The 126,800-nt window shown below is 38.8% G+C and overlaps 1 protein-coding gene across 1 annotated transcript; it reads right to left on the bottom strand.

Moving 5' to 3' along the window:
• Positions 1 to 7,738: 7,738 nt before the first annotated feature.
• Positions 7,739 to 76,619, bottom strand: LOC140238556 (adipolin-like). Its single transcript, XM_072318458.1, has 8 exons — positions 76,473 to 76,619; positions 25,019 to 25,171; positions 22,697 to 22,808; positions 22,345 to 22,385; positions 18,540 to 18,704; positions 17,590 to 17,792; positions 10,352 to 10,430; positions 7,739 to 8,789 (listed from the first exon to the last, which is right to left on the bottom strand). Exons 1-8 carry the CDS (start codon positions 76,617 to 76,619, stop codon positions 8,691 to 8,693), a joined length of 999 nt encoding a protein of 332 aa, XP_072174559.1. The 3' UTR covers positions 7,739 to 8,690.
• Positions 76,620 to 126,800: the final 50,181 nt, after the last annotated feature.

Raw genomic sequence — 126,800 nt, 5'->3', positions numbered from 1 at the left:
TCTCAGAAAAAGTTTAGAACTAGATGGAATCAAATAACATTTACACCGACTACGAGTGACTTCGTTTATCCGTTATCATCTGTTTTCAATACACGTTGTCCTGGTTTACGATTCATTGACACGACTTCCAAGATTTGAAATCAGTTTCGTTCAGAACAGTTCTAACTTCAAACCTCTAACCACGCAGGAAGTAGTAGCCACAGGTCGCATTGCGGTCCACCGAATCTTCTTCACTAATACATCATGCATGTCCCTTGCGATTTCAAGTCTATGGTCGCAATATCAAACGGCATGACAGTCGATAGATATAGATGCAGGACGGAGAAAATATAAAGAGCAACAACAGCCGACTGGTTAAACTTGCCGAGGGGATCAGCCGTCTTGTTTTCCGGCCTTGAATCGGAATGATGCCGCAAATTCTAACGAGCCCCGACGCGCGTCCCTCCCCACTCTTCCCCGGACTTGCAAAACGGAAGTGTTGTAACGGACCTGTCCTGACAACTTCGTTCTCGAGGAGTGTTAAAGCTCCGTGAAGTAAGATTTCATTCCATATTCCAGCTGGTGACGTAAGTCAATCTAGTAATTAAATCAAACGCAATGGCAGAAGTTTTTTTTTTTTCTTTTTCAAAATTAAACATTACATAAGAAAGTATTATGGGGAAAAAAAACCAGTGCTATAGTAAGTTGCAACCACAAATTTGTCATACCGTATAATAACACAAAATTATATCTTCTCTGGGTTTCTTCTTGTTTCTGTCCAAACATCAAACCAAAAAGAACTATTTCTTTCCTTCACATCAAATTTCGCTCTTGGTACAACAACATAATGATGATGACCTGAAGAGATAAGGGTTATAGTTGTCGAATAAAACTAGCTGGGGAATTTCGAGTCGATGACGTCAATATCAGAGTACATTGCATAAGGGGTGGTTGCGCGTCATTGCTATATTTGGTAAAAGCATGTGAAATTCTAAAATTCCATATCTTGAATATTGATTTTTAAGTCCATATCTGATGAAAATTTTTCTTTTCCCCTCTGTTCGTCTAACATTACTCAGTCTTGCATCAAATGTCGAGTTGAAAACTATATAATATGGAATCGCGCTTCGAAATTGCTCTTCAATTTTTCTTCAAGATTTCCGCTGTGTTTTATCTTCCTATTATCCTTTCTAGTGGGCATATTTTACGAAAGCTAAGCGAGAAGAGGAGTGTGGAGGAATGTGATGGTGAAGGTAAAGAGTATTGAGGTATTGATGTAAAGAGGGATCTTTCTTAGTGTTTTCAAGAGGGTAAATTATATACTGCATGCGCGTCCTTTTGAAAGTTTGCGCGAACTTCCAAAATATTTCCAGACGAAAATATAGGCATGAGGGAGAAAAAGACATAAAGATAGAGAGATAGATAGATAGATAGACAGATATATAGGTAGAGAGATGGGGGGGGGGGGGTCTCCTCGTGAGTTGCGACGGACCACGATCAATGTTGTAACGATACATTTGGGGATTTTTCTTTTGTCAAAGGTAATGGGACCGAAAAACAACGCATAGAGGATTGGCCGTTGTCCCCTTTTAAGGGATGGTATAGTTTTAGTTGAGATAGGGCTTCAGATTTTTTTTTTTTTTTTTTTTTTTTGTGAGATCATGAGAAACAACTTGGGAAATGTGAAAGAGCAGAGTTTGATGAAAATTGGATTTGAAATGGCTGAGATATCCAAAAACAAAGTGGTCCCATCAGGAAAAAGGCGGGACCCATCATCCGGTTTATTAAGACCACTTTGTCTTGGACATCTCAGACATTTCAAATCCGATTTTCATCAAACTCTGATTTCCTTTTAGAATCGTATATGCTCTTTCATATTTCATAAGTGAATAAATTTCATCAAATAAACTTTGAATTCCTCTTAGAATACAATTTGTATGCTCTTTCATATTTCATAAGTGGTTTCTCATCTTGCAAAAAAAGTTCAAAACCTGAAGCTCCATCTCAACCAAAACTATACTATCCCTTTAAAGGAGACCTCCGAATGATTTTCAAATTTTTACATTTGAACATATATAAATTAGTTATACTGGGTACAGAGTTTGAGGATTTATAATGATTGGGATGAAAAATAAGAATGTTTTCGAAGTTTATAACAAATTGCAATGAACAAGGATGATGACATGGCAGCCTCACCATAAGAATGCATGAGATGTGGCTCAAGGAAGCAGCACAAAAGAAGAAGGCATGCATAGATTACACACAGGTGAGCTTGCAAGCATGCGGTATTGTAATGGAATGACACTGCTACATTTCTGAGATATGTGAGGCTCCTATGTCATCATCTTTGTTCAGTGTAATTTGTTTAAGGTTTTTGAAAGTACTGTTTCTCTGCTCAAGAACCACAATAAATTCTACAAATCTATACATGAAGCTGTTGATTTATGTACTACATGATGTGAAATTATGAAAATCGTCCGGAATGCCCCTTTAATGCTTGAAACTATGCTAAACATCCATCTCTCTTCTTCTTTTTTTTTCTCTCTCTCCCTCCCCCTCTCCCCACCTTCCCTAACATTTCTTTCTCTTCTTCGCACCTCTGCCTTGGCATCCAGATCTAATCTACAAATTCCATCTTACCCCTCACGCTTCCTGCCTCTTCAATCAAAACTTCAATACGCCTACTATTATTTTCGATGGGTATATCATAACCTATATGATTCTCCACGTTTGTCCGACACAAGTTCATACCATCTTTTAGTGGAATTCCACGCAATATTCTAGTTGTAATGATCGAAGCAGAATAAGACAAACAGAATTGACCTTACATATAGAATGATATTTGTGTAGGACTCGTTAAATTTCCTCGTGTTTTCATGCACAGAATAGGGATATCGGTCGCAACTGGAAATATAACTTACTATAGTACCTGCATGCAGGTGACGATTTAGTCGACTCACGCACAAACTATCAAGTTGATTTTTGAACACCCACACACCCAAACACACAAAAAATCAAACAAAAACTCAAATTACTAGATAGATAGTGTAGCAACAACCCTCCCAACAGGTTGTTATTGTTATTAATGGCAACGGTGCGAGGGATACAAGTTTGCGTTCTTTATTTCATTTGAAGAAAGGAAATTGAATGAAGATGTGTGTACGTCAATAGGTGACATGTTACGCCATGAGATCTTTATCTCATCCAATCTGATTAACCGGCAGTTACTATTTATTTTTCTTCATGGAGATATGTGAAATTTTATAGTTTCATTACTTCGTTTTTTATTGTTATAGATCCGATTTTCCTGAGAGTTTTGTTATCAGTTGGTTTGTCTATTCTACTTATTTAACGACGTTCACCAGACTAAACACATTATCGTACTGCGGATAGACCTAGCAGGCTTGATTGGGGGTGGGGGGGGGGGTGGGGGTTCATTGGTCAAATGTCTAACTGACCTTTTCCCATTCAGGATGATCTCTCTCATCTTATTGGCTTGGATGGCTGGCAATGCATGGTATTTGGATAAACTCTTGCGGATATCAGGGTGTTTAAATCCTAAATGGCTGCGAGGCGCGAAGCGCGCAATAGTCACGTTATTGACCCGCTTTTAACAGCGGACCCGGAAATATTTAAGACCGTGCCGTCACCTTCTTTTTCCCGAGTGCTAATGAACACTTACAACCAGTTAGAGCATCCTTCCTTCACTGAAAATTATTTGCGACCCGAAGTGGCTATTTTCAATTTGTGTAGAAGTGTTGCCAATTTGCATCATATGTTTATCGGTTTTACGAGTGATTTTTGTGTTTTCCGTTTCCCTCAATACTCTTTATAGAGAATGGTTCTTGTTACACCGCCTTAAAACTGCGGGGCGTTGCAAGACTCGAACCCTGCTCATTCTCGAAATTTGGTGATCATTATATTATTATGATATATTCAGAAAGATTTTGAGTCATTTCATCACAAAAGGTCGCTTCCACCATTTATTACAGAACCATTTTTTTTTTTTTGGTTGCTTTGTTTTTGATATCTCGGCCATTCCAGAACAGATTTTCATCAAACATACTTTTCAGTTTAGAATTACGCTCTTTATCATTTCAAGTGGTTTTCAATTATCTCGCAAAAGGTTAAGACCTGAATCTCCATCTCTGCCAAAATTATACCATCCCTGAACAATTTGTGTGTACGTTGATATATGATTCTTATATAGGTCATGTAGGTATTCAACCCCTTTTATTGATCGTTGAGGCGGGGTATTGACAAGAATTCAACTTGCATCATGACATGTTAAAGAAGCACTAATATATTTAAAGTTATGTTTAAAAATTGCATCACTACAGTTTATTACATCACCGTTTCTGTTGTTACAATGAAAATCTAACTATTACCATGATTACCACTAATTATAATAATGATGATGTTAATAGTATATAATAATTGCCTAAAGCTATCTGTGTATTCAAGATTCAAGTTAAGAATTTGTGTGTGTGTGTGTTTTCTTCTATCACTATATATATATATATATATATATATATATATATATATATATATATATATATATATATATATATATAATATATATCACATCGCATCCTCGTCGCTGATGCTGAAGAATGCGATGACTAACCTGTTTGCTGTCTTGTTTCTATATATATATATATATATATATATATATATATATTTAATACATACATAAAGATACCATACTCGGATCGCCCCGAGGCCGCGCATCCCAGTCACGCGTACTCTTCGTTGATGACCGTTTCCCCCCACCTGTATCTTGGAATACGATATGTTTTCGTATACTAGTATACTTCGTAAGTACTTTTGTGTATGTACTTTTGATGTATTGTCATGATGGTTTCATTTGTTTAAGTGAAGATAAAAACAACCAGTCATTTCATTATTATTACCACAATTAGTACTGTAGTAGCAGTAGTAGTAATAGTAAAAGTTGTAGTTGCAGTAGTAGTAGAAGTAGTAGTAGCAGTAATTATATTGAGTAGTAGTTAAACATTTAGTAGTGGAATCAGTCGTATACATGATTACAATCATTACAATTATATGATCATCATTAATGCTATTCCTAACACTTTATCTGCGATTGCGATGTATACTCAGTGATGAATCGACGTGTAGGCCTACTTCTTGTGCTTTCTGATTTTCCTTAAAACTAACAGAGAAAGTAGTCACACATCAAATCACAGCGCACAACCATCCGGTCATCCATAGAAGATTCGGACCTCTTTCATTTCATTTTGGAAGAAAACCATTGGCCCCAGAGAAGTCAATCATGCATGAGCATTTTCTATCGATGATTACTTGGTGGCCTGAGATGGAACGCATGCACAAAACAAAATTAATACAATCACACAATGTTCACATTCACGAGTACAGCGCCTTTAATTATATTCTGATCGTTTCGCTTCTCACGACAAAATTGTCCATGGCAGTGCATTTACACGCAATTTTACACAGGGCAACACATAAGAAAACAACCCTGAGATTCAACGAAAAATATAGACGAACGTAATGCGGTATCGAGTCACGATGGAGTACAAAATAACAGCACTCGCTATAACATTCTATAGTCACCGCAATATCGCATACAAAATACGGTTAATTAAACATGAATACACATTTTATCTTGTCATATTTTATCTTGGGCGATGCATCATAACCTTGTATGGTGAAACGATGCTCATGTTAGCATTACAAACTTCATGCTTGGTATAATATGTTTTCAGGAGAAAGCCATTCTAGGTTTATTTTCTTTCCATTCCTTTTTCATTTTTGAGAACACGCAACATTAAATTTGCTATTTAAGCAATTAAATGACACAAGCTGTCGGATCAGCCAGTCTGTCAATCAATCAATCAATCAATCACTCAATCAATCACTCACTCACTCACTCACTCACTCAATCAATCAATCAATCAATCAATCAATCAATCAATCAATCAATCAATCAATCAATCAATCAATCAATCGATTTGTCTACAGTCTAACAAAGACACATTAGACCTACTGATTGAACTGACAAAGACTGAATTCGACCACTTGACTCATTGCGAAGAAAATAAAACAACCAAATCCTTGTCAATCTACTGAATGGAAGAATAAATGGAAGCATGAATGAATGAAGAAAGGAGGGCTTAACTGAATAAGGAAGAAATGAATAAATTATTCATTCTTCAATCATTATTCCAGGCGATGACTGAATCAGGTATTGTTGTCATACTGACACACAATTGATCGTTAAATTCGATCAGGCCCAGCTACAGGCCTAACCCTTTTAAAAAATGATTGCTATAAAAATATCAACCAAAATGAAACCGAGTGATTTTACAACGAAACTAAGCACTTTATTTGATTTGCATGATATTCACCTAGTATTTGCAGACTGTCATGTTCCGTTGAATATTAAATTTCAATGAGTTTTCACATGTATCGTATTCAATTAATCAACCTTAGTCGCATCACGTGACATTGGTATGGTCACGTGACATTGGTTCGGTCACATGACATTGGTTCGGTGACGTTCCTACCATGATGTATAATGTTATGGTAAAGAGCGACACTTGAATGGGATGAACTACGTGTATGTACATCAGCTAAACGAATGATATAAATAAACAGACACTGATGAATATACATTCATAATAAGTTATATAACAACAAATTCATACTATGTACGTTTTTTTATACTTTCAAATATACATATGATTCTACATTGATAACAGCAACATTTTTACGTACGTTACTTGTTCGCTGTGACCAAATTCACTCGAGCCACACATTCCTTTAACATCAACAAGATACTGTGTCATAGAAACCACATGATTAGCATATAGACAAAAATACTCTTTTAATCTGTTGTATAGATTTAGACAGTGAGCAACCGGTTCAGATTTCTGTTACGAAGTATAGAGCATTCTCTTTTTTTTTTCGCGCCCACAAAATCACAAGTTCTGAGCTAGCTTGTGCTTAATATGGCATGATTTTTTTTTCTTCAAGTTACGGTGACGTTTTCTTGCAAAAGGATTAACAGACTCGAGCAAAAATTATCAAACTTAGATCCAACTTAGAAAATGTCTCAGTTGTAAATACTGTCACGTATAAATTATATTTTATACTGTCTATATATTCTGTACCTGCATCACTAATAACTAATTATCAATAACTGACGATAATACAAAATTGCTCGTTTCAGTTAATTTTAAAAATAACTGGAAATTACATGGGTTTGAAATAGAAAAACGATTGATTTGAAATTAACATATAAAAACGAAAGAACTACCGACGATGGGACATTAGGCTTCTTTCAAGAATACTATTTCTTCTATTTTGATGACTTCAGATTGATCTAACATTGATAAAAAAAACAGTGGTAAAATAGAAAACAAAACATTATCATATATGAATATATATTTTAGACCATATCCTGTTTACATTATTGTCTATTCACATAGTTTTTGACTTCATCATACCAATGGTTGTGAATACAAACATGTTCATCTGATTCGTTTGTTTTTGACGAATGGTAGATATACATTATATATTTGTTTGTGTTTGATATTCTGTAGATTCTTTATAGAAAAAAACTAAGACGAATATAGAAGAGCTAAAAGAGGAAACATAAAATGTATTTCATTTTTTGATGAGGTAAGATCAGAAACGGTTTTGAATATCAAGAAAGAATTAGCGTCATTGACAGAATATCTCAATAGTTTTCATAGCTGACATACACTGCGCATGCTCATGAGACAACGTTTCACTGCGTCCATATTAACAGGAAGAAGAGTTGCTAGCATGGCGAATAACTATCATATCGCGAATCAGCAGCAAAAAGTACTGCAAGAGTTGTTCCATTGTCGGACTTTTTTCCTTTTTTTTGTCATCATCGTCGAGGTTGTTCTATAGTTTGCTCCATTTACCTCGTTGTTGTCCAAACATTTGTTACGATGTGAATTTCAGTCTCTACGTGGATACACAAAGAGCAAGGAAAAGTTTTGACGGTTTCGGACTAAAAGAACAGAAATACCGTTGCGCATAATTATGCGGCTATTTTCAGTTGCGATCGAAACAAAATGCTGTCGATGACGTTTGTACTCCTATATCTCATGCGTGCTCGTTCCGTTGACTATTTGACTTTTAAATTCGCCCCATGTCGCTACGGGAGTCTGTCCGTATAGCTGTTCCTGTTCATCAGTTTCTCTGACATCATCCAATGCTTCTCCTTTCTGCAATATGTAGTACGATAAAGATGTAACAACATTTTTAGTGCTGGTTCAAACTGAAAAGTCATTTGCGTTGGTGCTGGATCCGTGTACCTCTCTGTCAAACTTCCGAAGAAACACAATGTTGATGTACTTTATGGCAGTGTGATAACTATCGATTCCAGGAACATTGATGAACGAAGGTGAGCATGCTCGCTGTGATGACTCCCTACAAAATCGTTTAATTTTGCCCCCTCATTCAGAAAATGAGAACTCCACGTTCCGGAAGGGTCAAGGGTCAATGAACTACATTGGCACGAAGCCTCACGGGAAGCGTGCCACGGGACTAGGCGCGCCAGCTCGTTATACACCCTAATATCGTTGTCGCTGAAAATTACGATGTCCATGCAGATGGCACTCTTCGTGTTGATGATGTTACCATGGAAACGCAGAGGGAGCGCATCCACCACGCCAGGGAGATGTGGGCCGGAGCTAGACTCCCATCAGCACGCCGCTGAAATCGGACCCGACCTGTGCTTCGACTCGACGCCCCGAGCTGTTGTCCACGTACACCGAGGCGTACTGCCCCTCCTGCAAGCATGGTTAAGAGTTTGGTGTAAGATTATTCGCAATGAATGTGTAATGTCGGGAATCATCATCATCTCTCATTTCATCTCCGAACTTTTAAAGGAAAATCTCGACTGTGACTGTCGTGACCCCTCTGCCGACAGTTGCAATTGAGGTAATTGTGATTGATATCCCTAGAAACTCATTGTCTGACCATTTAATGAACAAACCCGAGATTAATGAATTTGTACGTCGTTTTATAACCCGTTCTGTGCCAGGGACTTTAGACATCGTGTACGACGTATGGCGATTAATAATAATAATAATAATAATAGATTGACTCTTATAAAGTGCTCATTCTACCTTAAAAAAAAAAGATGCTCATTGCGCTGTAGAATAGAGTACATAATGTATCACGTTACAACAGAGTATCACAGAAGATATAAGAACGATAAACAAACAAACAATATACGTACATATTACAGGTAAACAATTGTCAATTCAAATTGAAAAGGTAGGTCTTGAGGTTCTTTTTAAAACCATCAATAGAAGATGCTTGTCGAAGAGATTTTGGTAGGCTATTCCAAAGTTTTGGGCACATTTATGAAAAAGCACGATCCCCCCAATTGTGTTTGATTGATTGCTTGATTTCTATGTCAATGGACATTCAAAGCAGATTAAAAAAGAATAAAGCAAATACCGCTAGATATCGACATTGCATAATAGTTATGGCGATATCTAAGACTTTTTCTTACTTATTCATTTGTAATAGAATATATTATCATTATTATTCTTCAGAGAAAAAGAATTTATTCCCTGGTGTAAAAAAGCTGCCGATGTAACAATAGGCTCGTTGCTATGACAACCATTTCCTATTATTGTCGAAGCTAGCGTATAGCTATATTTTTACAAACGACTTAAGTAATCTATATTTAATATAAATGCTGTAAGAAAATAATAAAACAAACTTGAATAATATATTGCTTACTCATCAATTATCTAGGGATCCACGTCCTACAAGCTTAGCTTTTTTGTGGATCGCTATTTTCCAAAATTGAAGTTATTTTCTGAAAGCTCGCGAAGTATACATGTATACGCATCGTTCCTTCTGATTATTGTACATATGTTGATGTATATAATTTATTTCGTATATTACATGAACCTTTTGTAAAAGTGTAGACAATATCATTTTATGATATGTATACTTTGCATTACGTTTTGATTTTCTTTGATTGGAAATAAACTATGATTGAACTTGAACTTGAACCATTGATACCATCTGCGAACCTCTCTGGGTGCTGTTCGTTATTCCGAAGGTTCGCTATTCCGAAGGTTCGTTATTCCGAAGGGTCGTTAATCCGAAACACGCAAATTCCCTATACCTAGAGGTTCGTTAATCCGAAAATGAAAAAGGGTTCGTTAATCCGAAAATATGTGGCGTTATTCCGAAGGTTCGTTACTCCGAAGATTGGTTAATCCGATAATGAAATTCGGAACAATGAACCTTCGGAATAACGAATCTTAGGAATAAAGAGCCTTCGGAATAACGAACTTTCGGAATAACGAGCTGTAACCATTTCTCTTACCTCTAATCTGAGGAGCCCGGACAACGCTACGGTGAAGACTCGACTGTTGCTCTCCATTCCCGAAACGAACTCGAGTGACCTGAATTGCCAAAGAAGAAAAAGAAAAAAAGGTATTGAGGAGCATATTCTCAGTTCAAGACTTCTTTCTCTCTCGATTGATCGTTTGTACAATTAATTTCTTGTATCAAACATGACATGGGTTACAAAATAAATGACAATGTTCTTGACTCATGAGATTTGAATAAGATACAACACTTTCGTTTGATGTCAAGATAAAAGTGATTTACGTACTGAGCTGTCCTGTAAGGCATCATCATTTCAGAGGCGATGTTCCAGATAATTTCAGAATCATTATTGCCAAAAAAAAAAAGGAAGAAGAATATACAGGAAAACATATTTGTACCTACAAAACACAAAAATATTGCATTCATCCAAGCAGCACATGTTTTAAGCCGGATAGTCTCCAGCAGTAAAGTATCCCTTTCAGCATGGAGAAAAGGGATTTGAGTTAGCAATCCAGGGTACAGAAAGAAAGTTCAACTCTGCAATTTATAACTCAAAGACATTACAATTGATCACACTTGTCTTGATGATACTTGATTATACTTGTATAACTTGTGTTGTATGAATGTAACTATTTTAGCTGTAATTCCTGGGATCAGCCATAGAAAGGCCAATGGTCTATGTTGATCCCCATCAAACTGATATAAATGTTTTCATGTTGTGTTTTGTTTCAATAGTCAAATTGTTACACAGGTTGTACATATTTTGTTCGTATTGATGTTTCCAATGCTCTATGTATAATTCTTGTAATTCTTTGTAAATGCTTTTTATCGGTGTGTGGAAATAAATGAAATGAAATGAAATGAAATGAAATGAAATGAAATGAAATACTATCGTGTTCGGACTGGAAAATCAGGGGGGAAATGGTAACTCAGTGTAGCATTACAACATGATATGTATATAGTTGAAATTCAGAAAACTATATTGCACTGTCCAAAATAGAAGAGGGAGGGTACTTGTACATACGTATGATTACCCACAAACACCTTGGCCCGAATTCACGAAGGTGGTACAAATGAAACCATGGTTTAAACCATGGACAAAAACCATGGAGCGCCAAGTCTCGCACGGAATATTTCGTTATACGAAATTGGTCATTTCGTCGACAAAATGACCGTTTTGTTAAACAAAATTATCATTTCGTGGACGAAATGTTCATTTAGTTACAAAATGTTGTCATTTTGTTACATAATAATAATTTCATCGACGAAATGACTGATTTCGTAACGAAATATTCCATGCGACACTTGGCACTCCATGGTTTTTGTCCATGGTTTAAACCATAGTTTCATTTGTACCACCTTCGTGAATTCGGGCCTTCATGTTTAGAGTGACGTCAGCAGCGAGACAAAATTCATGTTGTCACAGCAACAAATCTAACTAATGAACAAAACCATTCAGTTCTACCACCACGCATTTTCAAGATGAGCTCTATTTTGAATTTGGGTGGTGAAAGGTAAACACGCAGTTCTCGGAATCCTCACAAATTCCCGCGAAAATAGCACAAATCAAATGATGTTTGACAAGAAAGGAATGAAGTGTTGTTAAAGCTGGATGTTTGAAGAAGGGGCGATCCTTCTCTCTTTAAATGGCAGATGGGTGTCTAATTGTACGGATGCTTCCTGGCCGGAATCCTTTCATGCACAAAGACGCCAGCAAAGCGCATAATGAATCCTACTGAAGAAGGAAAGATGGCTTTAGAAAATGATAATCCCCTTATCTGGGAATCCAAGGCGATTTTAGAGAAGGTGTTTCTAAGGTGGAAACGGTATAAAAGGGCCAGGTAAATCGCGAAGACTGATGCGATTGGACATATACACACTATAAAAGCAGCCATATCAGTGAGGTCAGCACCAACCCGCTATAAACGTATATCCCTGCGGTGACGGTTCCCGTAACATCTCAACCGGGAACACTTTTGTGCGGCCCTGCTTTGTGGTTCCAGCTGCATTTTCATTTTATTTAACGTGAGATGGGCATCGTATTACAAAGTGCAATGTATCTCCATGCTAACATGCTCGAAAAAAAAAAGTACATGATTGCTTTCCGTACTAAAAAGCGGTTGACAGAAAAAAAGGACTAAAAGAAAGACGGCCCAAAACAAAGCGAGGGGAAAAAAAAAAGTTTCTTGTCGAGCTAGGATGACATCAATAGTCAATGAAGACCAAAACGATCAAAGGACGAATGCGCATTAAACATTACATTACCTTGTGGTTTCTGGAATGGGAGAGATACTAATACTTAGTTATATCACGAATAACGCAGCACTCTCTTAACTTTAATGACTGTATACCTGAACAGTCATTTCGAATATATGACACTGGTGTATACTAGTGTCTGTTTACATGTGGGCTAGTGTGTCTGCGTGTGTGTGTGTGTGTGTGTGTGTGTGTGTGTGTGTGTGTGTGTGTGACTTGATTTTTTAAAAGCACAAATCCATAGGGCATACTGCAGATGTCCTTCTATATTATTAAATGAATATGGAGCAGGTTCATTCCTTTAATTTATATCAACTTTCGCTGAACGATGATTTTTTTTCCTTTTTTTTTTTGCTTATATTCACACTGTGTAAAGTCAAAATTACGACATGCAGGCGTATTATCTCGTAACAATGGGTTAACGGCCTTGCTATTAAGAAAACGCCCACTGGGCACCCTTTCTTCTTAAAAAAACAACAACTAGAAGATGGAAATTATTTCTTTTCGTGATTTGGATTTCTTCGATGGAAGTAAAGTAAAGTAATAAAAAAAAACTCCTATCTTTTGAAAGCTTTAGAGAGACAGACAGACGGATAGACAGACAAGCAGAGACACAGATGAATAGATAAAAGAGAGAGGAGAGATAGAGGGAGTCTTGAAATAGACAAGTCCCCCTTTGTATACCCTAGGTCATTATTTCCCCGTTAGGCTTCAGCTAATGGCACCAAAAATAAAGACCTAGAATGCATTATTTCGATTTGCTCTCTGACTTGTGGTTAAGCCACATTTATCATGAGTCTGCTCTTTTTATTCGCCTCCTAATTCTTATCCTCTCTCTCACTGATCTATCAAACTATGGACGAGTTGTCAGATTCTATACCGGCAGATTTTTGGTGCTTCTTGTTTTGAGTCGGGCCAAATCTAGCGTGAAATTTTGGTAAGGTGATCGGTATGAGGTCAGGAGAATGAGGAGCCTTACCTTCTTGACTGAAAAGGCAAAGAAGTTGTTTGGAAACAACCTTGATTTTATTTGATATTAGTGAGAAGAGGGTAGCCTCTTTAGAACATGTCGTGTTGGCTGGAGGGGGGGGGGGGGGGAGTTGAAAGGGGGGGGGGAGGGGAGGACGGCCGGGGGGGGGGGGGGAAGGACTTTGAATGGAGCAAACTCTATCAAAATGTGCTGATGGTTGTTGTCAAGACATACTGCTAGAAGCTAACCCTTCGAAATCAAATATGCTGTTCTTTACAGAATGGGGCACCCATTCGTATTTCCTCTTCACATAATCTTTGGGTAGAAAAGAACAGTGTCTGGATGCGCAAAACAAACAAACAAACAAACAGATAAACAAACAAATAAACAAACGCAATCATGGAAACCTTTTAATCAAAAGCACAATAAATTCATGTAAACAAAAAATGGCAGAAACAAGAAAACAAACAAATCTTACACAATAATGGATATCGAGTGAATAAATGAGATGTTGTGTAATTATAGAGTATCAATGTCTGAGCGTAAATCGATGTTAAGAGTGATTTTCATATTTGTATTTTGTACAGTGTTTTCATATACAAATTAATGTATCGACAGAAAATTGACGAAAATAAAATAGTCCAAGGAAGATCGACACTAGTTGAACGCTTTCCAAAGTTCACTCTTTATTTGGAAGGAATATCTCAAGTGGTCTGTGACAAGAATTGAGATCTTGTCAGGTATCGAAGCCAAAATCCATTTTCAAAATTGTGGCCGGTTTATTATAAGTAGCGCAACGAACGTGATGGAACAGCGCAAAACGCACACAATGCAAAACTTTTATTTCGGTAGCGGTATGATTTTGTTTTTCTCTGTCACTCGTCTATTATCATATTTATATATTCAGCTTCCCTGTAAGAGCTGTGGAATTTGTCTTGTGTCTGAAAAACTGTGGGTGGTCATTAACCGAACTTTTTCTGTCCGTAGGAATTTACAAAAAAAAAATAAGAGAAAGAACAACTAAATGTTTTCTTTTCTTCAGAAAACTGTGTGAGAGTTCAAGAGCTAAGACAGGAGCACATGAACTGCTCATTCTTTGAAAAACATGTTATAATGTTACAGTCCAGGCTACATTGAAGTCTTTGATTCTTCTCCTAAACTGGCACGTTTAGGGCCTAAAAATGATACAATTTGGGGTGCACTTTGGAGCAAAATTTACGAGTGACGTCAGTGCCACGCCAAAACGAAACGCTGCGAAGAGAAAATGGACAAATAAACACTCGTCTATCATTACAAGTACTCATTCAAGACCGAACATTTCCAGTAGCTGCCGAGTTCCGGAAAACAGATCAAAAGCAACATCCCTGTTTGCTTTTTATATCTAGAAGGTATCACTTATATCCTTTCGAGAGGAGTATTGATATTTATTGATATTTATTGCAGTTGGGCTGGACTATTTGTCTCTCGATGTGAAAGCACGTTCAGCCTATCATCGCAATGATTACATGCTAGTCGACCTGATTTTGCACTGTCTCAGTACGAGTTTGTCGTCGTATAAACATATTTAAAAGTAGTGCCCACGGGACAGCCGGTCTCCGCTATAGTCATGATAGTATGTCGAGCCTTGCATAATGTAATATATGACATTCTATCTTTGAACGAGTTCATTGTTGTTCTAATGAGGGTCACATTTTCCCCAGTGAGGGAAATAATGACAGGGCAATATCACGCCCGTTGTCTACAAAACATCTTAATAAATATTCCAAATATAAGGGAGAAGGAGGGGACAAATGATCGGGCAATCAGCATAATATGATATTAATGGTCTACATGAATACTGGTCGGCGATTGGTGATTATGCAATCACGTGACTAATGCTGCAAGAATTGAAAATGTTAAAACTCGAGTAGTGACGTCACATCAAGTAATGTAATTTCAGAATTTGACTGGCAGCCGACGGGGCTACAATAAAATGAAGCATATTTATGTAGACCATTATGATATAAGAAAATATTGCCTCGTCTACCGTGGGTTGATGATCCCTTGGGGTTTCTATTATTTTCCCCTTGAGACAGTATTCTTCCTCAGTGCTGTACGCTTCAGGAAATTATAATCTCATGGGGAAAACAGAACTCCCATGGTTTATGTCAACATCATATCTCTAAAAAGGCAGTATCTGTTTTATATACGGTCCGGTCTGTGGCGAATTCTTCTTTCGGAGTACTGCCCAACGTTCCCCAAGGAACCAACCGCTCAGGTGTGTTTAATAGTGCTCATGAGATGATGTTCGCACAGGAGTGAAACACTGATTTTGATTGCTTTGCTCAATGAAATGATTATGAGCCGCTGTTTTGAAGATATCTGAAGCTTTGTCCTGCTTATGGATTGATGTCATTGAGTTAGGCAGTTGGTTATATTCTGGTATTCTGGAATTAATGAGAATTTAGTGCAATTTATATTTGCTGGTATGGGGATATTACTGCTTGGTGTAAAGGTGTGTCTGAGGTTTCTTGCAACAGGGCCAAAAGAGACTGCACCGGAATTGCAAGGCGACCCGCCATTGTTTTGTGAAATTTCCTGAGCCGGCCCATATTTCGTCTTTGTTCTAATAGTTCCCAAAATTGTTCGTTGTAGCTTAAGTGTATTTATGAAAAACTTACTTGTGAATTTCATGGAATCATAGTCTCTACAAGGGTACTCGTTAACAGCATGAATGTCGACAGTTCGTGACATCTAACTTAAAGTCGTAAACCCGTGTCTTTACAAAATCCCTTTCTTCAAAGCATGCTTTTATAGTTGGTTGTTGGAATCAGTTCAGGTGGAAATGTGACAAGTTGTATAACCGCAAAAAAAAAAAAAAAAAAAAAAAAAAAAAAAGGGAAAAAAAATAAAGAGCGTGCGGGGGAGATATGCCAAACATCGGAATTTCTGAAAATATTTCACCTGTTCCTATTCGTATACAGTTTCAAAGAAGTCCTAAAGAGTTTGTGTTATGATTAGAGTAAAACTGAATTGTTCGGGCATTGCAGGGCTGCGTATAGCGGAGGAGGAGTTCTTCACACGTACTGGACAATGGACTGCCATATACGGAGGGTAATATTTAACACGTCCCTTTGTTTCGCGCGCCAAAATGGCTTTCATTCATCGGTGACAAACGAGCTGTCCGTAACGACGGGAGACCATGGGAACGCAGCAGATATGGAAAACACAAGCACGATTTTTATTTCTTTCTTCTTTTTTTTTTTCTTCTTCGTAAAGCAATGTAACCTTACATTGTCGAGAAAGGTTATGAACTTTGAAACAAACACGTGCGTAAAATTTTCAAAACAATGTCTTGTTTTGTTCTCTCGAAGGTGAAGCATTGCGAACTGCGCGTGTTATTGATTTCAGGAGAAAAGCAGTATTTTTCCAGAAAAAAAACAAGTTTTTTTCTCGATATATATTCACGAAAACATAAAGTCAAGAATTCAGTTTCTGTTGGGACAAGTAAAATTCCTTGTGTATAATACTTGAAAGAGGTTCCTAAAGCTAGAGTTCACAAACTTTTTGATATGGTAACATCACCTCAATTGGTAATGCCTCGAGTTCAAGACTTTAACCCGGATCAACATAAATATATATTTTTCTCTTTTCTTGAAGCCGAAGAATATAGTGATATTGATATTGATGATGGCACTGATTATAATGATGGCAATATAATGATGACAATGAGAATGATAACAACGATAATAACAGCAGTAGTGGTAGTAGCAGTGGTGGTGTCTGGTGATAGTAGTGGTGGTGATGGTGATAGTAGTGGTGGCGATGGTGGTAGTATACATAATGGTGGTGATAGGAGTGACGGGAGTGGTGATAGTAGTGGTGGTGATGGTGGTAGTAGTGGTAGTGGAAGTATAGTGGTGGTGGTGGTAGTAGCAGTAGTAGTGGTATCCATGTACACCTGGAGCAGTAGTGATAGTAGCATAAGTAGTGATAGTGTAACCAATCAACCATCCTGTTGTACTCACGTGTGTCTCTGACACATGGAGTTGATGCAGATAAGCACCCTGACGTTGTCCCGTGGCTTTATCGTGCGTTCCTTCACTTCGGACAGTCGCTGTGCTACATGCAGGTTGGCTGCCAGCTGGTAGATAGCAGTGCGCGGCGCCGTGAATCGCCCGGATCGAACGTCCAGACCACGCCCCCTCTCAAAGGACCCTGTATCCAAAGGCTGGAAGAAAGATTAGAGTTCGTTATTCCAAAGGTTTGCTAATCCGAAAATGAGATAAGATTCGGTAATCAGAAGGGTTTTTTTTTTTCCCCCGAAGGTTGGCTATTATAGTCCGACAAATGAAATAAGAATCAAAAGGTTCCGTATAATCTGTAAATGAAAATAAAGTTCGTAGTTCCGGAGGTTCGTTGCTCTGAAATTGAAAAAAAAAAGGGTTTGTTGATCAGAAAGTTAACTTATCCGAAACTAAAGTAAGATTTGTTAATCAGAAGGTTCGTTATCCCAAGGTTCGTTAATCCGAAAATAAAATAAGATTCGGTATTTCGAAGGATTATAGGGCGCTAAGAAGACACTTTCGTTTGATATGACTGTAGAGACAATCAATACATATTCACAGATTTAACGATTTCGTTTCGAGAACGCTCAAGGTACATTAAAGGACTCGCACGGGTTGCTTGCAATTTTGGAAAGGCGTTTCGGGATTGCAACCTGCATGAGTTACGTGCGCAAAATTCTGATGGTGATGGGCGCTCGGAAGTGGCATACTATGGAATCTTGTAATGCTGTCAGAAGCGTTTACGCGTTACGCGTAATCGCTTCTTCGAGGGCGCCTTTTACACTTCCGCTTTGATCGTCTGCAGAGATTAGCACATGCAGAAAGGGCGTTAAAGAGAGAGCAAAATTAACAACATGGGAAACAAGAACAAAAATGAGAGTGGGTAAATAACGGATACTGCTTGAGCTTACCGTCCTGAAATTGTCGATTTCTATTAAACTTTTCCCGGGGATTTTGATATCTTTGCTGAGCTTACAGTGGAACGCGACAGGTAGCGTTGGGAGGAGCGTTAACTCCTCCACTGCGGGAACATGTAGGTCGGTTCCGCGCGTGATGTTTACCAAACAACTTGGACACTGTGGACAGATAGAGATAGAGATGACAAACTTGATTAAGCCTTTCACAGTCGTTAAAGTTGATTTAAGAAGTCATTGTGCCCCTGCATAATTTGAAGCATCTCTCGATCTCATAGATAGGTTGATAAAAATTACGAAAACTAATGAACATAAAGATCATAAATATTATACACACAACGACATAATAATTAAGAAAATAAAAACACGAAAATTACCCGATTGAAAACAGAAAAGTATTTCTAAAAATTAAAAAAAAAGAAATGTGCTCAGATATATGTATGTATATACATATATACTCTTATATATATGTATATATATATATATATATATATATAATATAAATTGTAAAATAAGAAAGCATATCTCTGTTTTGAAATAATTAGTCATGATCTTCGGCATCAATGAGGCGAAAGGCATGAATTTTGCTACTCATATCCTACGTGATTGGAAAGTCATAAAAACAACTCGATCTAATCAGAAACTGCCAGTTCGGGGTCAGTGTCCTTTCGTTATGTTGGATACGATCCAAGACGACCCGAGATGACTTAGGATTTGTTTTTATACTCGACCACTGAAACTACCCCTTTTTTGAGCTTTCAATCTCTTCAGCAATTTTCGAAGAATTATTATGTCATGATCCTTTAAGATCATGATGTAATGGCGAAAGGTTGTCACACGATGAAAGTGATTTTTTTTTTCTACTTACGTGAACTTATGCGAATTTTCCTATTTGTCTGTCCCCTTTCTCTCCCTATCTTTAAACTAGCCCCTGACAATACGCTTGAGTTTTAATCCCCACCGCAAGATCCAAAGAATCATTCTGAAGTTGTGTTTTGATCCTTTAAGACGATGTATATGGCAAAGAATGGCACAAGATAAAAAAAAAGATGACTTACTTTAAATGTGAACTTTAACTTTTTTATTTCATTGTTTCCTCTCCCTCCTTTTCTCTCTCTCTCTCTCACACACACACACACACACACCCACACCCACACAACTAATACCACCTCATGAAATTATCAAGATTTAAACGTCCCCAGCGATTTTCAAAGAATCATTCTAAACTGTTAAAGTCATGCTATAAATCCTTCAAGATTGATATAATGGCGAAGGAAGTCACATGACAAAATTGATGATTGACTTTTTGTTCGAACTTTAATTTTTCTCAGTCTCCCTCTGTCTCTGTCTCTCTCTCTCTCTTTCCCTTTCTCTCTAACTGCCCCTCTGCACATGTTTGATATCTTAATCACACCAGCAATTTTCCAAGAATCATTCAAAAGTCATGCTATAATCCTTTAAGATGATGATATCTATGACGGCCAAAGGTTGCCACATGACGTTCAGATATTGATTGGGGGCGCTGTGGATAGTGGATAAGACTCCCGACTCCCGATCGAAGGACCCGAGTTCGAATCCCGCCCAGTGCTTACGTCCTTGGACAAGATGTTTTTACCCACTGTGTCCCTCTCGACCCAGGTGCATAAATGGATATAAATGGGTACTGGCAACGCTAGGGTAATAATAATAGCAGGGCCCTCTGGTAGAGCAGTGGCAACACTGAAGAGGCTACCCTGGGTAAATTATTATTATTATCATTGATCAATTCCTTATTTGTAAATTTTATCTTTTCTATTTCAATGTCTTCTCTCTCTCTCTCTCTATCTCTCTCTCTCTCTCTCTCCCTCTTTCTCTGTACTTTACCTTGTCCTTAAAAAATGACAAGGGCAAACTATTCACATCCTTGGTCCTGCAAGCGTTACTTTTTACTGGAACACTAATTTCCATCGCCATATTTATTTAATTACTCTTTACATTGGCAAATCGTGCATTGTTCTTTTTTTTTTTCTTTTTTTTTGCTATAACACCACTCTCACACATATCTTGTATTATTAAATGACTTCTCCATCCAAAATGTTTATAAGTTGAGTTGATATTGGTAACATCTTGTATGACGTACAAGTGCACGCACGCTTGTCCAGGTGCACTTGCGTGCGTGCAGAGTATTCCCTCCACACACAGTTGTATTTATCCGCCATGAATGTACCCTTGAGAATAATTTCAATTGATTTTGTGCTATGTAAATGCTTTTTGCATAAATACTGAACTTATTTTGTGTCACATTACATTGGCATTGATGGATGTTGTAAACACAACACTGTATGATTTGTGTGCGATGGAAACCCAATAAATGAAATGAAATGAAATGAAATGTATTTCCTTTTAATGATGGAAAGAATAAATAATTGAGTTGAATTAAATTGAATTGATTTGTATTGTATTGTACTGTATTGAATTGTATCGAATTGAACTGTATTGTTTTTCCTTTTATTGACGGAAAGAATTAATAACTGAGTTGAATTGAATTGATATTGTGTTGTATTGTATTGTATTGTATTGTATTGTATTGTATTGTATTGTATTGAATTGTATCGAATTGAATTGAATTGAATTGAATTGAATTGAAATGAATTAAATGCTGCCAAAGGGGGTGGGGGGGGGGGGGGAGAGATAGTGGTTCCCGTAAACAGGTGGTCTTTACTGACATGAACTCCTGAAGCAGAATTGTCTACCATAAAGTCCACTGTTTTGAAATAATCCGTCATGACCTCCGGCATTTGCTATGCCGTTGTTTTTGCCAAATCATTACTTTTCATTAGAATTAAAATGATATGAAATTATTGAATATTTGGTCAAACAATAATGACCACTGTATATACACGGTGAGGGGGATTCATTTAAAATTTTGGTGTGGATGTCGTCTCAGCCCCAACAAGAATTTTATTCATCTCTTTCATGCGGAAGCCTAGATGGGTCGTGTAATCCTCAGACATGGCAATCCGACGGGGGGTATAGTAAGAATGTCTCCTAGCTTCCGTTTTTCCCCTCATCAATCGATCAGGATTTTCTTCAAGGTCGGGCGTTAGTCATTTTGTGTTTTTACTTTCCTTCTTTTGATATCTATGCGATTGACTAGCTCTGATTTGATAGTAAAAAAGAGGGAATTCTTTGAGCCTTTCGGGACATTGACTGATCACGCCTGATCCGACTTTCTTCTTACCACGATTTGGACAGCCTTTTATCCCCCGTGTACATTGAGTGCCAATTTTGGTCTGCATGTGAATCTAGCTATTCTTCAGGAACAGGTTGGTGATTTGACAGAAAGGGTTCGAATCGAAAATTGATTGCTTCTAACATTTTGCTGGCACAAAATTCACTCACGTCATATACTTGACGCTATACTACCCATACAGGCCACAGTATACTTTTAGTTCAGCGAATGATCAAGCAGAGGTGAGCATGAACACTTTAATTGATTTGCAGGGAAGCGAAACACGTCATTTTGTGATAAAAACAATCAAGAGCCAAATACCGCCGCCTACTAATTGTGACAGACGTAATTGCCAACGTATGACCTTCTCCCGTCTTCGAGATTTTTGATGAAGCTTCTAGCTCGATATTTGAAGGAAATCTTAACGATGAATGGCGATCTATGCGTATACAATAAGTAACCATAATATTACACATTATAATTATATAATGCATTCATATATATATATATATATATATATATATATATATATATATATATATATATATTGTGATATCTTACAAGAGATATTTAAATTGGTCATATACTCACACTTTCACCTATGATTATCTGCGCTCTTCTCTCGGCTGCCTCTACAATAGCGGGTTACGGAAGAGAAATGATACATATACAATCAAAATGGTACAGAACGTATCATATGTATCTTTGTATCCTGGTACTATTTAACTAGATGTAGTTGAGCCTTGAGGTAAAATAGATACTGTAGTTAATCGGTGAAACATGTTCATCATATGGAGCATACTCTTGACATGTTGTAATAAAAAAAAAAGAATATGGAACATATTACATTCTGCATCAATATAAGTACACACATCACTAACGATGCGTCAGATTTCAGCATGATTATCACTTTATCTTCAACAGAACTGTTCAAGGGTCTTACCTCTAATGAGTACCCTGAATTCCGTCAGGAGCTCTTGTTTGGTAATCTGGGCACCAGGTGGACCCGGGGGCCCCCTGGGCCCAGGAGGCCCTGCTGGACCTTCCGCAACAGGCTGCAGGAAGGGCAAAGACATGTGAAAATGGTGATGATAGTGAACTCAGGTAATTTCATATAGATTGCATGTCTTTTACTTGATATAAGGTAACAGCAAGCAAGTTGTCCTTTTAAAAATGCTATGAACGTCTCAAACACAAACGTACAGAGACATTCATACACACACAAAAGTTGATCATTTTAATTACTAAGTTCAATCTCCAATATCTAAAAAAACAGAAAACAAAGTACGAGTCATAATATTGATAACATCATTAATTAGACTGAATATCGATCTCCTCACAAGGTTTCAATTGGACTAAGCATACATCTTTAAATATTGATTTTCTATTATTACTTGATTTTACGATTTTACATGAAATCAATACGAATGACCACGTATCCTAAAGTTTTGTCAAATTATTTTAGTCTTGTACACTGTAATAGTCTCGCAACGATGACTTTTGTGGAGAAACATCTATTAAGAATCAAAACCATGTTCGCGCGCTCTAATCTGTGGACTTGCCAACTTCGATTATTTTGGGCAAAACCTGACACAATAACTGATCGATAATTTGCAATTTGCCACAATACATTGAAAGCCTCATGATAGCAATAGTATAGTTATGACATTAAGCGCAGCAAAGCTTGCAACCTTCTCTGCTCTCTTGCTTTACTGCATTTCTTGCATAAACATTAAATTCAATAAAAAGTTACATACCTCTGACAAAAAGAATGTTTTCCTAAAAAGCGCTCACGCTGTACGGTCTCAGAATAATTGACACACAGGAGGTTTAACACCATGACACACAAAGCAATTTCGTTGTTGTTGTTGTTGTTGTTGTTGTTTTGCGAACAAACCAATCGAAAGATGTGAGGTGATGACATCCTTCTGTCAATTTGCGCGTATTTAGTGAATATTAAAGAATTCATCAATTCCTTATCTGTAATTTGACACACAAAGTCATTTCGTTGTTGTTGGTGTTGTTGTTGTTGTTTTGCGAACAAACCAATCGAAAGATGTGAGGTGATGACATCCTTTTGTCAATTTGCGCGTATTTAGTGAATATTAAAGAATTCATCAATTCCTTATCTGTAATTTCTCGTGTCCGAATATGATGGAGCTTTCAATCACCAATTTGTTTTCACTCTATTTATAAGCCAACCTGCATATGCTGTAGAATCAAACTTTCATGTTTCATGTACCGTTGCTATCTCAAAATATATTTCCGGTATAAGTCGCCTCCATTCATCGCTTCTATATCGCGTTCCATGGTATTGATTCTTTTCAAGGCAAACGCGTCAGCTCGAATGATTTGAATAATCGGCGGCTTTGTGCGCGTTCCATATTTAGCTAACCAACCATGAAATAATCTCTGTTTTCTGCATGAAAATCTGTATGCCGGTAATATCGTACGCACGTCTCGCTCCATTTACTACCCATGATAGCATCTGGTTATAGCGCGTCCAGCTTTTAGAATCAGCCAAAAAATGGTGCGATAAAACCACCGCATCAAGGCATCGTGGGATCGAACAATAGCTACAGGATCGACGGTAATTGGGCTACAAAATCGCGCAGAAATCAATCATCTTCACACGGTGGGTTGAGGTTCAAATCACCGCAATATCTTGTTCACAGTCATTCATGTATGGAACTGAGGTTGAACTGATTACTATAGGGGAAACACACCATGGGTAAAGGTAGTGATAATTGTGCTGAATACAGTGACAATTCATTTCGCTCTGCTGTATTTCAACATTACGTTGCAATATTCGACAAGTTTATGAAATTAAAAAAAAAGTGTAGTTGTAACGGATTGTACATGTTTTCCTTTACGTAATGATGTTTTCCTTTACGTAATGATGGTGTGTGTGTGTGTGTCTCTCTCTCTCTCTCTCTCTCTCTCTCTCTCTCTCTCTCTGTGTTGGGGGGGGGGTGGTGGAGGTGGGTGATGTAAACCAGAACAACATTAACATAGATATTATAATATTATTGGTAATATCCTCTTATCAATAATGAATTCATTTTATTTCGCCGTTGTTAATGTTCTTAAGAAGAACAAGAATACACTATATTTTATTACGAAGGTGGTCCGGAGTTTCTACAAAAATCGATTGCATTATAAGCAAAAGCGAATAAAGGAATCACATGAAACTTCGCATGACGACAATCCATGCTAAAATCAACCATGTGATCACCCACCCAATTAGCCCATCCTCCAAACTCACCAATCTTCTCGAATTCTTCTTCTTTTTATCGCATTTCTTTTTCGACGAAGACGACGAGGAGGTCGACGAGCCCCCCGATCGAGATGAATGACGGACGAACGACAACCAGCTGCCCTCGGGATCCACCCGTCTTGGACTGTCCTCCGGACCCGTCTATCAAGGGGAGCAAGAATAGGAGATGATGACAAGGATGAGAATGATATCAAAAAAATGGCGCCAAAACTTAAGAAGCTTTAAAATTGTGCAAATCGGACCAGATGTAAGGTCGACTACGAGCAAGTCATACTTCTGTCGAAAATGCACTGAATATTCGTAGTTTTGATGGAGTATATGGGTATCAGTGCAGTATTGATTTCTTGTGTTTGTTTGTTTGTGTTTGTGTGTGTGTTTTTTTTAAGGGGTTGTATAATCTCCTAATTACCTAATTAGTAAAGGTAACAATGATAAAGAAAAACATGGAACTAATGACCTCGGATATAATGGACTCTATACATTTTTTTTTCTCTCTTATGCGATTAAAACTTCATTTTGAATCACTGTGAAATACTGAATTTCTTGTCAGATTTTCCTTCGCGAGTTGAACTATTTTCCTTTTTTTCTTCTCCTTTTCCTTTGTTGTTTTGTTTACACCAAAGCATTTTCTCCAGCAACAACCAAACCATGAGATTAAAACGGTATATTCTGCACATGCCAAATAACCGGTGTGCGTGTGCGTGTGTGTGGTGGTGGTGGTGATGGTGGTGTGATGTGGGTGTGGGTGTGTGTGTGTGTGTGTGTGTGTGTGTGGTGTGTGTGTGTGCGTGTGCGTGCGTGAATGTGTCTCTTCACACCTACTCGCGCTTCGCGAACTTTTTTTTTTCCAAGCGACCCTAATCCGCAAACTTTACTCAGCCCGACGACATATTGGTTTTGCCGTTCACCTCCCGACATGGGGTCGAAAACCACACATGTTATATACCGCAAGGTGGATCAGTATCCGGAGCCTTTCAGCATCCAACGTAAAGTCCGTTTTTTTAGGTGATCCGAGTATCCTCTCGGATCACCTTCTGTTTTTGTACGGATTCTTTCTTCTTCTTCTTTTTCTTCTTCTTTCTCCCCAAAAGTTGTGCATCGATTAGCTCAGAAAGTCCTCTTCCTATCAATTTCAAACTTATACCATATATGTATCGTGTCCCAAAGACGACAGCGCAAGTAAAATCATAGTGATCAGTCGACCGTGACGTCACTATGACGTCATTATATGAAAACACATTTTCATGCATATCTCATTAATAGAATAGAATTCTTCAATGAAATTTACGTCACATATATTTTAAGTCATGCGGATTCTACTCATATTCTCAGAATTCATATTTATTTTAAAACGCGCGCGTACGCGCGCGTTGAAATATTTGTATGCTCAGATCGAGCTCAAATTTTTTTTGCACACGTTTCAGACCATTTAGAGCATTTTTTGAAAAATTGACAAAATTTTACGGACGCGTACGCGCGCGCGCATATACGCACGCACAGCTCATATGCAATAGAAATTTCCCGTTTTTTCACACTTATCGCCTGCCTGAAATGTCAGGGAATATGTCTACCAAGTTTCAAGTCAATCCGATTCAATATGACGTCATACGGGCCCGTCAAAGTTGAAATTCCGCGCGCGCGTCAATGGCGATATACAGTGCAACAATGCCAAAAAACCGCCAATTTTAAATCCGATTTTACTCGTCAGGATGGACGGTGACCCCCAATTTTCTTTACATATTCTGAAAGCTGATGAGTTGTACATGTCATTTCATGGGTTGGCGATGCTGGAAAAATGATTAAAAGATATCAAATTTCTTAATAAAATAAAAAGAGCAAATTTTCAAAATGACGTCATCAAATTACAAGTTCACTCGAGCGTATCTCACTTATCCTTGGCCAATTTTCACCCAGATTTCAGTATGTTGCAGCTTACTAAATGCTCTTTCATTAATATAATAACAACATTTTGATTAGATGACGGCATCATCTCGTAATATTGGATTGAAAATAATCTTGTCAAATTTGACCAGTTTACGTGTTATCTTAATGGGAGTGCAGTTTTTCTGGAAATGAAAATTGACATGACTTTCTTTTTCGAGCACTAGCTCACCTATGCTTCGGTGAATTTCTCTAAGATTTTAATATGTTGTAGCTGAGACTTTGGGCTATTGTAATATGCCCTTCATTTTGTCATACAGTATCGGGATCACGTCAAAAAACTTGGTTGAAATCAAAGCCTATCTTCGATATATTTTCATATTTCTTTCTTTTTCCAACTTTCTTTGCAATAACTCAAGAAAAACATACTCTATCACCACCATATTTTGCACATGTTTAGTTCATGTCACGTACATTATTTCATAAAATAACAACTACTTCATCAGACGCCATCTTGGGTATGTAAATTAGGGTCAAAGGTCATAAATGTTTCATCCTGTATCTTGGTGAATACATGTTCTATCTTCCCCATATTTTGCACACGTAAAGACCGTGTTACAAGGATCATTTCACAAAATAACCACTTTTTCCTCAGATGCCATCTTGTCTGTGCAGATCGGGGTCAAAGGTCATAATATTATGTACTTCTTTCTTTATCTTCGTTATGACGTGTTATCTCTATGGGAGGGAATTTTGCTAGATGTGAAAATTGACATGATTGTCTTTATCGAGCACTAGCTCACTTACCCTTCGGTGAATTTCTCCCAGATTTTAATATGTTGTAGCTGAGACTTTGCGCTATCGTACGTGTCCCCATTGTTTTTTATATAATGTCGGGATCACGTCCAAAAAAGTGGTTGAAATTAAAGATTATCTTCGATGTATTTTCATATTTCTTTCTTTTTCCAATTTTCTTTGCAATAACTCAAGAAAAATAGCCCCTATCAACCCCATATTTTGCACATGTTTAGTTAATGTTACGTACATTATTTCATAAAATAACAACTACTTGATCAGACACCATCTTGGTTATGTAAATTAGGGTCAAAGGTCATAAATGTTTCATCCTGTATCTTGGTGAATACATGTCTTATCTTTCCCATATGTTGCACACGCAAAGACCATGTTACAAGAATCATTTCACAAAATAACCACTTTTTGCTCAGATACCATCTTGGGGTGCAAAGTGGGGTCAAAGGTCAAATATACTTCATTCTGCATCTTTGATAGTGTATACGGAATTCGGTACCCAAGATGGCAGGTCTGACTCCCTTTTCAGAATGAGAATCCAAACATCACACGACCAATGTCCCTAATCTTAGGTGAAAACTCGAATCATTGATTTAAAAAAAAAAAAAAAATCGGATCACCTAATTTGTCAGTCTTGACAAATTCCGAGTCTAGTCCAATTTGGGGACCACAAAACTGATGATCTTCCACGTATAAAATTCTAGTCAGAGATATGTAACCAAACTTTTCTCGATCGACGGGAAATAAAACTATGAAGAACTTGCTGTTGATGATTTTTTTTTTTTTTTTGGGGGGGGGGGAGGTGGAATGTGGTATCTCCTCATCTTCAGTCTAGAGGAACAAAAGTGGAGTCAGGATAAAAATTTGGACATTGTCCAACAGCCCTCCTCTTTTGAATGTGCATGGTTTTCATGATTTCGAGATGATCTTTTGACGCAGCCAGAGTGAGAATTGTGTTTTAAGTATGATATCATGCTTAGTGTTCAGAATAACTACACAAAATTGTGAAGAGGGGTGGAATTGTGCAGCCTGAACGGTTCCCCCAGCTTTTAAACGTTTGTATTGTTGCATGAAAACAAAACGAATAAAATATATGCTTCCGTCAGCATTCATACATCCTTAATAATTTCACACTCGATTTAAATCTTACTATCAATGAACCATGCGAGATTTACTGTCCCTAACAAGATTTTCTCTCTTCTCTGCTATAGAAAGAAAGAAAGTGAAAAGAGTGGAGTAGACAGAACTTCAAAGAAGCATTAAAAAGGGGTCACAAGAGACTAAAAAGTTTCTTGAAAGAGGGAAAGAAGATGAAAAGGATGAATGGGGAAAGAATCAAAGCTAACTCAATAAACAATGAACTAACCCGCTTTGAAGTGCGTTTCTTTACTCGCCTTTTTGTTCTCAGCCTCTGCGTTAAAATCCACTTCATGGGAAGGCTTTTAGTCCAATAAAAAAGGTGTCAGAATCGAACACATTTAACCACATAGCACTTTATCACCTTTCTAATCCCATTTGCAAACCAACTAACCTCCTTTGAGGTGGAAGCCACCGATTCTACGAATACCAACAATGACCGAAATATATATAATTGGAGCGCGATCGAGATCAAACAAATTGCCGTTGATTAAAAAAGATGTCGAAAAGAACCAAAGATTACATATTTGAACAGATTGATAAAGGGAATGGGATGTCTCGCGATAAAGAGTGATAAAAACGGCTAAAATTGGGTCTCCGACAAGACCGAGAATTTGGTCTAACCAAACAAACATCACTGGTATACGTTTGGGACTAACGCGTGGATCTAGCGATCTTAGGGGACTTCGTTCTATTATCGACAACATCAATTCACAGCGATGGAAACTAGTTTCTCGCACGTTCTTCAAGCAAAAAATTGACAGTTTTCAAAGCTTTTGCTTTGCCCACAAAAAATTGTTCGCTTATATTTCAAAACAAAGATTAAATATTTTTTTTCTTGGTTTGCCTCATACACAGCTTACTCACCTTGGGACCACTTTTCAAAATGTCGTTGGCATATTGTACAAGTTGTCAATGGTATGGTATCTGCTGATCCAGTTGTCATCTCAAGTAAGTTATAATGTCACACGCTGTGCCAAGTCAATAAACTATTAGTTGACTATACGGGCTTGAACTCTGATAGGGTTTTTCATCTTCCCTAACCTTTCACTCAAATGTTGATCGGGGAGTTTGGAAGCCACCGCCGACAACTTAACTGCTCAACCACTTTGGCGATGAACGTTCCCTTCCAATACAAACGCGTTGAGCAGGGTTGACCTCACGGAATTCCGGTTCAGAACCTTTCATCTATACCTTGTTGTGCATATTTTGTTTTCAATGATGGGATACTGCACCTTAAATTGGGTAGTCCTTTTGTTAGATTCTTGAGTCTCATCACTGTCGTATCACACACACACACACACACACACACACACACACACACACACACACACAAAAGTTATTATCTGAAAAGACATCCTATCGTTATGCGTCCTCTGGAAATACATATTTAATAGCAAGTGGCAACATGTACAAAACCTCCGGCCGCAGTTAAAAATCCAACTAATCTAAAGCAAATAGACCAATTTGTTTTGATAATGAAACGTTTCATCTTTTCTGTCGAATGAGTCAAATGCTCTCTTAATTTCTACCCATATTTCAGACTTTGCCATTAACGAATACGAACATTTTGCACATGAATGCTATGCGGCAAGTGGAGAAAGAAGCTGAAGAACAAAGAATAAAAACAAACGGAGGGGAGGAGAACGAGGAGGGGGGCGATCACAGGGAGAAGTAATTGCAACAATGCAGGTAGATAAGAAGCAAATACTATTGAAATATAAGGGTGATGGTGCATTTGTATTGCAGAAGAATATTGCCTCTTGGGGACAAGAAAAGAAATAAACGTAATAAGATGGAAAAAAGTGAGGAAAAAACGATAAAGAAGTTGCTGAAACAGGAAGAAGAAAAGCAAAATGATTAAAAAGCAAAAAAAAAAGACAACAGTAAAGAAAACACGAAACTGGAAGATGGGGAAAGAAGAAGGTGATGACAAGAAGATGGTAAGAAGATGACTACGAAGGAAGAGGAGGAGCCTGAGAAGGAGGAGGAGGAGGAGGAGAAGAAGAAGAAGAAGAAGAAGAAGAAGAAGAAGAAGAAGAAGAAGAATACTTTATTCGTATGCAATGTTGCTATCACTGGCATTATTGGCGCTTGCTCTAGGTCTAAAGGTTTTGTGGGATCGCGAGTGCTCTCCCCGATCCGACGACCGAGGTGGAAGCAAATCTCCCGGGAAAGACGAAAAACCAACAGACCCAATTGCGGATTACACGGCTCACTCCTACCTCTGTGGATTTTTCGGAACAAAAAGGGCGACACTTTTCCTCAATGAAAGGGCAAAATTCCTGGCGCTTATTCATTGGTAAACTTTATGGCTGGTCCCTCTCTTTTATGTCCCTTGTCCCCCCCCCCCCCATCTCTCTCTCTTTCTCTTTTTCTGTTTCTTCATTTCTTTCTCTGACAATATACAAACTGCAACAGTTTAAGGTTAAACACTCCAGGGAAAACTGAACACCCTAAAAAAAGAGAGATCAGAAATTCAGGGGCGTAAAAGTTCTATCTTAAGTAACTTTTCTTCTATGATTCATCGTTTAAGAAGAAAGGGGAAATTTTGAAGACGCCAGCATCATAAAAAAGACCCAAAGAACACTGAATGGGAGGGGGGGGGGGTAGGGCTACTAGCATGAAATCCTGACAAAAGTATTTGTTATGATAATAAAAGTTAAGATTCAAACGACACAATTTTTTTGTTACTTTGCGTTTCTAACGGTACAAATACATCATAGTATCAAACCCCCTCACCCATCCTCCCCCTTTCTCTCCATATCCCGCCCCTCCCCTCCCATCCCCTCTCTCGGTTTCAGTTTGTTATTTCTCGTATTTAGTCAAGACGCCACCAAGACGGCTCATTTTTACCCCTCGATTTACTCCACAACAGATCTCGGCCAAGTCACACAAAGGAATCTAACAAAAAGCCACAGCGAAGAAGTCATTATAGACAGTTTTTCCCCTTTCATGGCACATTCTCTCATCCATTCACCCCCCCCCCCCCCCCCCCCAGTCCCCGTCTTCCTAAACTTTCGGTCTGTAAACTTTACACTTTTAGAGTTCTTTGACATTCACATAATGGGATCGGAGAGGGAATTTCGACATAACAAAATGATCTTGTTCTCCTATCATTATTTTTTTTCTTCCTGTTGGACGTGAAATTGGAGTCCAAAGAGGGTAAAGTGAGTCAAGTAAACTTGCTAAGGGTGATGTTGGTTTTTCAAATGTAGCGAGACGGGAAACTTTGGCGCTCTGGAGCCAATATCTCGTTTTCGTCCAGACTTTATTCGCCGTGATCAGCCCTTTTGTATTGTAAAAAGCTTTTCGTTGTGAGAACTATACTCCCATTCATTTCGTTTTCCAGAACGTTCTCGCGTCGCGAACCTCATAAACCATTGCCTTTACACATGGAAGTTAGTTTTATACTCTCATTATAATTTTCCCCTCCTTCTCCCTTGATTAAAAAAGATTTTTTATCGTAGTAGTAAAAGTATTTATCGTAGAATAACGTTAGAAATGTAGAATGTAATAAAAATAACGTAGAAAAAAAGACAATGAAAACTCAAGTGGGGGTATTGATAGGCTTGCTCGGAGAATTGAACAGAAAACCCATTGTTTTCTAAATTTGCTGAAATCAAATGTCGTCTAACATCACTTTGATGAATGCAAAGTCTGGTGAAACTCAATTCCAAGATGATAACTTGGAATTTCCGAGCAACTTGCTCAGGGCAAACTCTCATTGGTACCTGGAAGATATATTTGACAAAATGTGAAACCACTTCTGCATTCCTGTCAAAACCGAGAAAAAATTGAAAACTAGATTTGCGCTTTAAAGTTGAGGATTTGACGTGAGTACTACCCAGAAACATTTTATTTGCCATGGTGTCTTGTCGTCAAATTTGTCAACTTTAACGGCAAGTCGTAAACACAACTATATGACCAAGGTATAGCTGTGTAGCATATGATACTTTGAACACTGGAGAGTCGGGGAGTTATTTTGATTTTTGTAACCCTCCATGTCTCCTTGAATTTCGCGAAAATTGCCAATTTGGCGGCACTTGAAAACAATGTAATTGCATTTGGGATCCTGTTTACAGGATCAGAATTATCGTGATCACTTAACGTCTTCAGCAAACGATCCCTTATTAGAACTCAAGGTTGAACCAATGTTCCAAATCTCTACCGGCCTTTCCAAAGCAATATGACGAGTGCTCAATCTTTGTATGACGTCATAAAAAAGCAGTCGAGAAAATGGCTTCGTTCATTCAGTTTCATGCGATTATGTTTTAAGCACTACTCAATATCAACGGTAGCAGCATGATACTTTTCTGATTGATTTACTTATTTATTTCCGATGAATTAAAGGTACGAATCATTAACAAAAATGAAGAAGTGGTTCATGCGCTAAGAGAACGTCTGTAAATAATTTCTGTTATTTGCAATATTCTACATTGTAAGGTACGTGAACTACTGCACTTACAATTCTGGTTACTGTAAAAGTGGAAATTTTCGCGGTGTTGAAATTTTCGCGCATTTCGCGCAACCAGAAACTAGCGCGAAAATAAAAACACGCGAATATTTTTGCTTGCCATACGTTCCTGTGCGTGATGTCTTGATTCCGCGGAATTAAAAACACACGAAACTCTTCTGACCCGGCCTAGCGCGAAAAATTAGTCGCGCGAAAATATCCACTTTTACAGTATACGACACTAAAATATGAAATAAATTAATAGGTGATATCAAAATGCTGAGGCGTTCAGTGACTCTGAGGCAAAGATCATTGACACGGGATTATATCCCTCCGCGGTCTCTTCGGCTTGACTGGGTCAACAAACTTTCTCTCCACCGTCGCAACATAATAACAGACTAAGCCTAAAATTCTGCGTACACTCAAGATTCCGTCTGATTTACGTCGCCGTTTAATCCCCAACTTAACTTGGAGAGTTGGCCAAATGGTTATTGGAATGTCAATTTCTCAGCCTGAGGATTCTTTAATATTCTTGAAAATTACTGTGATCGCTTGGATGGAGGTATTACTTAAAAATGACATTGGAGGCCTCTCAAATTGATATTGATTGCGTCGAAATGAAGCAATATAGCTTTTGGAATGAGCCCGGGAGGTTGCTGTCTGCTCTGCCAAACAGGAAACACCAAAGTCACGATCTGACCCCTTTTTCAAGACCCCGTCATATGACATGGCTATGGAAGAAGTTATTTATAAATTACATTATATAAATTTGAGTATAGGCTCTTTATCTTTAAAACGCCCATTCCTCGACAGAGAGAAAAAAAAAAGGCAAAGCAAAATCCACGTTGATCGATTACATCGATACGATCTCTTCGTTAGGATGAAAAGAATAACAGCGGAGATGAGCAATTAAGAGGAAAAAGTGTGAGAGCCGTATAAGAGGCTTATCCATATTGAACGGGAAGGTCAGACATTTGTTATTACATGTACATGGATAACATGATATAATGTACTCCTATATGAAGATTTTGATAAACAATATAGATATAAAGGGTCAGATTCGGGTTTATATAAGCGTCATTCTTAAACATTTCAAAGTAAGAGCATCATTACATATCAAAATAGAAACGTTCATACGATACCTCACTTGTTGTTCTAGAAAACGTTTAATCTTTCAGAGCAATATATCAGACTGACAAAGCTAGAGAGTCAGTTTGTTTTGCAATAAAATTCTTAGTATAGCGGTGGTGTTCTCCTTTATAGACTTTCAACAGATAGACTTTGAAAAGTGGCGTAAGATGAGACTACAGGACACTGACAAGTGACGAAGATGAGACTGGGAGACTGGCAAGTGACGAAGATGAGACTAGGACACTGACGAATGACGAAGATGAGACTAGGACACTGACAAGTGACGAAGATGAGACTAGGACACCTATAAGTGACGAAGATGAGACTGGGACACTGGCAAGTGACGCAGATGAGACTAGGACACTGACAAGTGACGAAGAAGAGACTAGGACACCGACACGTGGCGAAGATGAGACTAGGACACTGACGAGTAAAGAAGATGAGACTGGGACACTGGCAAGTGACAAAGATGAGACTGGGACACCGATAAGTGACAAAGATGAGATAGGACACTGACAAGTGACGAAGATGAGACTGGGACACCGACGAGTGACGAAGATGAGACTAGGACCCTGACAAGTGACAAAAATGAGACTGGGACACCGGCAAGTGACGAAGATGAGACTAGGACACTGACGAGTGACGACGATGAGACTAAGGACACTGGACAAGTGACAAAGATGAGACTGGGAGGCCGACACTTGACGAAGATGAGACTGGGACACCGACAAGCGACGAAGAAGAGTTTAGGCCAATGACAAGTAACGAAGATGAGACTGGGACACTGACAAGTGACCAAGATGAGACTGGGAGTCCGACAAGTGACGAAGATGAAACTAGGACACCGACAAGTGACGATGACGAAAGAAAGGTGAAGGGGGGGGGGGGACAGAAGGACAGTGAAACAGAGAAAGAGAGAGGCAGAGAGATGGAGAGATTTAAGAGAGGGAGTGGGCTCTGATGTGACATGAGCAAAGACGAATGAGAGGTCTGCATTGAGGAACAAAGATGTGCTTGTCATGGCCTTTACCACAAGGAGGAGAGTTGAAATGTTCTCCGGAGATGATGCATTCAATGATTCAACTCACATAATTATGCTTCAGATAGCTCTATAAGGTGCTCAAGGCCAACAGAAATAGTTCCACTGTAACCTCGGATGATAAATCTTCACGAAATTATAAAGTTGCTGTGACAATGACAGGCAGTCACGGTGTCTTTTCAATATATTTTTTCTCTTTTTTTTGCATGGTACAGTCTAGCGAAATATTTAAACAATGCTTATTTCATGACCAGAAGGACAGTTACACGTATATATATATATATATATATATATATATATATATATATATATATATATAAGGTAGACACAAGAGTCTACATCCTGTGTATATCAAAATAAGTAATCGATAAAAAGGGTGGTACATTATATTCTTTTGGTAGGAATTGCAGCAATATGCATTTTTGTGATACATACATATGAGGATTGAGATAGGAAGACTCACTAAAAAGCGAATCTTATACTGTAGATTGTGGGGCCCACCATCACAGTTATAATATACAAAGTGTGTACAATGTTCACACAAAAAGAATTGAGAGAGTACGTGCAGTCACGTTCAAGGATCCTAAGTTTAATTGTTTACACAAAAAATCCTCCTCGCAACACACTGTGAGTGACTAACTACAATCTAACATGACAGCGCATGCAAAAGATTTATTGGAACATCCCGTTCATTGGGACAATTTACCGTAAACCTAATACAGGAGATTCACTCGTCTTAGGGGCTGCAATGACTTAAAGTACAAAAAGGCAATAGAAAAGATATATGCTCTTCTATTTTAACGCTGTGACGTATTTCAAAGGTTCACAAATGTTGAGTTTGCGTCGTTTGGTATACGTTTCATTAAAAGAATGTTTGAAAATGAGTAATATGTCCTTCTTCTGAAATATTGTTCAGAATTCACAGAGTTGTAAGAAAACCAATTCGTTTTTCGCTGACACGTCATTGCAAATGAACAGGGAAAATGATTGTACTATACCAGCGGTTTCCAGATATGAGCTAGTTTTACGACGGACTTACAAAGAACTCGTTTCTCGGCCAGCAATATCGTAAGGTTATAAAACAGCTGAATAGCTTCACATCTTATGTAGCTAAAGGCCATCAAGCCACCTGGACGTTGCTATGACTACCGCGCAGAGCGGACACGCCCTTGACCCATAACGCGGAATTCCACAGGTGGTTTGGTGGTTCGCGTTTTAAACGCATAAACCCCTAACGATTGTTGGGCCTTATCTCATCATGAATCAAGCGGGAGTACCACTAACATGCACCCCCGTCCTATCAATCCGCGCATTTCACGAGCAATCCAGTCATCTGTATACGTTGCTCAGCCGGATGCTGTAAAATGAATTTAACGATGATCACGCATCAAACAAATCGCTTTAATGGCGTTGGTTAACGGGTGGGCCACGGTCAATAAAAATAAGCTGCGTTCTCAACTGCATTCCAGAGTGGTCACTGACCCATATCAGGGAGGTGGTTCCTCACCTCAATGGTGTTGCTATCTTCACCATGCATTATACACCAACATCCACTGCTTGCATAGATTTTAAACGATTCAACTCAAAACAATAAACGATAACATATACTTATAAAAGGCGGTATAGGCATCACAGACTCGAATTTTCTTGGAAGAAGACGCAACATTCACTTTCAAAATCATCAATTCGTTTAATGAGATAACACTGATGAATATATTTTTGATCTATCAAGCAACCATTCTTATGTTAAATCTTCTCCTTCATCTTCTTCAAAATTCAATCTTTGAATTTTTTCTGACTCTGAGTTTAATTATTTCATGAAATGCGTACAGGGTTGAAGAGAGGGAGAGAGAGAGAGAGAGAGAGAGAGAGAAGTTGCAAACTGTATTTTTTTTCCAAACTTGTCGAATCTGTATATAGAGTGAGTTATACTTTCATTCTGTCGACGCAGTCAAAGTGTACCCTTAAACACGCATCCAGACACAGACGCAATTTAAGACCATCTCACGATTATGCGATACGACATCAAGGTAAATGTCTTTCCGGCAGCTTTTTCTTCAATCGATATTGCACTTTGTCTCATGTCGAGTTCGTCGAATCGAGATGAACTTGCCTGTGTGGAATTCAGTCCAAACGAGACTAGCCTTGATAATAGTAATAATAATATGGACTTTCACCCCACAGGCCAGTCGTATTTCGGTCTCAGATGACTACAAAGTTTTCGTTTGGCGGGCAGGCAACGGGAACGAAAGACAGATTGGGGAAGCCCTTATAGACGTGTTTGTGGATGTTGGTCTGACTGTTCCCTAAAAGTCGCAAGTGTAACATGTATAGAGTTGACATTATTCCAGAGACACATTGTCTGTGGAAGCGGTCACGGGAAATTACCCGGGTAGTCCATAGGCCAGTGACAGCTCATGCAGCGAACGTGCGTGCGCAGATGTGCATCATGGCGCTATCGCGGATGCGAATCAATTGAAACAAAATCGGAACGACGCTCTCATTGTAGCGAGGGATAATGTTTCTTCGGGCCCTTTTTATGTTGGAAAGCGCACAATGCGTTTCCTTGTTCAGTACCGTTTTGCTCAGTAAACGTTTGATCGATGAGTTTCAGGCGGTTAAAGGATGCGTCACCTTCTCGATATTGTAATTCGTAAAAGAATCGCTGGATCTCACTCATTTTTTCCCTCTTTTTTCCCCTTTGGTCATGTTCATGCTGTCCTAATTCTCATTACAAACATTGCTTCATTTCCAGAGAGTATTATTCAATCACAGAGAGTGACGAATTGTGAAGATCTCAGACTTTGCAAAGTTGAATAAGTCAGTCAATATCAGCACTGTCAACTAGATTATGTTCGATATTCGTGATATGTTAAAGAAGGAATCGGGAGAAGGGTAATTCATATCAGAGAAAAGAAGATTTATTGAGCAATAGCAGGCGCCGCAAGCAATACAACCGATGCCGGTTATGTGGAAGCAAAGAGGATAATGAATGGTCAATTTCGAGCAAAATCAATCTAACTAGTTCCTGAATAGACAAATAAATCAACATACAAAACATGGAAAATCTGAAGTATTGCTTTATCGAGAGAGAGAGAAAAAAAAAGGTCTAAATTGTGACTGTATAGATCTTCTCCATACCAACACTGCTGCATTTCCCAAACCCTTCCTCTTTCTAAGAGGTCAAACACTGATTTCTATACTAAATTGTTTACGAAATTCACGATACTTCTATAAAATATACATGTCCTAACTTTGTGTTATCTGTTCCTGTCTTTTCATTATTTTAGGGGTCTCCATTATGCTTGCACATTCGCTTAAAGTCTCCATTGCGGGTATTAATCTCTTCTAGAATTCCGTAATTATTGCGACGCATGCCTGAAAGCCAACTTCTAGATTCTTCTTTCAGAGTTTTGAGAAGTGTCTGTGATGGGTAGGCCTACGTTTAGTGTACGAGGTGGTTGCAATTCCGACCGGCCCCGCTCCGCCCCGAACCGCTGCCACGAGGTCGGGCCTCGGGTTTGCGTAGCAGTCCTCGCGGTTGACACAGGGATTAGCGGACCAACACCAGCATTAACGGGTTTATCATGCAAGAGGACATTGTGCATATTTGTGATGGTCATTTTCTAGTGCTGTCCCAACAGAAAACACGGTGTTATCAAACAAAAAGGCACAATGCCGCCCTACACTATGGGCCCTGAGTGTTTTCCAGGTGACGCCGCCGCGCTTAGACAAGGTATACACGAACTGCACTGTGTGCCTCCTTATCTGAAGCCCTCGTTGATGAGTTGGGGTCGATAAAGATGTTTTAAGGCGAAACAGTATCATGACAGTAAACCCATCGTAATCACCATGTACTTCGCAAGATCTAAGTTAAGATAGAAGGAAAGAAGATCCAAACTGACTTCCTGCTTTTCGTGGATGATGCAATATCCATCGACAATTATTCTTATTTTTCTTTTCTGATCACACCAGACTTTTGCCACCTATGTGTGAAGATTACGAACTTATTGTTGTGTTAAATAGAGGAGACAGTGATCACGTGACCCTGACAGATGCAAACGATTGCGGTAATCGTAACACTTCGTAATCGTAACACTTACTCTGTTCAGTGTAACTATACCGAGAAAAGTCATACTAATGATTCCCAATGTGGACCTGTCCCTTACTGAATGGCCTCACATTACCGGTTCTATGTCATAACACCGTTTGTACACACTGGTAAAGAAGACATAGTTGGTGCAACATATTGTCCGCTGATGTACGCAACGAATGAGATTCGAATCCATGGTCCACATTATTTGTAAAAGAACTTTACTTTTTTTTCCCCCGCAATTTCATAGCGTTTCCGTAACCTGCAAACCGCAATCTTAATATCGAAAACCTCTATAAACAGTAGGGCCTACACATGAATGCGCCCTGCCAGTCTTCATTGCTTGACCAAGTAGTGTGCGATACCTCCTTGGCTCGACGTAATCTTTCTGGTTACAATTCATCATTCCAAAGGTTCGCTATTCCGAAAGATCGGTGATCCCAAAATGAAATAAGGTTCCTTCCGTACTTCTCTTCAGATTAAGAATCATTGGATTGACGAACCTTGGGATTAACGAGCCTTATTTCATTTTCGGAATTACGAACGTTCGGAATAACGAACGTTCGGATTAACCCCACAAATTAATCTTAGCAAACTTCTAGGTCCAGGGAATGTTTCGGAAAGACGAACCTTATTTCATTTTTGGATTATTAACCTTTGAAATAACAAGCATTACCCATCTTTCCACCCATGTGCGTTGGAAGCAGAATAATAGAAACATTCATATATTGATCACAATGGTGACATGCGAGTGGAGACTGGCCGAGGGAGACACCATAATATGAATCACTCACAACAACAACAATGTGGCTATAATCATGATCGTGATAGTTTAACCCCTCCCGTGCCAGGGACTTTGGACAGTTTGTACAACGTTATGGGGTTGTCTGCGCCAATCGACACTCACTCACAGTGTCCAAACGCCATTCAGGCAATGTCTGCAAATTCACAGAGATCACCGAAGATAATGGCAACGTCCACGAATATTTCAGTTCTTGGTTACAAGGCAAACAGAATGATGATTTGATTTCTGACTTCTATGCTTTACCTTTTCCAAGTTCACGATGTCATCTACTGAGGAAATTTTTAGAAAAGTGGTATGGTAAAGCTTTTATGAAGGGATGCTATTATACCTTACGATGGATGATTAGATCCAAACAGGCTATTGTTACAACGTAAGTGACATCTTCAAGAGTCTTGACTGAAGAAGGTGGTTTAGTGGCAAGGCGCCTCATAGCTGGTGGTCTTAATTCTGGATATATTCGTAGACAACAGAATGGATGACAACACACGTCTGTGTGTGTGTGTGTGTGTGTGTGTGTGCATGGGTGGGTGATACACATCCTGTATGCCTTCTAAAAATGATGTCCATCTACGTAGGAGTCTTTGTTCTCACAATTTTGACGTGGGTGCCTTATTGGACATCGGATACTGAGTGAGGAGCTCGTTGTGAAATTATCGCAACTCCAGAGCGATGCCAGGAGTGTAATATCACCAGTGCAAATTTCTGTCTGAGATATTGTGAATAACATATTCAAACAGCTCTGCTGTAGACATAGAATATCCCATTGGCCATTCTCTCTTATTCATGACCTCGCACAGCCAATGGGCGTGTTTGTTCTATGGTTGTGAGTGGGGATTGTGTGTTAGTAATCTAACTATAGTGGCGGGCTCGTAAAAACAAAAAGCTATACAAGTGTGTGTGTGTGTGTGGCGCCACCCTACTACCTAAGAGCAGTAAAGCATCGTGAGAAGACGCCACAAACCAAACCCTCCCCCTTCCCGGAAGCTGTCATGGCAACGAACTCGCTTACACACACACAAAACAATACGTGTATAGCACGTCGAGATTTTTGTGCCTTATTTGTTTTATGACTATATGGCAAGTGTGAGTTACTCCTTGTGCAAACAAATAACAGTTTTCGCTTACATGTTTTATGTTTTATGTTTTACGTAACCTAAAACTGCATTCGCTATTTTCTTTGTACACACGTATCATCTTTATTTGTCTCGACGGAAGACTTGAATTGGAGATACCGTACAAACCTTCAAGCCCCATGACTTGTGACATCCAATTCCAGTCATCAGATTAAAGATTGAAGACACAGACAAGGGATTCATCACGTCACGTTTCTCATACATAATGATTCAGAAATTCATACACATTTGAAACGCGCGCGCGCATGCACACACACACACACACACACACACACACACACACACACACACACACATGCATACATCCCACTATACGGGACCTACTTATACATGACCCATGCTTCCATACATGCAAACACACATTATATGTATAGCACGTGAAATAGGCCTACACGTTTATGTTATTCACTTTAAAACGAAGGGAAAAGTCTCCAATATAAAGTGCAAAGACAGAAATCTACGGTGTGAATACTTCATAATATAATTCCTTTGAAAAATATCTGCCTCCACATAACAGGTGAGTGTATTGATAAATCCTTGACGGGAGGTTAAACGTCACAACTATAGATAGAGAGATGACACCATTAAATGAAACATATTTTGAATATTTGTCCTTCAATGGTATTCGCATCTTTCTGCGCCAACTTTCTGCATATGACGTGCGCAAATATCCGAGAACTCGTTTGTCGAGTCAGTTACACTTGATAGAGACGAACTTCCAAAGACTTTTCAGTTCCTGCGCCAGTCACAATGGCATTACGTGAAGTCCAGTATCCTTTACCTTGATTGACACACTCTTCGATTCTCGTCCATTCATCTTCTCTCTGAGTGTTCTCTTTGTGTCAATTTGCGTAGGCATAGATGGAAACTTTCAGTGGAGTAACCACTTGAACAAACAGCCGCTTCTTTTCGAAAGTCGTGTCGAACTGGGGACATCTCTGTGTGTGAACGACAGTGTGTGAACGACTACACTTTGATTGCGTACATGATGCTGTGCGTGTGCTTGTGCGTGTGGACGCGCGCGAGTGTACTGTGTCATAAGTGCATGTTTGACCTTTTGTCACACTGTTCTCCTGTGATAAGAGTGAAAGGCCATGACGTCACTATATTCAATGACCACAGGCACAGTGTATGAAATCGCATGCCACATGTTTATTTTTCCAATATAATGTTAAGGACAATTAAAGTTTTGTTATTAAGTGGCGCCCATTTTTTAACACCTCACGAATAGTTACAGTCAATATTATAAGTTGTCTTTATAATACCATGTCCCCTTTTCCTTTTAGGTATTCAAAGTGATCTTAAACGCACTGAGAAATTTAAGGCAGAAAATACAAAGTTGACTAACCATATTTGACGATCTAAGCGGTAAGAATTTCAGGTTTGACTGTTAATAAAGTTTATGATGATTACTTCACGCTCTGTTGACACTGTTCCTCCTTTCTTTGTCTGGTTGAATGGAACTCGGAACTCAAATGGAACTCAAAAGGCATAACGTATTTCACTTCACTTCATATTCTGGCGAGTGCGATTGCTATTTTATAAATGAGCTTATCTGTCAGACCAGCAATGGTCAAACTATGGCGAATGTAGCATGGACAAGAAAAGGAAAAAAAAATGAACAGTTGCATGAAGATATTACATGGGTACCATAAATCACTATATTATCTTCTTGGATCGGGTGACTACGTGACTTTTCATGTCGCCTTTTCCCCCTTCAATTGACTCTTTGTCATTCTTTATATTTTAAGACGTAACTCATGTGAGTCATTATGGCAGAATCAGGCTGGCAAAAAAAAAAAATCTATTAGGACAGAATTCTCACATATCAAGGAAGCTTGAGAGTATTAAATCGAACACAACCTAAGCACTTTATGCTTGAAAAAAACGTGCTTTCTCATTCTCATCGATGACTGATGACGCACTGAACACACCTTGCAGTCGTCTGGCAAACGAAGATTGAATCACAGATCCTGTTCACTGACAAAGTTGAATTAGTTCCTTTATTGTCCACGAAGAAAAATGAACGGTCCGTTAGTGACGGAAGAATGAGGGAGCGACCGGAACTATCTTGGATCTATCTCGGACGGTGAGCGGCGATGTAATCTGTCTATTTGTTCAGAGAGTGACATAGCTGAATCATTTATATTTCATATATACGACGTCTGAAACGTGTCACAGTGACAATTATTGTCTATTCTTTGGGAGTGGTGACTGACTTCCGTTCGCGGCTAAGTCGGCCGAATCGAGTAACGTGAGATTGCAGGAATTCTAATGACCATCATTTATGTCAATCTTCGTGATATTTTCTCACACCAATAAATGAAAGGGAGCAGTCTCGCCGCTTGTGATTTGTCTTAAATGGGTTCGATACCAAGCGACTTTTGCAGATGTACATACATCCATACCCCGGTTAGTGAAATTCTATCTCTGAACAAAATATGTAATTAGGTCAGTCTGGTATCATAATGGGCGTGGTAAGTCTCCCTATTTGTGTTGTCTAGGGTTACTTTACTTTCACAAGCTTTCAGAACGGAATACTTGTATGATATTCCTTTAAAAAAGTTTCCTTATAATATGACAGATTTTAAACTCGATGGATTTTTTTTTTTATGCAGTCAGCTATTACTGAAATAAAAGCAAAATATCTCGGGGTGAGAAATAAAGAGACATGCAATTAAAACGTGAGATGAATAATTGTTCCAAAGCTTAATGTTGAGTGCATTTATGTCGCAACAGCACAAACATGCTAAAGACAGAGTAAAGTGATGATGCTGGGATGAAGGAGGTTATTGTCCACTTCGACATTAGGGAATACAGTTGACTTTAATGATAAAAAAGAGAGCAAGTTAAAAAAAAAAGGAAAATATTGTATAAAATCGGACCTAGAATAAGACAGTAAGGTTATAGAACTTAAAGATCTACAACAACCACTTATTCAGATTATATGAGGCAATGACGTCACAGCATCACAAGTTAGCTTTTCGCCTTAGTCGTTTTGACAGAAACAAACACAAACTTGTATCCGGTTCATCATATTTTTGGCTGTGCTGGCACCAAGCAATGAGGATGTCTTTTTCTTGGGGGGGGGGGGGGGGCGGTGATAGGGTTGCAGCTGCTGAATTGTCGATGAGCATTTTGTGAAAACATGCCAGGCTTTCAAAGCCTCAACACTTTTCATATATTCCTATCCAATTTGATAGAATTCCTCCAGTTCTATTTATCTGTCTACTCTATGTTTTAGTTAGCTTTTAGTAATATTTTTTAATTATCAATTTGTGTTCGGTCTATGGTGTGAAATTGCGCATTCCAATTGCTCACGTTACTTATACCTCTCAGTAAAGTATATTGCCATATGTCAAGCTAGCTATTGCCGCGTATTATCCCTTCTTTTTTTCACACGTCTCCTCTCTCTCTCTTTCTATTTCTGTTATGACGCAACATGTGGCAACCTTAAGGTGTCTTTTTAAAGTGCTAATCATCAATGGGAATTCAGAGGCGAGAGGAATTATTTTATAGATTATTTCCGATGGGACCTCGAGATTTTCAGGTATCGTTTCGCCATCGTCACGTATGTATAATGTCCGTAATTGAATTTGCTCATAAAGAAAGATCGCGTTTATGAGGATCGTGCTCCGACGGTCAGTCACTCTCCAACGGTCAGGCATCCTCCGACTGACCATCCATAAACTGACCATCTCATGTCATCAGATCATTCTACCTTCGAGGTAGAACTGGAATGTGTAGATTTGGTGTAAATTCCATAATCTTGGGTCCAAACTCTCGTCAAGATTCTTCGGAAGGTGATCGAGCTATAGCGCCTGTCGCTTCTTATACCCCGAAAATGTGCCCAATCAAGAGCTCCGTGGATTACAAACCGTCCGAATGATGAGCCCCACACAGCCATCAAAAGAAGTGAGGCAGACAGTTTAAAACCCTCTTATAAAGCCTGCGCAAACATGACAAGAGACAGTCCACTTTTGTCGCAACACAAAAATCTAGGACGGCACTTGTAAAGCCAAACCATTATGGCGCGAGAATCGTAAATGAACACAAATCCATTCGTCCAAAACGCATAAATACGAAGAACACACAATGCCCTCTGCGGGTACGGACGCACGCTTCCATTGAAGATCAAAAGAGGGCCTTTGTAAACGATAATTGTAACCATAGGCACCTTTGAAGCCCATGGAAGAGATGTCTTATCGTATCCCAGTTCCTAGACTTGTGAATGTCTGTGCTCGTCCTGAAAGCGAGGTCCATTTTGTAACTTCGTAACCTCCTTTTCTTAGGAAAGCATTTTGAAGGACATGGGCTATGCAGTGAACACAGTAAAATTACCAAAAGTTGAAAAGTCACTTCGCCTGAAATTTCGACAAAAAGTTGCATTGATACGCGTGACTATAATTCACGTCTAAATTCCTAGAATATCACTGAGTCAAATCACTATAAGAAATACATAACGCTAATTTCGGAATAGGCTGTGGTTATCAAAAAGCCGTTGCGTGCGAGGTATGATGACTCCCCGTACAACCTGCCATTGATTTGTTAGATGGTGGATCCTGAACCAGTAATCGATGGGTTGATTTAATGAAGATGGCTCAATCAGAATACTAGCGCAACTCTCCCTATGCCAGTTTCATGGTCAGCTAAAATATATCAGCTTAAACATATTATTGTCATGGGGTGTGGGCATAGCTCTCCAATTTTCAAGATCCAAACATGTCAATTACAATTCTTACCGACCAGTTCCGTGTAAACACGAATTAAAGAACTACCGAAAACTATTCATTTTCGCAGAGCGTTTATCGAAACTCCATAATTCACATCTTTCATTTCTCGTGGGGTTCGAGCATTTAAAACCGCGCGGTTTGTGCCTAATAACATGTTTCATATTCGTTCAATACTATAGTTTCGAATCTTGTCTCCATTGAGAATAACTGATTGGGTTTCCCTAACATGGTATTCCTCAGGGTTCATAGTTACATGATGAAATCTAATATCTCAGCAATCTTGACACTTTTAGATCAAGTTTGCACTTATGTAAAAGCCAACGTGGACCGATTAAAAGTTTCGAGTGAATCAGATCAGCTTGTGATAGTGGAAACATTCTAATAATTCTTTTACTCAGTCCATTCTAGTTGTAAAATATTTCAGTCAGCCAAGAAAAGACCAAAAAGGGGAACACCGTGTGGCATCCATACAGATATCTGTTTCCCCTCATCCTATTTTGCTGACTGATTGCAAAAAAAGGGGGAGTTAACTTCCACGACACTTTCTATCCGGGGGCTCAAAAGCAAATTTCGGGCAGAAATTGAGGCGTGACCCTTGGGTTCAGTCTTCGCGTCATCGACGCCTTAAACAACTTCCGGCCTCGGTGGCCGCACGCTAATACCCGCCTAATGAGCTGATCAACACCCCGGCGGTTCTCCCGCCACGATTCGAAGAGAACGTGGCGGCTTTCCGCCGGATATTCGGAAAGCCTTTCTCCCCCTTTATTTCACTTTCTTCCTCTTTTTATTTTCTCTCCTTTCAAGCTGGTGAGAAGCACACTGCTAAGGAAATAAGAGCAGACAAGAGTTTGGGGAAAGTTGAAAGGAACAACTGAGACAGTGTATCACTTTAAAAAGTAGAGGCCTTGAATCAAAGAGTATAGTGTTGACTTCATCGAATTCTCCCCCCCCCCCCTCGCTCGCTATTCCCTCCTCTTTCTCTGTTTGTTATCATACATTAATGCAACTGCATGAAACCACTAAACTGTCTTCCTCCAATGACGTGACTTATGCACGAGAATTTCATTAAGTATTTAGGGAAAGAACTTACTTATAGTGTGTGCTGCATCAGGAAAATGACACAGGAGATAGGAATGTGGCCATACAATCAGTAGATATGGAAAATGGCATCGTCTGCTGGTCTCCAACAAAAGGTAAACATAGTCTGTTATATATATATATATATATATATATATATATATATATATATATGAATATATATATATATATATATATATATATATATATATATATATATATATATATATATATGAATATATATATATATATATATATATATATATATATATATATATATATATATATATATATATATATATATATATATGCCTATACCATAAGTTGGGCAAATTCGTTCGTTTTTCATCTGGATATTAAGAAAATCAAGAAAAGGTGAAATAATCGAGGTAGATAGATGGTAGAGAAGTGCAAGTACAGAATATCAATGCTCCCTGGCCATTGTAACACAGGAGAAAGTGTACTATATAGGAACCTTGGAAGTAGCTCCATGCTGGAAGACAGCGAAATAACTGTTTTGACGGACTGAAAGCTAAGGCGTTTCGTGAAAATAATAGATAATCGGATAAGCTCTGGGAAGAGAGACAGAGAAAAAAAAAACGCAAACCTGTTCTATAACACGACGTCAATGAATAGCACAGCTAGCTAGCTATAACTAAATTTAGTTGTGAGATCCCCAATCAAGAAAACAAACCCGAAGATTCTGGGTAAATTAAAAGAACCAAATTCTACTCTCAATACAAGCTTTGTATCAAAGTGACTGAAATGAACGTTAAGACTCGTCCAAATAGGCCTAAATGGTTGTTCGACTGACTTACAAACTCTGTATTCAACAAATGAAATGAAACCTCCTAGAAAAAAATAAATATGACGATATCATATTACATACACTCTTTCCTCAACCAGTTGTAACAGCTGTGTATTTCTCTAGTTAGTAGATTTTTATTAAAGGAAAGTTTCCTCTCTGCGGCCACGTCAGGAGAAGAGACGCCCCCAACGGGACCTTGTTAGGGACCATAATAGATGCTTCATCCCCAATTAGAATCACTCTCCAAAATCGCTCTGATTAGAAGTAATTGGCCGCAGGGGGATTCGACGAGACTTCTCGCTTCCAGCTGCGAACAATAACGCGAAGGAGTACCTTATATACATAAAGCACAACCCGTTGTCGGCGTGCTCAATAACTTTAACTTCAAAACCAGGTCTTCGAACCCGCCGAAGAAGAAGACGCGGACTTTTCCTGAAACAAGTCGCAAAATGCAAGTGCACGTTATATGTATAAAAATGAGTAAATACGTTCCACGACTTTGCGCGACAATCCCAACTGCTTCGCGGGGGTTTACCACATTTTCTAATAAGACACAGTTGTTTTGATCAATTTGTTTTACGTATCTAAACAATGCTCTGAAGTGGTGCACAGCGCGCCGGTTTGTTTCTCAACCTGTTTCACGGAGGTCTATTAATACCACGTTTTGCAATGTAATCATTTTATTGTAAATGATAGTCTCATTCGTTGAAATTGAACACGAGTTTTACTGGGGTACTCTCGTATTTACCAATTTCTTTCACAAAGGTTTACCATATTCCACAAAGTAGTCACTCTGTAGCTCTGCGTAAAGTGGTCGCTGTGTTTTAAATGGGCTGTACACTTTGGTCGGCGGTGCCCAGACGTGTTCAGAAACCAGCTTAGAGAAGAGTTCAACCAAACAGGCAAACATGTGAGTGAGATGAAAGTTAAAACAAAAAGAATAAATGAATAAATAAAAAGAATAGTCGAACATGAATTATCAATGACATAAGAGAGAGCTCCAAAATATTTATTTCGTTCATACAAAGCATACATATCTCTGCTTTTCACAGACATATTCACGAAGAAGATATTATTCTGAATGAATTAAGTGTCTTTCATTATGCTAGGTAAGCAAAAAATGTAAGGTATTTTATTTGTATATTTCTCTTCCATTGTTTCACCGCTGTGACATTACGAATTGCTGTAGACTCTTTTCCATATCTTATGATGTCACACAGATTAAACAAAGAAGTATAAAAATTCATTTGAACTTGTGAACGGATTTTCTGATTTTCACCGCTGATGTGTGTTCTACCTGTTTTCTGCATTTAATGAATCTACATAAGTACACATACTATCAGAAAATAAGCTATAAATATTTCTTGTGAATACACCTTTAAAGGGCTCATTCACGTTATGAACTGGACCAATATCATCATTTCACGGACGTTGCTCACGATTTGTAAAAGTAGGCTGACTATTCCCACACATGCTATACTCTTTCTACCAACTTTGATTAAGTCTTCAAAAGTTAAAGCACTCGATTCATGTTTTACAGCTGTCTGGAGAACTTTCTCATCACCTCGTTACATGTCACGGGCACAGACGACAGGTAGACAAGGTTTGTGATCCAAGATTGTTACTTCATGCCTATCGAGGGGACAATTGCCAAAGAATATCTCAGTTATAAACGATCGAAGCAGACCATAAAAACGTGTATCTTTTTTCATAACATGAGAAAGAGGGGAAGAGATATACATGTAGAAAAAGTGAGAAAAACTGGTTGAATCTATAATTGTTGTGTGACTATTCATGAACGCTCATGCGCGGGAGAAAGAGGGCAAGAGAGAAAGAAAGGGGAGGGAGAAAGATTTGGGGTGGGGTGAAAAAGAAAGATGTCGAGAGCGTTTGAAGGGTTGTACTATTAGAAGATGTATTGCGAGGCGTATCATGACGGACGTGTCATAAATTTATCGTATTTGATGCAATATTTCATATCACCGCCAGTTAGATCAGCGACACTTGCTCCCACAAGACGACGAGATGGGTAAGGGTGCGTGGTGGTGGTGGTGGGGGGGGGGGGGATACACATATTTCCTGAACAAGAAAAACGGAGCAGATACATTTGAGAAGTCCACCTGCCAATGTAGCAATTTTGTGGCATTAATAAACAGAAACCCCTGAGTAGCCAGAAATGTCATTCCGACGAGGGGGGTGGGGGTGGGAATAAAGAAACAGATGGTTATGTTGAAGGGGGGTGGGGACCAGAACAAGCAAAGTCAGGTGCAGAAGAATACCAGTTAGCATCGAAACACAGTGAGGAAGAATTATAGATATAGCAGATTAGTAGGCATAGACTCTCTAATACAATACACATTATGCTCATAACCCTCCACAATAAGATAGTAGAATAACGTTAGATGAAGTGAAGGAAATGATTGTATATCGCCGTTGGTACGCTGCTCTTTTTGGCAAGCCCTACCTACTTCTACACTGTGATTTTATTCATTTATTTATTTCTTTTCTAATGATTCCAGTTTTTGGAAGGAGCCCATTGTGGCATTACAGTGTCCTGTTTGTGAATACAGAATAAGAAGGGGAAATGGATCTGGTTATCTTTGATCTGGAAACGGCCCTCATGATGTGGAGGGTGATGTTGTTCGTAAGATGATTATGCGTTTGGTAGTAAGGATGCATGGGCGCCTTAAATGGGAACACTGTGGACAGGCGATATAACGCTAGACACCTAAATCAGTAGATCATGGGTTCGAATCCTGTCTGGCACGCCCACCCCATAGTAACATGTTCTTCCCACTATATCTCTCTTGCATTAAGTGTACGACTGAGTGAATAAGAATGCTGCTACTGACAGGGGGAACGGTGTCATCTTTAAAGATGCCTTGTTGATTAAACTCATTATTGTTATACTTATGTAGGATCCTTACGCTGATAAGTTTGAAACAATGTCATGCGTTTGTCAAATATTTGAGTTTTGCGATGACAGTGTACAATGCAGTATGTACTATAACATTATATGTACGTTGACCGCATGTGTAAAATCATTGAAGAAGGATCCCTGGCATATAAACTTGTTGGACAATCCTGCGCAGAAGAGAAATTTGTCGAATTGATCTCGATGTGTTGTCCCAGAGAAGCCTTAATTCGCTGGATCTCTCTGTCATCGGTTTTTGCTCTGACCTAGAAAGCAACATAAGCCCCACTTGAAATCGATGTAGATTGTATCAATCCGCCATATTTAGCAGTTAGCGGATTACAGAGACGCCAGTGATCATTTCGGGCTCCGCGTTTTAGGCAGTCCGCTGGTCCGACGGAGTCACTTTGGAAAGACCATCTCAATGCGAGTGGAGACAGAACTCAGAAATCACAGCTACAAAAAAGTTTCATTCGCTGTCGATGACTTTTGCCGAGAAATTATTAACCGAGACAGAAAAAACAACAACACAACAACAACCCAGTGAATCATCTTATTTCTTCCTTACAACGACAAAAGTTGAAAAAGGACAATACCTAACTGGGTAGGATTTTGGCATAGAGGCAAAAAGTCTAGGTTCTCTTCCTCTATTCAAGCTCTCTGAAAATAAAAAAGGAAAACAGTTGCCGAGGCAAAAATTTCATGCACTTCTTAAATAATCAGGATTATATAATCATTTAAGCCTTATTCTGATAACAATTATTATATTGGTAACAATGATATTGATAATTATGGTCATAATTATCATAATATTAAGAATGATATGAGTTATTCTGATTATAATGATAATGGTAATCATCATCGTGATCAGAAAAGTAGAACAACAACAGCGATAACAAATAATGACGGTAATACAGAGATTATCCAAGCAAATGCATCATGTCTGAGAAAAACAAGTGGCATGTCGTACGTACACTCCATGTTCAAGGTTACTTCAATAAGTAGAGTAAAATCAAAAATTTTGAATGTCACAGAATCGTCAAGTTTCAAAGTTTCACAGTTTCCATGGACCCAGTGATATACTGGTCGCAACCACATTAGTAGATTAAATGAAGTGATGACGCGAACGCAGCACCGGATTTGTGTAAACACAAATATTGAAATAAACTCGTGTTTATGGTCTATGATATTACAGTAACTATAAACCTCCCCTTAGAAGTCATCACTTGGAGGTTATTACTGCAGAACAGAAATTGGGTCCTAATTTCTTATTTTTTCATAGGGTCAAAAGATGGAAAAAATTTAAACGCTGACCTCATTTGATTTACAAGTAGGGTAGTAACTAATGTCACTGTTTGTTGAAAACATTTGAAACTTATATTTATGATAAAACTTCCTTATCTGAATTAAATTTCTGTTGTTCTCCTAAATGCCTAAATGGGATTTCACCTTGTCATACACAAATAGGAATGTGGATTGGAATTGGATGCAACAGACAACCATTAGTCAGTAATGGCGTAATCCGTTTGGCGCGTACTGGACATCGCAAAGAGGGGCGTGCTTCATGTGAGTTTGCCAAGAGATGGGAAAAATTGCGTAGTAGTGCAAAAAACTATCAAAAATCGGACAAACAGATTGAAAAGGGGCAGATTATTCTGCTGTAGGTGAAAAAAACGAAGGGGAAGAAGAAAAAGAGTGGTTTCCTGGTACTTCTTCGAAGAATTTCTTTCCCGTTTGAAACGGAGAGACAATAACTTCTGGATCATGACGCTAAATCCGTTGCAAAATCTCTCCTAAATCGGTTTAGCACAAAACACTTGCGGTCAACTGCGTCTGTACCGGTTCGCGAACTGGTAAAGGACGGCATTAAAGTCCGAAATGGATTTCACACCCTTTCTTATAGTGCAGTACGGGATCTTCTAGGGCAAACTTCTAATGGAAAACTCTTATAAATCGGCGAAAAAGTAACCGATGAGAAAATTCCTTCATGTTTGAGAAACGCGTGAGAGCTTTAGATAAGTGGAGACAGAGAGAGGTCCACCTTCCAGTACGTTGCTCGTAATATGACAACCTTGCTTTCAAGTCATCGCTAGACAAGTGGTTTTCTCGGCTTTCTTTTGACGTGTTATGTTTTGGTATGGTTGCAAAATTGGCCATAGAGACTGTAATGACAACACTGTGTCAAGGACTGGGTAGCCCAAAAGAGGGGGAAATTTGGAACCCACCTTGAAAAATGGTCCGTGTTTTCTATAGATTAATCCCCTGTATGAGAATAACACTTTAGACAAATTTACAAGATGTAGTTTTGTTAATATGTTTTGTGATTGGTAGGTGTATGCGGGTTTGAAATCACAAGTGATACATGTATGCCCCATGATTTTGTACTGAAATCTTTGGTATGTTTATATACATTGTATATACGTTTCAATAATTCAGAAAGAGAGAGAGAAAAACCGACACTGTGTCAATGCGAGAGTATTGATTAGACGATTAAACGAGATTAAGCTTCGGGAAGTACACTCAACGACTCCATGACAGTTTGATAAGTGGATATGTTGATATCATCAATACAGGTAAAATGGGCAAAATATCACATGATTTGAAATGAATACTGCTACCTAAATCTATTGTGAAATTCTCGTCATACCCTATTAAAGAATCAAAATAGAAAATCCATAAACGCGCTTTGAGGAGAGGACAAGGGGGTGGGGTTGGAATACACAATCTCTCACCCAAGTCTACAAATTATCTCCCCCCCCCCCCCAGTTTCCCCTTCCACAGGGTGCCTCTGGCCCTCGGGGTTTCAAGAAAACTTCTCACGGCGATGGCCCTGAGGTAGAACTTGTAACATTGATTTACGACGGCGGTTCTCTTTCCTGACATTCACACTTGTGAGGAATACGTTGTTCATAACAGGTGTACACTAATCCCCTCCATAGCGTCATATTTTTGAATTCATGTAGTTTTTAAACAAACACATACAGTGCATATGTATGTATATATATATATATATATATATATATATATATATATATATATCACATTATATGTAATATACACAGACATACATAGATAATTATTTCAAAAGATTAAAGCGTAAAGAGGTTATTACAATCATTTCATGTGCTTTAATCTTTCAATATTTTCTGTATTTCTACTTTCCTTTTTAGTTCAGTGTATAAGCCTATACATGATAATGGTATGTGATAATAATCTATAATCCCAAACACAATGTGAAAATAATTCTTATTTTCGTTAGTGTGTGTATGTGTATAATGCTAGACTTTAGGATATAATGTATTTGTAATATTTTGGTAAAGATGTCTTTCATCTTGTTGACAAAAGGCTTCTGTCACATTTCTTTGTGCTTGGAATTAAAGTTTATATAAACATAACCAAACAAATTTTGCGCAACGCACTTCGGAGAGTTATTTTCAGTCCCTCTTTTGGGGACGCGAGGGAGCTGAACCCTGAACAGGTCGTCATGATTTGTTACACGCAAATTCAGAGTACACTTTACTAGCCACTTCCACTCTTTTTGTTTCTTTGTGTGTGTGTGTGTTTTTTTTTTCTTTGGTAACACAGAATCGACGACCCCAGTTATTATGGAGAAGCTTATACATGTATTACCAACACCCGTCTTGAGAATACCACACCAGTAGTATGCATCGCTCAGTTAACTATATTAAGGAGGGTGGGTCGTATATGCAAAGCAACGGTCAGTAGGCGGTTTTCATAAGATATTTAACCTTTTAAATAAAGGTTGTTCTCGACAACTTGAAAGCTTGTCTGATGCTTGTCCGACATAGCAACAAGCAAGTAATGCATGCAAACTGGATTTCAGCAATTGAATTTCACTGAAGAAGAGCAGGTTAATGGAATAATTCGTCTCTATACACATGTTCCCGGGAATAAACATCCATAAATTTGAATGCATTACGAAAACGGCCTATTAGCTATTTACATAAAGTGCAAATTAGATGAAGTTTCGTGAAGGTATCACTGCATTCAGATATAAATACCTTAAATGTTTATATGACAACATAAAATGTCTTACATCATCTAGGAAGTTCATTTTGAGTGATGAGTGTAAAAGGGTACTTGGAAACTACCGTGTAGGATCATTATAGTCGTATGAGCGCACCTTGCGATCAAAATTGAACGTTTCTGATAGAGACGATGTAACCATAATGTGAAAGGCAGGAATAATCAGAAGTAAAATACGCTGTGGATAAAAAATGAGCTGTGGTGCAATTTCCGTAGTCAGTGGTTGTTGAGGGATATCTTTGACATCTTACGACGGATGGCGATGTGATTAATCAGTATATCAAAGTACTTTATTCATGATAAAATGATAAGTTTGTTTCAGTCAAAAACTCAAATCAAGCAAAAGATGCGCTTAGCACTCAGTGAAAACATGCATGGAAAGTAAAGGCGGAAAGGTGGCGGAATAATACTTTACTCCTTTGGACGACTTTATGGTGGTTTGCGCTAATAAATCGTGTCGCTCTTGTACTTATTAACATCTGCAAACGAACTATAATACCTGATAGGATATGTTCCGTATGATCTTGTTTGCACTTTAAGAGATTGTTCAATTATTCATCTTGAAGCGGAGACACAAATGAGGGCAAAATGACTTACGTTGGTACCAAACAACATATCGGACTGAACAAACACGAAGAAATGACCCTCTAAGTTTCAAGTTCATGTAATGTCTTTCTTTTAAAAGCATTCACACTGTGTGTACAGCACTGACAAGACGTGAGCGTAAAGAGCCGAAAACGAGCGCGTCATGAGTGCAAGGAAGTTTTGAGATCAGCGAATGGGGTTATTTTTCACATCTCTATATACCTGTATCCTCTTCTGCTGAATAAGTCACGAGACCGAGTTATTAACCTATTGTAACAAATTGTATGCATGCCTTTATGACATTGATATTCTTGACAACCTGAAAGCTTGTCCGACGTTTGTGGCAACAACTAGAATGTATGCAAAGTGGATTTCAAGTATTGAAAAATGTCTGTTTTTTTAAGGTACAGTTTAATGGATAGCTCGTTACCGTGGTTACTATACTACGTCAGAACGGTCAACCGCTGGATTCGGTCGTCAGCGCGAAATGTACTACACATGAGATTCTTCGAACACAATTCTGCTGATTGACTGTGAGATCTTCATGCTACCAAAATGCTGGCAGTGAGATTCCTTATTTCAAAGGGGTAAGGCAAAGAATTCACAGGAGTCCTCAAAGTCCGTCTCACTCGTGCGGAAAGACCATCTTTGTAGCTTCTCTTGCAATTACTACATTGAGAGAGCCTGGGACAAAGGCTAAGTAAATCTAGCAAACTTTTGCGCTCTGAGAACCACTAACGACAGACGCTCTTGGGAATGTTTATTTGGACAGAAAATAGACGTGAAGTGGCCATGCCCCGAATTTTATGGCAGGTTGGAATTTGAAAATTTCATATTTTGTTTTGCGTAAAAACAAACTTGAAAGGATATTGTACGAAGATATGCTTAGAATCGGCACCGCGCCTGTAAACACGCTCTTATTAGGAAGAGAAAAAAATAGTTTTTCACCATGCAGCTAGTATGATTCACTTCCCATAACTACACAGCGTGAGGAGAAATCGTGGAGAGATGTTCTTCCCATTCTTCAAATCATTCAAATGTCATATTTCGTCAGAAAATCACTGAAGTCCAATAATTTCTGAATGCCAGTATTTCGAATCTGGGTCGGTGGAAGAGTTTCTGGGAGAATAGCTCCCCCCCCCCCAAAAAAAAAAAAAAAATAAAAAAAAAATAAAAAAAAAATAAAAAATAAAATAAAATAAACTGGACTGGTAGATGATTGGGTCTAAGAAACACACTCCGATTGCTTTTTGGACAACTATTCAATGAGCTCTCGCTGATCGACACGTTAATACCAGATGGATGACGTCATTCTCCCAAAAGTTCACTGGCCTGGGTTAAAGTTTGGAGTGGAGATTGCCAATTTGGAAAGGAAAAAAAAAAGAGATGGTTTGTAACTTCAGATAGGATAATGGACATTTTCAAAAAGGGCGTGTACACAAGAAGTAGCTAAACGTTAATTGAGCTGAGCAAGCACGCAGCAGAAGTCACATTACATAAATTTTATTTCAAGTCAAATTGCCTTTTGAGAATGTTTTGAGTATTTATCCTAACATTGTAATCTGCAACAATTCAGTTTGAGTAATGTGTCACAATTGTTTAACTTTTTTCTTGACTAGCCCCTAGTAAGCAAGAACGTGATAATCACGAACTTAGCAGCACCTAAAATCGTTCAACATAATTCTCATTTCGTCAAAGGCTAAAGAATTTCGCCCAAAGAATTGAGGTATTACGATCACCAGCCGCACCTCTTGACATCGTATTCTTCTTCTCTCTTTTTTGTGTCACTAATTTGACGCAAAGAGTTCATGTACCTGAACCGAAGCTTTAATTCTCAGTTCAATCAAGTTGTAGTTGCACTCAATGCTTCAATTCCAGTGTTTTTAAAGTTACTATATACCATGGGTGCTAACACATTATATCACTGAAATAATAATTAGAATGTACACCTACAATTTAAAAATATATGCATATGATTGTATCTAGTAGTCACTCGTCTCCCCGTCCCAACAGTTCATTGGGATTATTCACCTTTAATCTCGACTGAAATCACGCCATCTACTACCGCTAAAAAATAAACCCGTCACAAAATTCAACAAACTCCACCATGAGTACAAGAAAGATGTCTAAATCAGAATCTAGACGATGGGTTGTACACGATTATCAAAACGAATCTAAAGTCACTTGAGACGATGTTTGGGTGTAAGTTTACAAGCTCATAAGTTCCTTCAAATATTTTTGTTTCGAACTAACTCGCAATCTTCGTTATTTGCTGGTAAACCAGCTGTCGAGTCCAGCACTCTTTGGTATTAGTTTCGTCCAGGAACGTTAGGGATAACAACATCAAGATTGAAAGGAGTTGTTACCACTACCCATAGTTCATGCGTTTGTTTGTTTGTTTTTTGGCAATGATAGAAATGGAATTAATTTAATGGATTTGTGGACACGAGCACATAGGTGGAGAAGTTATTGAAAAACAAATCACTGCACATTTACATTACTCGTCTTTTACCCACATGCCTATTTCAAAGTCTGATATAGACCTTTTAAAGTAAAGGGACACAAGGACGTTTGTCAAATATTATGCAACATCCAGAAAAACAGTTGCTGTCGGAATGGAAAGTAGTGGTAGAAATTTGAGTAATGTGACGTGGAGAGCACGGTTTTACCGATATCTGTTGATGTGGTTTCGCGATGCCAAACTTTGAGGATTTGCATAAATTGGAACTAGAGTGTTTGGCAAGCATTATGACGCGTGCGATGGAGTCTTTTGACAGGTAAAGGTGAACGATATGGAAGTTGCATTTCCCGCCGGGACCGGGTGTTGCAGAGAAACGCGAAGTTCGGGAAAAAGGTCCGATGCGATACGACGGCTGGCTAGCAAGCTGGGTTTCGAGCCTGCGGAAACAGACAGGCCGTCTCCATGACAACGCGTGTTTCCTGACAGTTTTTCCTCGGCGTTATGAGACAACGTCGGTGTGGAACTGATTGGTCTGCCGCTTGTAGGAGCCGTGTTCGATATATCATTTGGCACCAGGTCCTAGCAGACGTATCCTGAGGGAATTACGTGGATATGTTCTTTTGCTTTGTTTTCCATACATTCTTTTACTTTTATCAGGTTTATCACAGGCAACGGAGAGGCGTCTATTCACTACTTTTTGATGAATATAATGCATATGTTTCGAGAACAGTTATTTATTCATGTTCATAGCATTCACAATGTAGTTCCGCCAGTCCTAATACCCAATCAAATCCGCGCACTTCTCCCGTAACACAACGTGACAGGAAGAAAAGAAGAGACGTAGTGACTGAAAGAGAGATAGAGAAAGATGGAGTGTGAGTATTAAAGAGAGAGAAGGGAGAAATGGAGGGAGAAAAAACAGACAGACAGACAGATGGGGAGGAAATTGCATTCCTTATTTTTCTTATTGTATCACAAACAATAAGCACGACGGAAAGATTGAATGAATACTGACTGACTAATGTTTCGCTATACACATGGTAGCCGGACAAATTTACGTTTTTTCCACCTTTTCTTTTTCTTCTTCATTGCAGTCAAATCTTTGATGTTTTGAGAACTGGCCAAGAACTGAAAAAAAAAAACAACAACAGTTGGGTTGGACACTAACATACACCTGATACGTGTAAATCGCAGCTTTTGTACACCCCACAAAGGTCTGTCAGCACGATATCATTACCATCATTACTTCAGTTTTTCTCAGCTCTATAATTATGTTAAAAATCGTGTTATACATGTAGTTATTATTTCGTCGCATCTAGATCCCGAAAAACTCACATCAAAATAAAGAACACAAGTATTCGCTGGGTAAAAGAACAACAAAAAAAGTTTACTTATTATTTTCTCTAGCGAGTCTAAGCAAAATCACTAGGTCTCTGCCCCCCCCCCCCCCCATACAATTGCAAACAAACAAACAAATTAATAAATCCTTCAGTCGTTTCGTGACGTCTCCACCTAACAAATTGTGATAGTGGTAATTACAGATCGACTTTTCCATCAATTCCAAAGGTCACGAGGGCAGTCAGCAGACACATTATACTATTGTAGGCCTACGTGCTTTTCTATAGTTCGGGACGACATTGGGTAATCAACTGTCCGACTGTGGAACATGATTATTTCCCTGTATGTTTGTGGAGACTCTTCGCAAATAAGATGTCGCCTAATTGCACCTACAAGGTCGAGGAGAGAAACTTGTTGAAATGGTGCTCTCTATACACACGACTGACTTTGTAAGCAGCAAGCATGCAGGCCCTATATCTCATTTAAGATGAGCTTGATTCAATTAATTTCTACCGATTGAAAAGGTGGCAAAAGCAATATAAGCCATTTAAAGGCGCGTTTGAACGTGGGCTCGTGAATCCGTAAAATTGTGCGTCTTTGAACGAATTGATGCCCCTTTTTTCACTTTCTTCTTGCGGCTAGCTCGGTGAGTTAGATTGTGCCATTCAAGCTTCTAATCCCCTTTTCTCTCTCAACGTTTTCCCGAGGCCCCTGCGTCCCTGAGAGCCCCAGAGACCAGGGTGCTCCCCGGGACTCGTGGCGTCAGTGTTTACACCGTTCCGCTTGCTCTGGCTTTGTCTCGTGGCGTCGCGTAGACTGCGAGAGGGCCGTCTTATACCATTACGGGCCTGAATGAGTGAAAAGACGTAGCCAAAACAAGTGCACCAGCAATTCCATCGCATCTGAAGGAGTGTTCGCCCCGCCTTTGACTGGGTCTACACAGAGTTCGCGAAGGCCTTTGGATTCCACAGGTAGAAATGTGTGTACATACAACATACGCGTGCGTGTGTGTGTACACGCAGGTCTGGAAAAAGAAGCAAATTGAATTTCCAGTCACTAAGAGAACTTTAAATAGTTACTGTTTCTTGGCGAACTTTCTTATTCTTCCCTTCCTCCTTCTCTCCCCCCCCCCCCCCCACCTTTGATCTAGCTCCTTTAGGATTGTTGGACATGCTGAAAGAAGTTTCTCTGAGTTCGATCACATAGCGGGAGTATGATGGGGGTCAGCAAACTGGAAAACCTGTCGTTCAAATGACTTTTCACGCTGCTGCGTGGTACTTGACAACCTGTGAATGGACACGGAGGAAGACGATGAGGACGATAAAGAAGAAATGAAAGAAAAAGAAGAAATAAGAGAGAAAAACAAAGAGGAATTGGAGGAATATAATTTACAACTTCGTAATCTTATAGAGTCGAGTTCAAGACACCTTTTTTCGAAGACATTGTGAAACTTGCACTTAAGTTTTGCTACTTTAATTTCACTTTACAACACCTTTACAGAAAGAACATTGAAAGTGTAAGAAATAACTGTGCTTTACGATGTTGGTCATTCATAACTATTGATTACAGGGTAAATGTATGAGTCTTCTCAAATTCGGAGGCGTTATGTCATTTGCGTTGCTTTGTGTCTTGATAACCAGTACTGACGATATCATACAGAAAATGGAAAAAGTATCGTACTTATCAAATAGTATCTAGGTTTTCTTGACTAATTCAATGTAGTGGGTGCGTGTGTGTGTAAGGGGGGGGGGGGAGGATGGGACTTAAACGTTCTGGTGAAATGCGAACTCATCTCGACCAGAAAACGCTGACCGAGTCAACTCGACGCACTCCACTGAAACACCACTGAACAAACCGACCAATACTTCTTCTTTTCAGTGTAAGTGTCTTCTAATCCCCGTTTGATCTTTAAAGCAAGCAAGTTCTCCAATCTCTGTTAGTTTTCTTTCTTCACCCGGGCATGAAATATTCACGGTTTCTGAGGAACTTTTTTCCCTTTAAAACAGGTTCTCTCATTGTCGTCTACATTTGTGTACACGTAGGGATCATGTAAAGACTGGAATAAGACAAGCAGATTAGAGGAGAGACGCTCTTACTTGGATTGAGGTAGAGGTTCTGACCCATGCTTTCGAGATTTTCCTACCCTTCATGTCGCCCCCCCCCCCACCTCCCCCAGTAAATTCTGATCATGATATCGGGTGGTAAAGTGAACCAACACAAATAATCGTAGTTGGGACCATTCACTGAGAGAAACTGACCATGTATTCAATTAACATTATAGGGTGCCGAGATATGGTCATACTCTGGCACAAAGAAAAGGTATTCCCGAAGAAATTGGTCCAATAGGGCCGGAGCTCCATGCTCGAACCAATCTGGGCTTTCTACCACGTACTCGGACCTCTGTGAAAGAGAGGACCTATACGACCTAGACCATGGGAAGTACTCAAAACAGATAAGGTCCTAACGTGCAGCCAGCAGTTGAAAGGCGTTATAAGGGAAGAAACACAGCGGTAAAGTGAAGAAAGCCAGGAGATCCTGGATTCGAAGCCAGCCAAGCGAGTCTCACCAACCGTCTCCATATTGGAGAAGGGGTTTATACTGTAAATTGACGCCCCTGACACTTGTGGAGTACTAATAATGGCAGGGTGGTCGACCTAAAAGAACAGTGCTATATAGCACTGAAGAGGCCACTACAAGGACCCGAAGACCACATTATTGCCTTGTTGGAAAAAATGAAATAGATGTAGATGTAGCCGCCGAATTAAGCGAAGAAGAGACTTTGTAAAGGGACTGTGTGTACACATCATCCTAAGGATGAAGATGACGGGGATATACATTTGGAAGAGACTTGAGAGAAGTTATCCTGTTGGATCAAAGAGAAAGAAAGGAACACTCTTTGTTACCAACCTTTCAAACGATGTCATCATCCACCAAGATGAGACCACCAAGGCCAAGGTAATTTGGCATTCATAAAACTTTCCCAACATAGCAAGAACTAGTGCGTGCAAACTCTACTTCAAGCATTCTGTGTAGCTATAGACATGATAGAAGGACAGGCAACAGAAGAACGGAGGTCTGAAGGGCACAAGATATCCATAATTTTCGTAAATAACCGAGCTGGCTTACTGAAGGAAAAAGAGGTATCCGTCTTTAACCGTGGTGGCATTTTAACCTCTCGGTTCTCTGTTCTCCCCATGCCTGGACACGCGTGTTGGGTGTCATTGAATGAATGATAATAACATTGTCTGGGACATTTCTTGTTTGGTGGAGCAAGAAGGTATACCTCTTTGGGCGGAGCTACCTCCTCAAGCTCATCACCATGAAGCTGTTATGACTTCTTGGAGAGAAAACAAAAACAAAAACAAAAACACGGCTACGTCTACCTAAACACGAGACTCTGCCGAGGGCTTGATTCTTCCTGTGGCAATTGCATGAGGAACCAGCCGAGGGTTCGTAACGAGAGACCAGAATCAATCAAGTCACAGACGAGAGGCCAGGGAGGTACTCCTAGCACCTCATCCTTGCTCCAACCCAGAAAGTACTGGGAGAACTCGCATTCTACGCTCCCCTCGCGACTGTCGGTGCTAACAAATGGGTGGCGGCACATAGATCTCACACACATTAGTAAAGTAGACAAGTCAAAGCCCCATCACTTTTTCGTATGGTGGTGATATGGCTCAGTCAGTAGCACGTCTGCCTCCAGATCCGAAGGACCCGGGTTCGATTCTCGAGTATAGCTGAGCAATGTTGTGTGTAATCACACCGTCCCCTCTGTAGATAGTAGGCGGCAAAAATGCTCTGTCCCTCGGATGGGACACAAAATGGAGGTCCCGTGTGTGAGTTAGTCACGACTCACGCATGTAGAAGATCCCATTTCATTCATTCATCGCAAAGAGCAAGGTGCTAACCCGGTGAAGCAGTCCACCTATACCTATACCCACACAAGAAAATAGGGCGAATGATGCCGACCCCTCATGGTTCGCCCCAAGTAACTAGCAATAGTCAGCAAACGGTATCAACCAAGCACATTGTGCCATTCGAGAAGGAGACGTTTTCGTATACCTGAGGATATAGAAATAAATCTAGAAAAAAAGCATGATAAAAGATAAGCCACACAAGCCTGTTACAAAAATGTGAATACACTGAATCTTTAGTGTATTTCATATTCTTTTTATTAAAAACACGCGTGTCTATGGAGAATTATTTAAAGGCGCGAGACCATGTTGATGTAGACAGGGATCATGATGGCGGACCAATTCAACGGTTTGGGGGGGGGGGGACGGACCTTGCGCATTCTTCGTGGGAATGAAAATTAGGAATGTGGGTAAATGGACAGTTTAGGGAAAGGGGATAAGGAGCCACGGGTGATTAAAAGAATTCCCCTCTTGCAATAAGACGTCAATTAATGGGTCTGCACGGACACACGCAGATATGATACAATGTATAATAAGCATAGTAATAGACGGGTACGTAAGCTGTTATCATACGAGAGAAAGAGACGAGGGTTTCATTGCTGATACGTTCATCAATATGACTTAGGAAGTATAATCATAGGTATGATTTTCCCATCGGTTTAGTGTGGTCGGAAGGTTTAGATGGGTCACGTGACATTGGATGAATCGTCCAAGAATTCACACTCCTGTATCGGCGACTTCACACTTCTCTATTTATACCGGGTGGGGCCGGGGTGGGTATCCCGCTCCTACCACCGCTGCGCCATTGTTTCCCGCCTTTTCTCGGCTACAACTGAGGACAATCGCCTCCTTTCTTACTTCAACTCTCGCTCGATTGAACCTCCCCAACAGAAAGGAGAAATAAAAGATAAAGAAGAGAAGGTTTGAAAGAAATCCGTAAACCCGAAAAAGACAGTATTGTGGGTTAAGAGACCACTGACGGGGTATTGATGTAGCCAAATGGCTGTCCATCATTTTACGACGGGATTGTTTTCTTGTTGTTTTCTTTCAGCTGCCGATTTATAAAACCAACAAGTGTAACCTCAGCGTGAGAGAGGCTGCATGTCTATATCACGAGGGTGGTTGCAATACATATATATATCTATTGATTGATTGATAATTGATGGTTTCTTGGGAGAAAAAAAAAAAAAAACTTGCAAAATAGAAGCCCGAAAGATATCATAATGCATTACATTGGAAAACAAATTGAAAAAAAACAACAACAAACAAACAAACAAACACCAAACAACCTGCATGAGAATATGCAACAGTTCAACAATAACAATAACATAATCATGACAAATATACGGCGTCTTATGGAATTTCATTATACAATATACACGCATATGTGAAAACTGCTCAAGCGCTCCCAATGTGCCTTCAAGCTGGCCCGTCCAAACACAATATGTCATTGAAAGATTGAAGTTCAATCGCTCCAGAGACTTGAGAAGTACAATCTTGTCAAGTTCAAATTACACAGCAGAGATACAATTACATGCTGTATTGACTTTTCACTCCACGCAACTATGATGAGCATTATGTGGTTCCTGAATTCATTAATGTGGGTTTAGATTTTAAGTAATTACACTTCGTGTGAAACATCCAAACAAAGGAGGAAGTAAGGTCACCTGTAATATTTGACGAATGTTGACAATGTGTGGTTTTACCTTACGTTTTTGTTTCTGTTAGCGACGTTGTAGCGTTGATCTAAAATATTCTCTCTGTTTCTCAAGAACGAATGCTTTAGACACTTATCAAATCATGTTTCCTTCTACAAACTTGCAGGCACAAGATAATCCTGTTTATCAAACGACAGTTTAGCTGAAACAAGTTACAGCAATTTATTGATAAAACTATGCTTTCATCATGCAGTTTGCATAAACCTAGAAGGAAAACTATTTGCTATTGGCGGGAGGAGTGGGGGAGGGGGTAATATCACTCTAGTTTCTCGAGAAATAAACAGCCTGAATACGAGACTAGATGGCGATCGTATCGCTTTCGCGTTGTGACCAAGAGCGTAAATAGTTTGGGTCTCTTCAAGGACACCATAGTTTGGGGAACGCGATTGTGGTTCAAAAGTGCGGCCGACCTCAGAACACGTTTGTATATCCTGTGTTGGGGAGAATATATGGTTGTGAGAAGTCGACTCATCGAACAGACCGGTAGAGTGCGTGGAGAATGGCCCTCGAATTCTGCCTCAAAAATTGGGCGGGGAGCACGTTTTGGTTGTTTTACGATTTAATCTCATAAAAATGTGCCATAAAAACGCCTCGCTGAAGCTGGCGTTTCATTTTATTGCCAGTGCTCTTGATGATGGCACAGTGCTAACGTTCGCAAGCATCGCATGGCGTTCAGCTGTGTCGAGCAGCCGACCTGCAGTTAATAGTACAAAGGACGTGCCTATTTCTCCGAATACAGCGGATGGAACGATATACAACGATAAAATGATAGAGACAAGAAGATCACGTAATGTCTGACCTGATTTGATGCTGTTAATGATTTGTATTTGACAGAAATATACACAAAGACACGTCCTCAAAATTCCTGGGGCGGAGCGATGTAAGATTCCGTCGACGTAGCATACTTCGAGAAAATTTATAGACACTCCCATTCAATATTCGTGTCTGCAATGCAAAATTGTGCAATGATCAAACCACTGAGCGATAGCTTGTTATCATGGCTGTCTCACGATTTGTAATTTCCTTTAATGAAACATTTCGTTGAGTTTGCCTACGTCATGAAAGGTTACACTGTTCTCACTCCTGAGAAGGGTTGTGGCTAGAGTGCACCAAATATCTCACCCGGAATCTATACTGGTGTGGGGTCTGGCCACGTAAAATTTACTAGGGGTTTTCAAGAGCAATCTGCGCTTTTAATAGAACAACTTTAATTGTCGAAGACAACTTGGACGTGAGAGAAAAGGTTATTCCCCGCCCCCACCCCTTTGATCCCTACTAATCTGCGAGTTGACCCCCGTGGACACTCCGTATAAGGACTTCTAAATACGAGTTTGCCGATTGTCAGGTTTCCGCGAAGCGAACGCTTTCTAGGACAACATATTTTTTTCTCTCCTTTTTATTTATAAAAAGACAGGTCACTCTGCTAAAAGACAGCAATTGCCAGAAAACGATGAAAGTCATCATGTGCAATGAATCATGGGAAATTTACAGGGACAACAACAACGATAACAACAACATAATGAAAACACAGCAACATATCGTGATCACCATAAAATAATACAAAATGAGTATTGTAGATTGTAGGTCAAGATTTTGTGATCCACTCAGCGTGAAAAAAAAAACAACAACAACAACGAACACCAACAAACAAACATTAAAGGGATAGTTTAGTATTGGTTGAGGTGAGAATTCAGCTTTTAACGTTTTGCTAGATGTTTAGAAACTACTGTAAGTTCCAAGGGGAATTGAAAGTTTATTTGATGAAAATGACTGAGATATCCAAAAACGAGGTAAAACAAAGAGATCCTAATAAATGTCGCGGCCTGTCACATTTTATTGGGATCGCTTTTTTTGTGGATATCTCAGTCATTTCTAGACCAATTTTCATCAAATAAACTGTGAATTCCTCAAAGAATTACATGATATTTCCTATTTCATAAAAGGTTTCTCATTATCTCACAAACATACACACAAAAATCTGGAAATCTGCAGCTCCACCTAAACCAAGACTGTACCATCTCTTTAACCGAATGTGATATAAGACCTGCATTCGCAATTTGATGTCTTTATCTGTACGACAACTATACCAGGGAACAAGTCTGCATCCTGTATCCCAACAGTGATATTTTCTTCATCAATTAAGTTTCACATTGGGTATACCTGAATTGTGTCGACCCATTCTTAGTCTCTAATGAATTAGCTTCATGCATAATGATGCATCCGGGAGGTAATAAATAAAGGTGTCTGTTGATTTTGCACTTCAGTTCACTGCAATTGAATAAATTCAAATTTCATTTTCAATAACACATGAAGAGTTTGTTCGCAAAAACCGATAAGTCCATTTTTTTTTTAGATTTTAAAGTACCGTCTCTGTCATAAAGTACAAAATAATACCTTTTAAATGATATATTGGTCACTACATAAAAGGCACATTTTTGAAGTTATGGTCAAAAGAAGCAAAAACTTTCTTATTATTCTCTTTATTTTTCTTGACCTTTCATCGCAAATATCTTCATCGCAAACAAACTCTTCATATTCTTTTTTTTTTTCAAATACAGTAATTACTAACAAGTCGATGTATTACAAAATATATCATGAACATTCTGTACACTTTGGGAGAGGAAAAGAAAAATAAGCAAACGTATAACCTATATCTTTAACTATTGAAACAATGTCTTGTGTTATTGGAAATGAGAATTAACATGGTAAAGACATTCTTGTATAGATGAAGACCACTTGATTACTTGGAAGTACAAAAATTAGAAGGTATAACAATGGGAGCACACATAAGCACACGCACACACAAACGCACACACACACACAGACGCACGCACAGTGTGTGTAACAAATGCTCAGCGTGTTAAAGGGATAGTACAGTATTGGTGGAGATGAGAATTGGGCTTTTAACTTTTTGCGAGATACCAAGAAAACACTTATGAAATAGTACAGAGCATACTATTTTAAGAGGAATTCAAAGTTTATTTGATGAAAATCAGGTTTGAAATGACTGAAACATCCAAAAATAAAGTAAAACAAAGCAATCGTAATAAAAAGTGGGTTCCACACTTTATTAGAATTGCTCTGTTTTGGATATCTCAGCCATTTCAAGACCAATTTTCATCAAATAAACGTTGAATTCCTCATGGAATTACATGCTCTTTCAAATGTCAGAAGAAATTTCTCATTATCTCACCAAAAAAATGTTAGAAACCTGAAATTAGGTCTCAACCAAAACTATACGATCCCTTTAACTGCAAACAGATCGTTCTCTATAGCGCGTAATCTGATAAAGAATTGATAATAATCATTTGGGATTCTGATAAATCGATGAATTTGGAATTGAGGCCAATAAAGATGACTGCACTCATGTGTCAATAAGTTCTTCTAATTTGCTTGGTTGAGGACATTTACCATAACTTCTATTAATGTGCAATAACTTTTCTCTGCCAAAATGATGACGAAAGAAATATAAACAGTGCCTAGGAATAAAAAGAGAGATTTAAGGATGGTGGGTGTTTTATTTGACTTGAATTTCAAACTTGAGACACCCACCTGATCGTATTTGGAGATTTAAAAAACCAGTAGCACAAAGCTCCTTTATTTCCCGAACGATTTACAACCGTTTTACAATCCTACACAAGTATCTCAACCATTCATCTTGCAGAAAATTTGTCGCCAAGTTCGTATTACCAAAGTAAAGAGGCCTGTTTTCATAGCAATCCGATGCTAAGCTAATACGGCTCGGTGGGCAAGCGATGAAACTTATTCGGAATCGCATTCTGAATGAACTTTGGTCGTAAGGTGGGGGTCCTTTACTCTTTTCCCCTCATTTTTACCTTCTCTCTCTCCCTCTCTATCCTGGCTTTTTTTTTTTCAATGAGTAGACCCCAGAAGTTTGCCACTTTTCACGCCTCTAGATTCTGTTAAACTTCTTCGGTGGAGCCAGAATTTGAAACTCACTTTGATCAAAATTTTCCTTCCTTTTCCTTACACTATATACAATCAGTAGAATTCGCACTGGTTTGAAACGAAGGAAAAATTATTGACCTTTCTGGGGTTTTTTTTTTCGTCATCTGGTATTTCCTGAAACGAAACTTTATCAAATTGAGTATTTCATTTCTCAAGTATCTGACCGAGTCACATTTGTGGTGTATGTATAACTATTGCATTGGAAATAGAAAGTGTTGTTTCGTTTAAATAAGAAGAAGACATGTCGGCACTTCTGACCATCGAAAACCAAGTTGAAAGGAAATTTGTATTCGAAAAGCAAAACCCAAACAGAAGAATAAAGTTCATTAAAAGAACGCCCAGCTTTAAGTCATGTGTGAGAGGATTCCTTTACACGGTGTAATCATTAATGTGCGTGTGCGTGTTTGTGTGTGTGAGTGTGTGTGAGGGAGAATGAGAGAAAAATCATGGCGCAGGACTGTAATGACTCACCGCCTCGCATCGCTGAAGGAGTCGATTTTTTCTTTCACTCAAGTTTTTTTTTTCTATCAAATTTGTTCTCTGATGTCGATTTGCGACGATAACCAGTCAGCCATATCCATACAAAGTGTTGCGTTGATGCATTCATTCACGTTCATGATCTCCAATCATTGTTAATGCTCATGCCACTTAGAATTGGCTCAATGTCCCCCCCCCCCCCAAAAAAAAAAAAAAAAAAGAAACAACAACAACAACAACCAAAACAAAAAAACCACAAAAACAAAAGCAAAACAAAAGTAGACCTACAAGCGTGAAATTTATTCCATACATCAGCTTTCTATAGTTCATAAAGGAAGTGTTGTCCTCCACATTGACTGTATTTGAAATAAGTTACACACGAGCGCTGTGGGGAAAAAGCAGCGTGTTTCCCGCGAGCATTTATAATATCCTTACTATACCTGAGCATTTTATGTGAAAACTTCATCTCCATTTACCACGGAAACATACGAGCGATATATCCTTGCAAACAGGGAATGGTAGTGAGCTTGGTCCTTTATCAATTCTTGACAATGGCAGCTAAACTTGAGACGAACAAAAGGCAGTATTGTTTAGTGATGAAAAGGGAGAAGATATTCCCCAATATTGACTCGAAACCCGTTATGTATACTGTATAGTTCAGCAAGGAGGCAGGGCCTGTATACCCGAGTACCTCTTGGCATAAACTGAGAGCTGAACCCTGGGACCAGAGGACACATTGCAATCAAGATAACCAACGATGCTGTGATATCAACATCCAAGATGACTTTACTTATAGTTTTGTCTTCCCGCCTCGATATTTTCAATCGTGTATCTTTTGGTTTAGTCAGTCCATAGTATCCAGTCGAGAAAAGGACATACTAGTTCATTAAGTCTTCCAGTTATCCCTCTAGCCACCAATATTGACGATTCGATAGATTTATCAATATTTTCTCAGAGTCTTTTTTAAGTTTTTAAATCCGTTTCCGAAAGAATTTGAGCATTCAGTTTTCCAAGACAAACTTCTCGTTTGTTCGGAGTCTCATTGGTGCAGAATGAACTCTTCGTAAACTGAATCTCGGACATGGGCCAACGATCTAATGATGTTTGATTTACTTGGTCCGCCTACTCTGCTCTATCAAGGTCTATAGAACCAGGGAGGTGGCCCCTGATGGAACTGACATACATCTTGATGAAACGTGTGGGAGCATGTGTTTTAGAGGGCTTGTTTTTCTTCAACTGCTTTGTAAAGTGGGTCAAACATGATTTCACTTGTTGCGATATCACTAAAACATTAAAGAAGAACATATGTCGGGCTGAAATTTCTTGGCGGCCGCGATACGCGAAAAGGGAAATTGAACTAATTATGTTGCCCTATCGGACGAAAATACTTCCGCAGATTTCACTATTTATTTTCATATTCACGGAGAGGGACGCGAGATGGAGGGGAACTTTTAAGGAGGGGTGCAGGATGATACGTTTGTTTGTTTGTCTGTTGGTTGGTTGGTTAAAGTTTGTTTGGCTTCATATACGTGATGAACGTGAATCTGTCTTGCCGTCTATACATCGTACACAGGAAGTCTCGAGCTGTGTGAAAGATTATGGGGGTGAAAAGGGGTAAGAAGTATCTGATTTTTGAACTTGGAGACGAACGAACGAATTAAAACTTGTTGCCGGTTCCAGTTTTTGATATCATCTCAAAAGTAAGAAAAAGAAATTGCTTCAATTGTAGCTGAAAATTATGTTTCGCCTGGATGATTTAAAAGAAAGTGGAGCAAGAGGTTACAATACGATGACAAGCGAATGCCGAAATCTGTTTACTTTTGGAAGAAGGTGCTTGAACTTGAAAGAATCTTGAGATATTCAACAAAATGTTATGTTCTGCTGAACACCAAAAAGACCATTATGACTGTTAGGTCTTTCTACTAGCACATACCACACAATCCATTATGCTTATCGTATTCCGCAGATGGGAGTACGGTCAAATTCAAGAATAGATTGCTTTGCAAAAAGTGTCGCTGCCTTTAAGAGGCGAACTCTTTGGCGTCGTCTGCGTTTCAAATTGAGGTGTAGTCCGATAGGCGCGCGCCGGATCACCGGTCGACGATAGACTTGGCAGGATCGGGTCGTCTGCTGACGGTCGGGCTGAGATACGCGCCAAAACTTCACGGATTCTCGTATCGGTGAGTATTTTACATCACATACTGCTTCAGTGTTGTTCAGATGAATACAGACTATAACTTTTTCTCCATTTCGTAGGGTGCATTTTAAAGTGGTACATCTACACACGACCCAGAAACAAACCAAACATTCAAAGTAACAATCGAAAGAAACAAACAAACATCCTCATTTATCCACTGTTATAAAACCTGATACAGGGGATTTTGAATAATGATTGTGATTTCTTTCAAATTCATTCTTTCATGTATTTCTCATGTAATTATAGAGAAGATTGCCATGTGATCATGATAATTAAGTGATCTTTAGAATGATCCCTGCAAATCATTAATTCATTGTGACTGGTGTAAATCCTTCCGGGATTGATTTGATGCGAGACAATCATGGCAATAACGCAAAATGGCTATTGTGTGTATCGACCGTGTTTTTTTTTTCTTGAAAAAAGAATCAATACAGGATCAACTTTTCACATGAATTCGGTCTTGAGAAGGCAAGTATACAATCGCGACAGCGTTCTTTTATATAATTCATATACGAAGGGTAATCAAATGTGAAAATGCTACATCTTAAATCTAAACCAATCTTGGTTCTGTGAACTCCACGTGTACGAACGAGAGCGAGGGAATCGTTTGTAGAATAAATTATATGAAATGAAAGTTTTCGACTCATGTTCAGATGACCAGTACCCATTAATAAGTCCATTCATTCATTCATTCATTCATTCATTCATTTATTCATTCATTCATTCATTCATTCATTCATTCATTCATTTCATTCATTCATTCATTCATTCATTCATTCATTCATTCATTCATTAACCCATTCATTCATTCATTCATTCATTCATTCATTCATTTCCACATGAATTGGTATACCCTGATCAGCAAAGCTGATTGTCATTGAGATCCACTTATACAAGGATGACAAGTGAAATATCCAGTCAATGATTTGTCCAAAATCCACTATTGACTCTAAAATGATAGGGCAGATAAATGTATCCGACTTCTTTGCCTAATGGGTTATATTACTTGCTCCAGACGATCAGATTTTCGACACCGACTAATCAAGAACTTCGGAGAACTGGCGACCAAAACGTACAACGTAGTGTACTCGAATTGCCAGTTGAGCGGCATGCTAGTCTTACTTCAAGACCACAAATCATAATTCACTAACTTCTCTGCAAACCATGTAAAAGGGCTCCTTTAGTTGAAACATGACCCATTATTACGGTTGTATAGGCGAGCCTAGTGTAATGTACCGCCTGAGTTAAACTAAATAACGTGGTGCATTATACTAGAGGTGACTTAAAAGTGGAATCGTGGTCATGGTGGTATGAGAACCGATGACGATTAGCACATAAATTCTGCTCCCGTAATACACGTTGCCTAAGTTGAAGGAGGCAATGATACTACTACTACAGAAACTACTACCATACTACTACTGCCAAGAAGGAGGAGGAGGAGACGACGAAGAAGAAGTAAGGAAGAAAAGAAGAACAAGAACACGAAGATGAGGAAAAAGTATCACATTAGCTTGGGTAATTGCTTGTTATGTGCCTCCGGACTCCCTCGGATGTAACCCTCTGAGCATTGTGGGTTTTATTGTGACCATTTTGTGTAGGTAGGCCCGTTTTTCTATTTTTTTTTTCAGATTTTTTTTTTTGTTATATAGTTTGTTTGTTTTTTAAAGAGCCAAATGTGTGTGCGTGTATGTTTAACAGGACTTGGGTTCCCGCGGCTCCTACCAAGTGAATGACAGACGAAATGAACAAGATATAGAGACTACATTTTTTTTTTTGCCGAAAAAAAAATATCTGACTGTATTACTCATTTGTTTAGTGTAATTGGAAAAAGAGTAAAGAGTGCGGACGGCTCTTCCTCAAGTAAACTATCCAACGTCCTTGACGTGTATCAACACGATCACCTTAAAGTCTATTCGACGCTTTGATCACTAACACTTACACAACTGTCTGAAACGAACCTTTAGGACAGCTAGAGTGCCCTTTTTGAAAGACACCTGAAGATTCAATTGTTGTCTGCATATCGTCCGCCTTTTATCAACCAATTAATCCGGACAAAAGTGTCCCAAAACTGAAGTACAATTATCAAACCCATCACGGTCCGAGAAGACCACCAGCGCAAGCAGACGCCACGTAATGACGCCTCGGTACCAGCCGACGTAATTAGGGTCAGGTCTAAACAGGGAAGCCTACTCTTCAAACACATTGAAGGCGGGAGCCTAACAATGGACCGGTGTTTATGGTCTAACTGTTCGGGCCCTATTGTCGCTGACTTCACTTGAAGACTGGGTTTTATTATGAGTTCTAATCACAGCCACAGCTCTGGAACAATATCGTTTTGGTCGGGAGGATTTCGTTTCGCGTATACACTCGAGTACGATTACGGTGTCTCTGCGGCACAACCGGACAAAGCTACAAACCCCCTGTGACAATAACATTACACTCCACATCGACACCTATTAACCCCTCTACACACAGACACACACACCTACACACATATCCATAACATGGAAGTAGAACATTGGGTCCCATCTACAACTACACACATAACCAAACGAGACAGAACTATGTCACTGAAGGCAGCTTAATCGGATGTTTGGGGATGTTGATCAAATTTCCCTGGTTTACCCATGAGATTAATGTATCCAGGGAATGTTCATAAATGTTTGGTGTTGGGGTGTATTTTTTTTTTTCTTCGTCTTCTTCTTCTTCGTTGCAGACTTGGATGCGACGTGGATGTCTTGTGTAATTTCCTCTATCTCTAAATTCCAACATGGTAAATCCTGATCATCCTTACAGATTTGTGCCCCTTCAATCTCGGAAACTATCGATTCACAAATGGATAACATGTAGGCCTGCTCTTCTCTTGTGCAGGCTAACCGTTCTCGTGGCTGCACAGAAATTCATGAATGATAGTTATTACTTTCGTTAAAGGAATGGTATAGTTTTGGTTGAGGTGAGGATTCAGCTTTTAACTTTTTGAAAGATATAGAAACAACGCTATCAAATGTTAAAGAGCATACAAATCTATGAGGAATTCAACGTTTATTTGATGGAAATCGGTTATGAAATGGCTGATATATCCAAAAACAAAGCAAAACAAATTCGCGATCCTAATAAAAGTTTTACTTTAAAAGCTTTATTTTGGATATCTCAGTCATTTCAAATCCAATTTTCATCAGATAAACTTTGGATTCTTCTTATAATTACATGCCCTTTCATATTTCATGAGAGGTTTCTATTCATCTCAAATAAATAATCCTCGAAAAAACGTTGGAAACCTAAAGCCCCTTCTCAACCGAAACTGTACCATCCCTTTAAATTTCAGAATATAATTATTGTGTGCATAACACCGGCTTAAGGCAGTTCACCGAATTCACACATCAAAACCATGGACCATCCATTTTATGAGCAGTACCATTTTACATGACATTTGTCATCAATGTACAGCGTAGGTGAAGAAGAAGAAGAAGAAGAAGAAGAAATATTAGATTGATTTGCACATCGATAATGCTGCAGAAAGAGAGAGAGAGAGAGAGAGAGAGAGAGAGAAGGGGGGGGGGGGTTGAGGGAGAGCGAAAAGGACGGAGTTTTGGGAATGATTGAAATCATTAATTTTTAACCATTTACACGTCTTTTAAATTTGCATGCGAGACGCAGACCCTTTCATTCTCCTGAATCCCCTCATAGATATCTTATATATTTCATAATCAATTGCTAAAGTATAAAATCATCCAAAGCACATGCTGGGGAGATGACGTTTTTCGAATGAAATCGGTAACAATAGTCGATGTAGAACCTTCCCCTCTCCCTCAAACCCATTCATTTCATTTCATTTCACACATGCATGTTCACATGCATGTTTTTTATTTTCATTTCCAATCAAACACAGGTAATACACTTTGACATGATTACATATATTGGAACATAATAATACATATTGTTTCTTAAAAGAACTTCATGGAAATGGAAATTGAGGGGCTGCTAAAAAGCGAACTTGTAGATTGCAGTCCCCTCACTTACGTTACATTACTACAATACATTAATTATATATGACTTTATAACACAATACAAAGATACATGTACCGTACAAGCTAATCATTGAAAGTATACAGTTTTCATTCAATCAAATCGGATGGTTACATGAAGTACAGTGTATACGCTTTCACACTTCCTCCCATGGGACTAAAAATGTTCGAAACGCATCAAAAAAAAAAATAATAATAATGACAATCGCAATTTGTGGGTACTTCCGCAACGTAGACGTATCGGAACTCATTGATTGCTAAGTGCTCGAACGAAGCTCTTCGGTATGTACGAGCATGTGGACCCTAGGGTCCATGGTACGAGGAAAGGATGACATGCTTGTTCGACGTGTTATGAGAGCACTTGTGAAGAGGTGTTGAGAACGATTGGTCAGTGTTCACTTTTAAAGTGTGTAGTGTTCAGTGTTGGGTTATGTGTCCTCCTATTATGACTGATATTAGGTACTGGCTCAAATAAATAGCGTATCTATATTTGCAAGGCGAGAAAATACTTGGGTAGTGTAGTGATCGACACGCGGCTGCCGGTTTGAAGCATATTACGCTACGGTGCATTCGTCAAACAGTTGTGTTTCAAACAAGGGGTTATGAAATGAAACACAGAAGAAGCGACAGATCAAAGGAATACACAGTGGAAATAACAACAATAAGAACATACAATGGGACACAGCTTACTTACCAGTGACAGAAGACTACCGTAGTCTTCGTCCAGGTCGTCGGGAAAAACGTTCATATGAATGTATTCCTCATTTGTGGTCTGGGCCGCACATTCCACGCCCGAATGCAGCCACAAGCCGCATAGGAACAAGACTAGATTGGTCCACATTCTTTAGGGTCTTTGTTCTTTCGTTTCTTCCACAGAAAAGTGGTGATGAACACACAAAAATCCAAGGTTCGCGTTTCACCAAATTCAGATTTTTGCCGCTTTAGACTAGTGGCCCAAAACTGCAGTTGTCACCATTTTGTTGCGCATGCAGTAATAATGATAACATGTTGAAATACAGATGCACTCTATCCGACATGACGGTGTGTTACACAAATCATCATTGTACTTCTAATATCTGAATATTGATGAACTATCCACTTGATATGTCAGCTGCCTTTGAGGAGTCTCACATTTTGCTCTAGATCTTTTTTTTTTTGCCTTTTCAGACCAGCTGGAGAAAGCGATTCACAAAGATATCTCAAGAATAGTGTCTCCAAAAGCTGGACGGCGACTCAGAATTCTGCTCAGACGAAAAACTTGATATAGATTTCCCAAGCAAGTGAACTTCAAAACCTCATTTGCCGCGGACCGTAATGCCGAAGTCTGGATCCATCTAAACCGTCCCTCTTGTTAGAATGCTAGGTAAATTACCAAGTAATCTGCTGAAAATCCATACTGGTTGGTCTTCTCACATTTTCTAGATGTCCTTGATGAAATGAAATAGCTGTGTCATCACACGCACAATTGTTGGGTGAAAGACACCAGCGTAACGATCCATATAAAGTGTCCATAAAAGTCCAGAGAAATATGGCGACTGATAACCGTCCCTCACGTTTTCAGTCTACTACCGATTGACGCTCACGTGGTTCGTTTTCTTGTTTATGATTATCTTTGACACTCTTTCTTTTACGATTGTGAAAAAGAAAGAAAGAAAGAAAGAAACCGTGTCGTAGAATATAAGACTCGGTCCCGTGACACACGTGTTCTTGAAAGCTGTGTGAGGTCACACACGGATTTTATTTGGTGACAGAACAAAGTGGGAGTACGTGTAAAGATTCCCACAGTAAAATAAAGATCCTTGAATAGGGGCAAGAAGGAGAGAGAGGTAAAGAGAGGCAGACGCGATTCCGTGGTTGAAGAAAAAACGCACTCGATGTTTCCACCTCCCCTCCGTGCTTCGTGCTACGGGCAAAGAAGAAAAAAAAAAAGAACCCGCAAAAGGAGATGAAGAAAATGCTCCAAGGTTGCGGGAGTTGACACGCGAACAGAGAAGAGACGGGCAGACCCCGGGATCGCTGGGCGTGATGCAATGGACCCGCACTGCGGTGTCCGTCAGATACAATAAACCGAGGAACGTGGTGAAATGTTTCAAAAGGGCGCACGAATGCTGGGGGTAAATGTGAACAACAGAATAATACCGCTCCTCTCACGATCGTATTACTCCGCAAAGTAAATTTCGACTCCTTTATGTGTTTTCGCTTTTTTCCCCTCGTCTTTTTTTCGTCAACAGCGAAATGAAGGAGAAACAGCTTCTAAAGTCCACCGATATTATACCAGCAGTCCGTTTGTAATTATCGGGAAATCAAAGATTTAAAACATGGCAAAGTAATTCCAAATTAGACAGTGATAGAGACCTCGCTTCACTAAACGCATTTAAAGCACATTTCTATGCTAAAATCATCCTTCGATTCAGCTCCAGCAAAGGGCTACAGAACGCTGGGGATCGTAGTGGTGATGGTTGGTCGCTGGACGTTTCGTCTTGAATGAAGTACGAGGTAAGGGGAGCACGGCCCTAGTATCCAAGAACCGACTTCAGGTCTTCCACTCGATCCCGAGTGACGTTGCCAGTAGAATTGACCAATCACAGGCGTCACAACTTCTTGAGCACCTCGCCGAACTCACTCAACCGATACGAAGTGATGATGAACTCAGATTTCAGAATGTTGTCGTTGTATTTCTGCTTTGTTTCCTTTTTTCATCCCACTTGCTATACCAAAGAACCGTTTAGCTCATCGGAGCGGGAAAGATTGTGATATGGCGTCGAAGATGACACGTCGATTTGAAAAGTACATTTCCAATTTGCTGGTCAGAAAGACTGGAGTTGATCGATGATTCATGATGGGGTATTGTTATTACCCTGAAAAGTCAAATTTAGACCGGAGAGGCGGTGAGCTATAGCGAGCACATTTTTCCCTTTTCCATTTTTTCTTATAGAAAATGAAAGATTCAAGTTGGATGCCTTTCCAGGGGTTTGGCGGAGGGAATAAGGTGTCAAATCCATAGGTACAATAATGACAGTGTGACCACACTACCTGTATGAATACTGGTAGTATGCATGCATACCTCAAGCATGAGGTATACAACAAAAATTAATAAAGATTAATAAAGATGAACTAGCTAATTCTTTACTATTGTTAACATTATCAAAATTTATTATACACTTCCTTCTTCTCTAATCTTTTCTGGGAAGCAACCGCGAAGCTACAAAAGATGATATACTTACTGTAGAAGTTTTTTTTTTTTTTTGGTTGTCGTTGTTTTTTCTGCAGGCCAAAAACATAGAGTGAAATGAAGGTGATGACATGTCTAATAATTTACTTCAGGGAGCTCGTTTGCTTCATGCTAATATGTTTTCCTAAAAGATAATAGGTCTACTTGTTTTTACTTGCATATTTCTGATTGAAGATATATAAACACTTTAAAAAAGGCCCAAATAAGAAACAGATGAGATGTTTTAACATTCAATAAATGAAGTTCTAACATTACACAATGAAAAAGAAACCTGCCGTAAAACTATATGCAACGTTTCTTTTCATGGTAAAAATTGACCATAACTCACGAAAGACGTTGCTTACGTTATACTTTTTTTCCTGTATAGAACAGAATAAACGTGATGGTTACGTTCTTATTCAAAAAAGTAGGACAGACATGAGTTGACTTTTGGTGATTTCTTTGGTCGTGATAGACATTATCATTCTATCTCAATGAATTTGTTACGTTGAAAAAAATAAGGGGGAGACAACAACAAAAGGTCTATTATTCAAATTCATTCAATTCTTCAGTCGAGATGTTTTCATTTCAACTGATTAACAAATTGCCCTACATCGACAACATTTACGTCGATGTAGGGCAATTTGTCAATCAGTTACTAAAGGTCTATTGTATCTGTGATTATCATCATTTTCTTTATTTTTTCCAGTCACTACTTCAAATTCAAGACCCAAAGTTACAAGCATGTTCTTCTTTACCATTTCCATCCTCATTATTGAATTTTCTTGAGTTTTGTTACACCATTAACATCGTCAGCAAGAATATCATCGTCCTTGCCATCACCATCATCACCCACGTGAAAGAGGACTTCTCAACACGTTGAGGAGATTAAAACCCTGTGCAGCGCTCGCCTGTAGAGGACGCTGTTAACATATTCGCGGATGAAACAGCATGAGAGCGAGCAAGTGTTTGAAAATTGAAAATGAAAACGATGTGTCTCTTTCTCTAAATCTTTCAATCTCATGAAAAAAGAGACTTATATTCATTGTCATATTCATATTCATAAAGATAAACTTATACTCAGTTTTCGTATGCAGAATATCAATAGGTAAATTTGGCTTCCAGCGACATTTAACTGGCTCGAGAGCGAACCACCATACGACGGTATATGCCCTATAAAGTTATTAATATCAATATCACTATTACTGTTATAATTACTCTTACTAGTCATTATTAATTGTTATTATTATTATTATTATTATTATTATTATTATTATTATTATTATCATCATCATTATCATTATTATTATTATTATCACTATTATTATTATTATTATCATTATCTTCATCACCATTGGATCATTACCATTATTATTGAGCGATGTTATATGACTGTTTGTGCTGTGCAAATTATCGTAATTGAAATTCAATTTCATGATTTCGATTTGTGAGTCAGCTCTGGGACAATTATTTGCTTTCTCTGCGTTAGTATTTACTAGCAGTATTAACCTAATCAGAAGATGACTTCTCTTTCACTTCAAACAAACCAGAAAACAAACAAAAACAGATAGAAATACCCCCAAAGACAATAATGGAACAACAAATCACTAGAGAGGTTAAAATGTTGTAAGCACTGTCCAAAGGCCTTGACACAGAAAGCGTTAAAGGGATTGTACAGTTTTGGTTGAGACCTAATTTCAGGTTTCTAACATTTTTGCGTGAGATAATGAGAAACCTCTTATGAAATATGAAAGAGTATGTAATTTTATGAGGAATTCAACATTTATTTGATGAAAATTGGTTTTGAAATGGCTGAGATATCCAAAAAAGAGCAATTCTAATAAAGTGTGGGACCCACACTTTATTACGATCGTTTTGTTTTACTTTGTTTTTGGATGTTTCAGTCATTCCAATCATAATAAAGTGTGGGTCCCACATTTTATTAGAATTGCTCTTTTTTGGATATCTCAGCCATTTCAAAACCAATTTTCATCAAATAAACTTTGAATTCCTCTTAAAATGGTATGCTCTGTACTATATCATAAGTGTTTTCTTGGTATCTCGCAAAAAGTTTTTGCGTCAGTTAAACCATGGAGAGCTGGGGAATTCTATTGCAGAAATTCTGATCTTTTCATTTTCAAATTAGCAACTCTAAATTTCACTGCACATCTCATATTTGAGAAAGACTAGATGAAACTGGTTAAATGCATTAAATCCCCCCCCCCAAAAAAAAGCCAAACAATTTACGATTCAATTTCAAAGAGAAAACAGGAACTTTTAAAAGTGTGTTGCCGATTTCAGAATAAGTTATTGATTTAACAGTGAAGAGATTTTGAAACCGCAGTTAACAGTAATTGATAGACAATAAAGATGCTAAACGAAAGATTGTCTTGATAAATATAACATTAACAATAGATAGTAAAAGTCAGCATAAAGGAATGCAGCAGGACCATACAACATTAAATGTGGTTTAAGGGACTCGATGGTTTAACGAAGGTGTATCTCGAGAACATGTAAATTCTTCTGTAGGAAGTAATGAAATTAGAAGTGGAGATATGGATATTTCTAGGTGTTCGAAGCGTCGTTTCTACAAAAGTATAATCATTCGTGAAAAGTCAAACTCAATTTTAGTCATTTGACATGGTCAGTAAATCGATCGGCTTCGCAGTCGAAGGAAACACCACTAATTATTGTATAATGGAGTGATATTTTATAAACGATAGGTTTTCGAATCAAAGGCAGGAAACATAACTGTTTGCATGTCGGCTGCATACGCCATATTCTTGAACAAGAAATCCACCGATCACACAATATACAGCAAGAACATAATGGTAATTCTTTTCATAATCGATAGAGAGAGAGGGAGAGACTGAATTTTAACTGTCTAAAGTGATGCTATATAATATCAGCAAACAAAAATAAAGTAAAAAAAAAATCACAACAGCAGCAGCACCCACATATGAATGATGACTGCTACTTCTGAATGAAATTAATATGGATTTGTGCATATACGAAATGAGGGATGATATAAAATACTGCCCCTTTTTCGTCTGGTCATTGATATGAAGTGGATATATTTCTGGCCGACATTCATTTTAAATTAATTTGAAATTCTTAATCTTCTGCCAACTTGACCCCCTTGCAAATAAACAAAGTTTTAACTTGATGTGTTTAGTCAATTCAATTCAATTCAAAGTTTATTTCATTTTCCGACAAAACATAAGTTACACTTCTTTTGACAACAGAGAATAAGGTAAACAGAACATTATGTATTGAAAAGAATGTACAACAATTGAGGACCTTATAGTAATTATACATTGTTGTAAAAAAGAAACAAAAGTGATCGAAATGAAGTACATGTATAACTTTGCTTAAAGTGTGAAAAATGGAGAGACCCACTAAAAAGACAGAGCTTGTAGAATGTGGGCCCCTCTTTCCAATAGGAAAGTTGTGACGTCATGTCGTCATCATTACACCTGAATTTGTAGCCGGTATCAGTGTCTCATGAACACATGGGAAATTGTAAATTCCAAATCTTTTTTGGTCCTAAGTCCCATTTCAGCGAAACTCCTATTGTGGTGTTATTTTGATTTGTGTGTGTGTGTGTGTGTGCTCTTTCTGTCAAAGTTAACTTTAAAGAGGAATGGGATTCAGCTATAAATCCCCCCTGTGTTTTATACCAAGTACTAGGCTGCGAAGTTAACTTTGTTTCATATCGTATCGTTGTGTAATTTCTGTACAATTAGTGTATAATTAACGTCTGAGTTACTGAAATAAGTTTTGAGTAGGTACTGACAGGCACATCAATTTCATGGTCCCAAAGTCGTGAAGATCGCTTGATTCTCGCTGCAGTATAAGCAACTCGAAGGTTTGTGTTTGCTCATGAGCAGCACACCGTCCGTTTTATTTTAGCCTCTGCCATCTTTTCACTGCTATGGACAGAGAATAGATTCCTGTAAGGATAGACAAAAGTGAAAAAAAAGAAACCAACAACACCAAATGTCTCTTGAAACAGCATGATTACTACAGGAGCCTCGTGTTTTTCGACATATCGAATGTGTTTGTGTTATTTCCCTGTTTGCTGCTGAAGTAGTTTTCATTTCGATGTAGTTCTGGCTTAAATTCCATTGCCAGAGGATGGCGTGTCATAATCAAGGGTCCCCCAACCCGACCAGCGGACACCTTGGTGATAACTACGCGGCCAGGCCTCCGGTGTCACGGCTTATCGCCGCGGCTCGCCCCGAAAAATTCTTCCCCCCGCCCGTGCGCTGCGGGCAGCAACACGTGTGGCAGACTCCAGCCGCCGCCTTTCTTCCCCGCTCGACAAGACAGCGAACGGAAGGTGAGAAGACTGACAAAAATCGACCAGCCCTGACCGCCTGCTATTGAGCATGGTGACACGAGTACCCCTGTCCAAGCCACAGCAAAAAACACCGACCCCCAAAAAGGTGGGCGCTCTCACAAAAGCGCCTCGCTAATCGAGCGGCAAAACCGGAAATCGCTTGCGACATCATCATTCCAACTCTTGGCACCTTGTTTTATTTACTCACTCTTCATACGCGGCCTGCCTTGCTGTAAAACTTCGCAGCTTTGTTTCCGTTCAGCAATAAAGGTGCGGAGGAGAAGAAAAAAAAAATCCCGCGTATTCGGTGTAAAGAGCTCTACGCCTATAAAGAGGCAGGCAATCTAGGGATCACTAAGTCAACACTTCTCAAAGAAGTTTAACACCATCTTCCCTATATGATCCAGGGATGACGATAAATATACGATATGTTGGATGTTGTTTACTTCCGATTCTTTTCTTTCTTTTTTTCCCCCCAGACCATAGAATAAACTCTTTTAGGGAGCAATTCGATCCGCCGGGTGATACTCGAAAATCCTCAGCTTTTCTCAAGAGGAGCTCTTCTCAACCGTAACATCTGGTCAGACCAGCGCCGCGATGTCGGGGCAGTATGGAAACCAACTGAGATCAGTAAAATAATAGTTTTTATTGATGTGGACGGCCATGCAGCATCATGAATACAAATCATCATTTTTCCTTTTTTTATTATTTACTCCTATATCTTCTTCCGCTTCCCCCATCTTTATTCTTCTCTTCTTCGCTGTAATGATTTCTATTTTCGCCGGCGTGCGATCGATTCCGTTTTGCAATCATTCCGAAACGAGGCAGTTGGTGCCGCCATCTTTGCCCGTCTGCGCGACATGGCAGGTCGATACGGCGGGCGTCAAAGTTTCCCACATCTGTACGCGGGAGGCGCCACCCGCCAAAAATGAGAAATATCAGCGAACGTCGGGGGAAAGAAAAAAGAGGAAGGAGAAACACAGACACACACATACACACACGCACACGCTCACCCTCACACATATTATGAGGATTGAGCACAAAGTTACAAGCGTCCTTTTGATTCCAGAAAGATAAACTCTTGTCCCCTCGTCGTCAGATCATCTTCGCCGGGTTTAGCAGCTGGCTCGCTGTCGAATCGAAAGCCGCTTTTGCGTCCCCTGGTTCCCTTCCCACCTAGGGCATTGATTTCGGATCGTAATGGCACTCGCTGCCTCAGCCCGTGGCGCGCTAACGGAAAAGTTTTTATCGACGCGGTGTCATTTTGCGCGCCTTGTCGTAAAATGCTCGCTTTCCTCGGGGGAATGGGAAACGTTGACCAATCTTACTCTCGCTGGCGGTTGTGATATCACCCCTCCAGCTCCACCAACAACCTCACGAAGTTAAAATCATCTTTGTTTTCCTCCCTTTGCTTTTCCCAAAAAAGGTGTCGGAATATTGATCTCAACCATTAAACACTGTGAAACGTTTCATTTGTTACATTAAGGAAAAGAGATTTGCGAAACAAACCCTCGACTCCCATCTCCCATCTCTATCTTTAAAGTTTAAAGATTTTTCCCTTCTCTTCCTCTCCACCAACCAGCACTGCTTTCAAAGAATGCTCTTGCGTTAACCCTACGACTCCCACTGGAAACGTTTTGGTACAAAAGGTTAACCCTTTGCGTGCTTTGAGTGCCGATCGGGGCCGATTGGTAAAAAAACAAAACAAAAAACGCACTCTCCAAAGTTTATAGTACAGGAAGGGTTAATAGGTGTGTAATGGTTGCAGTACTGAAAGGCATAAAACTATCCCAAGGCTGAAGAGGGCATATGATATTTCTTTTTTTTAGGTTAGACATTATCAATATTTTACCTCATCCCCCTTCGTCTGTCATCATTGTGGTATATGTATCAGTTAGTGGTGTGGTTTGAGGCATAACGTGCAGCAAAGAAGTAAGACGTTGATCAGAAATCTAGTTAAGTCGATTTCATCTTACAAGAATTTCTCAAATCAGACCAACAGCGTGTGATCAAATAAAGATCACGGATGCATTGCACAGAAAAAAAAGGACGCATCATAAACAACACTATTACATCCTTATTGTCAATGGATCAGTGGTTTCTTCTTGGTTCCGAGGTTTTGAAACAAACATAAAAATACTATGTCAGACAGACAGAATAATTATATGAAAAATGATTTCCGTTCCTTACATTGTGTTGTCAGCCTTATGATATTATATCAACGAGCTCCCTGACCCTCATTCGATGTTTCAATGACAAACGAAGTGAATCTTAATTGACTTGACGTGGATTTTTAGCCGGCGTAGCGTAAAAAGATTGGTTTAACAGTCAAACGTTAGTTTTCTGCCCCTCGTTTCCATGGCAGTAGAAGCAAATCCAACACTGGTATTATTACAGTTGTTTGAACTCTGTTAAAAGGGAGCAACGAAGTTGAAGCATCAATGAATGGTTTTTAATGCTAACAGGGTGTCAAGCGTAAATAAATGGATAATCAGATATTGAACAAACTTCTTGCGGTCATTGCACGTGTATCACAAGTAGTCCTTTCTCTAAACAATACTGTGTATTCACATAGCTGTATACAATTATGTGTTTTATAAATATAATAATATGCACGTTGCCATACGCTTGCGAATATGCGGACGAGTTTCTGCAGATATTTGTATGTTGTGTGCGCGTTGATCCAGCCATCAGTCGACACTTGAATCGTAGAAGGACTTTCTTGTTGTTAGGTTAGGTCCATTCGTTCAGTTTTGTACACATAATATGAGTTTGTTTTTTCTCCCTCTCTCATTTTGCAAATGCAACTTGAAGCGACCTAACAACAGCTGCATAAATCCGAGTGGGGCGTGAAATAATTTGCCGATTACGAGGGCAGACATCCACCGACTTGTATTTTATGAAATGTTTGCTCGATTAAGGTATTTAACCCTAGTTTGTTTTGACCCTTCTTTCCGTGCGACAAGACGTGATCCTCATATATAACCCCCTCAAAAGACCCCTCAGAACTAATTTTGAGGAGTTTATATAGGTGTGATATACGATGACAAAGGATGTTACACGAGGACAAAGACGATAAAAGCCAACGGTACGTATATTAGCAAATACCACAATATATGAAGAGTTTGTTCGCAAAAACCGATAAGTCCATTTTTGAAGATTTTGAAGTACGGTCTCTGTCATAAAGTACAAAATAATACCTTCGTCGGCTGAGAATGATAAGGGCGTTAAGTTGCCACTAAACCCATAGTTGTTCACGACCACTTAACGCCCTTCTCATTCTCAACAGACGCCTTTTAAATGACATATCGGTCACTACATATAAAGGCACATTTTTAAAGTTGTGGTCAAAAGAAGCAAAATTTTTCTTATCATTCTCTTTATTTTTCTTGACCATATCGCAAATATCTCCATTTGATAAATATGGACTTATCGGTTTTTGCAAACAAACTCTTCATATATATAAAGTCGCACGCACTGATTTTGTTTGAGGACTGAAAATAGGTAAAATGGGTCAACCTAGTCAATCATGAGTTTTTCATATTTTCTGAAAGAGCAAGTCTTTTTCTACATTTAGTTTGGAATCATAAAACGAACAGGAAATTATGCTTTTAGCGGTTTTTCTCGAACACTCTTTTTTTTTGTAGAATAATGTGATTAGGTGTGTCCTATAGAGTCCCCTTTTCATTTCTTAAAAACTCTGTACATACTCTTCACTTTCAACCCTAATAACTTTAGAAAGAATGATGCTACTGCTTTGAAAGTTGGCATTAATCATGTATTATCATGTAAAGACTCCAACAAAGAAACGAATACATCAAGGACTGCGTGTTAGAATGGGGAACAGTGCTGCCCCCACAATATCGAAATCTTCATTATTATTTTTAGGAGGCATTGTTTGAATGTCTTTGTTAGGAGAAAAAACAAACAGTTTCGTTGCTAAACTGTGATAACGGTGATTCGGTGGCGTTTTGTCTCTGTTGTAATGTTGGGCCCAGTGATAAAAACAGACCATTAAAACAGGTTAAAAAAAACCCTAAACCAAATATCCAGGTTTCCATTATTGTATATGGCACAAATCAATTTGAATTACTTTATTTCTTTTTCTTTAAAATACTCCATATTTCAAATAACCAATATCATAATATTATTAGTTGATATTGGAAACACATTACTGTACGAGAATCAACCACTGTTGGCTGTCATTATCATTAGGCAATCGATGATATATATCTGCTGGGGACTGACAACACGTACGTAGAACTCGTATGACTCGATCCATGAGTTCTGTCTATCAGGTTTGAAATTTCAGTATATTCCAAATTTGATGGTATTAGTTTATGCAGTTGGAATTCATAACACATTGATTAAACTCTGGGATACGTTATCCACTTTGAACAGTATCATTTTGTTTTAAGGAAATTGCCGTATAAATAGCAGTTCATGTAATGAGAGAAAGAATACGGACAATACACCAATAACAAAACAAGGAGGAGAAGAAGAACAAGAACAAAAACGACAACAACAACAATGACATCAACAGCAATAACAACAACAACAACAACACTGGCAGATTGAACTAAAAAGATCATGACCCTTACGACGATGTTTTCAAGCGGATCACTTAGTGAATCTACACCCCGACTACTATATCAGAGCGGTAAGTTACCACTCGCATTCGACATTGCTTGATTTCTTCGTTACCAACGGTGGATTTCGCTTTCCGTCTGCCGACATATTTCTCTCAAAATCGTCGAAATATTTTAAAATCCACACTCCTCTTTCTAGGGGACCATTGTATACTCAGGTGTGTTCCGCTCCCTGAAGGGGGCGAGGGGGCGTGGGGGCGGGTACCCCCCTGCCACCCTCCTCCCCGGAGCGACGGGTGGCGGTAGGATATTAATCCGCATTGTCATCGAAAGTGGAAACGTTACCCTGCCTTACACTCGTCCGGTGTTTTGAAAAGCGCTGGGACGTCTCTGTTGGGCGGACGATAATCCAGCAAGCATCCGATGGACAAATCGGAAGTACATTAATCTTCCAGAGAGGCGCGTCATATTTGTGAATAATGCCCAGAAGATGGGGGTGGGAGGGAGATGTGGTGGGCTGATGGGGGAGGTAGAAGGATGATGATGGTACAATGTAGGATGAATTTGCTGCGAACATCAATGCAGTGTACAAGAAATATTTATGTGAGATGAGTCATTTTTAATTTCATAATATACAATAGTGCTTTTGTTCTGAGAAAGAAGGCGGAAATAAAGAGAACAAACAAACAAAACAAACAAACAAACAGTTTTGCATTTTATTTGCTTTGAGTGCCAAGAACGCACGTTACAGAAAACCCATAAGGGCTGTACACAACCCCCTGCACAAAAAGGGTTAAGTATACGCACGCACGTGTTGTGCAATAGTTTATCATATTTTAGAAGTGCAGTCCACCTGCATACTGGTGAAGAGAGTCCCTAGACAGACCCCAAATCCCTGGAAATAAGAGCAAGGTTAAGGATTCCTACTTGTGATTGTGTCTGTGGGGCAAGTGGGAAAGTCGTAGATGGATGCGGTGCTCTACTGGTGAGTATGTAATTTTTCCCGGTCCACGTTGATAATAATCAGTTGGATCTTCCACCAGAAGAAGTCAGAGGCATTGTTCACAATGGGCAAATATGTCAAGAGTTGTTCTGACTCGGCGAAGGTCTGAACATTGCAAAGATACGTTTAAAAATGCACTAATACCAAGAGTTCTAAGTTTAGTAGGTTGAGCTAATATCACTGCGTGATTTTTTGAAACTCAATGATCCGGGAAATTCACCCTATTTAAAGCGGAAACAGTCAGTCCAGCGTGAAACATACAGTATCTGTTTGTAGCGGGTTAAGATTTGTCAGTTTCCGCAGAATCGACCCCTCTTCACTTTATGCAGGTCTTACAATGTTCTCGTTGGCAATGGGTTAGAAAAAGCTCAAGAATAGCGGTCCCGAGCCGTCACTACTTGATTAAGATTTAATTCATTGAAACTCAAGTAACGAGTCATGGCCAATCTTATCAATACTGGTTTCGAATTACCTCGATGTCACTATAGTCAGCCCGAACAGAACGTGTCTTTTTGAGGGGTTCGTTTACACTCTCTCATTGTTGAATATTTTTATCTTCTAGATTTGACAAAATTCTCTTTACTATTTCGACGGTTATCTTTTACGATTTTCTATAATAAGGACTTTGGCATTGTTTAACAACCTGTCATTCTTTATAACGCTCTTTCTAGGGTTAAGGAATTGTTTAGTTCAGTTGGCATGCTAGAAGTAGTGTCGATAAAATGAACGTTAAGACCGTTATATGAACCGATACATAGCAAAGTTCGTCCCCATAAGAGGGCAAGCGTAAGCGTAGGCAGAAGCGAAGATGAACAACTTTAACGATGCTCTTCGCAACCAATTACACTTGTACTAATAATCGATGTTTCGCACTCTACACATCAGACCATTCACAGCAGTAACCTTGGTTGTGCTTCGTGAAGGCGGGTTGATGAAGCCCGACAAGGTGCCCTATTAGTTAAGAAGGTAGCAAGGTACCTTGACAAGTTTCAACGAGTCAACTTCTCGCTTCCTTGTCCCACGCAAGGTGCCCACATGTATCTATGTTTAACCCTTAGTGCTTTGAGTGCGATTAAACACAGAAAACCCCAAAGCATTGTATATACACACTGTCCAAAGTTCCTGACACTTAAAGAATTAACCCTTTGTGTGTCTTAAGTGTTGATTGGCACAAAAGAAAAAAAAAAACCATAGCATTGCACACACTGTCCAAAGTTCCTGGTACAGAGAGGGTTAAACAAATCGTCTTCTTCTTTTCCTGTCCTTAGGCAGAGGATCTGTGCCAACCAGTCGAATTCTGCCCATCTTACCTCAGCGTCCTAAATAACAAGCCTTACAAGGTGCCTTCAAGTTGCCTTCTTTCCTTCTCATATTCAACAAGGCGCTTTGGCGAGTTGCAAGATGCAGGAACTCTTCATCTTGCCACACATTTAGATTTTTTTTTTTTAATGTAGCAATTTTACCCTTTCACTATGGAATATCTACGTTATGAAGACTTCTGCATTCAAATTAAGTCGGTGTCGAGTGTGTTTTATCTTCACCTTTATGTCGACATTTTTCACGCTTTGCCTTGTCATCAATGAAAACTGCATGGACTATTCTTGTGTGTTGGGGTTGGGGAGAGGTTGGTTGGGAACGGTCAGGCACCAATTATTTTGCTGAATGGAACTGAACTGTCCTCTCCATCAGAGGCGGGAATAATCACCTTACATCAACATTACCTGAGAGACACCGAACTGTTGACGTTAGTTGCTGAGGAATGCAGCCACCGCAGTGTGTGTGTATCCGCGTCGTAAGCTTGAAGGTGCGAAATTGCTCATTACTCTCATGCTCGTCATACAAAGGATCTCAAAAATAAATGCTACCGGGTAAAATCTGCTCAGATTTTTAGGGATCGGTATGAGAGAGTCCTTTTTAAAGGGCATGGGGGTAAACTGCCAACTTCCTACGATTCAATCAACTTTCTTTTCTTTTCTTTTTCTGGACAGACCCTTCGCTACTCTGCCTGGTGTTGTAATCAGGTTAAGCTTAGCTTTATGACTTGCCGAAATTTGATTTAAAAAAAGATGCTAGAAAATAATCAAGGTGTGCTTATGGAAAATTCTTTTCCCCCTTTCTCTGAAAATATTAGAGAAAAGGCCTCAAAGAGGAAACGCCGCTGTTTAAACTCGCTACCTGACAAAAGAGAAAAGGGATAAAAGAGCATTTTCTGCAAGGTGTGAATTAAGCTTTTGTTTAGCTTCAATTCGTTTTGAAATAACACCTCGCACGGAGTAACTGCACGCTGTTATTACAGTAACAAAGTAACAACAATGAGTATTTACTATAGAACGTTAACTCTCGATTGCTTTGCTGGATACTTTTTTATTAGTGCTGCTTAGCGTCAAGACGGCATTTTTTTTTTCAACGGGATGAAAACTATGACAGGAAAATCCGGTAGAATATACCTCTACTTTGCATGATGATGAACTATTCCAAAGCATCGTATACTTTTATTCTTTTGAAAAAAAAAAAACAAACAAAAAAACTTCACAGTCAGAGGTTGTAATATATAAAGATTTGTTTAAGACGCATTGCCTGAATACTTCAGACAAAGACGTCAATATAAGATCAAACTTCCAATGACCATTTTGGTCATGCTGGTAACTTGTAGTCTCATGCTTACATTCCTGTGCCTCTTCCTAGAAATAAGGGTATGGAGTCTTCTTAGCTGCGGGTGCAACTCACGAGCTCGACACCCAGGAGCCATACATCCTACGACAATTCATACAGCCCACGATTCATACCGCCCACAAGTCATACAGCCCTTGAGCTCGACACTGGGCAAATAAGGCCCATGTGTCCGACTCTCATAGGGCAAACAAGGCCTACGAGTGGGCCTCATGGGCCTTGTTTGCCTACTGTCAGACTCATGGGCCTTCAACATACTTGCCTGGTGTTGAGCTCATGGGCCGTATGACTCTTGGGCTGTATGACTCAAGGACTTTTTTTTTAAATGTCGAACTCGTGGGCTATCAGTCACACAAAACAAGAGTCAGCCTCCTCTTTCACCAAACACGCTATGGAAGCTCTGTACAAACAAAATAATAATCAAACAAACAAAAAACTTACTGTATCAGCCTCTTAGATGAATGTTGCAACTGGAATGACTGGACACTCACATCAAATCCTTTTTTAAAAGAGACTCGACTTCGTTTTGATCCCTTCTCGTCTTAGTCCTCTCCAACATCTTGTTCTTCTTTTTATTTTTAACCTAATGGCCCGAATTCACGAAGGTGGTACAAATGAAACCATGGTTTAAACCATGGACAAAAACCAGGGAGCGCCAAGCGTCGCACGGAATATTTCGTTAGGAAATTGGACATTTTTTCGACAAAATTAGTTTCGTTAACGAAGTTATCATTTCGTGGACGAAATGTTCATTTAGTTACTAAATGTTGTCATTTCGTTACAAAATAATCATTTCATCGACGAAACGACTGATTTCGTAACGAATTGTTCCGTGCGACGCTTGGCGCTCCATGGTTTTTGTCCATGGTTTAAACCATGGTTTCATTTGTACCACCTTCGTGAATTCGGGCCAATGTGTCAAAACAGCGAATACTTTTTTTTTTCCTCGTGTATCTCTTTTTCGCTTTATGTGACCCTATGCAAGAATGTGATAAGGATGATAAGGGGATATCTCTCTGAGCGGCGAATGTTTGCGAACGTACAGAATTTTAGGTTTCCTCGGGATTCGTAAGCAATTTGAAATAATAAGTCATATTCAACATTTCTTTGCGACAAGAAAAACTGTTTTGCGACAATGAAAACTGCGAATTCATTGCAACTGTTTACGAACCCTAACGGAACCTAAACTCACAACGTTCGCAAATATTCGTCACTCAGTGAGATTTAATCGTGTATGACGACCATGTAGATGCGATACATCTCATTCAATCGTCTTTGAATCCTTTGTAAAGTGAGAGAGATACTGGGCCACAAAGTAAATCAGCACTCTCTAAAGATGTAGTGCCTACTTTGTTGCTCTTTGCGCGTCACGTTTCGAGGTGATTTGTCACTGGTACCTTTACGAGGTAGTTAAATTTTGCTTACGCTATAGAGAATAGTGAAAAGTTCTTTTAACATGAAAACAAAAAAAACTCTCCATTATAATCCTATTGGCAGATTGGAAGAACGAGTCTGGTAGTTCTTAGAACGTGACACCTAACTCTGTCACCCCTCTCCCATCTCTCCCGTTATTTACCTCTATTTATCTTCCGTTCTACTCATATCTTACTTTTGTGTCCTATCTCCATTTCTCATTTCTCGCCGTCTCTCCTGATTAGTTGATTGATCATATCTTGATTCGATGTAAACGCGCCCAAGCTCCTCGTGCAAATGCACGGTGAACGCCGATTATCGAAAGAATTCTGATATAAAAAAGCTAATCGTAGGTGGCGCTCTTTTTATACCTCGTACAGAAAACATTGACCAACACGCTCTGTACTGAGCATTTCTAACCAATTGGATGTTCTCTCTTGGATAAACAAATTCGTGTTTTGTGGCGTTTCGTCTGTCGTAAGGATGAGAAGGTTTCATTTTATTTCGTTAATTTCATTTCCAACAAAATAATCATAACATCATAATATAGGGGCCTACATAATAACACAAGAATGTAATGAAAAACCAGCATAGGATGTTGTAAATTTAATGACAAATACCGAAAGAAAGTTGTTCGAAATTGAAGGAACTGCTAAAAAGCAGGGTCTAAAATGTGCAATACCCTAAAAAATCTATTTAAAACACACAAAACCAGGCAAACTGCTTGAGAAAAAAGAAGTAAGTCAGGAAACATGTACGTAAGACATGTAAGTGTAGGTGTCTGTATGTAAAATTCATTGGATTGTCGAGTATGATATCAATGGAAAGTTTCGTTTTTGACGAACATCACGGAATAAAATACTAGTACAGGATAGAGTTAATTGTTTAATTGTTTATGAGTTTGTACATAAATCATCCTAAAGGCAAACGATACAAGTCATTAATCTTTGATTCTCTTACCGTGGAGTTACAGTTACATGGAGGAGGGGAACTTATCAGCCTAACTCTTTCTTCCCCACAAGTGTCGTCTACAAAATACAAACAACAATAGGAGCACCTTGGTGTGTAAGATAAGACTACTTCTTCAGTAGAAAGTCTGGGGATCAAATTGCGCCTGGTGGGTTCGTTGTATGACAAGATGTTTCGCCCACCTTAAATGTCTCTCTTGATCTAGGTGTGTAAATAGTTTAGATAATTTCGCTGTTGATATAAACAACAGTGCAATTACACCGTGAATTGCATTAGGAAAACACACACACACACACACACACACACACACACAGACACACACGCACGCACACACACACACACACACACACACACACACACACACACGTACTCAAGACTGATGTGTTTCATCCTTGGCTCCAAATCAATTCACTACAGGTATTCATAACAGTCAGCTATTTATGCATATACCTACGCCTGTACATACACAAAGATGCAACGTATTACAGTCATGGATATGATACTGCGCGGTGATACCAATAGTCATCAAAAACTATAATGATTAAAAAAAAAAATCTGTCTCGCTTTTATCACACCTTACACTGTCTAATTCATTCAAACGCCTCCCAACCTTTTCCTGCCTGACTGATATCATTTCCATTTCTACTCCATTTTCTAGCAACTCTCTATGATTGTCGTTAAAGTTTCATTCTCTGCCCAATCCCGAATCATAAAATACATTTTCAATGCAATCATACATTTCCTTTGAATAACCATTGTACTGCTTTGGTGCTGCAAAATTATGTTGAATATGTATTGCTGACCTGTTTTCATTGTGGTTGCTTTCTCTCATTTGTGCTTGCAGTAATGATTTACTTTACTGCCTGTATTATGCTGTCAATACGACATGTCTCTGTCAAGCTTATCTGACATTGGGCCGAATGCATAAACGCTAGCAATTGCTTGTGCGAGCCGTATGCATAAAAACAAGCAATTGCTTGCGAGCAGAAGCTTTTGCTAGCAAGCACAAGCAATTGCTTACTGCTCGCAAGCAATTGCTTAGAGACCAAGCATTTGCTTAAAAACGTATGCATAAAACATACCTTTTGCTAGTTCTTGCTAGCAATTGCTTACGATTTTCCAAGCTCTGTAAAATGAGCTTGAGCTTTTGCTTAACCGGAACGTACCCTTTTAAGTATCCTTTTCATATTTATGAAAGAAAGACCACACTTGTGAAGGAGTGGTATAAATCTACAAGAAATTACTCGTAAGTAGGGTAAGAAACTTTTTCATTTCAACAACAGGAATTTCCAGTGGTTAGCAAGCAAAATGTGATGAAAAACAGGTAGGATGTCTGACTTCGGTGGAGAGCAAGGAGACCTCTCTCCGCGTGCGATCTGGCAGATCCGGGCTACTGTAAGCTGCAGTGATGGGAATCAGCCAGTAATACGTGTGTGTGTATAGATGTGTGTGTATGTGTCTGTGTGTGCATTTCATAGCTCTTCTGCTATGTCAGGAAAGTTTCCACAGAGACATGCCCTTTCAAATACATGCTGCCACACTCGCCTTTGTTCTTGTGTTCGCACAGGCTTGACGTCCCTTTTGTTGAAAACGCAAGCAATTGCTTGTGCGGGACAAGCAAAAGGTATTAGCATAAGCAAAAGGTTATGCATATGGATTTAAGCAATTGCTTGAGCTAGACCTTTTGCTAGACGAGCTTGTGCTTTTACTTGAAGCAATTGCTTACAAGCAATTGTTTGTTTTATGCATTCGGCCCAATCTCTTGCTCACGTTTGTCGCCCTCTAGCGGCCGGCAGCTTTTTTGTATAGATTACCTTGAAAGAGATGAAAAGGAAAACGAACAATTCGGAATCTCAACATAAAATCAGTTGCGCGTGATTATCCATTTCTCTTTTTCTTTCTTTTTACCAGCAGTTGTATTCGTCTTCTTTAAAAAAAAAAAAATCTGAATTATTATTTTCCTTTTTTTTCAGATGCGATGGTTGATGCAGCAGGGATTGCTTGATTGAATTATCGTGTACGTGATTGTAACGTGTTTTGTTTGAACGTGAGAGTGTCCTTGCCCAATACGTGCGAGGTTGTATGTGTGTGTATGTGTGTGTGTGTGTGTGTGTGTGTGCGTGTGCGGTGTGCCAGACTATTCTCGGTTCGGTTTTAAGGAAGGTAAGAGAAGAAGGTAAGGGGAAAAAGTCAAATAATTCTAACGCTATCGGAGAGTGACGCTGAATTGTGACTTGTGCATTTCTTCAATTTTCTGTTAATATTGCAGTTTTTGTTTCCTAGTACTTCCACTTCACTAAGGAGAACAAGCCTTTGACAGTAAGTCACTTTCGTCAGGTAGCTCTTCATTTGCTTTCCTCTTGATATATCGTTATCATTATTACCATTTAACTTTTTATGTTTGCAATACAAGTAGCCTTTGTCATCCGTGATAGACTCTGGATCATATAAACGAAAACTTTTCAAGAGTATTGTCTTCTTGTTGAGTATTTTTTTGTTGTTGTGGACATTGAAAGTAAAAAGAAAAGTGATGGATGTCGGAAACGTTGTTATGTTTTGGATTATTTTTGTCGCTGGACTACCAGGCAACATTATAATCATATCGGCCTACTACTACAAGACTCCGAAGAAGAGTACGGACATTCTCGTCATCGTCCAAGCCGTGGTCGACCTCGTGGCGAGCACGACCCCACTAACGGAGATGCTAAACGTCATCCCAATGTGCTGGATGTCCCTCATCATCAGAATGTGGATGTCGCTGACGTCGCTGCTGCTCGTGAGCGTTATAGCGGTCGACCGCTATTTCGCGGTCTGCAAACCATTCGGTCGGCAGATCGGCAAATGCCAAGCCGCTGCGGTCGCCTGTGTGAGCATGGCCTTTTCGCTAGGGGTCTGTCTATCTTCTCTCGGCTATTTTTCTATCATTCCGCCCCTCAGCGAATCTGCACCATATAGTTGCGTGTTTACTATAATCGGAGAATCGCCGCTTCGACTGTTTGTTAACGTCGTCCAGTTGGTTGGGTTTGTGATCGTGTTCTGCTCGAGTTTGTACTCGTACGGGAAGGTGTTTGCGGTGATAAGGAGGCAAGCCAGAGTAAGGGCAGAAATGACTGCGTTAAATCTGCGACCCACGAACCCCAGCTCTAACAGCGTCTCGCCGTCCACTTTGACCACCCAGGTGACCGCGGTGTTCTCTCAAGCATGGTCAGCATCCCATGAAAGCACAGTTACCTCGCAGCGTCCACCCGTCAGCGAAAACTCGACCTCAGACGATTCTCACCACATCACTGTTTCAGTGGCCCGCAACGCGGCGAGTACCGCAACCGAGTCCACCACCTCTCCGGTTTTAACCGCGGCACAACCGCATCTGCCACGCGCAGCGGTTAATGGGCATCGCGGCACGGGTACTACAGGCGTGACGCAGGCGCAGTCTGACGCTGCGGCACATTCAGCTGTCAGACCCGGCAGACGCGTCCATGGGAACAGGACCACGAAGATGTTACTGGTGACGACGGTGTTCCTGATTCTGACCTGGCTACCCTACGCCATGTTGATGACCCTCCCAGCCAGTGCCTACCTTTATCTTGTGACGAGGCTAGTGAATTACCGCGTCGTCTATTTTGCCGCACGTATGAGAGGCTTCAATCACATGATTAACGTCTTCATCTACATGGCCGTAAATCCAGTCTTTAGACAAAACGTCAAATACGTATTCAGTCGTATGAGAATCACACTGAGCAAATGCAAAAACAACATATAGCGTTACAGTTTGTCTGGCTGACTGTGGCACACTTCGATCGCAGGTACACACCCTAGTCTGATAATCAATCGCCCTTAACGCATGGTCAAAACTTTGTTGTTGTTTGTTTGATTTTTGGTCATTGTTGATGCCAACATCAATGATACCGTTGTTATTGTTGTGATGCCCATCAGTATCTTTCACAGAGATATCTTTTCTTCTTTTCCTTCTTCTCGCAATTCTTCCTTCTTAAAGGAGACCTCCGGATGATTTTCAGATTTTTACATTTGAACAATGATAAATTGTACTGAGTACAGAGTTTCAGAATTTATAGTGATTGGAATGAGGAATAAGAATGTTTTCAAAATTTATAACACATTGCAATGAACAAGGATGATGACATGGCAGCCTCACGATAAGAATGCATGAGTTGGGGCTCAAGGAACAGAACAAAAGAACAAAAGAAAAAGGTATGCATGCATTCTACAAAGGTGAACTTGTCAATCAAGCGGTATTGTAATGGAATTACACTGCTTCATTTCTGAAATACGTGAGGCTCCTATGTCATCAAGACTGTTCAGTGTAATTTGTTTAAGATTTTTCAGAGTATTTGTTTCTCTGCTCAAAGACTGCAATAATTTCCACAAATCTAAACATGGAGCTGTCTATTTATGTACTACACGATGTGAAATTATGAAAATCGTCTGGAATGCCCCGAAGATAAACTTGACCTGTGTGCTTGTATTAAGGAGGAACGCGGCCCTACTCAGAGGCTCTTGCGGAACGGCCTGTAAGGAGATCTCTGTTGTTGTTATATCATGACGAAATTCCTTACTTTCATCTGTGCACTTTAGATGATATTTGGGTGTATACATATCTGTTAAGGTACATTTTGGTAAATCGGCACATTTTGGTAACTGCACATTTTAGTAATTTACCAAAATGTGCCGATAGTGCACCTATACCTGACGGGATCAACTGTTACCAAAATGTGCAGTTAAAAGTGGATTTGCCTGCACATTTTGGACAATCTGCACATTTTGGTAACTGAACTAAAAACCGATGGATGGGCTTGAGATTTATAATACGGTCAAGGAGTTAAGGTGATGTATGGTCCTGCTGCAGCAGTAAAGACAGGCAAGACACTTATTTAGCTCACCCGAGCTGAGGGCTAGAGTAAGCTATTGCGATTGCTTTTGCGATTGCTGCGGGTTTACTGTGTGACCTGCGTACCAGGTGCGTGTGGCAGACAACTCAGTGAAGGGATTCCTCTGAAGGAATGGCAGAAGTACCGCAGGCAAATACAGGTGAGATACGGGCTAGGTACTGTCAGGTGCGTACCAACTGCGGAGAGCTCCGGGTAGCAAATTTGCTTCCCCGCAAGTCAAACTTTCCCAGATACGGTATGACAAGGCCTTGAGCATATTCAAGATATGTTCCGAGTGAGTTGCGGGGGTACACGCATAACATCAGTAGGAGACCCTTACCGGCAGCACCTTGCAGACAACTCCAACGCAGGTACTTCGCAGTACCCGTAAGTCGCTCGTAACAGAAAACGGATCGGTTTCAAAGTTCTCACGCAGGTCAAACGGAATACACGCAAGTAGAAGGTAAGAAGCACGCGTCTAGCAAATAAGACACAAGTGCGAAACTCGTAAACATTCTTGTCCGCCCGCAGAAAATTTTCCTGCGTGCTGAAAAAAATCCCTACTCGCAACAAGCCCGCGTAGCTTGCCCGGAAAGGTGTGACACGTCCTTACAGGTTGTGTCACATCTTTCCGGGCAAGCCTTGCGTGCGACTTGCGAAGAACAATTTTTACTACCCAGAGGTCCCCGCAGATTACCAGCACGTAACAGTACCTAGCACGTATCTCACCCGTAGTCGCCCGGAGGTGCGCACGCAAAGCCTTTTTACCCGTAACCATGTTAAGGCCTTTTCACACCTTTCCGGGCAAGCTACGCGGGCTTGTTGCGTGTGAGGATTTTCCATCATACCGGACAATTTCTTAGGGCGGACAAGGTCTTACTTGCTGGGTGCGTGCTACTTATGTTCTTCTTGCGGATATTCCGTGTGACCTGCGTGCCACGCGCGTGGGGGCTGACAACTCAGAAATCCATCTGAAGGAATGGCAGAATCCAACAGAAATGACAGAATGTCATTATCTTGGCCGCGCTGACTGCATACGGGGAATGCGAAGTATACCTGTGTGGGAGTTGCCTGCGAGGTGCTGCTCAAAATTTGGCTGCGGGTAAATCGGACTTGCGTGCGCAGCTCCGGGCAACTACGGGCGAGATAATTTTCCTGCGTGTTGGGAAAACGTTACACGCAACAAGCCCGCGTAGCTTGCCCGGAAAGGTGTGACACGGCCTTTAGGCTGCCGAACTCATTCGGTGGGGACAAAAACCAACTGCACTTACAATTTGTTTTGTGATGATTGTGGAGGAGCAGAAAGTTACCAAAATGTGCCGTCAATGTCCTGCATATTTTGGTAATTTACCAAAATGTGCAATTTACCAAAATGTGCCGTAACAATATCTTATAAATCTCAGCTTTAGAGTAGTGTTTCAGGAGCATGACTTTACATTGCTAACTATACTGTTATTAACTTTCGATATTGAGCAGATTAGAATAAACTTAATCACCATGAAAGCCAAGGCAGGAGATCCTGTCTTTTATTATTTCTTTTTAATGAGCTGACTGAAATAGTCACTTTTTCAAACCTCATACTCTCCGCTTTTTAATGGGGCGAAGAGAGCTGAGAATTAGCCTTAAAATAATCAAGGGAAGTGAGGAATTTTCTGTCAAATCCAAATTCAAATGACATTATAGAGAAAAAGCAATATCAACAAAATTGTAGGGATTTGACATGTTATTTCAAATTAGGAAAATTAGAAAGTATTATTTGCTTCTTGAATTTGTGTCATGAGGTCTTGTTCCTAAATTAAAGGATGAAATGAAGAATTTTGTCCATTCAATAGTCTTTGTGACTTGACTACCTATTTTATTTGAAGTGAAAGTTGACAAAAATTTTTGTTTTTCCCCTTTAGTTTCCAACTTTTGTTATCATTGCAGTCTTGAATTGCATTTGCAAATAAATGACAACAAGTCAGTTTTGGCATTTTTTACTTTTACGCCTTTGAGGACGAGAGTAAAATCCAATTGAATTAGCTTTAATCATGGTACAAATCAATGCATTATGCACTGTATATATCACATACAGTGTATAAAGCATTTATTTTTTTTTTCAAAATCTTCTATGAAAATTATGAATTGGAAAAAGTGCTCACTTTCTTTCTTTCTTTCCTTTTTCCTTCTTTCTTTCTTTCTTTCTTTCTCTCTTTCTTTCTTTCTTTCTTTCTTTTTTTTTTCTGAGTGTATTTGACTAGTCTTGGCCATTTCCCTATACCCTGAAAGAATGCGCATAAAATGTGTACTAAGCATCTATGAGACAGTAAATGGGCGTATGCACACATGCGGGAAGTGGAGGTGTTGTTTGTAGAATGTCCCTTTGCATAAATCGAACTTTACTTGAATAATATGTATTCCTGTAATGTAATGTCTACTTGTGTATTCTGCCCATACATATTACACTCCTTTATATGTGACTTTTCATGTTTTTTACGTGTGTGCTTTTATTTATCTATTTTTTTTTTTTTGGGGGGGGGGATTTTTAATAGGTTTCCAGTAGGTTCCTCAAACGAGATATTATAATATAGAAAGATATTTTCAAAGTGCATAGACACTTTAATTGCTTCCTCTTTCTCCAAGTTATTATGTATGACTAAAATGTCCTGAATGTAGCTTCAGTTTGTATCTACGAGGCTGTATATTTGCTTATATATTTTGCAACCGGTAATCTCTTTACAATTGTCATGTAAATTGCCTTGGCATTTCCGACTACATTATTTCATTACATGTATTGTGATAATTATTCATAATACTATGTTTTAAAGGTACTGTTTACCATTTGGAGCAGTGATTTATAAAATGTTCGAGATATCTATTTGATACATATACATATGTGTAGGTCAGTTGTATCACAAAACATCCTAACATACAAAAATTTCGCAATAAACCTAAAATATAAAGAGATATCAATGAAATTCTCAATAAAGCATAACTGTAGACAGTTTATTCCAGAAACAATTTATATCTGTTGCTTATTCTTGTATGTTTAACAATACTCAACATGGATTATACTGATTAACATTTTTACCTTGGTTGTTTTTATCCCTAACTCACATTTTATAACTATTCTGAAGAATTAAAGCTGGGTTTTTGTGTCATCTGCAAATGGTAAATAATGCCTCTAAACTTCGATGTGCTCACTTTGTGTTATGCTTACCTGAAAGTGGAAATGTGAATTGGTCGTATTTTCTAGTGAATTTGCACTTCCTAGTTTGCACCGGTATCGTCTTTGAAATATTTGAAAATAATAGGCGGTTATAACAACATCATTAGTATCTGTTACTGTTAGTGTGTATTGTGCTCTATACGATTTGTAAATAAGGATATAATTATAAGGTCCTCACTTCACCTCAATGTTATTCACCTATCACCTATGGAATTAATAAAGAAAACGTTATTTTTTGCATACGCTGTAAGTTAGTATTTAGATGTTGAGTAAGGGGGCCACCTGGACCTGTTGAAATGTACCTTTCTGCTCTGAGGAAGGAAAAATATAATCTATCCCGTCAAAAATATTTGAAACACAAAAATAAAATTTTAACAATACAAAAATGTATCAACTTTAATGGTGTGTTCTAGTAAGTCCGTTACTGGTTACAGAATTTTGTTTTTATACCCATTTGCATTTGCGAATTCGTGAATTCCTGCAACAGTTTCCACCACTGAGTTTTTCTCTTTGTATATGTGATTTTTATATCTTGATGTTAAATGCGTAAATCAATTCACCGCATACAACACTATGGTATAATTTTTGTTTTCTCCAAAGAAAACCGTGAAATGTAGGGCAGTTTGATTATCTTGTGTCCTTGTTAGATATTAGATATCACAATAAAAAAAGTCAAGAACACAGTCTACTCGTCGTAATTGTTTCCATGACAACATCAATCGCCAGCCAGCTTGTTCCGTGTCTTATGCAGATCACATCCCTGCTTATTTTGCATCGTCATTCATTAACGATGTACATCTAAGACATCAGAGTACTCCCGGTGTTAGACGGTACAGCGTGACTACTGACTATCGTTACTGCCCAAGATCTATCGCTGGTCGCCATACTTTTTTTTTTGACGCTTTTTATAGCCTTTATTCAGACCAATCAACATTGTTACATTGTAGTGACACAAAATATCTATATTACACTGTTTGACGGACAACAAAAAGGTTTGTGCAAAATATAGATTAAACATTAATAAATTGTACACACTTGACATGATTCAGTCACCAGTCTGAATAAATATTTTATCTAAAACAAATACACTGTAAAAGAAACAGGAGAGGTGATGGAATTACAAAATCTTTAAAATGTAATCTATTCACCAGTTATAAACATCATGAGAACTAATATCTCTCTGGGTCATAGGCAAGTGGAGATTCATAACCAGATAATTAAGCTTTAATAATGACGATCAGAGAAAGAGAACCAGTATATGGAGCGGGCAAAGCAAAACACAGGATATTCCATTCATTTTAAATAGATTGACTGAGATAAATACAAAAGATATGTCTTAACAGGATGCAATAATTAAACCCGGTATTTCATGAAGTATAATTTTCCCATTTCGCGTAATGTAATATCAATTTATCCTTTAAAGTTGCTTTTTCATATTCAGACTGTTTTGAGGTGGCAATTGCCTTAGATATTTCTTAACAGGTTGGAACTCTTCCACTTTTACGGTTAGCAAAAATCATATGCTTAATCAAAATTAACACATGATTCAACAAAGCATCGAGTTTGATATTTTCCCTGAATCCAAGTAAAACGTCAAGCCAATTTATAGTAACAAACTGAGGAAATTTTAGTTTATTTCCTACCTCGTTCCATATTCGATAAACTAAAGGACAGTCATAAAATATATGATGATATGTTTCAACCTCTTCCCTACAAAAGGAGCACAGATTTGATTGTGTTATTCCAAACTGGTGAAGTTTATCATTACAAAAAATAACATTGTGCAGAAGCTTATATTGGAATTCTCTCAGCTTCCAGTCTAGTGTCGAAATTCTAGGAATAGAAAAACAAACTGCAGTAGCCGATCTATCCATGTTTAATGCTAATACTTCTGGGTGTTTTGAAAGAAAAGAATCTTCAATGGTACCAATAAAAATATTGTATATCATTTTTGAAGATACTGACACTAAGGGGTACACTTTTTTGTTTATATTAAGACTAATTTCAAAAACATCAGCAGGGTTATCGCTCAAAATATGATCCCTCACGTTACCTTTTTCTCGCCACCTTCCATTCTGCTGGAAATTTATCATACAATTCATAAAGAGAAATTAAATCGTCTGCATTTAGGCCCTTTCTAATAAAATAAGCCCCTGGTCTAATTTTTCCACCAGCGTCAATGACATGTTTAACTTGAAAAACATTAGCTTTAAATAATTTTTCATTAAAGGGAAAATTCCTACCTGAAATAAAAAATTATTAAAAATTATTTGATTTTCATTATACGTTTCTTTAACAATTACATTTTTTCCTTTCAAATAATCCCAAATATCTAAAAATTCTAAATACAACTTCGGCGCTTTAATATTTAATAACCGGGGATCATAATTACAATGAAAAATTAATCTCCCTCCTACTTTGTTAAAGGGGAAGGCTAGTAACTGATCAGTGGGAATCAGTGGATATGCTGGGAGATGATTGTTCCAATCCTTATGGGATTCATTCAAGAGTTCATTGTATATCTATTGTTGTGTGAAAATGATTTGCTTCAGAACGGTCTCATATTCAAGTAATGTGCAGATTAATGCTCCGTCACTGACCAGGGACGCTAACCTGGAAGCATTAAACTGCACATTGCTTGAATATGAGACCATTCTGAAGCAAATAATTTTCACACAACAGAAGATATATAATGTACTCTCAAATGAATCCCACAAGGATTGGAACAATCATCTCCCAGCATTTCCACTGATTCCCACTGATTAGTTACTAGCCTTCCCCTTTAAATACATGTTCGAAAAACTGTTTCCATTTCATATTCTTATCACCTCTAAAAAGTCTCTTAATCCACATTACGCGCTGGGCATACACCATATACCTAAAATTCAGCATTTTCATTCCCCCTTTATCATAATTCAAATACAATAAATTTCTCTTTATTTTGTCACGACCGTTCCAAATAAAATTAAAACAAATCGTTTCCACCTCTCTGAAAACCCATCGAGGTACTGACATTATGGAAGAAACGTATAATACTTTAGATATAGCCAATACTTTAACCAGTTGAATTTTCCCTAAAAGGGTCAAATCCCTTTGCTTCCACCATCCCAACAATTTTTTCTTATTTTACTCAAAATTTCTTTATAATTCATTTCTTCTTTAACATTAATATCTAAAGAAAAATATATTCCTAACACTTTAACTGTTTGAACCAATTTGCCCAGCGTTATTCCAGTCAAGTTATCATTAATCTGACTAGAAGACCCCAGTTTCATAATATATGTCTTATCCCTGTTTATCTTTAATCCCGATGTATAATAAAAAGAATCCAATATATTATCTAATCTTTCTATATCACGTTTTTCTTTCACAAAAATTGAACAATCATCTGCATACATTACTATCTTTGTCTTCATATCACCAATCAAGATACCCTTTAAATCTTTTTCATTTCGAATAAACGACATCAAACTCTTATGAATGTCGCCCTCTTTCGTCAAAAAATCATTGCTTTTAAGAAGAGAAAGACAAACAAATCAGGTGTCTTTCAGCTCCTCCGATAACTCGAGTGAAAAATAGAAAGCAATAAGTAGGTCTACAGTCATTAGTGCGGAGTTATAGGAGTTATGAAGCTATGTCATCAAATTCTTTACAAGAACCTAGCGTGTCAAGTACAACGCTCGATTCAATTCAAATTTAAATTCAATTCAAATATGAATTGAATTGAAATTAATTGAATTGAATTGCATCGCTAATGCGCAATTTCCAAACCTCGTTTGGGGAACAGGTTAAAATGCCTAGCAACTGAGGCTTATTAAAATACGTCCGGTACAGATATTTCAAATAACACTCGCAGAGCTCTACAGTATCAAACTGTAGTTCAGCTCCTCCGATATTCTTACCACCCACCAACAAGAAATTCAATTCAATTCAATTCAATTTAATTCAATCATCTATTGTCCATATCAGAAAATTTGATTTTTTTTTTCTATATGCATGCTTTCTACAAATATCGAAAACGTTGCTGACTCTCATTATGAATACGTTTTCCATATACATATGCTTCGAAAATTGGGCCAGATGTGATGTGATATGACAAATGGATGTACTGCTGCATATTTTGTCAACATGTAGCTACTGCCTAAAGATCCTTTCAAACTTCCAATAAGATACGTTTCATCTCCCCAGATTGGAACAGCAGCTGAGGAGCCGGCGGGGACATAACAGCACCTCTTAAATCATGAAAAGGAACGTCTTATTCTCAATACTTCAATGATTTTTGTGTGATTTAAGGAACGTGTCGGCGTGTGAGCATTTTGTGCAAAATATGTACAATATATATGTACAATATATATGTGTATACTTGTGTTGTGTGCTTGCAAAGGGTGTAAGCTCGTGTGCGTCTGTGTGTACACAGTGTGTTTGAGAGGATGTGTGTGTGTGTGTATGTGCTTGCGCTTAATGTGTGTCATATATGGGGGATAGACAAAGAAACAGACAGAAATGCTCTCAGCAAAGAGAGAGAGAGAGAGAGAGAGAGAGAGAGAGAGAAAGGGAGAGAGGGAGAGAAGGCAGCTAGTCGCCCAGTCTTCTGAAAAGTAGATATCGTCTGGACAGACTTGAAAACGATTCGTCGAGACAGCAGCCCACAATAAGGACAGCTTTACATATTTCACTCTCTCCTCGTGTCATCACCAGCATAAAACAACTGGAATAAAAAGACATCGGAAGTAAGACGGAATACAAAAAAAAAAAAGCATATATCAAAATCTGGAAATAGATACAGAAAAGCATATGAATATGATACTATTACATAATTATACTGTACATACATATATAACGACTTATCCAAGTCAATGTTAAGTTTTACCGTGTGTTTCTAAATGCGTTCACAGCAACGCTTTGTAACATTGAGGAATGTTAATAAACAGCTCTGAAAGCAATTATCCGCATCGTAGATATACCTCAAACCAAGCTTAAAAGTGTTGACCGTGTTTAAGAATAACGTTCTGACTTAATGTTGGCAAATGATTATGATTATGATCCTGTCGCCGCGGCCCAATCTTGGTACATGCGAAGGCCGAGACGTAGCCTAATTATAGGATCACCTCTGAAGGTGGTCTGGGACCAAGCCCGTAACTAGGGAGATGGAGAGGGGGGGGGGGGGGGGGGTTCGGGGGTTCCGCGAACCCCCCTGTTTGCTCCTTGGTATTGCTTGGTATATTTAAAATAACGGAACTGAACATAAACTAGAACAAAAGAGTTCATTTTTTTTTAATTCTGACCCCCCCCCCCCAAAAAAAAAAAAAAAATCCTACACTGCAAAAAGTCCGGTGTTAAATAGTGAACACCGAGCTGGTGTTAAATTTTCGGTGCTCATTTATGGTGTTAAATTAACACCCCCGGGTGTCATTTCCAAATTTTAAACTGTTTTTTGAAGAGTTTCTTAGTAACTGCACTTCTTGTTGATTTTTAATTGAAACAAGACGATCAAGAATTTTACATCAAAATATTAGATTTTTGAAAAAAATGTGAAAATAATTTTACACCAAAGTAACACCAGCTGGTGTGGTCCCTTATTGAAGCTGGACGGGTGTTAAACCATTGATATTAACACCAACAAGTATCAAATCAACACCATGTGGTGTCATTTTTTAATTAACACCAGTACAGTGTCAAAATAACACCAGGTACAGTGTCAAATTAACACCACGAAGTGTCAGGTGAACACTTTTCAACACCATCACAGTGCATTTTTAACACCTGTGGGTGTGGTCCTTTATTGAAGTTTGATCGGTGTTAGATTTAACACCCGTGGTGTTAAATCTAACACCCATGTTTTTACAGTGTAGTTAGGGGCCTGGGCCACCATTACGGCTCGGTCCCGCAATATGACTCGTCCAATACGTCATGGCTGTCGGACTGGCTGTAGTAAGTTTTGTGCAGGGGCTACAATCAGTGCTGTCTTGATCGCGTGCACGCATGAGGGTTGTTTGGAAATGGGGGGAAAAGTATATGTTTGTATCATATACAATTTCTACGTTAACTGACGAGTTCAAAGCGAATGTGAAGAGCATCAGCCCAAATCGATTGTGTATCCTTTGATAATTCAAAGTGAGATGTTTTTGAAACTTTTAATTTTTCCTGATTCTGTAGATGTTACTGCTTTATTTTCATCCCATTGAATTTCCCTTTTGCTCAAATGTAATAGTTCAGCCTTATTTGATTAAAGACCAATATTCAAAACCACACGGACCCCGGATTCAAGAGAGAGAGAGAGAGATGTAAAGGGAGTTTTCGATTGTGTGGACGTGGCCGCCTTTCTCGTACAAGAGCGGTTCCAAATTGCTGCAATCCACTTGAGGTAATGTCACGTTCGCGGTGTTATCACCCTTTTCGATCATCAGTGCACGCCGTTCACGTTGTACCGCTATGACGTAGATGCGAAGTCTCCTGTCCCTTCTCCCGGCATGGGGGTATTCGAAGCTGCAATCTTTGGGGGTGATAATGCAGGACAGAACAATTGTTTCATAAACATAAACTACAGTGAACGCCATGACGAGAAAGAGAGAGAGAGAGAGAGAGAGAGAGAGAGGGAGGGAGGGAGGAAGAAAGGACCATCAGAGCAAGGGAAAGGAAGAAGAAAGTGGGAAGGGCATTTGACTTTCTATAAAGATATAATTTGTTCTATTTTCCTCCACTTTGCCCCATGCAAATCAAATTTATTTTTGCTTTTAGCTATTTCTTTTTCAATCAAACTATATACATATATATATATATATATATATATATATATATATATATATATATATTACATATTGAACAAAATGTTGCCTTTGAGGACATAAACTTTGATACTTACAGCTTAAAATAAATTGTTTACCTAATAACATCATGAAATTGTATGAAAAAAAAATCGTTCCTCGGATGTATAACACCATATAACACCTTTTGACATGAAAACAATTGCAAGGAATCAATTTTCCTTTTTTCCTCTTTAAACAATGATTCCCAGAATACTGACACCTTCCGGCAATCAAAAAACAAATGTTCTATTGTCTCCGGTTCACTTTTTACAAAAGGAACATCTTGAGTCATCTTTTCTCCCTATTCGAACAAGCCACGAATTAACGGGGATCAAATTATTCAGTTATATCTTATAACTGAACTAGCCAGGAACAACGGTCAAATCAAAAGACGAACTCAGCTTGGCATTTTTTCGACCATTTTGACATGTTCATTGTACGAAGTGTTTTTGTTTGTTTGTTTTTTTAATTAATGTACACATTTTAGAGCGTCCTCTTGAATCTCGGGTTCATGTGCCTTTAAGCTTCTAACTTGTTGTTTCGAAATCTTTATTGCCACTACCGTTTAATTTCAGTAGTGCGCTACTGTACTGTACAAACAGAGAGATTCTCTTTGGGCAAGAATGAGAAATTTCTTAATACATACGTAGGAACTTGTGGAGCCGAGCTGGCCCCAACACTCGATAAGGCAAAGTTACTTACCTACGCTACGTCTGTGTGTGTGTGTGTGTGTGTGTGTGTGTGTGTGTGTGTGTGTCATTTTCCATTTGTTACGGGACAAATAATAATGCCTGCCTAGCCCATATTCAGCTGCACTAGATTGCCTTCATGGCGTCCTGTTGTATGTATTTGGGGCATCACGATATTTTACTATCGACCGGTCTTTACCCCTGAGATATGAAATATAACATTTTACCTGATATTTTGACGTCTAGAGATAATCCCAACAAAATGGTTAATCAAATGCTTGTGGTCCGTATTTGCGTATTTGTACGTAATACAATCAATCCCTAATCGGGTTAGTAGGTCTGTGGATCCATCCTCGTAGAGTCAAAGTGTATTACTCAAAGAATACATGCTTAGTTGCTGGTGTGATCACTCTTCATCCTAGCTCATCTCCTGCTCTCTCCTCCCTCTCTTCCTTCCTTTCTTTGCTTATTGTTTCTTTATTTCTTTGTCTCTCACTCTCCTTTCTTTCTCTCTCTCTCTCTCTCTCTTTGTCACCAGCTGTATGATTTTCTCTTGTTGCACGTTGTTGTCGAGGTTGATCACCGTTTTTATTTCAGTCATTATACAACCCTCAAAATAGCTGATGCATTGTTTGAGTTTCACATTGATTCTATTTCTGCATTTTCCATGAAAAACATACATGATTTTACAATACACTTGCAGTATATTTCGAACAAAAATGTACGTAGTATGCCTTCTCATCCCCTCAACAAATATATGAAATGAACAGAAATATTACACTGCTACTATGTTACTTTCCCTGACCGGTCGCTTTAAATCCCCCCCCCCCCCCCTCTCCAATCCCGTATCACCCTATCACACCGAGCGACGGTTCGGACGAGAAGAGAGAAGATACACCACTCGCGGCATCACCACGAATTCCCATCTTGAAGCTAAACAGAGAGATCTATCTCTCATCGATACCACTCGGCAGACGACACAGACAACTACTAAAGACGCCAAAAAGCCCGCCAAAATCTAACCCGGCACACTTAGGCGACTCTCTCTCTATTTTTTTTTTCCAGTTGTTTCTAAGAGAGAAAGAGAGAGCATTGCTGAGGATTTGACGCATTGGATGTCCACACGGTAAGTGGTTCGGGACTCAATTCTCCGTAACCTAAAAAGAAGAAGATGAAAAGGGAGAAAAAAAAAATAGAAAAGAAAGGAAGAAACAACGGAAGCACTGTCCGAGACCCTTTGTCTATTTGTCTCTGTCTCATTCTATTTAGTGCTGAGTCAACCCTTTCTCCTCTAAGAAGAGCAGATTGCTTAAGTGACTCTTTTTTTTTTTACTTCCTTGCGCTTTCTCACCTTGAAAGCGACGAGAAAAGAAAAATGTAGCTTACAAAAGCTTAGGCATTTTTTCTGGAGCTTTTTATATATATGTATATCGGGGCAATGGTGAGAACCTTGGTGCTTTAGTTCAGTTCAGTTCAGTTCAGTTTTTATTTCTGCATTTCAAAATCAATACAAATCCACAAATCAACAAAATACTTACATAGTCATTTACACAGCTAATATTCGTAACGTTTGGATCTTACATACATTTTTTTTTTTCAAGAACGAATATCATATATGAAAGGAAGCAATAGGAAATGATAAAAATGAAATGCAGGGGACCATCATCATAAGCTAAGCTTGACGAGGAAGATGGCCCCAGGTAAAGAGATACATAAAGAAAATCTTGCCACTCACTGAGTGGGGGGTAATTGTGCAAAGGGCACAACGAAGAGATACATAAAGAAAATCTTGCCACTCACTGAGTGGGAAGTAAATTGTGCGAAGGGCGTGCGGTGCAGTGCGGTGTGCATTGTGTTGGGATGAATCTTGGTTTGTACGTTGAGTGTTATTTTGTGTATCAGTGTGATGAGGTGAATATTACTTCAGTTATGGCCGTGAACTCATTGTTTAGGGTGTTTGTTGACCAGGTGGTATGAATATTTTTATGTGTCAGAAGTATACTGGATTATGAGGGTGTTTTTTAGTTCTCGTTTAAAAATGTTCAACGACGTACGTTGTTTTAAATTAGGGGGTAAAGAATTCCAAATATCTGGTCCATTGTGCTTTAAAGATTTTTGAGCTAAAATGATTCTGGGGTTTTCGAGATGGTAATCGGACGACTGACGTGTTGGATATGAATGAACGGTGAAATTTGGAGTGAAGAAGCCATCAAAAATTTTTGGAAGACAATTAAATGTATATTTATACATAAAAACAGCAGTTTGAAAGGTGTGAAGATCCTCAATTTTCAATGTTTTTAGTTGATGAAATAGGGGATTGGATGGGGATAAGTAACGGGAATTGGTAATCAAACGTACAGCACGTTTTTGGAGAGTAAAAATTGGATTAATTTTAGTTGAGCCACAGTTTCCCCAAACGATATTGCAGTATGTGATATGTGGTAAGATCAATGCATTGTATAGAATAGTCAGGGAATTTTGAGAAATGAAGTTTTTCAGTCGATATAAAATTCCTACAGTTCTTGAGACAGACGTGTGGATATTATGAATGTGATCGTTCCAAGTTAAACTCGAGTCAATTGTGATTCCTAAAAATTTAGTAGATCTTACTTCAGTTAAAGATAATCCATCAATATTGATATTATAACTGCTGTTAATGTTCTGTGAAGCAGTAGGTTTGAAACGTATAAAATTTGTTTTAGAGACATTAAGGGATAATTTATTACATATAAACCATCGGGAGACTTTGTCTATTTCCGTGTTCAGAGTATTAAACAGTGTTTCGAGGTTCTCATGGGAGTAAAAAATATTAGTATCATCCGCAAAAAGTATAAATTTAAGAGTTTTTGATGTATTTATTATATCATTAATATATACAAGGAACAGTAGGGGGCCAAGAATTGATCCCTGGGGAACACCACATACAATATTAGAATTCGGAGATTTAGATGACTTAAATAGTACATATTGCTTTCTGTTGGATAAATAATCAATAATCCAAGAAAGTGCTAAACCACGAATACCATATCTTTTTAATTTGTAAATTAATATATCATGATCTATGGTATCAAAAGCCTTTGATAAATCCATGAAAATTCCTATAAAATGTTTTTTATTTGCAAAAGATTCAGTAATCTTATCTAACAATTGAATTATAGCTAAATCGGTGGAATGGCCCTTTCAAAATCCAAACTGATTAGGTATAAGTAGGTCATTTACATGAAGAAAAATGTACAGGCGTTTATGAATAATTTTTTCCAGAATTTTAGAAATACTAGGTAATAACGATATTGGTCTATAATTTGTTAAAAGAGAAGGGTCGTCTTTTCTTTTGAAAATTGGAACTACTTTCGCAATTTTTAATGAGTTCGGGCATATTCCAGAAGACAGTGAAAGATTGAAAATGTAAGATAAAGGTGTGGTTATTTGTTTGATGATTTTCTTCAGTATATAAACACTTATTTCATCATGGCCACTAGATCTACTTGGCTTTAATCTGTTAACAATCTCCAGTATTTCTTCCTCATCTGTTGGGGTAAAGAAAAGGGATTTGTCGCAGTTTGGTGGAAGAAATTCAGTAAAGTTTGAATGAACATGTTTGTTTTTTATTTTTGAAGCTAATTGGGGGCCAATATTTACGAAGTATGAGTTAAAAGCATCAGATATTTCATCAGGGTTTATGAGTTCTTTGTTGTCATTATAAAAAACGGACGATGTTTCCTTATTATTTTTACCTGTTATTTCATATATAGTTTCCCATAAACCATTTACGTTATCCTTTTGATTATCAAACTTATCGGAATAATACATTTTACGAGAAATACGAATCAAATTACTGAGTATATTTCTATACTTTTTGTAATCTGTAAAATGTTTTGTATTGTGGGTAGTAATCGCCAGTTTATACAATTTATTACGGGTTTTTATTGAATTGATGATTCCCTTTGTAATCCAGGGATGTTTGTTCTTTCTGCGTGTTTTTTTCTTAACTAAAGGAATGTTTTTTCGATAATAATATAAAAGTTTATCTAAGAAAATATCATAAGCTTTATCGGCGTTATTTTGAAGATACACTTCTTGCCATTCTTCCTTCACTAAATCAAGATTAAGTAATTCAATATTCTCGTCTGATTCTTTTCTGTACATTATCGGCCTGGGTTTTGAAATACTTTTGACTTTTTCAGAATAACGAAGAATAATAAATATCGGTAAATGATCAGATATATCATAATATAAGATACCATTAATGAATTTATTTACAGAAAAGTTATTAGAAAAAATATTATCCAACAAGGTTTTAGATGTTTGGGATATTCTTGTTGGGTTATCAATATGGGAATGGAAAGCATATGAAAAAGAATAGTTTTTAATTTTACCGCTAAAGTATCTATTTTCGTCATGTCAATATTATAGTCGCCCATAATATAAATTTCCTTATTTTCTCGTGTAATCGTGTTGAGGCATTCATCAAAATTTTCTAAAAACATTTCGGTTTTATGATTTGGTGGCCTGTATATAACACCAATTATCTTATTTTTCATTTTATCATTAATGATTTCCACAAACAGGCTTTCACAACCTTCAATATCAATATCAGTTCTTATTTTTACTCGCAATTCGTTATATATATAGGGCTACCCCTCCCCCTCTACCTCTCTTACGATCAGAGCGAAATATTTTATATCTATCAAGGCTAAACAAATTTGGAGACATGTGCCCTAGCCAAGTTTCAGTTATACCGATTGCGGAAAAGGGAAAATTTTGTAAAGAAAGAAGGAGTAATTCAAATGAATCAAAATTTTTGTTTAAGCTTCTAGCATTCCAGTGGAATAAGCTAAAATCTTTAATGGGGTTATAATTAGTGTCATCATTCCTATTTGTGGAATTGCTACAGGAATTATTAACATGACTTGCAGTGGAATCAAGTGAAGATTGGAACATATTATTGAAATCCGAAATAGTGTAGTATTTACTGTGATTACTTATGATACCCTGGTCAGGATGATCGTTGTTATGAGTCATGAGGATTTGAGTGCAAAGTTGAGAATGGTTGTTCTGGGGCCATGTATTTTGTGTAGTACGTTGCAATGTCTGTGCGTGAATGTAAATGTGAGTGTGTGCATGTGTGGGGGTGTGCAGTGCATGTGCGTTGATAATAACAATAATGATACTGATACATTTTTACGTTATACAATAGAACAAATATTACATCATATAGTCTCGCTAAATTTATGTCTACAAAAGTAAATGGAATCCTCCTACACTTAACGTTGGTGAGGTAAATTCGTATGCGTAATATGAAATAACAATGATTATAAAAGAAGACAAGGCGCTTCTATGGTAATAACAGAAATATAATTACTCCAATAATAGCATACGAACGAGGTGTTCTAACAGTTAAGGTAAAAAAAAAAAATTAGATTGGTTGTTTTACAGAGTCATGCTGACAAGCCCCTTCGAACGTCTATGCATTTACGTAGAGATAGTTTGTGAAGGTGAGACATGAAAGAGGAATGTACATCTGGAGAAAAATTCTTGTGTCAAACTACAATGAAAGGGTTCACAAGTTTACAAGAGTGCAAACGGAACATTCTTGAGTGATTTATAACTGTGCACGGACACAGTCTTGACAAAAATAAAGAATTTTTATGTTATACAATAGAACAAATGTTACATCATGAAGTCTCGCTAAATTTATGTCTACAGAAGTAAATGGAATCCTCCTACACTTAACGTTGGTGAGGTAAATTCGTATGCGTAATATGAAATAACAGTGATTATAAAAGAAGACAAGGCGCTTATATGGTAATAACAAAAATAGAATTACTCCAATAATAGTATACGAACGAGGTGTTCTAACAGTTAAGGTAAAAAAAATTAGATTGGTTGTTTAACAGAGTCATGCTGACAAGCCCCTTCGAACGTCTATGCATTTACGTAGAGATAGTTTATGAAGGTGAGACATGAAGGAGGAATGTACATCTGGAGGAAAATTCTTGTGTCAAACTACAATGAAAGGGTTCACAAGTTTACAAGAGTGCAAACGGGACATTCTTGAGTGATTTATAACTGTGTACGGACACTGTCTTGACAAAAATAAAAAAAAATTCATTCTGTATACATTATCTACTGGTAGTTTAGGAAAATCCAGACCAATTGAATTTGTCCCGATCGTCAAAAACATCAGCCGTTTGTTTATCTTATACAAAATTTTTAGAATCTGATTTAAATGTAAGCTGGTATGTTGTTTAATTCGTCAGAAGCGGAAATAAATGATACTCTGCTGATCAATAGTGCTCTATGGGGAAGAAGTTCAGTTTAAACAAAAACAAAAAACAAAAACAAAACAAAACAAAACAAAACAAAACAAAACAAAACAAACCAAGATGTGGCCAACTGATGTCATTGTCAATATCAAGGTTGAAAGGTAAGTACAGTTTAGGTATAATCAGATATGCACGTAAATAGAAAGTCTTTCCGGTAATGCAGCGGCGCCGGCAGGGCCCGGCATTCGGACGAAAGGGTCATAACAAGATAAAAAAAAAGAATATCTCAGTTGCTATTACTGACTAGCTAAACTCTAAGCTGTCGAGAGAAAAAAAAAACAAACAAACAAAGGAGAATACAGAAGGAGGAGAATACAGAAGGAGGATACAGGAGAAGGAGGAGAAGGAGGAGAATACAGAGGAGGAGGAGAAGGAGGAGAATACAGAAGCTGAGGTAAGTAATTTCTCAATTATAACCGGTTGAAATAATTTATTCATAGTTTTCCTTTTTATCATATGTAATTGTGATGCTATTTTCATTATCTAATATCATTATCATTACAAATAGTATTGTTTCCTTCATATCTAATTTGATGAAAATTCTGACAATAGTAAAGTACGAGGTATCTCCGCAACTCTCACTCTTTCCATTGTTGCATTCGATTCTGCCCACTCAATATGGATGACTATATGCGTTCAATATAGACGCTCCAGCTTTCTCTGTCACAAATTATGAATTATTTACAAACAAGGAATATTTAGGTAAATCCCCCCCCCCCAAAAAAAAATAGCTGCCGTCTTGCTATTTTACCGTTACCCTATCTAATATCTCTAGCTAGAATATCCCGAAATTGAAAAGATACTGTAAAACCATAATGTTCGCGTGCATGAAATTTTTACGAGTTTTGCGAGGAGCCGAGATTCGCGAATTTAAATGCACCCGAAAGTTTTTTTCTATTCACCACACTCCATGCACTGAATGCCAGTGGCAATAAATTCGCGAAAACTTTATGCCGAGAAAAGACCGTCGGCTCCAATCTGCCAATTCGCGAAAATTTAACGCTGAGAATATTTCTGACATTAAAGAAACCTAAGTTGGAAGTTATCCAGATACATATCCTATATCTCCTCTTTGGTACATTTTGCATGATTTGGTTTGAGTTCTCACAATTACACGACATTCTACGACTTATTAGTTGATACAATTATTTCCAGTTCCAAATATTCATGTTGGTGGCATACATTTCAGGGTTCAAATTAGTGCTTTACGAGAAAGACATCAAATGGAAAAATGTTCACCAAAATCGTTTTTTAGTCACTTGACGGAAAAAAAATGACGATTACGACAAATCTAAAGATCAACATTGCAAAGGTATGTTATCTATTCACTGCAGGTCTGAAAATGAAATATTCAAGAAACGCTTGACTTTTTAACACCTTTAATGTACATGCATTTCAGTGGATCTTTACCTATTTTTGTTGGTGGGGGACTTAATTTGTCTTATCATTACTTTATTTTGATATCCATTTAGTACATCGGACCTTCAGAACACTAATACGGACACCTGTAAATACATTTTCACCTCGTCAGAGCAGCGCAAAGACATGCCATGCTTATTTTAACCCATCGTTTCGCTTTTAATCTTCTAAACATCCCTCCCCGATGACGACAACCACCGGCTGGCCATCAACTAGATTATAACAGTTACGGGTCATGGCAGGTCTTATATTGCTCCTCATCGTTCCTCATTCCTCGCGAATATCAAAATTGATTAAAGTGGATGAGATCGTCATAATATACTCTAGTGTTATTGACCTTTAAAGCAATCCCCACAGATCCGCCACAGCCTCACAACCGAAGCCCGGGTGACACGTGGCGTTTTACTTAGCGTGACATTTAAGATCTCCGTTGGTGTGACGTTGTCCTGTGGAAATGTGCGTCAAAGTATTTCACACCTTTTTGTGTGCCATGATGTCTCAGCTGGCAATAACAGCACAGCAAAGAACAACGGACAAACCATGATTTAGCTCCACATGAATTATTCGTGTGATTGAGAAGTTTCACATGGGAATAATTTTATGGAACAAGCGTAAGGTCACAGGGAAACTCAGGGTTTAAACATGTATCCGTGCCACATTCTGCGTCATTGCTTGACATATAAAACAGATACATCATCTAAACTTTTTTTGAAAGACACCACTGGGTGACGTCACACAAGTTTATAAAAATGTCTGTGTGGAACTAGAGATATCAGATCATTTTATTCAAAACAAGCAGAAGCTAACACAAAGTTTGAAAATAAAAATGTATCCCCATTCCTTCTCGCTCTAACTGCCCCTTCCCAAACTTTCTTACAGTTATGTCCTATCTATGTCTTTGATTCCTTAGTTGTTTGTGTACCTGTGTCTAAGTGTGTGCGTGTACACGTGTGTGTGTGTGTGTGTGTGTGTGTGTGTGTGCTCTGTGCTCTCTTTTTGTATTTCATTTGAAGTGACCCACATCTCTACGCAATTGTCTTTCACGTAGGCCCCTCTTTTCCAGTAACACTTAATAAGGATTTTGTTCAAAGAGTTTAAAGGAACGATGCGATGCAAATGCATTTTGTCCCGTTTTGATTCATGATACCCTCAACATCACTTATGTGGTCCAATGCAAATAAATATATAGACACGTGCAATTTTATCATAACAGTTATTATTATAATTTTCTACTGTCTCCTCAGATTACTTGGATACCCCCCCCCCCACCCACACACACACACACAAAACCTTCCAAACCAAGATTCGGCCAGTGGCATTATCTGCCAATCAATGCTAAAGTACTAATATGATTAACACAAGACATTGGGAATGCACCTTCCCCTAGACTGAGCATAACTTGAAAAATTGCATGCTACTGATATGATTAACGAAAGACATTGGAGGGAAGCATACAAGTTCTGTTTGACCTTGTGGAAGGTGCATTCCAATGTCTTTTGTGACATTCATGCATTCCATAGTACGTCATCGCTCAGTTGGTTTCACTTTTATATAGGCTATGCACATGCTTATATTTCACTTCAGCTTTCAAATGTATGTCCGTATATTTTGTATTACACTGATTTCTTGTAATTATTGTATTTGAAAAAAAAAATATTTGAGATTGGAAGTAAAATTTTGATTGATTAGATCAAAACTGGATTGAGTGGTCATGATTATTACGTCATTGCGTCTCTGCACTCTATATTGCATCGATGATAGGTAAGTCCTAACAGGCAGCGTTATCAAAGTTATTGGCGGCAAAATCATGACGACGTCACTGAGTGACGTCAATAATGCCTCTAGAGATCTAAACCATAATGGATTGTTTTTTTTTCTTTTCTTTTCTGTAACGACAAAGGAAATACACAGGAACAAAGATATTAAACTATACTGTCAGCTATAAAGGAGAAAAGCAATATCCAGAGGAAATGACATAAATTAGTCAAAGGAAGGACTGTTGAAGCATTTTGAACAGAATGGCTGAGCGCTCTTCACATTAAACTTCAGAGTATAGGATCTGAGCTCAGCTTCTTCGTTACAAACTGATGGAATGTTGTGATGACAGAATTTATGGGGAAAAACAGGGGAGACCACAACAATTTGATTAGCGAAACCAATCGACACAACAATACTTGATCAGTTAAATCAACCGAGTACCTATTCTTAGAAGACCATCAGATTGATAGTGCGTTTACATTTGCATGTTCTTCATCAAAACGCCTCAATTCTCCGCATACATCAAAACGAATCATCATCATTATAGAACAACTCAATATGTCTCTGTAGTAAGTATGTAGGCCTACCTGGTTCAAGGTTGTAGCATCGTCGTTGCTGTTATTTGTGTTGTTTCTTTTCTGTCCCTACATGTAGCTCGTCCATCGCAATATTATCCATCAATCTGGGTTAGATGCACTCATGTTTCTAAACTGAACGACGCCCCTCTTCTTCCATATTGGAGCAAGCACAATGAAGGAGGAGGCTTGAGGGCTTAGATTGCGGCGCACACCTTTATTGTGTGTTTGGTTAGAGTCATTATTGGAAGTTTAGCATGTTCTTAAAACCGGGATAAATTATCATGATCAGTGGCGGATCCAGAGGGGGGGGGGGGCACACCGGGCGCGCACCCCCTCTTTATCTTTTTTTTTTAAACAAAAGAAATAAAAAGAAAAAACGAAGGGCGCGTGCGTCCCCCTTTTAATTTTGTATAAAGGCGTCTCCCCTTTACGGAATTCCTGGATCCGCCCCTGATGACGATATAATGGTACTTCACGCACCCACCCGAGCTCAATTCCATGCGTAAGAAATTCCTAGAAACAGCAATAAACTTGCACTCTATAGCTACTCATTACGCTCAATATTTCAACTCGATGAATTTGACAATAAGGCCTATGGGAGCACACTGAGAGAAAGTAATATGAACAGCCGATGAAAGAAAATTGGCATTCCCGAACTCAAAGGCAGACTCTGGCGTAGAAGCAGACATGCAGACACGTACATGCAGACATCAACAACTCTAAAATCTGAGGATCGTGGCTGCGTGGATGCAGAAATAGTTGACATCAAAGAAAGAAAGAAATTAAGAAATAGAGAAAGAAGGAAAATTGGAATATGTGCGACTGTCACTCCTAATTTAGCAGCATGGCGGGTGGAGCTGATATGTCTGGTCTTCCAGCAGGTAACCGAGGTTGCCTGGCAACAGGACATGTTGCAAAGCAAACATTCTTAAAAGACAAAGGCAAGAAATGTAAGATAAAACAGGCTCAAGGGACTCCTTTATAGCTTTGCGAATATCCTGTACAGGACTTACTCGTGGCTTTGCATGGCTTCGGCCTGGCGTACAGGGCTTGCGTCTAGTGGTACAGGGCTTGTTGGGCGTTATATAGGGTTTGAGTTTGGCGTTACATGGGTTTTTGTCTGGCGATACAGGACTTGCGCCTGTTGATACAGGGCTTGGTTTGGCTTTATATGGCTTGGGTTTGGTGTTGCAGGGATATAAGTTCTGGCGTAGTATGGCTTAGGTGTCGCTTCGAAAGGTTTTTGTTGAGCCTGATGTTAGCTATCGGCTCTTCTCGGGTCATGTTATCTATAAAAAGCTTCTAAACTACAAGGGGCACGTTGACGGATGGAATCAATATAACGGATCATTGGTTTGGCATACTTCCCGAAGAAAACAGGAATAGGTTGTCCATATGTTGAACAGTGTGATATACAGGGATATAGGAATCATATCGTAATCATCGCTCAGATGCATATATATATATATATATATATATATATATATATATATATATATATATATATATATATATATAATATTGTATATATATATATATATACAATATATATATGCATACATGTATCTATCTCTTCATCTGTTTCTACAATGACTTGATTGATGATACACTTGAAGTATACGAATAGAGCATTCAGCTAGGCACAGCAGGGCAAACTACATGATTTAATAGTACTTTCTGGAATCACGTTAATTTCGTAAATTGAAATTCTTGTTTCAAGATTCCCAACAAGCATACGGTTTTCTCTAATACATTATGGAGGGGGGGGGGGGAAGAGGGGGAGGGAGACAGGGAGAGAGAAAGAGAGAGAGAGAGAGAGAGATAGAAAGAGAGGGAGAGGGATGGGCTGGGTGAAGGGGGAGAAAGACACCACAATCTCACGACTATACCAACGCATACGTAGCAGTCTGTCGTGTGCGCCAAAGTGAACGCTACTTTGATATATGGCACCCATTAGCTGAATTCGCAACAAAACCCGTCCTTTCCGACGGCAGACAGTCGCAAAGATCACAGGGAAGGATATGGGGGGGGGGGGTGGCGGTAAATTTGTTGTTTTAAAAAAAAATGTCCTCGCGCTTTTTTTCCAAGAGTGGTGAGGAAAAACTAAAACTGAAGCGAATAATGACAATGATTTAAATAAGACAGCAGAAAAGGTATTCACGACTAAATAGCAAAGTTTTGTCTGAGCTCCAGCACTCACACCTCACCGTTCTGACGTACATTCAGATTGGGAACTACGCCCAAGATGCGGAGTGAAATTCTCCGTTTGAAAGAGTAAATTCAAGGAGGTGTGTCTCTCTTCCACCAGCCACAGCATGAAAATATAGCAATTTCCAGCTCATTTAACAAAACTGAAATCAAATTAAGGCAAACATCAAGTTCTTTGTTCTGTTTTACCGATGTTACAATAATGATATGGAACGCCAACAAAATTATATACTTTGAGAGAATGCACAAGTTGCACTGTTTAGTCTTGTCTGAACGTCAAACGCGAGTGCACCACGACCGTCTACCACAAGCGGTGCCTTGCAGCACTTGAAAAGAGGGCTGAACTCGAGTATGCTAGCTGTATAGCAAACCTCTTGATATCGATAACCAGGGATGTGACGAAATTTACTCATTCTCACTCAAATCTTACCTCTTGTAAACTAAAGGCTGGTGGTCAAGTAATAGAAGAAACGTGAAGATGGTGAAAGTGATGACGGAATGATGATGGGGATAGGTGATACATTATAAATAATAGACAAAATTTAAATCATCAGCATATCATCTTACCCATTTTAGCGATAGAACGAATTGTTGCTATTGTGACACGACACTTGCTCCTGCGACAATTTATTGCTCCGGTCTTATGCTCTTCAATGACTTAGGGTTAGGGTTGTGTTGGGTTTTAGGCTAATATAGGATTGGAGTTAGGACTATGTTATGTGGGTGGAATTTATGACTGTCATAGCGTGCAGATATTTCATGGGAGTAATTGTCGCAGGAGCAAATGTCATGCAACCGTAAATATCATGCACACTGTATGACTGATGAGTTCTGTTTAATTTTCAGTGGTGTCTGTCTATTCATTGATATACAAAGGCCATCGCTCACGCCAATTGAGAGGAAAGAGGAAATACAAACAAACAAACAAACAAACAAACAAACAAAAATGAAACCCGGAAGATGAGTTCTTCGTAGTGGTTAGCATCTCTTCTTCATTGATTTTGCTCCTCCCCCCCCCCCACTCCACCTCCCAAACAAGACCTTTAAGCAATAAACAGTACGTCGAGTTACAACGCCTGACCACACGACACACATCTCGCTCGGCCCACTCACGTTCGGCCCTGAGTCGAAGACATTCGCTCGCTCTCTTCTGTACATTCTTATAAATATACCTCATCCGGGACGGTACATAGGACTGCTGACCTTTCACCCTTCATCAAATGTGGTCCCTGGTATTGAGTTTTATTTAGAGATCCCTTATCCCCAGCTGTATACTCTATTCGTCCACTGACATGCTCTGTCAATATTTGATCGCTTCGGAAAACACGTCGCTCTGCTCTCCAGGGTGAGGAGGAAAGAGAGAGCGAATAAAAGATCCCGAGTCGGAAGTTGAGACGACAGTACTATTGCATCAATCTGAATTTAACTGGCCTTTTGTTGACAGAATAGTGTATAGTCGTCTTCAGACAGTTGCATCGACAAGACACTTATTTATTCTTTTTTCATCTCAATAAATCAATGGTTTAGCTGACCCAGCCCAGACGAGAATGGTAATTGAATCCTGTGTCCGAGATTGCATTTGATAGAATAAAATCTTTAACACGAACACGATGGTAGATGCTGTATTTACATGTGAGTATAAGAAAGTTGCTAAGTTTTAAATGTTTTATTTGGCAGTGATTTTAGTTTCAGTTTCAACCAGATATGCAAATTAGATGTTCAGAGGATGCCATTACCTTATATTAATACATCTCCTACTGACCTCTTACTGACAAATCATATAACTACTACCCCATACTTTTTTTTTTTTTTTTTTGGCGTGAAAGCAGAATGAAACACGACGTGTCTCCATGCATGCTATAAGTGAGTGTGCGTGCTTGTTATACACTAACATTTCAATGGTCACTATCCAAGGGAAAGGAAAGATGCTAAATACCGTCACCAGAGCATTGTCTTTACTATTGTTTTGCACTGACCAATGGGAAACTTGTGAGTCAATGTCGTCATCACCTTTGCTAATTTGCATATCAGGAAATTTTTACCAACTTCACTATTCAGCCAAAATATTTGAAACATTACGTTCGATATAATCTTTATTCGAGTCTGATTTTGATGTCAGAAGTTCTATAACATGCGTTTAGTCCGATTCTACTTAATTCATTAGAGAGTAAATCTAACAGTTGCAGAATTTACATCTTGGGAAAATGGAATTTTACTGAGTGGCAGTGTTTGCTTAGAAAACAATTGAACACATTAGAAAAAATCCTATACATTCATTTCAGGGTTTAACGCCTATGCAACTTTACCAGCAGAAGACGCGATCTTTTATTCCCCCCCCCCCTCCAGTGATGTGATACAATTCCCAAAGATAGTATTCATATCTTTGTCACGTACATTAGGGAAGATTGATAATATCCTGGATTAACAATCACATATCATTCTCAATGTTAAATGTCTCAAACTAATTTTCCGATCCTCACGAAGGGATCCTTTTTTTGATGTATCTGTTGTTATTTTTTCTTCTTTACCAACAAATGTGACATTAACATGGTAGGTTGATTTATATCAATACACCAGACGACACATTTGTATTGCGTTTGTCATGTCCCTACGAACCTTGAATTCACGGACTAAGAGATCCGCTCCGACGCCTAACCTCGCCAATGGGCGTCCGGAATACGAGGGGAAATAAAAGACAAGGAGAAAATATAATAATGTCTGATGTTTTTGATGCTGAACATGTGCATGGAAGCGGGCATACAGCCATAATGAAGAAGATACCCCCCATGACATAGTTGCACGGTTACTACCATGACGAGATGAAGGGGGGGGGGGGGGGGGATAGAAAGAAACAAAAACACTCGAAGAAGCTCCTTTCTTGCCCCGGAACGGAGGTTTTTTTCTTCCGCCCTTTGCGACGTCGGATTCTCGGCATTATAATGTGCTCGACGGAGAATCTCTTTCCGGCGCATATTTTTCATTTCCGGTCTCATACTCCAGGGGAGATGAGGTCGAGCGAGAGAGGGAGACGGAGAGACACGTCCGTCGCTGCATCCCTTGGCAGTTCCAGCTTCACTGCCTGCCTGACGAACATCTGATCTCTCTACTCTCTCCTCGTTCGCAAGCGCTGTCTTCTCTTCCAAACTATGATAGAGAAATAGGAAGGTCGCATCATACATTTGGCCTACCGGAGTGGTTTACGACCCGGAACCATTGCGAATTTCCCAGTACTGTCATGTGAGTATTAGAAATATAGCATAAATGCATGAAGAGCTTGGACGCAAGACGGGTCAAACGCCATTTTTAAACATTTTAAAGTAAGTCCACAATCAGACACAGCAAAACACGACCTTTGCAGTGATACCTCAATATGTCTTGTCACATAACAAGGAATGCTCTTGTAGTTATGATTAGAAATATTTATTTCCTTTGTTTCTTAGAATATTCAACCTCAAATATCTAAAAATGAAGAAAAATGAAGTTTACATGTTTTGCGATCGAACTATTCATACAGTATATTCTATGCGATTTTTGACAGCGCTCGTATAAAATAGTGGACTGATATTTATGTACGGAGGAAGAGACTTTACTGCATTTTTAATTGTCAACAGGAAGCAACGTTGGAGGCGACGTTTAAAAAAAAATCGTGGTTGAATACAATGAGACCACAAGAGTTGATACAGGTGATGAAGACTTTCTTTATGCTGTTTCAAATTAATGACTTTTAGCCATGATAAAAGTCATGGGCATACAAACTCGGACAGGATTCGAACCTACGACCTCCTGATCACCGGACAGGCGTCATCTCCACTAGACCATCGAGCTTTTGCTCGACAGCCAACGTTGTTTCTAATCCCTATAGCATGCAGCGGGTACTGCGTAATTCAAATTAATGAAATTCTAGCGTCGAGTTGTTATTATTGCAGTTGATTGACAAGTTGTCCTAAATCGACGTAAATAAGCACCAAATTGATCAGTGTTTAGCAGAAGCCATTCAACCTTATGCTGTTTGTTGGAAAATATGTTGTCAGAACATATGATCCTGTTTTTTTATACTTTATGTGCATAAAATTATGTACATGTTTATGTATAGTGTACATTTTATAATACTAATTGGTATAAGTATATTGTCTCCCCCCTCACCCCCCCCCCCCCCACACACACACTTTTCTCTCTCCCTCTCCCTCTCTGAGCAGACGAACTCCAAAGCGCGGGAATATTTTGCTAGATGCACTTAACTGCTTTTCACAGTGATCGATCATCTCTTTCCTTTGTTTTGTTTCTTTCTTTTTTGTTTTCTTTGACATCTATATTATCGATTATCCTCAGGGTCATCGTGCTGGAAACAAGCGGCGCAAGCTAGTGACCATAAACGCACGTTCGAAAGACAGACAAATACCCCACTGTTCACCTTGAATGAACGCGTCACTTGTCCGAGTCTCGCTCGCTGAGCAAAAGAAACAAGATTTCCTTTCATCTGGTTTGGAGGCCGTGATTCCATACACAATCAAAGCCGGAAAAAGACAGGCGAGGAAGGACGTTGATACACTGCTTTACTATTTAGGTTTGCCACTACAGGAATACCAGTCGGCAAAATCCTCTCCACGACATCAAGTTCAACCTCCCGACTTTAGAAAGCAAAGCAGCCTATTCTGAGCACATAATACGAGGTGTATATTTTGCTACGACATACCCGTGCGCTCTGGCATTACAGAGATTCTGCGTGTTTTTGTTCGTCTGAATATCCACTGATGATTCTAAAGGCACATTTTACGTCGTGCGAACAAAATGACTGCTTCGCTGGCTAGCAACAGCACTCGCCGGTTCAGTTCGTAACATGCATTCGTGTCGAAACACTGGCGGAGCACACACACGAGCATGACACTTCTCACAAGAAGCACCAAGGTGCGAAGGCGAGGCGCACGCGTGCTAAACGCGGCATTCTTC

Source organism: Diadema setosum, chromosome 15 (assembly GCF_964275005.1).
Source record: "Diadema setosum chromosome 15, eeDiaSeto1, whole genome shotgun sequence".
NCBI lineage: Eukaryota > Metazoa > Echinodermata > Echinoidea > Diadematoida > Diadematidae > Diadema > Diadema setosum.
The sequence above is the reverse complement of the archived record's forward strand: the minus strand, read 5'-3'. Positions and strand labels throughout refer to the sequence as shown.

Bases quoted from the DNA above. Each gene is read 5' to 3' on its own strand.
- LOC140238556 (XM_072318458.1), bottom strand. From the start codon at position 76,619: ATGTGGACCAATCTAGTCTTGTTCCTATGCGGCTTGTGGCTGCATTCG. The intron at 22,809-25,018 runs GTGAGTTTGGAG...CCCTTCCTGCAG, and splicing joins AGAAGAATTCGAGAAGATTG to CCTGTTGCGGAAGGTCCAGC. The intron at 10,431-17,589 runs GTGAGTACAACA...TTGGCAATTCAG, and splicing joins TCCATGTGTCAGAGACACAC to GTCACTCGAGTTCGTTTCGG.